Below are 128,760 nucleotides of genomic sequence, written 5' to 3'. Positions count from 1 at the left end.
AGCTTTTCGCATTCAAAACATGCAATCCACCGTTTTTACATTAAATCTCTTGGTTGGGAACTGCATGTCCACATGTAAAGTTCACATTCAAAAGCATTCCAGTAGAACACAAATCAGTTTATTTTGCCTTAACTGTTTACTAGAGGAGATACAGTAGCAATACTGCTGGAACAGAAAAAAGTTTTACAGTATTGCTTACAGTGACCAAAATATCTATGAAACACACAAGAGTATTCTGAACATAAAAACACAACAGCAGCCCAGATAAAGAGGGGGGGGGTAAAAAAAAACCACAAAATCACTGTATCTAATCTCTGCGATCTTCAGGGTGAGGCAACATGTTTTCATCAACATCTGATATTATCCAAGGCGATGCACCTCGGATAAAACCGCTTGGTGTGTCGGATGCACACTTGGCCACCACCAACTGTGATGTCCCTGCATCATCCACGGCTTCAAGGAGGGACATCTGGTCATATGGCTGATGGTCATAAACCTTCCACCTCCATGCAGAAATAACTCCTCTATGGGGCGGAGGAAAGGTGAGTAAGGGTGGAAGGAAGAGACGTACCAGTCTTGGGTGGACTTCTAACCATGTTGTTATAGCTTGCGAAGGATGGAAAGCCACATTGTCCCAAGTGATCACGAAGGTCCTCATATTTTCACCCTCCTGATCCTGCTCTGGAACCAGGAGCTGGTGGAGATCATTAAGAAAGGCAAGGAGGCGCTCGGTATTGTAGGGTCCAAACTGACATCTGTGAAGAAGTAATCCTGCATTTGCAATTGCTGCACACATGGTCATGTTGGCCCCTCTCCATCCTGGCACATCAACTGTGGCCCTTTTTTCTATAACATTTCCTCCACGTCGACGTCTCTTGGCCGGATTGATTCCTGCATCATCCATATATATGAGTTCATGAGGGGCCTGGTTGGCTTCCCATCCCATAACTCTCTGAAACAAAGCTTATGTTCATGTCATAAAACAAAGCTTATAGAACTGGACATTGAATTGACTATATAATACTATACCTGGATATATTGTCGTCGTAGCTCCTCTCACTGTTCCTCTCAAAGGGAACAGTGTAGAACTGCTTCATCCGCACTCTGTTGCTATCGATATTGTTCAATATCTCAGGTTCCTCCACAATTCTAGTTCGAATTGCATGCAGTTTTATTGCATTATTTGCAACAACCATTTCTACAATAGCTCTTCATCATCATTATTGAGGAGCTTTCCTCTTCTCCCAGAGGAAGATGTTGCATTCTATAGAGGGATAAAAAATAAACATATGCATAACTGAATGGCCTTATTGACATGTCAAGTGAAAATAGAAACAATCTGTGTAAAATGCAACACTTACCTGTTGGTTTGTTGAAAGATGCGTATAATGGAGGCGACCGTTGTCCGCCTCGAATTAGGCTGCACTCTTTACCAGCCTCTCTTAGTGAGAGACATGTTTGATTACGTGGTCAATGATGCACGCATTTCATCACTGACTACTTTTTTTGCAGCCAACAATGTTACCACGAATTCTTGCACCTCTACCTTGACCTCTCCTTTGGTCTGCTCCTCTGACTGCTACTGCTCCTCTGACTGCTCCTCTCACTGCTCCTGCTCCTCTGACTGTTCCTCTCACTGCTCCTGCTCCTCCGACTGTTCCTCTCACTGCTCCTGTTCCTCTCACTGCTCCTGCTCATCTCACTGCTCCTGTTCCTCTCACTGCTCCTGTTCCTCTCACTGCTCCTGCTCATCTCACTGCTCCTGTTCCTCTCACTGCTCCTGCTCATCTCACTGCTCCTGTTCCTCTCACTGCTCCTGCTCCTCTGACTGTTCCTCTCACTGCTCCTGCTCATCTCACTGCTCCTGTTCCTCTTACTGCTCATCTCACTGCTCCTGTTCCTCTCACTGCTCCTCTCACTGCTCCTGCTCCTCTCACTGCTCCTGCTCCTCTCACTGCTCCTGTTCCTCTCACTGCTCCTCTCACTGCTCCTGCTCCTCTCACTGCTCCTGTTCCTCTCACTGCTCCTGCTCCTCTCACTGCTCCTCTCACTGCTCCTCTCACTGCTCACTACTCCTCCCACTGCTCCTGCTCCTCTCACTGCTCCTCTCAATGCTCCCTTCACTGCTCCTGCTCCTCTCACTGCTCCTGCTCATCTCACTGCTCCTGCTCCTCTCACTGCTCCTCTCACTGCTCCTCTCACTGCTCACTACTCCTCCCACTGCTCCTGCTCCTCTCACTGCTCCTGCTCACCTCACTGCTCCTCTCACTGCTCCTCTCACTGCTCCTGCTCATCTCACTGCTCCTGCTCCTCTCACTGCTCCTGCTCATCTCACTGCTCCTGCTCCTCTCACTGCTCCTGCTCCTCTCACTGCTCCTCTCACTGCTCCTCTCACTGCTCCTGCTCATCTCACTGCTCCTCTCACTGCTCCTCTCACTGCTCCTGCTCCTCTCACTGCTCCTCTCACTGCTCCTCTCACTGCTCCTCTCACTGCTCCTGCTCATCTCACTGCTCCTCTCACTGTTCCTCTCACTTCTCACTGCTCATCTCACTGCTCCTCTCACTGCTCCTGCTCTTCTCCCTGGGCCTTTTGCTCTTACTCTTCCTCATCCAGACATTACAGTGTTTGTCTTTTTCTGTTTCCAAACAGACTCCTCAGTCCTCCTGTTACAGTAACTCCTGCCACTGAGTCTAAGATCAATGTTCCAACATAACTCATGTGTGTCAACGATTCAATTGTTTGTTTACTATCAGCTGAAATATATTGTTTTTCAACTGATATCATTGCAGAAGTAGAGGTTTTAATACTGAAAGGTTTGGAATATTGTTTTTGCTATTATGGGATGCTGTGTGTTAACATTTGTAAATAATTAAAAAACATAATTTTGTTGGGTTGTTAAGCTTGTCAAGAAAATGTAAGCATTTTGTTCACTGACTGCATATTGTGTGAAAACGACAAGACGTGTGAATGGTTCGGACACAAAAGACAGATGCTGTGCTAATCGTGTTTAGAGTTTGAAAATGTGAAAACTGGTTGGACAAACGCTTGTTAGCGACTTAAAAAAAATGTAATGTTGTTGTGATTATATTTTTGTTTAAGTGTTGTGTTACTGGTGTTTAAGTAATGCTGTGATTGTGAAAACTCTCTCCCCTCCCCGGTTGGTTGGGTCAACACTCCTCATCCTCTTGACTCCCACCTGTCTGTTCCTCTTAGCCTTTTGTTGCTTTTACTGTTCATTTAGATTAGTTACTGTTGATCATTTTTACTGTTAATGTTTTGTTACCGCTGTCGCTGTTGACAGTTACCACGGTTATTGTTGACATGTGGTTACAATGGCTACAGTTGATACGTGGTTTCCATGGTTTTGTAAATGGACATCACATTTATTGATGGAGATGTGTGGTAACCATGGTTACTGAGTTTACATTTTTAATATCCAAGAGATCAATTAGTGAGATCCTGAATGGATAAAGGAGAGGATGGAGTGTGGTTACCATGGTAACTGGGTTTACATTTTTACAAAGGATGAGATGAATGAGTAAGATAGTGGATGGATGGATGGATGGATGGATGGATGGATGGATGGATGGATGGATGGATGGATGGATGGATGGATGGATGGATGGATGGATGGATGGATGGATGGAGTGAAGAAGGAGATGAATGAGTGAGATGGTGGATGGATGGATGAAGTGAAGAAGGAGATGAATGAGTGAGATGATGAATGATGGATGAAGTGAAGAAGGAGATGAATGAGTGAGATGATGGATGGATGAAGTGAAGGATAAGATGAATGAGAGATGGTGAATGGATGAAGTGAAGGTGGTGTTGATCTGAGAAGTGTGAGGGTGTCATGATGCAGCAAAAATGCAGAACACTGAGGCTCAGGTAACTGACTCTGTTCCTCGTCTTCCTCCTGTTCCTCCTCCTCCCTCTCCTCCGCTTGGTTTCCGTGGCGATGCCTGTGATCCTCCCTTTTCTGCCCTGCAACAGATTTTTCTGCAGAATAATGATGTCGACTTTCAAGCTCACTCCACTGTACGTGTGGGCATGTGTTCGTGTGTGTGTGTGTGTGTGTGTGTGTGTGTGGGCATGTGTGTGTGTGTGTGTGTGTGTGTGTGTGTGTGTGCGTGTGCGTGTGCTTGTGTGTGTCTCATGCATTATTAAACATGTATGAAGTCTTGATCCCTCCAGTGATAATTAATTCAGCCGTTATTGTCTGATAAAATATGAGTGAGTAAGAATGATGCACGTACTAATATATGTGCGTGTGTAGGTGCTTGTGTGCGTTTAGGTGTGCGTGCGTGCATGTGTGTGTGTGTGTGTGTTCAATTATCCAGTGACCCACTTCTGAGTGTTGGTCTGTTCTGTAGCGGTTCAGTAATGGATTCACTTCATCTTCAGGTTCAGTGTGTCAGTGTTTTCACTCTCACACACTCACACACTCACACACACACACACACACACACACACACACACACACACACACACACATACACACACACACACACTCTTGGCTGTCCCTGTGGTATCACCACGGCAACACAAATTACCTTTGTGACTTGTGTTGGACACTTTCCCTTCCTTCCTGTTTTTGGCTCTTTGTGTGTGTCTGTGACTGTGTGGGTGTTTGTGACTAGGTGTGTGTGTGTGTGTGTGTTTCGGTGTATGTTTGTGTCTGTGCGTGTGATGGAAGAGGTGACTTCAAGGTCAAAGTGGCCTCACACATCACCTGTGTCCTGCCTGGACAACGTTAGGGAAAAGAACAGATCACTGTTGATCATTGTGTAGACTTTTTGGAGAGGAAGTGAGGAGCTGTGTGAGGGCAGTGCAGCATATGTATGAGGACAGTGTGGAAATAGTTAGTGAGTAATAAATAGTGAGATGCTGCAGGAGTGACAGAGTGACATCTTCTCATCGCTATGGTGATGGACAGACATATTAGATGAGGGAGGAGTCTCCAGGCATCATGATGTTTCATGATGATACGGTGAAGCGAGAGTGAACCTCCATCACCATAAAGTCTACTGTTGTTACGGTAACCCCAGAAAGGATGGGACCCTGAAAGGGAGGAATGGTGAAGAAAAGAGGAAATAAGAAAGAATGGAAAGAACAGAGGGGGAGGAAAGAAAAGACATAAAATAAGATTAAGAAGGAAGGAAATATTAAGGAGTCCAAAAGGGAATGAAGAGAAGCCAAAATAAATAGAAAAGAGGAAGAAGGTCCACTGATTTACTTTGACGAACCTCTGCTGCCCCCTGCTGGTGAAGAGTTTTCTCATGAAACCGTGAGACACAAAGCTTTGAATGAGAGTCGATGACGGATGGAACCTTTTTATAGTTTTAATTTGGACCTGAGCCCCGGACCGTACCGCCCCGGAATACACCTGTAGATGCGTAGATAGAACCCTGCAGTCGCCAGAGTACGTTGACTGACAGGAGTTGTTGTTTTTTTTTGGGCAGCGACAATTTAGGCGGGCCTCTAGTGCGCCCTCTGCTGGACAAGAGCTGTCAGCACCCGACAGTGATCGTTTATGGAAGTCAATCCATCAATCATTGCAAATGTTTTTTTTAATTTGTATTTTGTTTACGCATAAACAGTTTTTGTAATAATTTAATGTAAAGATTTCTACATTGAAAGGTTACATTTGTTTTTTATAAAATAAATGAATTAAATAATTCGGATATGGTATGGTAGAATTATTTTCTCTTGAATAATAGAATTCAATTATTCGATTTTTTCCAAAATGATACTTTTTAAACATAGTTTGATATTTTACAGACACATTAAAACCTACTAATTGATTTTAACGTTGACGTAATTATTTTGTTATATTTTCTCAATAAAATCGTCTTCATATTCTTCTCCATCGTCTAATCCTGATCAATTTCAACACATGCGACTGGACACGTCTCATAAATATGACAGAAACACAAATTACACAAAACTTACAAATTAAATATTCCAGTTTCACAAATCTCTATTGAGAAGCTGATAATGTCGATACTAAGATGGCACCAACAAGACCTCAGAAATGCTGCAGCTGGTTCTGCTCTCCCTTCATGCACACTTTCGTGATGCAGAGACCAAGGACTCAGCACCGCTTCATCTTGAAGTGTCCAGGACCTCTATTATACTCATCAGTCCATCTGTGTTTCCTCCCCTTCTTATGCCCACACAGAGCCAGATGTTGACCCCCATCCTTAGGATGCTGATGTGAGTCTCGGTTGCCCTGGAGACATTCTGGGGGATCAGGAGAGAGCAGCTCCTAGCACCTGTGGATGAGCAGCATATGACCCATCTGTCGACAGAGAAACTCAAGGTTAAAGCTCAACATTTCTCTCTTTCATCTTCAATACAGTTCTTGAAAAAAAAGACTCTTATTGACTGTGAAGTGAGGAACCAGAAACAAGTCATCTTCCTCCCTTCACTCGGGTCTTTACTGTTTTTTACCACTTTCTTTTATCAGGAGGGTATTCTTGAGCACACACAAACCCTGAGCTACAGTACACACACGTTCAGCTTCCTGCTGGTCTCTCAGGTTCTTCCTGTTCGTCAGGATTCTGCTCCTCAGTTCTAGTGTTTGTGTGCAAGTCTACATCATTTTGTGTGGCTTCTGTTGAGGGTTTGGGTATCTTTTAAGTTGTTGTTTTTTAATCTATTTATTATTTTTGTTCGTTTGAATGTGTTTGTTTTCCCATTGTCCATCTAAAAAAAGAAAAAGTACCTTCAAAGTATTTGTACTTGAGTTTGGTTCAAGATAGTAATTATCTTTACTGACATGAAACTATTTCTTATTTATTTATCTTAGTACTTCTGTTAGATTTCTGAAAGTTCCCTGTATATTTGGGGTAAAAAGAACAGTTCTACCCTCGAGAGACAACAGAAAAAATAATACTTTCACTCCACCAGTGTTTGTTTGTTTTTTAGAGACAAACGCAGAACTTAAGGCAGAAACAGATGACACTTCCTAACTATTCCATAGAGTAAAAGAAGATCTCTGCCTGGAGTGACTATAGGAAGTGACATGTGGACGATCCAGCGTCAGACACTTCCCGAGAAACTTTCTCTGAGCTCCTCCTCCTCCTCCTCTTCTTCCTCCTCCTCCTCTTCCTCCTCCTCCTCCTCCTCAAACTGACATTCCAGTCCGACCTGGCCTCCTGCACCTCCGGGTTTCCTCGTCCTGACACACGGGAGAGTGTGCGGATGTTCTCGGGATATTCGCAGCGAGATCTTCCTTCAGGTCCCTGAAGAACTCCCGGAGCCAGAACCATGAGCGGAAACCCTCCGCGACGCCCGACGAACGTGGGCTCGCTGCTGCTGACCCAGCAGGAGAACGACCTCCTGTTCAGCCACCTCGGCCGGAAGTGCATCGTGAGTCTTGTTTTGTTCTCAAAGTTTTCGGTGTGTTTGAATAAAAGAAAAAAACAAACCTGTTCGTTGTTCGATCGACTCACCTGTGGAGCCACAGCCTCGGGCACCTGGACTCCAAACCAGGAAATACCTGAGGACCGTAAACGCGTCACGCTCCAGTGGCCCAGGTACGACCAGAACCACGAGACTTGGCTCGAACCCCGAGTGGGTTCTGGCAGCGTGCAGGGGTTACCTGCGGGTCCGATCAAACTGACAGATGACGTATTCGTTTTAGGATTGGTATCACGGGTTCTGTGGAGTCGGGTCGAACCTTAGAATCTCTCTGGACTTCTCACCTTCTGTTTATTATCACAACAAGTATTGTTGCGTCACTCAAACCTAGTCTCTAGTTAAGATCAGTGGTGGTCATGATCTGGCCTGGGGGCGACATAGAGCCCCTTCATTTCCCTGTGGGGCCCATGTAAAGTGATGGGTTAATACACCTGCGAATGTCATGGTCTTTCAGTGTCAGGATTAGTGTTGGGTGTTAACAATACCCACAGAACTAATATTTACCAAAATGTCTGTAACAGGAACTTTGATCAGACTAGGCTGGATTTATCTTGCTTACCGTTGTGGTCGTTAACCTTGACCAAACAAAATTCTTATCTTCAACATAACGTTAACTGTTATTGTAAGTCTCTGTATAATTGTAGTTATCGATAATCTCATCCTTATTTTATCATAAACACTTCTTTATAGGTCACAAAATACCATTAATCCACTTTCAGCAAATAATTCGGTGGGTTACTTAAAAAACACATTTACGTATTAAAGAGTTACTCCTGGAAGGACTACTCAACTGGTGTTCATGGTGTTATGTAAAGTAATTAACACGATACATTTAAAGCATCCAAATTATATGACAGTTTAAAATTTTAAGTATGTGGGGCGACACGAAAAGATCCTCATTTGTAAAATGCACCTTGAGGAGAACACGTACACAGCATTTATTATATTTATACAATTTCTTTTAAAAGAACTAACATTTACTGAAGACCGGTTTAGAATAAGGCAATATTTGCATGCTGTAATTACTGAAGCGTTCTCAGGACAGATTGTTCAGCTGTTTTGAACAAATGCTTTAGTGAATTCAAGCACATTAAAAAACATGTGAACCTTTTCTTTTTCAAAATCTTTTTTCTTTGTTAATTTCTTCTTGGCAAAAAATATTCATTTCTGTTTGTGTAGGTACCAAAATAATGTTAATGTACTGGAACTAGTTTCTTTAAAAGCATTGAGTACCTCTGTGAAGTAAGGCATTACTTTTTTCAAAAAGTCACTTTTATTATGTAATGCTTTTCTTTTTTGAATTTGTATCGCAACATTGTTTACTGGTCTTTCTTGTCCTTCTGTCTCCTTGTCTATACGTGACTTGGTCTACAAGGTTGTTTTCTTTTACTTTGTGACCCTGGTCTGTGAAAAGTGCATTACAAATATTGCTTACTTACTTACCAATGTTTTAGTGTAGTGTTTGTTGTCTTTGTGAGTTTATTGGTCTGCAGTTGTTTCTTGTGTCTGCGTCTAAGGGTGTTTATGGTCTATGTTTGTTGGTCTATGAGTACATTTTGGATTATTAGAGTTTGTTGGTCCATGAATGTTTCTTGGTCGGCAAGTGTTTCTAGTTGATGCATGTCATAGTCTTCTAAGTGTGGTTTGTGCTATAGGTGTTTGTCTGATCTACACGTGACTTTGATTACTTGTGACTTGGTCCACAAGTGTTCCTGGTATAAAAGTGTGTTCCAGTTTCCCAGTGTCTTGGTCTACAAATACTGTACCTACAAGTGTTCCTTCCATGTATACAACGGGTTTCTCCTCTAAAATATTTTATTTTCTACAAGTACCTCTAGTCAACTATGTCTTGGCCCCAGGAGTGTTTATTAACACGTTTCAGGATCATCAAGTTACCTAATATGCTGATTTAAGTGACTCTTAAATTGTTCTGGGACCTCTCTTTTACTCATCATTATGTTTCTTTTTGCACAAAACTCTCATTTAATAAAGATATTTACATTAGAAAAAACGCTTAAGCCCCGCCCACTTAATATGCACTGTTTCGACTGAGAAGAAGGCTCGTCCAAGCAACCACGCCCACTCTGCTCTGATTGGTCACAAAAACACAAATTGCATTCAAGGACTCACGTAAATTTCAAACTCACCCCTGAAACTCCTGTTTTGTACATTAAAAACTAATAATAAAAATAAGGTTTGCTGTTTAATGTACACATTACAAAAACACCTAAAGACAAAATTAACTCGCACCATGTTTTTCCATAAATATTTATTTTGTTTCACGATTAACATGTAGGTACTTAACTGATTTAGGGCTTCTAGGCGAGGACTTTTCACCAGTGTGAAGTCAGAATGTTTAATTTAAACAAGCGAGATTTCGGACGGGAGAGAACTTTATTAAGTAATAACTTAAAAACGGATTAATGTCATGATGAATGACCTACTGCATTTTGAAGAGGACGACTTCAACATTCACAACATGTGAATAAGTCAGGAGGGTTGGGTTTTCACATTAGGTGCCCTTTAAGTGTCTTTAAATGCCTAGTTTCAAAAGCATCTTGTCTATCAGTCTCCTTGTCTAGAAGTGTTTTTCAATGTCTGACAAAGGAGAATAATCATCTGAATGTTGTTTCACGGTTCAAACTGGACCTACAGGTTCTGAATCATCAGTATTCACACTCAGCTGCTGCCTGGCTATGTGTGTGTCAGTGTGCGAGTGTCATCAGCAGTCAGCAAGAAGTGTGTGGTCAGCCTCCTCTGGTAATTCTTGCTCAGTAGTGAACATGACTCTGTCCTGAAAATTCAGACCGAGTCCGTGTAGACTCCAGTCTTTCTCACTTTCAGACTCAGCATTGACACCCCAGCTCACTGTCGAGTCAATATTTGTCTCTCGAGTGACGTAACTCCTTCATCCCACACCAAAATCTCACCCGGTTTCTTGTGTCCCTCCAGTCTCTTAGCTCGGCCGTGGTCCAGGTCTTCAGCGCCGAGCGGAACTCCAACTGGACCAAGAAATGTTATGGAGTGGTGTGTTTGGTCAAAGACAACCCTCAGAAGTCCTACTTCATCAGAGTTTACCAACTCAAGGTACACACAAATGCACAAACTCACACCTCTGCATGGACCTAAAAAATGATTACAAACACACTCTCACACAAATGCCCTCATTTCACTACACAACAACACGCAGATGCACAATAAAATTAAATGGGGGGGAAAACGCATACTCTCAGACAAAGACCCACTGTTTGTGTGTGTGTGCCTGCGTGCATATTTTCAGGAAGGCAGGGTAGTGTTCGAGCAGGAGGTCTACCAAAACTTCTTGTTGACACCCTCCAGACCGTTTTTCATCACATTTGCTGGAGATGTAAGTGCTGTTGTTTCCTGGATCATAACAAGATTTTTCTGGACCAGGTTCTGAGTTTAAGTCTCATCTGTCTACTCTGTTTTCCAAACAGACGAATCAGATGGGTCTAAACTTTGCCAGCGAAGAGGAGGCGAAGAAGTTCCGGGCTAGCATGACGGAGTTGTCGAACAGGAGACAGAGGAAAACCGGTACTGAACTGATCACAAGACCCTGAGCCTTAGCAGTTTTGCTCACTGCCCAAATTCCAGTTCTTGATGTATAGGAAAGTTACTTTTTAGAGTTCTAGGCAAAAAAAAAGACACTTAAATTACCTCAATGCTGCTCCTCTGTAATCGTTCCTCATGTTGGCATAATTTAACTAGAGGAATTATTAAAAAAAACTTAAAGGGCACCTAATGTAAAAAACCCAACTCTCCTGACTTATTCACATGATGTAAATGTTGAAGTCGTCCTCTTCAAAATGCAGTAGTTCATTCATCATGACGTTGCTCCGTTTTGAAGTTGTTACTTCATAAAGTTATACCCTGTCTGAAATCTCGCCAAAACGAGATTACTGTTTAAATTATACTTTCTGACCTCACTCTGGTGAAAAGTCCTCACCTAGAAGCCCTAAATCAGTACCCACATGTTAGTGAAACACAATAAATATTTATGTAAACATGTTGAGAGTAACTTCTGGTTTTAGGTGTTTTTGTAATGTGTACATTAAGCAGCAAACCTTGTTTTTATTCATAGTTTTTAGTGTATAAACCGGGAGTTTCAGATGTAAGTTTGAAATTCACGTGAGTCCTTGAATGCAACTCGTGTTTTTGTGACCAATCAGAGCAGAGTGAGCGTGGTCGCTTGGATAAGACTTCTTCTCAGCCAAAACGGCGCATTTTAACAGGGCGGGGCTTAAGCGTATTTTCTTATATAAATAACTTTTATTAAATGAGAGTTTTGTGGAAAAAAGGAAACATACTGATGAGTATAATAAGAGGTCCTAGAACAATTTAAAGACACTTAAAGTCAATATTTACCCGGAGTAGTACCCGCAGTACTTCCTGTCTGTATCGCATGTTAGCCTTTTCCCTTCTGCTACAAATAAGCTTAAAAATATAGACAACAAACATTTTTTAGCTCATTTCATAGAAGGGAAACTAAATTGTCTTGTGGCTAATGTGACAACTTTAACAACTTTATTTGAGTCCTTGTAGATGTGTCAGTTGTTGTCATCCTTTTGATTCAAATGTTTTTGTTTGTGTTACAGAAAAGCGTCGGGAACCTATCAATGGTACGTTATCACTTCCTGTCTGCGGTAACAAGTACTTTTTAACGCCCCTGGTTGTTCTTTCCTAATGTCATGTTAAGTCACACTTGAGTCTGTAGCTCTTGAGGTCTAGAACCAGGTACTAGGTCTTGGTCACTCAGATGCAGGGTTTGGACCTTGAAACTGCCTGTCCCCTGTCTTTGGGTTGTTGCTCCGCCTCCTCAGATCCTTCATGTTTTGATGCCACAAATAATCTGGGATTATAGCTTACATCACTAAATCCACAATCATTTGCCCGGATTCTGTCCACACTCGCGTCAAGATTCTCCAGTGGACTGTCAGGGGGGAAGGGAGGCTCATGAGCAACTAATGGGTTTCATGCTGTGATAGTTTCAGGGGGACAGGAGAAAGGGATTTAGAGAGGGGAATGTTTCCTCATATTCAGACATTTCACAAGGACTGAGGACCCAACGGAGTCCTACTGGATGCCGAATAGTTGGTCTGGACTTCCTTGTTGTCTCATCGTTTTACAACCTGATCAACTGCCTTCCTGGTTACTCTGGTCTCGCTTGGTCCAGTTGACTTCGAGGATTTAGAGACCCGACCATGATGTTCTGTACCACCTTCCTGTCGGCTCCTGTGGAGGACCCAGCATCTGAGGCAGGCGGGTCCACAGCTGTAGGGGGTGCACTTGCGGGTCCTGGACGCTGCCTGACTTCCCTTCACTGCCTGGTCCTCCCACAGGACGAAACATCCTCCTTGACTCTTGATGTGGGGCTTCCGCCTGTCTTTTCTGGTGATAGACCTCGGGCCCGACTCGGTAGTGGGATTTGGGGGGGCAGGATAACTGAGTGCGGGGGTATCTGGGACCGAGTGAGAAGGCGACGCAGTCGTTCGGCATCCCCTTTACCTGGAAAAAGACCCAGTAAAGACGTAACCAAAGGTACGTGCTGCTCCATAGAAACCACATGAGGTCCTGGATCTTCTTTCCACTTCAGGTGATTCGTGGACCTCTTCCATATCTTTTACAGGTCTTGTGGCCTATGTAAGGCCCTTGCCCAATATAGCCAACGGTTGGTTAGATTAAGGTTTTTAAAGACTTGAGGACAACCTCTTTGTTAATGGCAATGGTTGACATTCTACTTGTCCATAATGTTCAAGGTCAAAAACTCAAGTTGTCATCCTCAAATTCAATGCAAAATTGTGATTGCCTTGAAAGTTGTTACCAGATAATATGATTTGTTTATGCAAAATAAACTGGCCTAACTCCTATTTACTTGCAATACATTTTTAGGAAACGGTTGGTTTTTGGAGCAAGATGTTTGAATATGTTATTATCTTAATACAACGATGTCACTGAGGCTAATGTTCAGCAATGTAACCTGGTGTTTAGAGAGAAGCTAATGTAGAGCAAAGCAAATGTATAGCAAAGTGAATGAATTGGCAAAGCTTATTTAGCCCAGGGCTAAATGGTTAATAACACTGTGCAGAAAAAAATAGACGGTGTTGTTGCTCACAGGTCCAACTTTGCGCATGGCAACTGTGGACATTAAGAACCCTGAGATCAGCGTCCAGCGTCACTACAACCACACTCCGGTAAACAACTCTTCCTTCCCCCGGAGAGACAAAAAGGCTAAAGGAAAGAAGAAGAGGCTGACAAAGGCCGACATTGGCACTCCAAGCAACTTTCAGTGAGTACTCCGCAGCCTTCTTGGGTCAAAGATAAAAAAAACTGCCCATGAAGTAAGGATGCTACAATAGTGTCTGAATGTGATGTTGATTTGGTGGCTCTCAATAGTTAGGAGCGAGCAGGAAGTGGTTGTATGGTTTACACGGAAACAAATCAGCCAATTCATGTTGGTTGTTGATGTGTTATCTTAAATAATTGTTCTGTACTCTGACATTAAATTCTCAAACCCTGCCTGATAACCCTCTAAACAACACGGATTATTAAGGCAGATCAAGCCTAAAATAAAAATAAAAGACAATTTCACAATTATAGTTCCTTTTGAAGATTGGTTTGGTAAATATAGATTTTGTTTGGCCTGTGAGTAAGCTTGCTTAAAGATTTTTGTCCTCTTGTGGGATTGAGTTAAACCTGCTCTCGACCAGTCGGAGATTCCGTAAACATTATGACTAGGAATAATAAACCTTCCAGACCAGTGTCGACCATCTACAGTGAAGTTATTTCAGTGAAGTAAGGACAACAACTACAGATAAAAATGTTGGTTGAACTGAACGTTGTCATTCCTTCTCACAGGCATGTCGGGCATGTGGGCTGGGATCCAAACACCGGATTTGATGTAAGTCCAGACTTGTCAAATACACCGCAGGTCAACAATTGTAGATCTAGTTATTGCTGTACCTATGACCCACATAACTAAATTTGAACTCTTGTGACTTTTTCAACCCCTCTTGGAAAAATAACCTAACTACAGCTTTCGAACCTACAGCATTAATTTCCTTAGCAAGAGCAAGGCAGTTTCCTGGCTGTGGCAGCAGGATTAGCACACCAATGTGAGGTCGAGCTCTAATCTAGAATTTTTGCAGCTTAACAACCTGGACCCTGAGCTGAAAAAACTCTTCGACATGTGTGGTATCTCGGAAGATGAGCTCAAGGACAAGGAGACGTCAAAGGTGATCTACGACTTCATTGAGAAGAAAGGTGGCGTCGAGGCAGTTAAGGACGAGTTCAGGAAGCAAGGTGAGGATGAAATTGATGAGGGATTTTAAAAAGCAGGGCAAGCTTACTTTTGTTCACCTATCCCAGGTCCTCCCTCGCCTCCTTCCAGAGGTGGTCCACCCCCCCCTCCTTCCCGTGGCAGAGGAGCTCCGCCCCCCCCTCCACCATCCCGAGCTCCGTATTCTGCACCTCCACCAGCTCCCCCATCACGCCCCGGAATGTCCGCTCCTCCTCCTCCTAGCCGAGGCCCTGTACCCCCACCTCCACCTCCGCAACACGCATCCTTCCCCGTCCCTCCTCCTCCACCACCCCCTCCACCTTCGGCCCCCTATGGCGGCGGAGCTCAACCGCCCCCGCCTCCTCCTCCTCCTCCTCCACCTGGCCCTCCTCCTTTCGGGGCACAACTGGACACTAATGGCGGCGATGGTCCGGGCGGCAAATCGGCCCTGCTGAGTCAGATCCGCGAGGGGACGAACTTGAAGAGGTTGGACCAGAAGGAGAGACCTCCATCCAGTGGTGGCCGAGACGCCCTCCTGGATCAGATACGACATGGGATCCAACTCAAAGCTGTGAGTTTTCCATCATCACCACTTACCTCCACATGATGGTAGCACTTGCAACGTGTTCTGTTCTCACAGCGGGAAGATGTGGGCGACTCCATCCCCTCGGCGGCTCCCTCTGCTGGGATTGTGGGTGCCCTGATGGAGGTGATGCAGAAGAGGAGTAAGGCGATCCATTCGTCAGGTAACAGAAGTTGACTGAGCTCGTCGATTATTGTGCCCCTGAACAAAGCGATTTTGGCAGTAGAGTAGTGTTTGTGAACTAAGTTGGCATCACAATTACGAAAACTGAGCTTATTTGAAGATCGTTGCCACAGTAGCTAACTTGCCTAGACAGTGTTGGCACTGATGAACTGTGTAGGCATGATGATGATGATGATGATGGTGATGATGTAAGTAACATACCACAGTCCTCACATCAGAGCTAATGTGCAGATGGTCAACGCAGAAGCCGACTCATAATCATAGTGGTTATGAACGGAATTGGAAAACTACATGCATGAAGGCGCTAAAAGCGAATTAACAAGGGGTTGTGAAGCTTGTCCTTGCGGAAGCTTACTTGGCTAGTCAATGTCTGAGCCACAAAACAAAGCAGTGTTTACATTAGCATGATCAAAATGGACGATGTTGGCATACCATAATAATGACAGCCAAACTGATTTTTATGAAGGGGATTGTAGAAGTTCGCTCGTCGAATGTTTGTGCCACCGAACTAAGCAGGGTCAGAATGAGCGTTATGAATGTGAATGATGTCAGCATACGACAATAATGATGAGCTAATGTTGGCATAAGCTAAGTTAGCCATCTGCTGTTTAGTCAACTCAATAAAGGGGTGTTGGTACTAGCTTGATAAATTTGAACATTCATGAACGTGCATGATTACACTGGAAGAAGTCCAAGACCAGAAAAACAGGAAATAAAGTGCAAATAGCAATAGGATATAATCAAGCTATCTGTCGTCAAGACAAACACTTACAGTGGAGTGGAAAGAAACTGTAGTTTAGCACTTGGTCTTCTGTTATGTAGACAATTATAGTTTACAATTCTTAATAGACATAGAAAATCAGATTTGTACAAAATATATACTTTATACTAAGGTACGATCTATAACTCTTACAAGATCAGATTGATCTTTAAATTAGCCCGGGGAAAGTAATGTTATAGATAATCACTAGCATGGTGATGTTTTGTGTCTGATTATCTTGTGATGCTCAAAAATGTAAGCGAATGCAGCCAAAGCTAACACACCACATGCTGCTAAAGCAGAATTATCAGCCAAAACAATTGACTCCCTCCTGGTGTCCACAGATGAGGACGACGACGATGACGAGGACGAAGACTTTGAGGACGAAGACGAATGGGACGACTAGTTGCAGCGTTGATCCAGTGGCCATTTATTGCCTTGAAGCTTTTTAATGTGTAACTATCTGTGCAATAGCTCTTATTCTGAAGGTGTCGGGACCCCCTCCTCCGCCTCTTCTCCTCGCTCTCCTGGGCAATCGGGGGGTCGAGGGGCAGAGGGAGTCCTGTGATAAGATGCCACAGAACCCTGGTGAAGGTTCTCTTCATTCCCAGAACTTCTTTTTTTGGTGATACTTCCTGTTTTCTTACAAATAAAGAACATTTTAAAATCGAAAGATCTCTGACAGACTCACACGAGCGCAAACGAGTCAACAACATGTTGGCAGTGAAGGTTTATTTAAAAATATCACGTGATTCAAACTTATTTACAAGTTTACAAAAAAAACAACAACAGAAGGACGACAAAAGCGTAGAGACTGCAGTTTCCCGATGACATTTCCTGTTCCTACTGGAGGTGATGAGGAAGTTCCACCTGCAAGAAAACAATCACATGATCACATGTTTTTGTGTGTCCATGTAAGAGAGGGAGCGTGTGAGTGGGGAAACATGTCTATAAATAACGAGTGTGTTCAGAATGTTGCTGCTTCATATTTGACCTCTGAGGTCACAAACGTTTCTGTGTGTGTGTGTGTGTGGGTCTAATGATCATGTGACCTACGGAAACATGACTGCCGAAGTGATTTGAGAGATGAGTCATCTGAACAAAAGTGTCACTTCATGACGGCGACCGTCTAGTCCAGTCACTGTCATGTGCCGCTAGAACTCCCTACAAGATTAGTTTGACTCATCGGCGCCCTCTGATGACGTCACTCACGCGTCGCAGGCTCCGGACGTCTCTGCTGCGTATCGACTCCATCAGCTGGTCGTGGGCGGAGCGCAGCGGCGTGGACGGTCGGCTGGACTCCTCCCCCCTGTTCTCCAGGGCGACCGGCCGCAGCGCCTTCTTCAACTCGTTCAGGATGCTGCTGGTCTCACCTTTGACCTCTTTGGACGGACCCTTGCCCCTTTTGGTCTGACCTTTGAGCCCTCTTGTCTTTTTAGTCTTCTTCTGGCCCTCGTGAGCTCGGATCACCTCCGCGATCATCCGCGTCGGTTTTTTTACTTTCTGAGTCATGGGCGGTGGTGGTGGTGGTGGAGGAGGAGGAGGTGGTGGAGGGGGCGGTGGAGGTGGAGGTGGAGGGGGCGGGGTCTGTTTCGTCATGTGGTTGGAGCGAGAAACTTTAGGGGAGGACCATGGGGAGACTCTGGGAGAGCTAAAGGGAGAAGAACCTGGAGTTCCTCTCTGGGAAGACAAAGTTACATTTGTTACACATGACCTTAGCCCCTTTTTATAACCTTGCCTATAACCATCCTATAACCCCCCCACACACCCACCCCCCCCCCACACTGTGACATTGTAATGTGTACCAGGGCTGAGGTTCTCGGATCAGCAGGTCCGTCTGATGCCGCCTGCTGTTGCCTTTGCTCCTGCAGTCTCCTCTGTCTCTGCCGGTCCTGGTTGCGGGTCAGAATACCGGTCATGCTCATCCTTGGGCCGGGCAGGTGGAACTGGTAACCCAGTTTTATAAGCGTGTGGTTCTCTCGCAGAACCTTCACCATCTCCATTTCCACCTGTGACACGGATCAAGTCAGAACCATTCAGTCGACTCAAAAGATATGCTAAGAACAGAACCATCCGGAACTGAGTGACACTCGGACTAGGATCTGCGAAGGGTACCCCACCTGGCCGCCACACATGTGTCTCTGGTTCTGGAAGCGAAGCTCTGTCAAGGTCTGGTTTGAGGGCAGAGACTGGACCATTGCCATCACGCCACGGCCAGTCACAAAGTTGGACTCGAGGTTGAGACTGACGATGGAGGAATTCACTCGCAACATGGAAGCGATGGCGAGCGCGACCGTGTCGTCCGCCCTAGTGTTCGACAGGCTGAAGACCCGAACATGTGTGTTCGTGCACAGAGCCTCTGTGAAGCGGATCAGTGTGTCCTGCAGTGGAAGACATGGAGACAAACCTCAAACTACATTTCTGGAGCTTCTGACACAGAGTTACAACGAGCATTAACATTTAAAAAATCCTAGCACGTGTCCCCTGACGGGTTCAGGTGATGTTTCTGCGCACCTGTTTGATGTCGTCGATGTTGTTGAGGTTGACCTCCGAGCGCTGGGGGTCGTTGTTCCGAACCTGCTGCAGAACCTCATCCACCACAGTCGGGTTTCCGCCGCTGTTTGGATCAACTGGAGGCTCTGCTCTGAGAAACGTTCGCGGGCCAACCTGTGACACCTGAGGCTCCTCTTCTTTGATGGCTACTTCCTCTACTTCCTTCGTTACTGCCTGATCGTCTTTCTTTAGTTCTTCCTTTTCTTCTTCCTTTTCTTCTTCAACTTCCTCTTCTTCCTCTTCCTCTTCTTCTTCTTCTTCTTCCTCTTCCTCTTCCTCTTCCTCTTCTTCTTCCTCTGTTACTACCTGTTCTTCTTCTTCTTCTTCTTCCTCTTCCTCTTGTTTGTTTTTTTCTGTCTCCTTGTCATCTTCATTCTCTTCATCAACTCTATCAACCTCATCTTCCTCCTGCTCAAAACAAGAATAGACTCGGTATTGATCACCATGAACAGGAAGTGACGTGAAAGCAATTCGACACAAACAGGAAATTGAGAATAAATGATGAGCTGAAGCAGAATGTAAGAGACACGAGCGGGAAGGTAACTGGGAGTTATCTGCATGAACAGGAAGTGCCATGGAAGCCATCGAAAAAAGCAGTAAGTGACGTGGAAGCAATCGACACGAGAAGGAAGTGGTATGGAAACAATTACCGTGAGTAGGATGTTAGGTGGAAGCAGAAGTGATGTGGTCGACGTGACCAAGAAGCCACATGGGTGTTGTTAACATGTTAGTGACATGGAAGTGGTTTCTCTGATTCTCAAGGTTCAAACTAAAACAATCACAGGTTTGCTGCTCTCTCCGCTGATCTCGTCCTCCAGCAGGCGCTGCGTCTCGCTCTCCCAGTACTTCAGGAGCGCCTCCCGGCTGAAGGTCCCGGTCGGCGTCTTCTCCGTCTGGTCTCTCTGCCGGAGACCGATGGGCACGTCGGCGTCCGGGTCGATGTCGGCCAGCTCCTTCTCGAGCTCGGCCAGCTCCTCGGGGCTGAGGGAGGCCAGGAGCTCGTCCTCATCCACGTCCTCGTACTTGCTCAGCTCGCGGCGGTACCCAAAGCTATTCATGGTGCCCAACAATAAACCAACAAGTCCCACCAGGCCGGCGGACGACAACAGTGTCTTGTAGTGAAGGAGACACTTGGACCTGTCAAGTCCTCTCTGGTCAGAACTGGATCTGTGCTGGCTCCTGATAGCAGGAAAGTGTGATTTTGTGTGTGTGTGTGTGTGTGTGTCTAATCTCTTCAGCTGCCTTTGGGCCTCACAGGGGATCAGTGGGATTGCACCAGCGGCTTTTTTGGGACGGTGTGTTCTGACAGGTTCGAACCACAAACAGCCGCTGAGCGAACGTCTGTCAGTGAGTCTTTGTTCATGAGACACTTTTGCCAGCAGGGTGCGCACAATGCAGGTCTGGCTGGTCACATGACCTGGTCGTCACTTGTGAAGTTTCTAATTTTAGGTTTGAGAGGTCATCATGGGTTCGCGCGTTCGGGATTATTTTACCGAACTACCCTTAAAATAGTTTTCCACTCAACTTTTCGATTTTGATGCTCACAAAACACTAGGTGGCGCTCTGACCTCTGAGTAACACATGTCTCAGTACATAATCTGGAATTGAAGGGACTATAAACAGGAATTGTTGTTTACAAACAGATTGTTTTGACTTGAAAAAGAAAGTTGTTCAATTAAACCGGAAGTTGTGATTTGAAACAGGAAGTTGTGTCTAGAAACAGGAAGGAATGACTTTAAACGAGTTGATTTTTTGGAAAATGTGTGAGTCAGCTAATTTCAAGTCTTTTTGTATTAGAAAATGCTTTATAATCATATTTCTTTTTATCAATTTTTGAACATTTTGTCGATGGCGATGGGTATGAAATGTCCCAAGGAAACTTTAGCCCTAAATATAATTCATTAATTTACTGTTCACTCCAATAACTAAATCCTGGAACCGATTCTTCGCCTAATTAGAGACATTCTTACAAACTCCATTTCTGTTAGTGTCTGGATGTGACTTTTCTTCCATGTCTTTTCCAAAAAAAGATTTAGAAAAGATTTCAGTGAAAACTCGCTCCCACTGTTGTCATTCCTCAACTCCATAAATCAATATTTTTCCAGGGACATTATATACTCATTAAGAGTATAGTAATTTAAATATCCCATCATGCCTGAAGCGACAACATTGTAATGGTTTGTGTTTCCTTCAAGTGATTTTATTTAGTTTTGAGTATAGTTACAAATCAGTGTGTTGTGGTGCTGATGAAAGTACAAGTGTAAGACTGGAACCTCTGCTGATAAAAGACTTTATTGATGACTTTGTTTCAGATGACAAAGAATATTATCTGATAGTTTACAACATTCTCACCTTGTTTTTCCTTAAATGTAAGTACAGATCGATTAACCTTAGAATCAATGCATTTCTCAATAAGTTTGTTTTGTTTTCTAAAGCCCTAAAAAGATAAACAGCCTACTAATTGTATGTATTATAGGTATATTTTGATGTTTTATTTATTTTTCCTCATGAATGTCTGTATTTATAATTATTGTTTGGATTTGAATAAAAAAATACTTTAAACTGGAATTGTTAAACATAAACAGATTGCTGTCACTCTAAACAGGAAGTTGTGAATTTGAACAGGAAGATGTAACTTGGAATAGGAAGTTGTTGAATTTTATCTTTTTTTTTAAATTATTTATTGTTGAACAAAAACTTGTATTAACAAACAAGTTAATATAAAAGGGAAGTCATGAACATAAACAGGAAATGATGAGCAAAAGGCTCACTTATGTAATGTATTCTCATCATATTATTAGGATACATTTCAAATCTTCCTGTAAATCACAAATACGACTATTTTTTTAATTTGAATCTGTTTTTCCTTTGAAACTGCTCACCGTTCCTCCAGTTATCGTCCAGAGCGCTGCATTGATCTGACATCAGAGATGAAGTCTTGTGTTGCCGTGCCGAACAAGAGTGTGTTATCAACAAAACGAAATCATCGATATGATGTCATCGGTCTCTCGTCAGTGTCTGACCTTCGACCTCTGGGGTCAGCAGCACTCGCCCACATCGACGTGACAGTGACTCAGTCTGGAGGAGGACCTTTCTCCGAGTGTTTCTCGGATTTCACTGCGCACACGCACAATCTCTGCCCCTTAAAACACTCCAGCATCTCTGAGCACACAGTCATCCCTCTGGACCGCCACTCACATCTGGACCCCCGCAGATGTGCTGGATTAAAACCTCTGGTTTGGGCTCCATATGAGGAAAGCAGTGAGTCTATTTTCTTTCTTCTATTATTTTATCTTTGAGCAAGATGAAGTGAAATTGTTTATTTATTATCATATTATTTGAGTTTTTTTTGTATGGCTTTAATGAATAATATGTATAAAATAAAATAAAAAAAATGTTAACCCTTGTTTATATCTCAGGGTCAAGGTGACTCGAAAACAAATATAATCGTTTTATCCCTTGTGTTGCTTTTGGGTCAAGATGAACGACCTCCACCACTGGATATTTATGGAAGCCATGGAGGTTGTTCACCTTGACCCAAATACAACACATCGGATAAGAGATATTTGACCTAATCCACTGATGAACTGCTTTTATTTGTTAGCATTATTCTTGCAATTTTGAAAATTATCATTTATTATTTCAATTTTAAAAAACTATCTTAAGTTGTATTTATTTATTGACTTGCGGTCAGGGTAGGCAGGTGAGGCAGTGCCTCTCAATGCACAATCCACCACAAACGTTGCCGTATCTCTGAATGTCGCTAATATAATGCTCACAGATATGTTCATTTTCCTAGATTTTGTACTCTGGCTGGTGCTTTAACCATTAAAGTTTAATGTTTGTAAGGGTCTTATTTAGTTTCGCTGATCAGAAATACAACAGCAAGGAAAAGGCAAAGCTTGAGGCACGCAACACTGAGCCTCATCAAACTACGTCACATCTCCATTGAGGCGAAGAGAATTGTAAACTAAAGGAAATAATAAGGTGGACTTTTATAACAAAGTAACAGAGGTTTGTGTGGCGAAGGACAGGTACACGGACTACACAAAAAAATGAAACACAAGAAACAGTTTTAATCTCAATCGTATAAAAAACAAATAAGACTAAGAAAAACACAATAGAATATTTAAAAACTATATTTTCCCTTAAATAAAATATTCTTCGTTTTTCTCACGGTTATAATCGCCCATTTAATACTCAATATTTATCTTTTCATGATAGATGTTGGTTCTTTTTGCGTAAATCTAGCCGATCACAGAAGAGAATCAAACTATTGCTCTGGATTCTTCACTCTAAAGACAAAATTATATAATCTGGAGAGTTCTTGCTAAACTTTATGGTAACTTCGTTTCAAATTAAAAGCATTTAATTTTTAAAATGTACATTTTCCAATCCTTTTTTAATTATTCATCGGTTCATTCATTTTTCTATATCCGTTGATTGTTTAAAACAGATTTATATTTACAGCCAATTTACTTTTATTTATTTTTTTAATAATTGAATCTGGGAGGTTAAGATTTTAAATATAGACTTTTAAATAAATTGATAATTCAAAAATATTTAATTGATGAATCTTATGTCAATGTCAAAGAAGACACGTTTATGATGCTATAAATCAATAAATAACCATTACTTATTAACTTACTTATTTACCCACAATCAAATACTGCCAACGATCTGGAGGATGTAGATGTATATCCCACAAAATATCACAACAATTCTATATAGACTTTTGGAGAAATGTTTAATAAAATCATATTTTTTTTAACTATCTTAGTCGTATGATATTATCAAAAATGACAGATTTATGCTATAACTGGCATGGAAGTGAGGACATCAGTCTAATAAAATCATAGAAATCGTCTTTTAAAAATGTCTCCCAAGACCATGCGTGTGTGTGTGTGTGTGTGAAATAACCAGTAAAATAAATAACATTCACTTTTGGGTTCATATACTTGTAAAACTGACACTATAGGAGTCAGTGCCTCATCAACTATGAACCTCACCTCACGTCACAGTTTAATGACAATTAGTGTTGGATATTAAAATTTATTTATTTCTCGTCGTAGAAACATTCACTCAAGGAAAGTTTACGAGCACAGAAGTGACTGTAGAAAAAAAATATATATATACAGTATATATATATACACACACACACTGTATATATATACAGTGTATATATACAGTGTATCTATTCAGGAAGAATTCAGTGAAGTTATTTCAATAAATAAGGTGATCATGTTGGCCGAGCGGGTAGTCAGAGTTCATTATTCCCGGGTGACCCCCCCACCCCTCTCCTCACGCCCCCATCCATCCCCTCACATTTAGAATAATGCACACAGGGATGAATAATAAATGATGCTGGAGGATGTTGAATGATTCATTAGCGACTCGTTAAGAAGTTGCTCAACCCTTTAATGACTTGTCCCAGATGTTGAAACTCCACTGGACTTGACGTTGTCTCCGCGAGCTAACCTAGCTTACTTTGACCTTCCTTTAAGACTCGCTATGACTTGGAAAAAAAAAAAGGAAGGTGACTCCGTTTTGACTCATAGTCACTAATTCGATTGCACGGTGCATCATGGGAAAAACAAGGTCCCATCAGCCAGAGTCATCTGGGTCATGTGACACACAGATGAGGCAGCCAATGACACGACTCACGTCACATCTCTTGATCATGGGTCATGTGACTCGAGTCATGTGACACGAGCCTCCTCAGGTGTGTTTGCTCTCAGCTGCTCAGTCAGAAAACATCCTGATGAGGAATCCGTTGTGATTTTTCACCTGTGAACTGGATCTGGAGTGAGATGCCAGATGTAAACTGGATCTGGAGTGAGATGCCAGATGTAAACTGGATCTGGAGTGAGATGCCAGATGTAAACTGGATCTGGAGTGAGATGCCAGATGTAAACTGGATCTGGAGTGAGATGCCAGATGTAAACTGGATCTGGAGTGAGATGCCAGATGTAATGATGGCGTCTCTTCTCAGATCTGGGAAGCTCCTTGTCTCCTCCTCAGTCTGCTGACCAGTGTTGAACTTTGCTGCGGGAAGTTTGGAACTCCGATTACCGACGATGTGAACAAGCTGTCGCTGCTGGTGAGCACATGAACACTCCGGTGTGTGTATGTGTGTATATGTGTGTGTGCATTTATTCTAAAGATGGATTCTCCACAGACGCAGAACATTCCCTCGGATTATTGGATTCCTGTGAGTGAGATTCCCAGAGAAGTGGTGAGCAGGAATGAAGGACAGATTGAAACAGCAGAATCAATTACCCGTTGTGTCCACGTCTTCATTTGTCAATATGTGTTAGTGTGCTGTGTTGCTGTGTTCATTTATTGACTTGTTGTGTGACCATGGTTGAAGGTATTTGTGTGTTTCAACATCCATGTGTTGTTTTGTTGCGTTGATTGATTGCAGGATTGATGTTTTTATTTGTCAGTGTGTACAGGTGTGATGTGTTTATTTGTCAGTGTGACCAGGTGTGATGTGTTTATTTGTCAGTGTGTACAGGTGTGATGTGTTTATTTGTCAGTGTGTACAGGTGTGATGTGTTTATTTGTCAGTGTGTACAGGTGTGATGTGTTTATTTGTCAGTGTGTACAGGTTTGATGTGTTTATTTGTCAGTGTGTACAGGTGTGATGTGTTTATTTGTCAGTGTGTACAGGTGTGATGTTTTTATTTGTCAGTGTGACCAGGTGTGATGTGTTTATTTGTCAGTGTGACCAGGTGTGATGTGTTTATTTGTCAGTGTGACCAGGTGTGATGTGTTTATTTGTCAGTGTGACCAGGTGTGATGTGTTTATTTGTCAGTGTGTACAGGTGTGATGTGTTTATTTGTCAGTGTGACCAGGTGTGATGTGTTTATTTGTCAGTGTGTACAGGATTGATGTTTTTATTTGTCAGTGTGTACAGGTGTGATGTGTTTATTTGTCAGTGTGTACAGGATTGATGTTTTTATTTGTCAGTGAGACCAGGTGTGATGTGTTTATTTGTCAGTATGTACAGGATTGATGTTTTTATTTGTCAGTGTGTACAGGATTGATGTTTGTATTTGTCAGTGTGTACAGGTGTGATGTGTTTATTTGTCAGTGTGACCAGGTGTGATGTGTTTATTTGTCAGTGTGTACAGGATTGATGTTTTTATTTGTCAGTGTGTACAGGTGTGATGTGTTTATTTGTCAGTGTGTACAGGTGTGATGTGTTTATTTGTCAGTGTGTACAGGTGTGATGTGTTTATTTGTCAGTGTGTACAGGTGTGATGTGTTTATTTGTCAGTGTGTACAGGATTGATGTTTTTATTTGTCAGTGTGTACAGGATTGATGTTTTTATTTGTCAGTGTGTACAGGTGTGATGTGTTTATTTGTCAGAGTGTACAGGATTGATGTTTTTATTTGTCAGTGTGTACAGGTGTGATGTGTTTATTTGTCAGTGTGTACAGGTGTGATGTGTTTATTTGTCAGTGTGTACAGGATTGATGTTTTTATTTGTCAGTGTGTACAGGTGTGATGTGTTTATTTGTCAGTGTGTACAGGTGTGATGTGTTTATTTGTCAGTGTGTACAGGTGTGATGAGTTTATTTGTCAGTGTGTACAGGTGTGATGTGTTTATTTGTCAGTGTATACAGGTGTGATGTGTTTATTTGTCAGTGTGTACAGGTGTGATGTGTTTATTTGTCAGTGTGTACCAGTGTGATGTGTTTATTTGAAAGTGTGTAGAGGTGTGGTTTGTTTATTTGTCAGTGCGTACAGGTGTGAGGTACTTATTTGAAAGTGTGTAGATGTGTTTTTTGGCAGTGTTTACAGGTGTGATGTGTTTATTCGTTATTGTGTAGATGTGTTTATTTGCAAGTGTGTACAGGTGTGATGTGTTTATTTGTTATTGTGTAGATGTGTGTATTTGTTATTGTGTAGATGTGTTTATTTGCAAGTGTGTACAGGTGTGATGTGTTTATTTGTTATTGTGTAGATGTGTGTATTTGTTATTGTGTAGATGTGTTTATTTGCAAGTGTGTACAGGTGTGATGTGTTTATTTGTTATTGTGTAGATGTGTTTATTTGCAAGTGTGTACAGGTTTGATGTGTTTGTTTGTCAGTGTGTAGAGGTGTGATGTGTTCATTTTGTCAGTGTGTGTAAATGTGTTCATCATATATTTTGGGTTCATGTGTTTGTGTGTTCATGTTCTGGTGAGTTGTTTGTGTGTAGATGTAATTTTTGTGTATTGGTAGGTGCATATGTTGGTGTGTTAATATGTTTATGTGTTAATGTGTTTGTGTGTTAATGTGTTTGTGTGTCCATGTGCTTGTGCGTTCTTGTGATTTTGTGTTCATGTGTTGGTGTCTACTTGTGTTTGGTATTCATGTGTTCATTTGTCGGTGTGTTTATGTGTTCATTTATTGGTGTGTTTATGTGTTCATTTATTGGTGTGTTTATGTGTTCATTTATTGGTGTGTTTATGTGTTCATTTATTGGTGTGTTTATGTGTTCATTTGTCGGTGTGTTTATGTGTTCATTTGTCGGTGTGTTTATGTGTTCATTTATTGGTGTGTTCATGTGTGTGTGTGTTCCAGGCTGGAGAGTGCTGGGTGGTCCTCAACATCTTCCCTCTGGAACAGAGTCTTCAGCGTCTGGCTGGCCTGTTCGGCAACTCCTCCGACAACCAGGAGAACCTTCTTGTCTTCGTCGCCATGTTGAAGGGTTTACGCTTCACGCTGGAACACGAGGACGTTGTACGTGAGATCGTTAGAATGGTAGTTAGCTGAAGTTAGTGAGGGCCATGTGACAGAACATCAGAGCTCCAGGAGACTCTCAATGACGGTCCACTCTCTTACAGGAGGCTGTGATGCAGCTCTTCCGCTGTCACTACCAACAGCGCCACCTACTGTCCTCTGACTACTTTGACCGCGTACAGAACCTTCTGCTCTCGGCTGCACAGGAAACGCCGCAGTTCACCTGCCAACCGCCGCCATGTGACCACCAAGGTGTGACTTCCTACTCTGATCAGCTCACTTCCTCGACAAGCTTTGAAAATGAGATCTTCCAGCAGGTCGCAGAGAGGGTCAGTTCCACAGCTGGACCCGCGGGACTCCAGTCCTCCTCTCCTTGGTACCGGTGCTGGCTGTTCTGGTGCTGCTGGTCTGGACGGTGAGTCACTGAACTCAACAGCTGCTCTAGTCAGGATGTCTTCTTCTTGAGGAGGTTCATGCTTGTCTTCTGGGAGGGAGGTCACAGATAAGACCCATGTTTCTCTGGAGGGGTGAGGAAGAAGAAAGATGAAGGGGAAAGAAAAAAGGTTGGATTGTGGATGAATGAGTGATGTATGGACAAAATATGATACAGGCTTAATGAAGGCTTAGTGAATAAAATGAAAGAATAAAGAATGTTAAGGGGGTGAATGGATGAAGTATGAAATAATAAAGAATGTTAAGGGGGTAAATGGATGAAGTATGAAAGAATAAAGAATGTTAAGGGGGTGAATGTATGAAGTATGAAAGAATAAAGAATGTTAAGGGGGTGAATGGATGAAGTATGAAAGAATAAAGAATGTTAAGGGGGTGAATGGATGAAGTATGAAAGAATAAAGAATGTTAAGGGGGTGAATGGATGAAGTATGAAAGAATAAAGAATGTTAAGGGGGTGAATGGATGAAGTATGAAAGAATAAAGAATGTTAAGGGGGTGAATGGATGAAGTATGAAATAATAAAGAATGTCAAGGGGGTGAATGGATGAAGTATGAAAGAATAAAGAATGTTAAGGGGGTGAATGGATGAAGTATGAAATAATAAAGAATGTTAAGGGGGTGAATGGATGAAGTATGAAATAATAAAGAATGTTAAGGGGGTGAATGGATGAAGTATGAAAGAATAAAGAATGTTAAGGGGGTGAATGGATGAAGTATGAAAGAATAAAGAATGTTAAGGGGGTGAATGGATGAAGTATGAAATAATAAAGAATGTTAAGGGGGTGAATGGATGAAGTATGAAATAATAAAGAATGTTAAGGGGGTGAATGGATGAAGTATGAAAGAATAAAGAATGTTAAGGGGGTGAATGGATGAAGTATGAAATAATAAAGAATGTTAAGGGGGTGAATGGATGAAGTATGATGGAGGATTACAGGATGACAAGTGTTGGAGGATAAATGAATGAAGTATTATGGAGGATGAAAGAATAAAGAATGTAAGAGGGTGAATGGATTAAATATGATAATATGATGGAGGATGAAATAATTTTAGGGGGTGAATGGATGAAATATGATGGAGGATGAAGGATGAAATAATTTTAGGGGGTGAATGGACGGAGTATGATGGAAGATGAAAGGATAACGTATTATGTAGAATGAAAGGATGAAGAGTGTTGGAGGATAAATGAATGAAGAATGAAGGTGGATGAACGCAGGTTAGATGGAGAAGGAACAAATGAATAATAAATGAATCAACGATGAACGAAGAAAAAGGTCTTCACCTCTGTCCAGTCCAGGTGTGAACGTCCAGGTCCCAGTTCTTGTGTGCAGGAAGTCGACTTGTGTGTGGATGTGTTGGTGATGAGCGGCTGGTTCAGGGAATAGGAATAATTTATGGATTTTTCCATTAAGGCCATTGTTTTAACGAGCACTTCCCCGACGGAAGTCCTCTTTGGGGCGATGAACGCTCATCAAACATTTAGGTGAAGATCCAGCGCCAACTCACAAGGGGACCAGTACCGGACCAACGTGTCCACCATCATGCTTAAACAGTAGATCAATGGATGCATGATGGTCTTCCAGGTCCAGTGGAGGTCTGGAGCTTAGGGGGTTCTGAAGTAAGAGGGGTTTAGAGGTCGAGTGGTCTGAGGGTTGGAGGGATCTGGAGTTGAGGGAGGTCTGGAGGTTCTGGAGGTCTGTCAGGGATGGTTTGATGAAGACAGACTATATTCTTTCTGCAGGTAAAGTCTGGACGGATTCGCCTGAAGTGTGGATTGGATCAGACGGCTGACGACGTTCCTGATGACGTACCTGACCACGTTCTGAGCGTCATCATCTCCACACCTGCTGTGGACTGTGTTGCTCCGCTGGAGAGCTGACGAGAGGGGGAGACCCTGGATCTCGGTCCAGGTCTTCGGGCGGTCAGAGGTCCTCGGATTTTGGAGCTGTAGAGTCTTCTGAAGAGAAACATGGATTAATACTCGTGAATGTCCTGCGACTTACTGAAGGCTTCACCAGCTCGTGCTGGACGGGGAGGGTCGGACGCTGAGACCCTAATGGAGACTGTACACATTTTGACGTGCTCAACAGAGCGACTTACTGTATTACTGTCCACCTGTCAACAGGTGTGTTTGTTCCGGACTTTAAAAGTTTATTTCTGTTTCAAATAATCAATAAAATGTCCTTTTTTACTCTGTATTGATTAGTTAAACATTTATTATTAATTATTGAGTAACTAGTTAACCAACAGGAACTTGTTAATTTGGATGGATTTTGAGGATGATCTTTGAAGTCTTACAGAGTTGATGAACGTTAACTTCACTCTTGTGCCACCTGTGGGGGACACAAGGGTGAAGTCATGTGTCCCTCACCATTATGTGTCCCTCACCATCATGTGTCCCTCACCATCATGTGTCCCTCACCATCATTTGTCCCTAACACGCATGTGTCCCTCAACATCATGTGTCCCTCACCATCATGTGTCCCTCACCATCATGTGTCCTCACACTCATGTGTCCCTCGCCATTATGTGTCCCTCACCATTATGTGTCCCTCACCATCATGTGTCCCTCACCATCATGTGTCCCTCACCATCATGTGTCCTCACACTCATGTGTCCCTCACCATCATGTGTCCCTCACCACCATGTGTCCCTCACCATCATTTGTCCCTAACACGCATGTGTCCCTCAACATCATGTGTCCCTCACCATCATGTGTCCTCACACTCATGTGTCCCTCGCCATTATGTGTCCCTCACCATTATGTGTCCCTCACCATCATGTGTCCCTCACCATCATGTGTCCCTCACACGCATGTGTCCCTCACATGCATGTGTCCCTCACACTCATGTGTCCCTCAACATCATGTGTCCCTCACCATCATGTGTACCACACCATCACGTGTTCCTCACCATCATGCGTCCATTATTATGTGTCCCTCAACCTATAGTGTCCCTTGCCCTCATGTGTCTACAAATTGTTCACTGTCCTTCATGTGCTCATCACTCTTGTGTGTCTCTGACATCCTCATATGTCCCTCACCATCATGTTTACATCCACCTCATATGTCCCTCACCATCATGTTTACATCCACCTCATATGTCCCTCACCATCATGTTTACATCCACCTCATATGTCCCTCACCATCATGTTTCCATCCACCTCATATGTCTCTCACCATCATGTGTCCACTCATGGTACATATGTGTCCCTCACCATCATGTTTACATCGACCTCATATGTCCCTCACCATCATGTTTCCATCCACCTCATATGTCCCTCACCATCATGTGTCCACTCATGGTACATATGTGTCCCTCACCATCATGTTTACATCGACCTCATATGTCCCTCACCATCATGTTTACATCCAACTCATATGTCGATAACACCATCATGTGTCCACTCATGATACATATGTGTCCCTCACCATCATGTTTCCATCCACCTCATATGTCCCTCACCATCATGTTTACATCCACCTCATATGTCCCTCACCATCATGTTTCCATCCACCTCATATGTCTCTCACCATCATGTGTCCACTCATGGTACATATGTGTCCCTCACCATCATGTTTACATCGACCTCATATGTCCCTCACCATCATGTTTCCATCCACCTCATATGTCCCTCACCATCATGTGTCCACTCATGGTACATATGTGTCCCTCACCATCATGTTTACATCGACCTCATATGTCCCTCACCATCATGTTTCCATCCACCTCATATGTCCCTCACCATCATGTGTCCACTCATGGTACATATGTGTCCCTCACCATCATGTTTACATCGACCTCATATGTCCCTCACCATCATGTTTACATCCAACTCATATGTCGATAACACCATCATGTGTCCACTCATGATACATATGTGTCCATCACCCTCGTTTGAATCCCCCATTGTCCGTCAGATGTGCTTCGCGGTCGTGTCAGGGGTGTGTTTGTCAGAGATGGAGGGATGGATGGAGTGGTGAGCTCAGTGAGGAGAAGAAGGGACTCTTGTTCTGTTGACAAAAGCCTCGGCCGCAGGCTGGAGGAAATGCCAGCTCCAGAAGTGGGACGACTAGGATGAATCAGTCAGACAGGAATCCGTCCAAACCGCAGCAGTTGTCAATTGACTTCATCTAAACAAAAAAGATTTTTGAAGTGGTGAGTTCTGAAGAGCTGAGCCAGAGGAGTCATTGAACTTGTCACTAACAAAAGTCTGTTTCACAAGTTGTTGATGTGAACCAAGGGTCTCTGGAGCGGACGACTGACATGGGATTTAGTAGGAGTCAACAGGACGGCTCTGATCCCTGTTTAATGCAGGACACTAAGAACTCACCTGCAGTTGTCTGGAGATGCTCATCTCCATGTCAGGTCTACATGTACCTCCATTTTCCAAATATCATCTTTACAGACTGACTTTCATGTCTCATATATTTTCACTCAATTAGCAAAATATCTCAATGAAACTCTAAAACAAATTGTTAAAGCTATAGTTCATCTTTTCTACTCACCCTCATAAAAACGTTTATCATTTTAGGGGCAGCTAATGTCTAAACCCAACTCTCCTGATTTACTCACATGTTTCAAATGTTGAAGTCTTCCTCTCAAAGATGCAGTACATCTCTCATCATGACCATGTTTTGAAGTAATTACTTTATAAAGTTTTCCACCATCTGAAATCTCTGCGAACAAGAGGTTACGAACCCATCATGACAATCTTTATACACATCACTTGGAGATGGAGACTTCCTGGATTGATGACGCTGCGTGACAAACTTTGATGCTCGACCAATCAAAGGAGAGTGGGTGTGTTTATGGCAAACGAGATTTAATCTCCAGAAAAAGAAAGTGTTTTTCAGGGTGCGGGGGTTAAGGTCATTTTCTAATGTAAATGAACAAGGAACAGATGGTTTGTATGTTGGTGATCCACATGTGATCCAGGAATTTTGCACTGAGAAAGGCTGCAAATTAACCCAAAACAAAACTTTCTACGGTATCAAGTCGAATAAATAAAACGGCATCATGTGGCTGTGAAAATATTTTTGCTATAATTTGTCTTCTGAGAAACCGCTTTGTAAATGGTTTGTATTAGTGTGTTTTGGTGCCTCTTTATCAAAATCGTACTTCAAGAGATCCTAGTCAGTAGAAAGTAGACATAGCCTCTGGACCTCGAGTTTCATGTCATGCATGCTGTTGTTCTTCAACAAAAAGACATGTCCAATGTTTTCCCTCCGAAGGCTAACTCGCGGGCTTTTATTCCGGCGGGTCGGATCCGCCGGAAGTACACGGGCTTTTGTTTTGGAAAGCCGATTTTGAACGGTCGCCATTATTGTTCCTGGCTTGACGGGAATTAGAGACGGTTAACTGCAATATTGTGGGTTTTTTATCGCATCTGTGGTCGTTTCTGCAGCGTGTGAGTGTGCGGGCTCGTTCGCTCGTGCGTGAGCGAGCGTGCACGGACGAAAGATGGAGAAGCGCTTCAACATCGGTGAGTAGCTAAGCTAACGCTAGCTAGTCGACGGCGGATCCCGTTTGAAAAAATAAGACGCATCTTTCGCCGAAACGGCGCGGACGCGACTTGACTCTGGATGGTTCGTTTCCACCGCAGCAGTGCTAGTTGTGTTCAAGTTGACAAGTTGGTTGCGCTGTATGGGGTTTAAGTGCCGTTTCCGGTTGGAGACTGTCCACCATGACACTTCTTCCCCGACTCTCCGGTGGCGGGCTCACGCGGGAGTTAACTTTCATCTGTTTGGCGCTCATTCCCACCGATGCTTCGCGCGCGCTCCCGGAAACGCGCATTAAAATGGAACGTGACGTCACACGCACGTCGTCCGCTGATTACCATAACGTTTAACGTCAGTCACGAAATAACGCGTGTGTCAATCCAGGGGCCTGAGGCTCGATCCTTCAAAACAAGTCATCATTATAGCATTCGATTAGCTTGACATTGGTCATTTAATTAAAAGTTTAATTTTTCACTCTTGACGTGCATGTAAAATACAAAACAAACTTAAATTAAATAACTATAGTTGGACGAGAAAACTTGTCATCTTGACTTAAGAAACAGACATTACCATAATAAATGCATTAAAAAAAACCGCTAATTAAAAAAAAGTTGGCGTCTTTGTAAGTAAGTAAGTCATTTTTATTTGTATAGCGCTTTTCCAGACCAGGGTCACAAAGTGCTTAAACAATCAAAACAATACCCAATAAAGTATATACTTTAAAGGTCAAGATAAAACTGATAATACAACAGGAGTTCCAGAAAATCAAGGAAAAGCCTGAACAAATAAAAACGTCTTAAGATGTTTCTTAAAGGAGTCAGTAGATCCATCAAGCGCAAAGAGAGAGGAAGATCATTCCAAAGCTTAGGAGCAACAGCCTGGAAGGATTTCTCTCCTCTGGTCCTGAACCGTGTTCAGGAACCATCAGTAGATTCTGATCCACAGACCTCAGAGCCCGAGCTGGGGTGTAAGGCTGGATCAGATCACTGATGTAAGGAGGAGCCTGACCATGAATAGATCTGAAAGTAGGAACCAGAATTTTAGAGTTGATTCTGAAAAAAACTGGAAGCCAGTGAAGAGTTTTAAGGATCGGAGAAATGTGAGTTCTTCTAGTGGAGCATGTCAGAATTCTCGCTATTTATCTCAGTGTAACTAAGTCATCCAGGAGTGACTCACAACAGATGTTGAAGTGTGTGTGTGTGTGTGTTCAGGTGTTCTCCCGCTGCCCTCGCTGCGACTGATGGCGTCGCCGCTGCAGTTCAGCTATTCGTACATCTGGCAGGTCATGAGGCAGCGGAACGTCAAGCACTACGCCAAAGTGGAGGAGTTTGTGACCGCGGTCACCCAGACCGTGCCTGAGGTCATGAACCTGAAGCAGACGGCCCAGCTGCTCCTGGGCCTGAGGGCGAGGGTCAGTGAACATCAGTCCTGTGTACGGTGGAAGGTGGTGAACTCATGAAGTGCTGGGTCTCCGTGTTGCAGATTCTTCTGGACTTTCTTCAAACCGATGGAACCCTGGACACCAAGGTCATCCAGAACCTGGTCAACAAGCTGAAAGTTCCTGCCAGTATGGGGGTAACAGAATTCATCACATGGACTACAAATACACAACTCTGTTACTATATGGACTTTGTAATTATCTATAAATCCTCACAATTTTTTCATGTTAAAAAAGTTATTGACCAGGCAAAAACAACGTTAAGCTACTTTAAAAATGTGTGGCTCCACACAGAATTTCCCATTAAAACATTATTTTCTAGTTTGCATAAAAAGGTGGAATTAAAGGCGGAAATTGCCAAAAAGAAATCATAAAAATAAACTTGATATAATAGATAATGAATAGATATTCTATTTACTAGAACATTAATGATTGAGAACATTTAAAGTAACAGTAACATTTTCACTTTAAGTCAGACAAATTATATTGACAACAATTGAAATAAATGCAATTTCTAATGAAAAAGTATTGAAACAACTCCCTGTAAATTATTACTATTATTTATTTTTTACCATAGAAAGACCCAGAGGTGGACAAGTCTCAGACAAACTTTCTGGCTCTGGTCCAAAGTCTGCAGAAGAACCCAGAGGAGAGGAAGAAGTTTTTCAAGGTAGCAGGAACCTCCTTTTTTTTAACTTGTTCTACTCCATGCACTGCCATCTGACTCTCACTCTCCCTGCAGGAAGTGTTTCCCGTCCAGTACGGCTCACGCTTCGACACAGCACTGCAGACTCTGACAGCTGGTCTGGTGTGTAAGTTAGAGCAGCTGCTTCCTGTTCCTAACCTGATGCAGGTATGTTCACCATCTTCCTTCTTCATCAGCTACTCATCACTACAAGAACCTTTTTCATATGTATTTTCCCTGTATGTGCCATAGTGTGATTTATTGTAATTATAAGTAATGCTTCTCCACTTGATTTTTTTGTAAATATTTCTTCTTTCTGTACCATAAAATGTTATATTTGTTGTTAATAAAATGTACTTTTAACGTATATAATGTTTATAGTTATTTAAACCCTGTGTTACCTCTGGGTTAAGGTGACCCAAAGGCCGGAAAACAAATGTGCTTGTGGTATCCCTTGTGTTGTTTGTTACATCAATAATTACATCAATCAAAAATTATCTGAAATCAATTGACTTGAGGTTTAGAGCAGATCACTCAAATTTCAACCTGTCTGACGTGTGGCCTCCACATCTAGCTCGGCAACATGATCGCCTCACAGCCGGCCATCCTGGAGGCCTGCGGAGCCTTGATACCCGACGTGCGAGACCTGAAGAATTTGCTGCTGCACCAGAAATCCAAAGGACTTCTTTGTGGTAAAGGTACCAACATCCATTTTTGATCTTCCATCTCAGCATGCGATGCCTGTGACACACCCATAACTCCAATCCATTAAAAATACCTAGTCACGTGATTGACTCATTTTCTGTTTTCACTGTACACGAACCTGCCTCCTTAAAAGGGTATTACACTTGGTAATTAAGTAAGTAATAGTTATTTGTAAAGCGCCTTTCTAGACCAGAGTCACAAAGCACTTCAAAAGCAATAACACATTTAAAAACTGTAAAAGACTTAAGATGTTTCTTAAAGGAGTCGGTAGATCCATCAAACACTGAGGAAGATTGTTCCAAAGCTTAGGAGCAACAGTCTGAAAGGATTTCTCTCCTCTGGTCCTGAACCGTGTTCAGGAACCATCAGTAGATACTGATCCACAGACCTCAGAGCCCGAGCTGGAGTGTAAGGCTGGATCAGATCACTGATGGAAGGAGGAGCCTGACCATGAATAGATCTGAAAGTTAGAACCAGAATTTTAATATTGATCCTGAAAGAAACTGGCAGCCAGTAAAGAGATTTAAGGATCAGGGAAATGTGAGTTCTTCTACTAGAGGTCGAAGCATGGATTTTTGCAGTGTTGTACTAGAGACATAGGCACACAAGACAGGCATAAAGTAAGGAAAACGTGTCAATCGATTAATAGATAACCTGAGTTAAACCTACCCAGACTGCTTTCTGGAAACTTGCCTTAACTGTTCCAGGTTACAACAGCTGACTTCTTATTCTGTCTGTGCAGCAACCATCTCGTCTTCTGTGGGAGAGTGCGTCCTGTCTACGCTTGCATTCCAGACCAAACCACCGGAACCTCCGGCGCCAGTTCCCCTGCCCCAACCAGCAACACCAACCAAAACTTTAGAGGTCCCAAGTCCTGTCTCCTTGAGCGACAGTGAAGACTTGGGGGTGATCTGTGAGGAATCTGAGAGCCTACAGGTGGCAGAGCTGGACAGCCAAAAGGGGGATATCACGGGTGCTACTGTGGAGAGGACAGTGACTGAGACTAGTTTTATTCAAGAGCCATTGCCACAAGTCGAAGTTCCAATCGTTCCACCCAAACTTCCATCAGCTCCAGCAGTGCCCACAGTAAAGTCTGTTCCCCTCAAGCTGGTACCTGTTCCTGTGAAAACAGTGTCCACTGCACAGAGTGCCCCTGCAGCAGCAAAAGACGGAGGCAGGCCACAGACCCAACGGGTTACCCTTCATCAGTGGGTCTCTCAAATCGCCACAAACTCGCTGTCACTCCCGGCACTCCCCCCTCTCCCACCTGCTGAGTTGTGCGTAGAGGAGGACCCCAGACCCAGCATCCGCAGGAAGAAGCCCCTTCGGCCGCCATCGGACCGCTTCACTTGCTGCGTGTGTGACAAGTCTTTCCCGTACCTGTCCAAGCTGCAGGACCACGAGCGCATCCACACGGGCGAGAAGCCCTTCGTCTGTACAGCCTGCAACAAAAGCTTCCGCACCCAGGCCTTTCTCAACAACCACCTGAAGACCCACACTACCACGCGGCCCTACATATGTGGCCAATGCGGAAAGTGTTTCATCAAACTGCAGAGCCTGACCAAGCACATGCTAGCCCACAGTGGTCAGAAGCCCTTTTACTGCGACATCTGCAACAAGGGCTTCACCCAGTCCACCTACTTTAAAAGACACATGGAGTGTCACACCAGCCAGATGACATTTCCCTGTAAGCACTGCAGCAAGAGCTTCCCAACTGCCTTCAAGCTTTTCAACCACGAGCGTTGGCACACCCGCGATCGCCCGCACATGTGTGAGCGCTGTGGCAAGCGCTTCCTGGTGCCGAGTCTGCTCAAGAGGCACATGGGGTACCATATCGGCGAACGCCAGTATTTGTGCTCCCAGTGCGGCAAGACCTTCGTCTACCTGTCAGACCTTAAGCGACACCAGCAGGACCACATCCCCAAAGTCAAGATACCGTGTCCTGTTTGCCAGAAGAAGTTTTCCAGCAAGTACTGCCTTAGGGTCCACCTCAGGATCCACACGCGCGAGCGCCCGTATCGCTGCACACTCTGCGACAAGAGCTTCACCCAGGTGGGCAACCTGAAGGTTCACATTCGACTGCACACCAACGAGCGGCCCTTCAGCTGCGACGTGTGCGGGAAGACGTACAAACTAGCGTCGCACCTGAACGTCCACAAGAGGACACACACATGCAAGAAGCCGTGGACCTGCGAGACGTGTGGTAAGGGTTTCTCTGTGCGGGGTCTTCTGAAGAAGCACATGATCCTGCACGCTCGGGAGGCTGATCCGGACTTCTCCGGGAAGCGACGCATGCGGGGAAAACTGAAGAAGATGAAGAGAAAGTATGACGAGGAAGATGAGGGCAGCGATGACTATTGATGACATCACTTCCTGTGGAGCAACTATATGAGGAGTTGGAAGAACTTTTAACCAGAAAACACCTGAATCATTGTCGTGGTGCGCAGTCATGTCTTGATACATTTTGTTATAACTAGAAGAACAAATGTAGTTCATCCTGCGATAATGTGATTTGTTGTAGGAGTAAACAGAAACAGTGGTTTAGACATCAACAAATAAACCAAAATAAATGTCTCCATGTCTGTGAAGTTACTTCCTTTTAAGTTACTCTACTATGAAAATATTGTGTATGGTTGACCCGTGTTTCAGGGGTGTTTCTGCAGGAGAGCTAGGTAATAAAAGGACTGAAGATTCTGCGAGGGTTCCAGAAAGCTCTAGTAAGAATTTGTTGGTCCTGCCCATCTTGCTGTCAAACCTACGGCTGTGTTCAATGGTCTTCTTGTATTTCAGGTTTCCTAGCAACGCTGCTATCATTGAGCTGTTGAAGTGTAAACAGACCTGAGTCTTGTCCTTAAGGCTGATCTTGCTGCTACAGGCCATAGGTCAGACGAGTCATGGATGCCTTCAGGGTCCTCTGTGTCAAAATACTGCTCCTGTGGAGTTTGAATCACCATCAGACCCAGGCGGACCTCTGTCTATCCCAAAGGTTTCAGAATCAGCACCACACCTGGCCTCCAGACAAGCAGTCAACTACAGGTGCGTAAGAGAAACCAGAGACTTAAGGAACTTGACTAGCAATTGACAAGTTGGATTCAAGACTGAGGATGTCGGGTGTCGGCAATGACTCACCTACCCATATGGACTGGCTCTCAGAAGCGGCCATGACTCGCAGTGCTCGTGAGTCTGAAGCTGGTGAGTCAGTCAAAGCTACTTGACCTCTGACATCAGTAGATAGAACAATGATGACCAAACAGACTAACTCAGACAGAACCACAACATCCTGGACTCTGAGCCTGAACTGAGTTTGCAGAGTTCAGTGCATATATTTATATGATCGTAAACCACATCTTTATTTTTCTTGTAGATTTTATCGTCTTCAACTCGGTTCAAGAGCAGCACCAAACTTCCTTTCTCATGACCTCTGAGGACATGAGGTTGTCACCGTCGTATCGTGATCCCTTCTTAGAGTTCCTCAACACACAAAAAGACTGTCAGGTCAAGTCTGACCTGTTGAAGGAGGTTGATTCTCCGTCGTTTTCATTATGGACAGACCACCCGGAGTCTTCATTGACTCAAGAAAAAGGGTCCTTAATGTCCACTTGTGAATGCAAGTCTCTCTGGTCCAACCAACAATCGTCATGGTCCGAAACACTACTGGCCGTCCTTGAGTCTTCACGATCCAAGACTCTGTTCAAAGACCCGGGATTGTCAATGTCCACTTCTCCATTGGACAACCGGGAATATTCACTGTCCAAGTCTCAGGTGGAAGCCCTAGATTCTCATCTGTCCATGACTCAAGTGGACGACCAGGAGTTTTCACTGTCCAAGTCTTCTTTGTACACATCTCTGGTGGACGACCAGGACTCTTCAATAAACATGTCTCTGTTGGACGACCTGGAGTATTCCCTGTCAAAGTCTCTAGTAAGTGGCTCACTTTCCACACCTGTCGTGGACAAACTGTCTTTACTGTCTTTCCTTTCCAAAACTCTGGTGAAAGAACTAGATTCTTCACAGTCCAACTCTCTGGTCATTGACCTGGAGTCTTCACTATCTACATCTCTGCAGGACAACCTGGAGTGTTTACTGTCCATGTCTCTGCTGGATGACCTGGAATCTTCATTGTTCACATCTCTGGTGGACGACCAGGACTCTTCAATTAACATGTCTCTGTTGGACTACCTGGAGTCTTCACTGTCCACATCTCTGCTGGACCACGTGGAGTCTTCACTGTCCACATCTATGCTGGACGACCTGGAGTTTTCACTGTCCACGTCTCTGCTGGAAGACCTGGAGTCTTCACTGTCCACGTTTCCGATGGACGATCTGGAGTTTTCACTGTCCACATCTCTGCTGGAAGACCTGGAGTCTTCACTATCTACGTTTCCGATGGACGATCTGGAGTCTTCAGTGTACACATCTCTGCTGGAAGACCTGGAGTCTTCACTGTCCAGATCTCTGCTGGAAGACCTGGAGTCTTCACTGTCTACATCTCTGCTGGACGACCTGGAGTCTTCAGTGTCCACATATCTGCTGGACGACCTGGAGTCTTCACTGTCCACATCTCTGCTGGAAGACTTGGAGTCTTCACTGTCCAGATCTCTGCTGGAAGACCTGGAGTCTTCACTGTCCACATCTCTGCTGGACGACCTGGAGTCTTCACTGTCCACATCTCTGCTGGAAGACTTGGAGTCTTCACTGTCCAGATCTCTGCTGGAAGACCTGGAGTCTTCACTGTCCACATCTCTGCTGGACGACCTGGAGCCTTCAGTGTCCACATCTCTGCTGGACGACCTGGAGTCTTCACTTTCCACATCTCTGCTGGAAGACCTGGAGTCTTCACTGTCCAGATCTCTGCTGAAAGACCTGGAGTCTTCACTGTCCACGTTTCCGATGGACGATCTGGAGTCTTCACTGTCCACATCTCTGCTGGAAGACCTGGAGTCTTCACTGTCCAGATCTCTGCTGCAAGACCTTGAGTCTTCACTGTCCACATCTCTGCTGGACGACCTGGAGCCTTCAGTGTCCACATCTCTGCTGGACGACCTTGAGTCTTCACTGTCCAGATCTCTGCTGGAAGACCTGGAGTCTTCACTGTCTACATCTCTGCTGGATGACCCGGAGTCTTCAGTGTCCACATCTCTGCTGGAAGACCTGGAGTCTTCACTGTCCAGATCTCTGCTGGAAGACCTGGAGTCTTCACTGTCTACATCTCTGCTGGACGACCTGGAGTCTTCAGTGTCCACATATCTGCTGGACGACCTGGAGTCTTCACTGTCCACATCTCTGCTGGAAGACTTGGAGTCTTCACTGTCCAGATCTCTGCTGGAAGACCTTGAGTCTTCACTGTCCAGATCTCTGCTGGAAGACCTGGAGTCTTCACTGTCCACATTTCCGATGGATGATCTGGAGTCTTCACTGTCCACATCTCTGCTGGAAGACCTGGAGTCTTCACTGTCCAGATCTCTGCTGGAAGACCTTGAGTCTTCACTGTCCACATCTCTGCTGGACGACCTGCAGTCCTCACTGTCCATGTATACATTAGATATGTTGTATTTCTCTTCTACTCCTCCAGGGTCCAGCAGATTCTCTGAGTCATTATACTTCACTCCTAGCAAGTCATGTGACATTTTCGGTTTAATAATTTCCTCCCAATCACTTTTATTTGTGACAAGAGTTCCTGGACAAAGCTACTCAAGGGCACCTGTGTTAATGACGTCCTCATGGATGATGACTTCATCTGTCCAACTGTCCTCTACTCCTTCCATAAGTGAGTTTTTATTCTGTTCTACTGATTTGACTGTAACATAATTTCGACGCTTAAATTGTTTTTGTTTTCAGGTTCTGTGAATCTCCCACCTGAAGTATTACAAATGATTCCGTCTCTGACAGCGACCATTGGCTCTACCTTCCAGTTTACGATCCCACATGGAACTTTCATGGACCCTGAGGACGGTGCTGCTGTGTCCCTGGAGATTAAGCTACTGGACAGACCTCAGGTCCGTGTGGGGTCCTGGTTAAGGCTGGATGGTGAGACTCTCCACGGAGTTCCTCTGGAATGGGACCTTCGCTTTTCTCCTCAAGTGGTACTATTGGCAGCACGAGACCTTCAAGGCCTCCAGGGTGCTTGGCTGCCTTTGACCTTCGACCTCCGTTTTCGACCCAGCATCCCTTGCCACACCTTCACTTTGACGGTTGCACGCAGTCTTCGTGCTGTCCTCCGCCGACGCCAGCAGGTGGAGCTCTTCCTAACGAAACTCTCAGCATTCTTTAAAAGTTCCAGTCGACACCTGTCAATCATCTCTCTGATGCCTGGGTCCATCGTGGTCACATGGTACAACCAGAGTTTGTGTGTGGCCAGAGGAACGACATGCCCGGTTGCTGAGATCCAAAGACTGTGGTCAGCCATGACAACAGTGGACGGAGGTGTAGCACCTGAATTCAGGGACTCAATGCTTCCACAGTTCCCGGTCACTGATGTGGCACCAGCCCGCTTCGGACCCGACTGTTCGACTCTGGTCTCAAGTCTGCCCACCAGCACCGCGTGTGGAGCTACTTTGACGACGTCCCCCCGGCCCACGAGACACGTGAGGTTCCTCGGTATGTTCACGGCACTCCTTGTCACCTGCCTCCTGATTCTGGTGCTCCTGCTGGTCCTTGTGGTACTGTTCTGCCATCGAAGTACCACCGACACTTCTGGAGGACCTTTTGTCTCAATGTACAGTCTAGATCTGGGGCCAAGGAGACCCCCTGAATGTGGGAGTAAAAAAACCCTGGGGGAAAAGACCCCACAAGAACCTGTTGCTGTGGGTACTGTCACTGACAAGAAAAGTCTTGTCAACCCTCGGACCCCGTATCGCCTCTAAAGAACATATAGAACTTAATTTGAGTCTTTGGAAAAATGTTATGGGGAAATAAGAGTAACATTTTACTTGTTCAAAAATACTTAAGCTTATTTTAAATCCGCCTGACTAGTCTGTAGGAGCCAGAATTCATAATGGTTTGTTGGAGATTAAATACTCATTTCACTTAAAAAATGTTTTTTATTTTTTATTTTCTGCCTCACTGCTTCAATAAACCTACCATTAAAAGAATAGACCACCTATAAACAGTGAGGGATCAAATATTTATTAAAACTCTACATGATTATATTGGAGACTTGGATATATGTTACACACCTCAGCTTGGAAGGGACCCTGACTGACATGTGGAAAATCAGGACCTGGACCGTCACTTGTGAAATACCAGACAATGAGACCAGTTCATGAAAGAATCATGACCAATGTAAAATCTATTGACAGCTGGTCACATGATTTATTTGGTTCCACAATATTTACAAAAGTCAACTTGATAACAGCAAAAGAGAAACAAGGTGATCCAAAAAATGTAAAAAACGAGGACATCATCTGGACGTCTTTCCATTCTCTTGGATGTCCATCCTGGAGAGACGTGGAAAGTGATCAGCGGTTGAGAGGTGACTCACTCATTCATTCACTCACTTACCCATTCTCCTCTTTCAGGTGCTGATACAACTCAAACTTGTTGTTGACAGAACTCGCTCTTCCCAAAAACTCCTGGTGCTTCCTGGAGTTTGCTGCAGTGAGACGGTTCGTCCACATTGTGAGGAGAGAGACGGGACCTGAAGAGAGGGATGAGGAAGGATGAAGAAGTGAACAGAGAGAAGAGATTGAGGCATCAGGACGAATCACGTAAAGGTATCTATATAGAGAGTGACCAGCGGTGCAAAGATGAGTTAGTGAGTTGAATTAACTGGAGATAAATGGATAAAAAGTGAGTGTCGGATGTTATTCAAAATGAAGATGAAGAATAAATGGGTGCAGGACAAAAGCATCACCTTTGATCCTGTCGGGAGGCGGGACTTCCTGTGAGGTCAAACGAGGTTTCTTGTTCAGAGGCTCTGGAGAATCTGGGGAGTCTTTGATCACCTCCGACTCTGGATCTTCCTTGTCCAGAAACGTCTTGACCCTGCAGAGACCAAAGCAGAAACCCAGGTCAATGCTATGCATGGTTCAAGAACGGAGACGACAGCAGAACTAGGACGTTCCTCTCCGACTCCTTCCAGTTCTTCTCCTCTGCCTCCTTGGTGCCGTTCTTCTCAGCACGCTCCTCTCGGTCCTCCCTTTTTCTGCCACGCTTCTTGCGTTCCTCCTCCTCGGGTGGCTTGCTGCGGCAGGCGGCGATACATTCAAGGACGCGTTGGTGACGCTCGGTGGACCCGGAGTGAGTTTTCACCAGCGTCTCAAGCTCGTTCCACATGATGCGGTACTGCTCGTCTCTGACAGGACACGGGTTTCATGATTAGACATGGCCGGCCTCTTGTTTATACAAAACCACAACCTCTTATTATCATAACAACTAGCAGGTACCAAGTACCTTTTCGGGCCTTTTCCTCGGGATCCCACGGTGGAGATTGGAAGCGGGTCATTCTTGCGCTCCATGTCCACCAGGTTGTACACGGTCTTCTGGCAGGTCAGCACGTCCTCTTCACTCAGGGTCTCCTTCACGATGAGGTTGGCCAATGGCACCACCTAGTGGACAGAGAAGTTAGTAGCTTCACTTACACTTTATTGGTCAGACGATGATGACTATGAAAATGTCTTCTCACCGCCTGCATGTTGAAGATGGTGGTCTGCGAGATGATCATGGGCCAGTACCGAGTGTGACGCTCCAGCTGAGCTCTGGCTCGCTGAGACGGCAGTTTTCCTGAAATGTGCTGGACGCTCTCAGACACCGGAGTCAGCCGGTTCTCTCTCATGAACTCTCCAAAGTCCTGCAGGAAAAGAGCAGTTACACTACCTTTTTTTGGGACCCCCAGGGACCGGGACGTACCGTGATGCGGTAGTCGGTGACACGGCCGCCGCAGCCCTCGCTGATGGATGGCGGGTCCTCCAGGATCGAGCGATTGCTGTTGAGCACGTGCAGGAAGATCTCGCCGCCATGGCTGCTTAACATGTGGCTGATGACCTTCGAGCCAGACTTCCTGGGCTGCTCCAGCAGAACCGAGCGACCTGATGAACATGAGAGTCACGTGACTTGCACGAGGTGGACAATGGCTTAGCTCGGTTACTCACCGTTGAGAAGGAAGTTGGTGAGGCAGGAAGACGGGCGACTGTTGACGTCGGTGGGCGAGATGCGATACGCCCCGGTGCAGTAGTGCAGCTCTGAGGCAGGTCACATGATCAGCACGCAAGCAACCAGCAGCTTTCGACAAAACTCACCAATGATGTTGGTCCTGGGTGTGCACCACTTCAACGTGATGGTCTCCTTCAGACTGTTCTCTCGTGTGCTGGTCCCAGCCATGTGCAAGTCTCCTGCACACACACACACACAAGTTGTTGACCATCTCGCAGGCCCACGTCAACGTGTCACTTCCTGTGACTCACCGCTCTTAAAGAACTCCAGGTGAGCATCTCTGTGATGGAGAAGCTCCACATCGTAGTTAGCTGAAGTGTTAGCATGCTGCTCCTCCTACACGCACAATAACATGACATCATTCTTACAACACACATGCTTGTCGACATGGACACACACAATGCTGCTCTCGTGTGATGTTTGTGCATGTTCCCGATATGATTGCTCTTTGTGTTATGTGCCCTTCAATTATGTTGGTCTTGAAATGCATTTTGTGTTGACGTATTTGCTCTAAATGTGATGCGTTTCAACACACGTGTTTTAAATGTGATGTGTGTTGACGTACGCGTGTTGAATGTTGTGTGTGTGTGTAGATGCGTGTGTAAATGTGATGTTTGTTGATAGACTTGTATGTTGTGAACAAAACTAACAGAAGTTGTGTTCACAGTTTCTAGGGCTTGAGAAGGGTGAGGTGCGAAACTCTGGGAGGCTCTAGAGAGGAAGATCAGGAGTCACTGGGGGGGAGGACCTTCTGACCAGAGACTGCTGCTCACGTTCAAACTGAAGAAAAGCTGAACTGTAAGCAGAGCTCCTCGTCTACCACCTCTTACCCAAGTGTGTGTTCCCAGTACTGACCTGCTCACAAATATTTAATGTCGGCTAGCAAGACAGAAAGTAGAGCATGAAACCAGCAGCTCAGAGGCGGCAGCAGGACCACACGTGTCAGTTCGCGGCGACCTACCTTCATGGGGATGTTGGTGATGGTGGTAGAGGTCAAGTCGAAATGCTGCTGGACCAGAATGTTTAACTTGCTGGCCAAGTGCCTCCCTGCACGGACGCTGTGGACCTCAGTCGTTAGCAGGGGCGAGATCTAGAACAGAACCGGGACATACTGAAGCTCAAAGGACACAAATCCAGATTTGAAACATCAATACTAAACCATGTACTTTTCAGCCTGACCCTATATTTTTCGCTCACCTCTTTTTTTGGCCGGTCCGAGACCAACGTGTCTTCGCCCTGTGGGAAGATGTGGACGAGAACCAGCTCACACTGTTGGATGGACATCAACCTGAAAGACACACAAATAGGTCCAGCCACCTCTTGATACGGAGCCAAAAGAGCACTCACCGGTCTGATCCAGCGGCCAGCTTGTTCTGCTCCGTGATGGTTTCTTGGATGCAGTCCTCCAGCATCCTGACGTGTGTGTCGCTAAGACGTGAACACAGAGTGTGGAGAGTTGGCTGGTGTTCCGACTGGTCCAGGAAGAACGTGTGCACTCACCTCTTGGCGTTGGTCAAACAGATTATCCGCCCTCTGTTGGCCACTTGCTCGGCTGTTTCCATGAGATCAATGCGCTTCTCGTGCTGCAGCTCTGTTATCCTACAAAGGGACTCCACCGCTGCCTCCAGTCCATGCAAAATGCTGCAGCACTCGGGGTCCTCACGAGGGTTTGGAGGTCCGACAGCCGCCAGCGCCGACATCAGCTGCGAGGAACAAAAGTTAGGAAGTCTAAAGTCTCCAAGGTGATGAGCACTTACTCACCTCGTGTGTGCTCTGGGCTTCTCGTCTCCAGCTGTTTAGTGCATGGAACTCAGAATCGCTGACAATGTAGTTGATCTGCACAACCGTGGAGAACATGTTAGTCATCTGTGACGTCATTCAGGAACCAAAGGACGCACCAGTTTGTCGACTGGATATATGTCGTAGAGGATCCTGCAGTACTCCATGGAGCACTCCACGGCACAGGTCCACAGGGACTTTGACACGGGAGCAAGAGGGACGACGCCCTGGGCCCTGCTCTTGGTCAGGACGTCGCATTCCACCTGTTGGCGGCTGGACTCTGACATGTACGGACAGTGGTCCACCACAAAGACAGTCTTGTGAGACACTGAGAACATCCTCATCCTGAGTGCTGTAGAGACATAAGAAAGAACTAAGAACAACTTTAATTTGGTGATAAAGCTTACAAATTAGACACACAATTCGCCTCTTTCTTGTTCGTTGCTGACTCAATTGTTTCCCGTTTGATGTGCAATATTAGTGACGTCAGAGCGTGACAAAACACGGTGATTTTAATTTAATATTTGTTAAATTACTGTTTATGACGCTATAAATAGATAGTTCGGCTTACCGGAAAGTTAGACGTCTCGACTTAAAATGATTTCAACAGGGACGTATTTCAGGCCACGCTGTTATTTATACGTGTTGTGTCTCTTAGCCGTTAGCATGCTAACATGACATGACTGCCATGGAGCTAGCATTGGCGAATAACGAAGAGCCGACTTTTAGGTCGAGAGTGAGGTGCGTTTTACCGCAGTGATCGTCATGTTTACTCAGTTAACGTGATCGTCCAACTGTGTGTTAAGCCACGATCTGTATATAAATCAAACAGACGCGGTAACTACACCGGTGTTAGCTTATGTGAGCTACCGGGTTTGTTATTAGCGGATGTCCGACATGAATGTTCGTCCCCGTCTCTGGTTCCGCTCTTTCTCTCCTTCAAACAATTTTTCTGGGGGGGTTCAAATGATTCAGTTTAAAGTTCCTTAAGTTCAACATCATTGACCATCACACCAACCCAGCGTGACACACAGTGTTTAAAGTTGACTTTGTTTGTTTGTTTACATGCTTTTCCGTTACTCTACCCCTCCCCTCTTTAAATTCCATCTCGTCACGTGACTGAAAAAGTTTAACTCCTCAAACTTTCTCAAACAAAAAAGAAACAATCGAATTAAAACTTTTTAAGATCAGGGTTAAAAACAAAACAGATGCATGTGTGGTCTTTGGTGTGTGTTTTTTTCGGTGTTTGTTGGAAACAGCTGGAGGCGGGTCTCGGGTCTCGCCCTCCTCCCTTCCAACCACACCCGAGACTTCCTGAGCCAGCACCAAACTTCTAGACCTCTTTGGTGGGACCTATTCTGCGGCAACAGGAGAGCCAGAACCTTTCCTCGCACCAGCGGGTGTTTGACCGTAAAAGGCCTGATCTGGTTCTGGAGGGGTTCGGGGGACCATGAGCAGCACCCTGGAGATGGAGTATCTGACCGACCCCGAGGACACGGAGAACGGAGTCGTGGAGGAGATGATCGAAGAGGAAGTCGGTGAGTGGTACCGATCCTTTGACAGAAGTTCTGGTGCTCGAATGTTCTGCGTCATGAAAGGTTCTAAGGAAACGCCCACCTCCAGACATGAGTCAGAGTTAAGTCCTTAAGAGTTGAGTCCTTAACAGTGTCACCTTCAGTGCAGAAAGACGAGTGAATGGATGAAAGTTTGTTTTTTATTTGTATATTGTTATAATGTCGGTCATCCACCATCCCAGCTACACAGGGTGAGAAGTGAGGGACACATAGTAGGAGCACAACTCCTACACGTACACAACATGCTCATAAAAGTAAGTAAGTAAGTGATTTTTATTTATATAGCGCTTTTCCAGACCAGGGTCACAAAGCGCTTAAACAATCAAAACAATATTCAATAAAATATATACTTTAAAGATCAAGATAAAACTGATAACACAACAGGAGTTCCAGAACGTCAAGGAAAAGCCTGAACAAATAAAAACGTCTTAAGATGTTTCTTAAAGGAGTCAGTAGATTCCATCAAGCGCAAAGAGAGAAAAAGGAAAATGAACAAGTTAATCATCAGTATTTTCCATCATATTTACAATTGTTGTTGTTTACCCGCTACATCTGTACAGGAAGTGGTAAAGGAAACGCAGCTTGATTTGTGACTGGTTTCCGTGATTGATCGCATTCAGGAACATTGTTTGCAGGTGCAACATCAAGGACATGCTCACTCCACCACCGCCTATTATATTAAATATCTCATGACGTGAAACGGAACCATGACCAGTTTGTTCTGTTACAGTTTATCCAGAGGAGTTTTTGCCAACCTACCACAGTATTAAGGAAGGAAGCGCCATCGCTAAAGTACAACAGGTGAGTCAGTGTCTTCTCTCTGGTCACGTGACATATTTAAGTTTGCCGATTCTCCCTCCATCACCACCTGAAAAATGTGGTCAAGAACTTCTGGTTTGCGTGACTGACAGCTGTTGTCAGCCCCGCCCCCTCTATCATGTGTCAAAACACACTCAGGGGATGGAGGAGTCGAACCACACAGGCTCCGCCCCCTTCCACCTGCTCATATATAAACCAGGTAGAGACTGGTATCTGCTCCATCTCTCTCGGGCGGCCCACGCCGTGTCATCATGTACGATGTGATGGATGAGCCGGAGTTTGAGTTCCAGCCCGTCGACCTCCCTGACCGGAAAGTCTTCCGTCCTCAGAGTGACTTCAACCAGAAGCCCGACTCGCTGTTCTTCAACGACGGCGTGCGGCGGATCGACTACATCCTGGTGTACGAGGACGAGGACAAGAAGGACTTCGAGAAGAGACACACTTTCCAGCGCAAGAAGGTGAGACACTTCTAGTTCACTTGCCGTGAAGTCAAGAGTGTGTATGTAAAACACACGCACTGTTACACACACACAAACACACACACACAGATACCTCCATCCACAATGTATCTCCAGTAGACACGATTTCATCACAGCAGACGACCACAGGGCTTATCTAGACTTCGCAACAGAGACACACCTGATCCTGCTCTGATCCTCACCTGTACCTCCACCCCGGGGACTCCCGGGTGCCACCGGTGCTGCGGTACTGTGGTGCGCATCAGTCGGACCGGTCGATCAGCTGACCCGTCTTGTGGACCTGAACTGTTTGTTGTGGCAATAAGGGTGAAGGTTGCCGGTCGGTGGAGATGTTACAGGTGTGAGTCCCCGTGGTTTGCTTTTGAGCAACACAGGAAAAGTGAGGATGATGATCTGATGTCAACATGTCTTCTTCCTCTCCTGCAGAGACGACGAGAATTCTTCGAGGCCAGTCTGATGAAGATGGGGATGGAGCTGGAGGCCACACCCTCGGTCTGTCCGTCTGCGTGTCTGTCCATCCGAACAAGGTTTTATAACGTCCCTTCTGTGTCTCGCCAGGTTCTGGACGACCAGCTGATGTACGTGAAGGTCCACATGCCCTGGAGTGTTCTGTGCACGTATGCTGAGGTCCTCCACATCAAGCTGCCCATCCAGCCCAACGACCTCTCGTCGCAGCCGTCGCCGTTGAAATTCCTGCACTTCCTCACAAAGCACTTCTACCCCAGCGAAGACTTGATCCAGAAAGAGTCCGAGTTCTTCACCGCACCGTTCGAGAAAGACCGACTGGAGTTCTTCTATGTTCAGGACCAGGAAACCTTCTTCACGCCCGCCATGAGGAGCAGGATGGTGAGGCCGGACAAGTGGAGGATAACGGAACTGCACTGCAAATTCAAGTTTCTCCTTCCTGGTCTGAGCCTCTTGTTGTGATGCAGGCTTTCTACATCCTGAGTCGAGCTCCGTACGAAATACGAGGAAGTCACAAGAAGTTTGGGATCAATAAGCTGCTGGACTCTAACGTGTACAAGGCTGCGTACCCCCTGCACGACGTGAGTTCAGCCCAGAAATAAGAGCATGACACAAGTCATGATGTTCATAAAACACTTGAGTTCCTGTTTCTCTTTATTCTTTTTCCTCTTACTTCTTCTGACCTAAACTTTGTTCCGCTTCTACTTCCACAAATTTAATCCGATTTGAACCGTTCAAACTTTTATCAATTCAGCTCGTTCCAGTCTAGTCCAGGCTATGTTCTACCTCTGTATTATCTCTTCCCCTCTTTCTTTTATTCCACTTTTTCTACCCTTTTTTTCTCCATTCATTTCAATGGGGAAACTCTTCAACTCATGTTTCGACTCCTTCCACTTCAATCTGTGATACTTTCCACTACTAATTCCACTACTACTGCCTTATACTTATACTTATAGTTATACTTATACTTATACTTCTCTTGTACTTATACTCCTCCACTTTTTGACTCTTCCACTCCTTCACTCCTTCAGTCCTTCACTCATCCACTCATCCACTCATCCACTCTTTCACTCTTTCACTACTCAATAGTTAAACTTATAGTTATACTTATAATTATAGTAAAACTTATACTTATACTTATAATTATAGTTAAACTTATAGTTATACTTATAGTTATACTTATAATTATAGTAAAACTTATACTTATAGTTATAGTTAAACTTATAGTTATACTTATAATTATAGTTAAACTTATGCTAATAGTTATAATTATAGTTAAACTTATATTTATACTTATAATTATAGTTATACGTATACTTATAATTACAGTTAAACTTATACTTATAGTTATACTTATAATTATAGTTTAACTTATACTTATAGTTATACTTAAACTTTCCTTCACTCCTCCACTCCTTCACTCCTCCAATACTCTACTCAATAAATCCTCTACTCCTTCACTCCTCTACTCCTTCACTCCTCCAATACTCTACTCATTAAATCCTCTACTCCTTCACTCCTCTACTCCTTCACTCCTCCAATACTCTACTCATTAAATCCTCTACTCCTTCACTCCTGTACTACTCTACTCATTAAATCCTCTACTCCTTCACTCCTCTACTACTCTACTCCTTCACTCCTCTACTCCTCCACTACTCTACTCCTTCACTACTCTACTCATTAAATCCTTCACTACTCTACCCCTTCACTACTCTACTCATTAAATCCTTCACTACTCTACCCCTTCACTACTCTACTCATTAAATACTCTACTCCTTCACTCCTCCACTTAACTACTGAAACTACTGAACTACACATACGAGTACTACTACAAATACTAGAACTACTATGAGTACTACAAATACTACTACTACTAAGAATACTAGTACTACTACACGTACTAGTACTACTAGGAGTACTTCAATTACTAATACTACTACGAGTACCAAAAATAGAATTACTACTACGATTAATACTAGTACTACTAGGAGTACTAGTACTACGAGTACTAGTACTATTACGAGTACTTATACACGTACTAGTACTACTACAAGTACTACACGTACACTACACGTACTAGTACTACTATGAGAAGTACAAATACTAGTACTACTTCAAGTACTACGATTACTAGTACTACTACAACGGGTACTAGTACTACTATGAGTTCTAGTACTACGAGTACTAGTACTACGAGTACTACTACGAGTACTAGTACTACGAGTACTCATACTACTACAAATACTTATAGTACTACAAGTACTAGTACTAAGAGTAATTCATAATAATAATAATTGAATTTAAAGTGTGTTATCATAACAAAGTTATCTGAAGACACTTTACAGTTGAAGTAATACTATAGTGGAGAAAGTAAAAACAGATCAATAATAAAGTACAGTGTGGCTGGAGCAGGAAAAAGTTTCTTTTAGAAGAACCTGGAGCAGAAGTAAACAGTTGATGAATCAAAACAAGAGCGTCCAGGTTTACTTGTTGAACAAAGACCAAGATGACACGATTGATCAGGTGAAAGCAATCGTGGATAAATGAACACATGACTTCCTCAACCAGACCCTGCGATGGATCACAGATTCACTGATGCACTGAGACAACAATGTTTTTAGAACCTATGAAGAACTCAGAGACGAAATGAAAAAAACAGGAACCATTGCTTAAGACTGTAAAGATATATCAAAAAATAAATGTCATTTGTTTCATGGCTTGATGGTCTAGTGGTATGAACTTCACTCTTGATGACTGAGGTTCAAAACCCAGAGGTGACATATAGCTTTAGTTTCTCTCTTCATGTAGATATGGTTTGTTTATAGTCTGTGGAAAAGTTCTCTTTTATCTCTTCCCCTCTTTCTTTTATTCCACTTTTTCTACCCTTTTTTCCCCCGTTCATTTCAATGAGGAAACTCTTCAACTCAACTTTCAACTCCTTCCACTGTAACATACTACTTCTACTACTAATTCCACTACTACTTCTACTACTAATTCCACTACTACTTCTACTACTAATTCCACTACTACTTCCACTACTACTACTTCCACAACTACTACTTCAAATACTACTTCCACTAATACTTCCACTACTACTACTTCAACTACTACTTCCAGTACTATTTCCACTACTACTAATCCAACTACTTCTTCCACTACCAGTTCCACTTCTACTGATTCCACTACTACTACTTCCGGTACTACCAATTGTGTGAATGCTGCTCAGCATTCACACTGCATTTTCGTCCGGAGATGCACTCTTTTCTAGTTACTATCACAACACAAGTCATGATGTTCATAAAACACTTGTTACAATCACAACACAAGTCATGATGTTCTTAAAACACTTGTTACTATCACAACACAAGTCATGATGTTCATAAAACACTTGTTACAATCACAACACAAGTCATGATGTTCATAAAAAACACTTGTTACAATCACAACACAAGTCATGATGTTCATAAAACACTTGTTACGATCACAACACAAGTCATGATGTTCAGAAAACACTTGTTATAATCTCAACACAAGTCATGATGTTCATAAAACACTTGTTATAATCTCAACACAAGTCATGATGTTCATAAAACACTTGTTACAATCATAACACAAGTCATGATGTTCTTAAAACACTTGTTACTATCACAACACAAGTCATGATGTTCTTAAAACACTTGTTACAATCACAACACAAGTCATGATGTTCTTAAAACACTTGTTACAATCACAACACAAGTCATGATGTTCATAAAACACTTGTTACAATCACAACACAAGTCATGATGTTCATAAAACACTTGTTACAATCACAACACAAGTCATGATGTTCTTAAAACACTTGTTACAATCACAACACAAGTCATGATGTTCATAAAACACTTGTTACAATCACAACACAAGTCATGATGTTCTTAAAACACTTGTTACAATCTCAACACAAGTCATGATGTTCTTAAAACACTTGTTACAATCACAACACAAGTCATGATGTTCATAAAACACTTGTTACGATCTCAACACAAGTCATGACAGTCATAAAAACACATGTTAGGATCAGGTCAAAAGTTACGTCAGTTCAGAAGAAACACTGCATGAGGCCTGATGTATCTCTAAGGCCAGCATTAATGTTTCACCAGAAGTGAGTACTTTGTTCTCACACCTATCGTCATGATTCAGGGCAGGTTCAACGTCAAGTCTAAAGACTCGGACTCTCCTTGCGAGCGCTTCCGACTCTACCGTGAGTGGGCTCATCCTCGCAGCTTTTACAAGATGCAGCCACTGGACCTGATCAGGTGATGTCCCAGGTGAGCTCTGCTCATCGCCCCTCCTCTAAACCTGTGTCCGCCACAGGAAGTACTACGGCGAGAAGATCGGGATTTACTTTGCCTGGCTGGGATTCTACACCTTTATGCTGTCTGTGGCTGCTATGGTCGGACTCGCATGTTTCATCTACGGATACACCACTCAAGAGACCAGCACCTGGAGGTCAGTGTGTGTGTGTGTGTGTGTGTGTGTGTGTGTGTGTGTGTCACTAAAGTGTGTGTGTTGCAGTAAGGAAGTCTGTGACCCAGAAATCGGCGGCAAGATCATCATGTGTCCTCAGTGCGACCGTGAGTGTCAGTACTGGAAACTCAACAGCACCTGTGCGTCCTCGAAGGTCAGAAGCGGAACCGTTCGTCCGACCTCCTTCCTGTCCGCTCAAACTTTCCGACCCTCTTCCAGAAACTCTGCATCTTTGACAACTATGGAACGCTTGTTTTCGCCGTCTTCATGTCCATCTGGGGTGAGTACCGCGCCCGCAGAGTTTTTTATTGTTGAACCGTGACTTCATTTCTGTTGGTTCCTGCAGTCACTGTGTTCCTGGAGTTCTGGAAACGGTACCAGGCGGAGCTGGAGTACGAGTGGGACACGGTGGAGCTCCTGGAGCAGGAGGAGCCGTCCAGACCCGAGTACGAAGCCAAGTGTATCTACGAGAGGAAGAACCCCGTGACTGGGGTAAACAAGCTGGTGAAGGCGTGAAGTTTGAATGAACCCGGTAGTGGAATGAGTCGGTACAGGATGAATAGCGTGGACAAAGGTCTGGTGAGTGGATGAATAAAAGGTTTGTGAAAGGTGTCAGTGATTGAAGGGTGAATGCATGAACACGAGAGGTGGAAGAGTGAAGGAATGAAAGCCGAACAAATGAGTGAATAAGATAGTTTGATATTAGTTCCCTGTTATATTTCAGGGTCACTCAGCTGCTCAGTGCTGCCCCCTGCAGTCAAAGCTGTTAGCTGCAAAGGTCCATCAGAAATTAAACATTTATTTCTTCTTTTTCTCAGGTGAAGGAGAAGGTTCCGTTCACAGCGTGTGGACGATGTGCCCGAGTGACTCTGGGCTTCAGCACCGTCTTGTTCTGGGTGAGTGAACATCAATCTTTCGTCCTACGTCCAGTCGACTTGACCTCATCATGCACTCATTATTTCCTCGTTCAGCTGTTTAATACTCACCTCTTAACTCTATTCTTTTTGGAATAATCAATTAAATAATGTTTATATTAAAAGCTTTCTTTTCAATAATTGACTTTTTTTTTAAATTAATTATTTATTTACACATAGAGTTTGATTTTCCATTTCCAATAATTATTAATATTGAATAATAAAAAGACATTTTCTATTTTTTTACTCAGAGCCAGATAATAATAAAAGATCACCAAGCTTCTACAAATAATGTGATCATGACTGCTTTCATTTGTTGTCTTACACCAATATTATTTATATTGAATTAAAAAATAAGAAGAATATCAAACTCCATATGTAAAAATTAATTAATTCTGTAAATAGAAAGAATTTGAATTTCTTTATTAAATAAAAAACAACAAATTTAACCTTTTAATATCCAAATATTAAACAAGATTATTAAATAAAAACGGATTCAACCTATCAATATTATTACACAAGTAGCTATTGCATTCATTCCAAAATATAATATTCAATGCTTAAACCAAAAAATACTTTCTATAACAATGTTTTAAGCCAGGAGTGTCCTAACCGGTCCTCTAAGGGCCGGGGTTGTGCAGGTTTTTGTTCCAACCGATCAAGCCTGTACAGGTTTGAGGTTTCAGCTTAAACCAGCAACATCAGACTCACTACCAACTGATTACAATCTGAAGACTCCTGATTGGGTTAAAGGGGCTGCTCCTGATTGGTTGGAACAGAAAACAAAACAAAAACCTGCACCACCTGTTTTAAGCATTTGAAATGTAATTGAAATTAAATTCAACCTTCAATATTCTGATGGCACTGATCTACTTCCATATATATATGATGAGATCATATCATTCATAATTGTTTCCATCTCTTGTTGTGTGTGTGTGTGTGTGTGTGTGTGTGTGGCCGCAGATCTGCCTGATCGTGGTCTCCATCGTGGCCATCACCGTCTACCGTCTGGCCGCGTTCTTCGCCTTCTCGAAGCAGCTTGAAGCTCAGGACCTGACGCAGCTGAAGCAGCTGGAGGACTATGTGACGCCTCAGATGGCCACGTCGGTCACCGCCTCGCTCATCAGCTTCGTGGTCATAATGATCCTCAACACTCTTTACGAGCGCGTCGCCATCGCCATCACCGAATTCGGTCTGAAGCTGCGTGTGTGTGTGTGTGTGTGTGTGAGTGCAGGTGTGTGTCCTAATCTGTCACCGACTCCCCAGAACTGCCCAGGACCCGCCGAGACTTCGAGAACAGCCTGACTCTCAAGATGTTCCTCTTCCAGTTCGTCAACTACTACTCCTCCTGTTTCTACATCGCCTTCGCCAAAGGAAAAGCTGTGGGTTACCCCGGAGCGCCGGTTTACCTGCTGGGGAGGTACCGCAATGAAGAGGTCGGTTTCTGTGCGTCATTCTCGTTTATTGATACGTTTGTGTGCGTATAGAATAGAATAGAATAGAATAGAATAGAAAATGTTTATTCATCCCCAGAGGGGAAACACACTTGTGTTTGTAAGTCTGAGTGTGTGTCCAAGAGAAGGTTTTGTGTGTCTGGGTCTGTAAGTTAGACTTTAGACTTTCTTTATTGTCATCGCACAGAAGAACACAGCAGTGAAAACTGGCAACGAAATTCCGTTGCTTGGCAACCATTTAAAAAACAAGGGGTAGTTAGTGTGTGTGTGTAAGAAAGTATGTGTGTGTATTGTATGTGTAAACAAAGAAGTGTGTTTACACACTACCTTAATGTCTTATAGACTATAGTCAAACCGCTCGACACACGTTAGAACTCTCAGTGGAGGTTTTATGGAGCTGGGCATAAGGATCAGGCCAAGGGAAAAGGGGCGTCTGAGGAGAACCCCAATACAATTAAAATAACTCTAAATAAAACCTATGCCATATTTAATACATATTAAATAGTAGGTTTTACATTATGTTAACTCCTCAAATGCAAGGCCGATTATCCGCCTGAACTGACTCTTCTTTTATGGGTAATGTATACACTGTGCCTTCAAATGTTGTCCCCGAGCAATGCTAGGTATTTGTGCGTGTGAATATACAGTATATATAGGACCCTAACTGTGTTTGTGTGTGTTCAGTGTGATCCAGGCGGCTGCCTTATAGAACTCACCACTCAGCTGGCAATCATCATGGGGGGGAAGGCCATCTGGAACAACATTCAGGAAGTTTTGCTACCGTAAGTAAGAAGGTGCTGCCCCCTGCTGGAGCTGCACGACACCCTCACCACGTCCTCCTTCTGTCCCTTAGGTGGGTGAAGAACGTGATCTTCCGGTACTGCACCAGATCCACGTCCCACCAGGTGATCCCACGTTGGGAGCAGGACTACCAGCTGCTGCCTATCCCGAAACTGGGACTCTTCTACGAGTACCTGGAGATGGGTGAGTCCTAACACCAAGAGGACAGAGACAGTTACAACATAAAAGAGGACAGAGACAGAACATTGGAGAGAACAGATATAGTTAGAACATCAGAGAGGTCAGAGACAGAATGTCAAAGAGGACAGAGACAGTTAGAACATCAGAAAGGAAAGTTAGAACATCAGAAAGGACAGTTAAAACAGCAGAGAGGACAGAGACAGTTACAACATAAAAGAGATCAGAGACAGAACGCAGAAGAGGACAGATATAGTTAGACCATCAGAGAGGGCAGACCAGAACGTCAAAAAGGACAGAGACAGTTAGAACATCAGAAAGGTCAGTTAGAACATCAGAAAGGACAGTAAGAACATCAGAAATGACAGTTAGAACATCAAAAAGGACAGTTAGAACTTCAGAAAGGACAGTTAGAACATCAGAAATGACAGTTAGAACATCAAAAAGGACAGTTAGAACTTCAGAAAGGACAGTTAGAACATCAGAAAGGACAGTTAGAACATCAGAAAGGACAGTTAGAACATCAAAAAGGACAGTTGGAACATCAAAAAGGACAGTTGGAACATCAAAAAGGACAGTTAGAACATCAGAAGGGACAGTTAGAACATCAAAAAGGACAGTTAGAACTTCAGAAAGGACAGTTAGAACATCAGAAAGGACAGTTAGAACGTCAGAGAGGAAAGAGACATTTACAACATAAAAGAGGACTGAGACAGAACATCGGAGAGAACAGATATAGTTAGAACATCAGAGAGGTCAGAGACAGAATGTCAAAGAGGACAGAGACAGTTAGAACATCAGAGAGGAAAGTTTGAAAAGAGTTTTAGAACATTAAAAGACGGAGACAGTTGGGACATTAAAGGACAGAGACAGAATGATTGTCTACTGTCTCTCGTGACTGTGCTGTTTCCTTCCATCAGTGATCCAGTTTGGCTTCGCCACGCTCTTCGTAGCATCTTTTCCTCTTGCTCCGCTTCTGGCTCTGGTCAACAACCTGTTTGAGATCCGAGTGGACGCCTGGAAGTACACCACACAGTTTCGACGCATCGTCCCCGAGAAGGCCCGGGACATCGGAGCGTGGCAGCCCATCCTTCAGGGCGTGGCCATCCTGGCCGTGGCCACCAATGTACGCCTCTACGTCGACCCCTTCTGGTCGTCTCAATGACCGACTGCTGTGTCTCCTCAGGCCATGATCATCGCCTTCACATCCGACATGATCCCGAGACTCGTCTACTACTGGTCTTTCTCCGTGACCTCTCACGGAGGTCAGACCCACAACACCATGGAGGGCTTCATCAACAGCTCCCTGTCTGTCTTCGACGTCCTTGACTTCAGAAACAACAGTCGACCACGTGACACACCTGAGAACATCACCACCTGCAGGCAAGTGAGAGAGAGAGACTATCGTCTACTTTACACGACTCAACCTTTCTGTCCGTCATCATCATCAGGTATCGTGACTTCCGGTTTCCACCTGGTCACCGCAGAGAGTACGAGTTCAACATCCTCTACTGGCACGTTGTCGCCGCCAAGATGGCCTTCATTATTGTCGTCGAGGTAACCGTGGTTAGACACATGTGAGGAGAGAGGGACAGGACACACTTGATAAATGTGTCTCCTTCTGTTGCAGCACATTGTCTACCTGACTAAGTTCGTCCTCTCCTACGTGATTCCCGACGTTCCCTACGCTGTGAAGGAGCAGATCAAGCGGGAGCGTTACCTGACGCAGGTGATCCTGCATGAGACCAACCTGAAGCTGGTGACCAAGAAGCTGAAGCCACGGCCGGACGAGGCGTTCATGGACGACCAGGAGAAAACGCACACTGAAGAGTTTGAGATGGAATAACAGGAAGAAGGTGTTTTAGGTGGAGGTGGATCCCAAAAACCTTTCCTTCTCAACCTGAGACCACCGGACCACTAAAGGGCAGAGCACATCAGGAGTCGACTCACTTTAGATCGACGAGAAACGCACTGACTGAAGAACATGTTGTCGCAAGTTGGAGCTTCAGAGCATCAGAGATCACAGTCAGACTCACTATTGTCAGATATTTGTAGACTTGGAACACAACGCTCTCCCTGAAGAACACGACGTGATAACAAAGCATGACATTATGAGCAGGTGTTGACAACGACATGACATGACAACAGGAAAACATGACACAACAATCATCCTAAATGAATGCAAAATGAAAAATGACAACTGCATTACCGGACCAGTACAACAAGCGCAATCATTTTTTGGGGGAGTTTTTCACTTAACACCCTTGTTACCATGACAACGGCTTTTACTGACATTGTTTAAGAGATGCTGGGAGGCAGGGTCACCTCCAGTGATAAGTGTTGGATTATTTTTTATATACAAATATATATTTAGACACTTTTACCAAATATTTAATGGATCTTGTCTGTTACTATGGCTATCTACGTCGAAGCCACTACCAGTGTTACCATGGCGACACAAACCACTAATGGTTATTTCTTTACTAACACGTGTTATTTTTCTTCGTGACAGTGTGCCAAATAAAGTTTTTTTTTTTACGAACTATGTGTTGTTGTGTTGAGTATGAAGGTTTCAGTTTCCAGGTCTCGTCTACAGATCTCTTCAGTTTGACGACAGCAGAGAAGTTTTACCAGCATTTTCGTTCAGGCGGTTTAATGACGTCACGCCTCTCCATCCAGGACCAACTCACGTGTGTCGCTCTGTAGTTCGTGTAGTAGTTTGTTTTTCTATTAAACTGTGGTTCTGAGGCACGATCATGAGTTCACAGATCACATGTGTCACGTGGGTGCGACAAGGTGTTTCCAAGGAAAGTCCGGACAAAGTGAGTGCTAAGTTCCACTGCATGCTAGTTAGCTTGACGTTAGCTTCGCGGCTAACTTGTAAACAAACACATTATTGACAGGAGATGAACAACAACAACAACCAGTGTCGTTTTATTCCAGATACTGATGATTCCTAAAGTGACTAGTCGAGTGTGTGTTTGATGTTATAAGTTTCCTTTTTTATGTCATTCAGCATGTACAGGTGTGTACTCGGAGTCAAATGTCTAAAGCAGTTGAATTTGTTCAAAATAATACTGTCTGCTTTTCCTGAAGATTTAAAACTGAGGGGTTGACGTCACCGATAAGTTTAAGTTTTTTATTCAACGGCGCAACTTGATGTTTATTCGATGATTTTTCCATGTATTATGGTGATGGTTGAGCTCAAAACTGTAATGAATGACGAGAATGTGGTTGTATGTCATGTATTCAGAGGCACGTTCTCTCTCTAGTCAGTTCTTGGATTTGTTTTGCTTTAGTTGACAAGCCAGCGTCAGAAATCGTTTGTTTGCTATGGTTGTGAAAACGAAAAAGTGTGTTCACACAGACACGACTCAAAAGTTTCGAACTATATTTATTTATTTGTGTATTTTTTTTGTGTGTATCTATTGCATTTATATATGTATTTGATGGTTTTAAATGTTTTATGGATGTTTGTACGAATGGATGTGTTTCTCCTTCGGTGGATCAATGATGTATCCATCAAAGGAAGCATTTTTTTCCTATTTAAAACTAGAAAACGCATGGCATGTTGTGTTTAAGATTTTGTATTATTCGACTTGCCATTTAGGAGTAAACATCATCCAGGCACTAATGCAGTATTCCTAAATAACAGTACCTTTAAATGGTTCAAAACAACAGTTGGTGTCTGTCAAGGATTTATTCTGTCTCCTCACTTATTAACATCTTTCTATAGCAAATTATCTTTGATGCTCTCCACAACTTTAATGGTTCTGTTGATATGAATGGGAAAAAGATCAATATCCTACGATTTGCCGATGACATTGACCTAATTGGAGGATCCAGAGAAGAACTGATAGAATTTACTGTATCCATAGATAGCACTGCACGGAGTTATGGCATGGAAGTCAAACTACGGATTGAACATCTAGCTGAATTACATGAACCTCTTTTAGAGATTGCACGCAGGAGGAAACTGCAGTGGTTCGGTCATGTAACAAGAAAGACTCCAGCACAAACAATCATGCATGGTCAAGCCAGAGGAAAAAGACCCCGAGAGGCTGGAGGATATCACAGAATGGATAAGGAAAAGTATCACAACTTCTGTGAGAGAAGCCTATGATCGAAAGACTTGGCGAAAAACAGTCGAATCATCAAAGAGCCCCAACGGACCACAGAATATGGGAGTGACGACGACGAAATTTCGATTATTTCATGTACAGTATAACAAGTTTAACTTTTTGTTCGTCATCCAGAAAACAACCTTGAAAATGATGATGTAACAAAAGTCTAACACCTTGTTCAGACAGTCAGTGTTGTTCAAGCTAATTTTTCTGGTTGCTCCAAATGATCGCTTAAGACAAGTTGATCTGTGATATTTATTATTTAAATTAAATGAAACACTCAGACAAAACAACAAATCATGTCAACGTCCGTCCTTGCTGGACGGTTCACTGACGCGTCAAACACTGTTCTGTGTTTCAATGTCAGGTCTGTGCATCCCTTGTCTGTCCTCCAGACTCGACTCCAAGTCACGGAGCTCATGACTTTATTTTAGCTCTCTGTTAACACATGTCATGTCCTCAGGTGGAGCTGACGCAGGAGGAGCTGCAGCGGATCATCTCAGAAGCCACAGAAGAACTTGGGTTGGTTCGTTTTGTAAATGAATGATTTCATGCTCACTGTGTTTTTGCTCTGTGACGCCAGAGAACGAGTGGCTGAGCAAGAGGAGGATGAAGAGGATGAGGGGATCGTGGATGGAGGGTCCAGCTGTGTCACAGGGTCTGAGGAGAAGGCAACGGGTGAGGAGGACGAGCTGGCAGAGTACGGCCTGGAGAACTACGATGATGAGGATGAAGGTAAGAATTATTATTTGCTGTGAGTCCAGCGGGGGGCGCTGTCCGTTATAACGAATGCTTCCCTTCGCTCGACAGTCACGGCGAATCTCGGCGACAGTCTGGCCGGACTGACTGTGTACGGGACCAACCAGGACGATCCCTACGTCACGCTGAAGGACACGGTGAGCGGCACTACCTTCTACTGCACTACCACCACACGCCACTAGGGGTCCTGCTCACACAGTTTTGTTTCAGGATCAGTACGAGCGAGAAGACTTCCAGATCAAACCATCAGACAACCTGATCCTGACTGGCCGAGCACAGAAGGACTGCTGCAACCTTGAGATCTATGGTAAAAGAGAGAGAGTGTATATTTGTGTGTGTGTGTGTGTGTAGACCAGGACAGTGACATGTATGTATTCTTCAGTCTACAACTCCCAGGAGGACTCTCTGTATGTCCATCATGACATCCTCCTGCCTGCGTACCCTCTGAGCCTGGAGTGGCTAGACTTTGACCCCAGTCCTGCAGAGGGCCGCGGTGAGCTTACTTTGGTTGGATCAGCTATGGGTTTTGGTTATAGGTGACGACAGTGGACTTGTTCGTCTACAGGGAACTTGGTTGCCGTGGGCAACATGACTCCAAAGATCGACGTGTGGGACCTGGATGTGGTGGACTGTCTGGAGCCAGTGTTTTCTCTGGGCAGCAAGAAGAACAGCAAGAAGAAGAAAAAGAAGAAGAAGGTGAGGGCACTGACGAGAGAACAGCTCTGAATCTCAGCTGGATGAGCTGACGTGTTGTCATGGCGACAGGGCGCGGCAGAGGCGGAGCCACTGGACGGCCACACAGATGCAGTCCTGGACCTGTCCTGGAACCGAATGGCCCGGTATGACCCTTCACGACCCTCCAGGGTGATTCTGAAAGACCCTGTGTTTCCCTCAGGAACGTGCTGGCCAGCGGCTCAGCAGACGAGTCTGTGATCCTGTGGGACTTGAACCGTGGCACGCCGGCGTCCACCTTGAATAGACACTCCGACAAGGTAGACCTGATGCCGGCCCGGCTGACATCACCACGGTGTTGACCGGCTCTGTCCTTTACAGGTGCAGACGTTGAGCTTTCACCCCTTCGAGGCTCAAACCCTGATCTCAGGATCCTACGACAAGTCAGTACGCCGCCGCCGCCGGTCACCTGACCCAGAGCCTCCCTGACCATCTGCTTCCTGTCTGCAGGACCGCGGTTCTGGTGGACTGTAGGAGTCCTGAGGACAGTTACAGGACCTGGAGGTTCAGTGGACAAGTGGAGCGACTTGTGTGGAACCACTTCTCCCCGTTTAACTTCCTGGTGTGTGTGTGTGTGTAAGAGTGTGTGTGAGTCTTTGTGTGTTCTTACATGCGTGTGTTCAGGCCAGCACTGAAGACGGCTTCGTCTACTGTCTGGACGCTCGCTCAGATAAACCAGTGTTTTCCCTGAAGGCTCACGATGAGGAAGTGTCAGGTACACACACACGTGCACACACGCACGCACACACACAAACATCTCTGAGCTCAAGTGATGGCTCTGCTGCAGGTATGGACCTAAGCAGCCAGGTCAAAGGTTGTCTAGTGACGTCATCGTCCGACAAGCATGTGAAGGTCTGGGATATTTTGGGAGACAAACCCAAACTGGTGCATTCAAGGGACATGAAGATGGTACGAGTTTGTGACGTTGGCTTACCTACAGAAAGTCATGAGACCTAATGGAAGCTTGCGTTTCTCCTGCCCACAGGGGGTGCTGTTCTGTGCGTCCTGCTGTCCTGACCTGCCCTTCGTGTACGCCTTCGGAGGACAGAGAGACGGTCTGAGAGTGTGGAACATCAGCGACGTGGCTGCAGGTAAGGTCACACACACAGCCACAGGAAGTGCGCAGGTCCTGATAACGTGTCATTTCTGTCCACAGTAAGTGAAGTGTTTGGTAGCCGCGAGCACCTGGTGGTGAACGCAGGATCACAGGGACCCAGCGGAGCATCGGTTATGGACACTTCCGTGTAGTGGACCGGCCTGCGAAGACAGTCGACAGCGACTCAATATGGACTGTTGACTTGTCAAATTTCTTCTACTGTACGGATCCCATGCTGGGACAATTCCTTTCATCATGTACACGCGTCATTAAAACCCGGAGTGTCGAGTCGTGAAGACTTCTCACACCGCTTCCACATGACGAACCATGTTACTCAAGTCTCCACAAGATGCCTGTATGAGCTGAATAGTGATGATGATGACAGTGATTGTGATTCACACAATGTGAAGCTACAAAACTGCTCCGCAGTATAGCGGTCTTCAACAGTCATTTTCTATTGACACAGTGGTCAGCTTTACACATTCATTAATTCTGCAACAAATTAGATGTTTCGTTTTTAGTGTGATCACCTTAGTCATTATACAAAAGAAATGGTTATTTAAATTGCAAATATACAGACATTTTTTCTGGACCATATATATCATTCAGGAAGACAACATCATGGCAATCATCTAACTTTTATTCATGGACTAAAGTTTGGGTAAGAAGTTCCTTTCATAGAGAGTTGAACTAAGGGCCTTAACTTCCTTTTAACAGCAGTGGTTTAGTAAGTAAGTAAGTAATGGTTATTTCTCAAGCACCTTTCTAGACCAGGGTCACAAAGCGCTTTAACAAGCAAAAACAATACACAGTTAAAATATAGACTTTAAAAAATCAAGACACATAAGACAAACACAGGAGCCCCAGAAAATCAGGGAAAAGCACAAATAAAAAGTCTGTCTTAAGATGTTTCTTGAAGGAGTCAGTAGATCATCAAACAGAGAGGGAGAGGAAGATCGTTCCAAAGGAAGGATTTCTCTCTTCTGGTCCAGAAGCATGTTCAGGAACCGTCAGTAGAGTTTTGTATCAACTGCAGGCGAGACCGCTCCTTCTTGTTTAGACACGAAAATAATCTTCAACAATAGTCTAAAGGAGAAGACAAAAACACATGGATTCCAAGCTCCAGATCATGTTGTGACAACATTTTCCTAAGTTTAGAGATTTTTCTCAGTTGAAGGAAACGGTTTCTGATTCTACAGTGTTGAACTAGAGACATGTCTTTTTCAAATACAACACCCAGGTTTCTCAGGCTCAGTTTGTCACCCAAGTACTGACTCAACCCTGGAACCTTATCATCAGGAGCAATAACCAGAGTTTCAGTTTTGTCCACATTTAGCCGAAAAGTGTTTTCACTCAGTCATTGTTTGATTTCTAGCAAACAATTAACTAAGGTGTTCAGCCTCTGGGGCTCAGTTGGATCAAAAGAGCAGTAGAGCTGGATGTCATCAGCAAAGATGTGGTAAGACACATCAGGAAATCTCTGAATGATTTTAACCAGGGGAATCAAGTACAGCAGAAATAATAAAGGACCCAAAACAGAAGCTTGAAGGACTCCACACAACAGATCTGCTGATTCAGACCTTAATTGATTGGCAGATACACTAAAACTATGATGAGAACCACTGTAACACAGACCCAGACAGTCCCACTTCATCCCTCAGTCTTCACAGCAGGATCTGGTGATCAACTGTGTCAAAGGCTGAGGACAGACTATAGACTACACAATGGCATGTTTAAAAAGCATTGCGAAAAACCCCCGTGGGAAGGGATAGGTTTACCATATCAGTAACCAAGGGCCCAATTACATCAAACACTTTAATAAAGAGCAAGAAGAGGGTTTTATCTTTAGCATTAGAACGTTGAAGGAGAACCACTATGGAGACAGGCTCAATGAAAGCAGGGGTTCAACACAATATGGATTTTTTTTCATTTAATTTTGTCAGTAAAAATCTCAACAAAGCATGGCTGTCAGCTTCACAGAAGACAGGGGTGATTAAAGCAGCAGGACACACGAGAGAATTTATCGTGTCAAACAACACTTTGGGTTTTTTTCTGATTTGTTGTTACCAGTTTCTGAATGTAATCAGATCTGGCAGTTTCCATGATCTCATGGTTTAAATTTGTTGATGACACCTGGGTCAAAATCCTTAATTCATGAGGTGGATGGCCTACATGGATCCCATCAGCACAGTGGACAACATCACGTTCACGAATTTGGATTGTGAAGTGCACCTAAAGGCAGACAGGTGCCTCAATGTGGAAAATCCAAAGATACAGATCAACAATTACAATTTACTCCCATCACCCATTGCAGCGAAAACTGGGTGTCATCAGAAGCCTTCACCACAAGAAAGCAACAATAGGCTAAAGAGCAAGAACACGTTACAAAGTTCCAGCAACCTTGTGTAGGAAAGACTAGGAACGCCCGTCCATCTCCACTTAAAGGACACAGGACACTCTTTCGAGGACGTAAACGTTCAGCTGTGAGTAATAGAGGAAAGATGGTTTGAAAGAGTTAAAGAAGCCATCTTCACTTCTCTCAACAGAGATTAAGATATTTCCAGTTACATCCATTACAAAGTTACATCCACCTAGGGCCCCCCCAATACAAATTTAAATTGTAGGACAAGATGAGATTTCACTTCTCTCTTCCCAACTTTATTGAACATGTAAACATGTAAATTTAATTGGCTTACACACATGTACGATCAAGTATTTGTTTACATATATTCGTATATTTTAGAGACCATTTCTGCAAAAAAAACAAAAACAATAGCTCATAAAGAACTAAAATAAATTCGATGCGAATCAATCGATCATACCTTGCGTTGATCTTTTGTATTACAATTCATTTTCTGAAGTAATAACAGCAGTGACATCAGAGCACTGTTGTTACCGCGGAACTAAAGTCAGCACCGTTGTTGCGCGAGGGAAGTATTTCGGTGCCGTACTCTCAACATGTCCTCTCTTGTGGGCAGATTTCTAATTTCTCGCGGCTCAGCGGCGACTCTGCACAGTAAGTCAAGTCTCGTTCGAGTCATTCAAGTGTTGACTTGTCAGAGGTTTGTTGGCGGACTCTTGAAATGTTGGTGTTTCATCCATCATGCTAACTCAGGCTAACCTTGACGTCAGCCTCGAGCTGTTGGCGTGAATCGTTACAACGCTGTACTTGATCAATGGCAGTGAAATAAAACTGGCATGTTGTGTTGTTTCAATGAGACTTGACGTTTGTGTTGCAGGATGTCTGACTCATCGGAGACTCAAGTCTGACCACACAGCCCTTCACGACCCTCACAGGTCAGTTCTGCACCGTCCGACTGCAGCATCGAGTCATGAACTAGTTCTCTGTGTTCCAGTCAGGTGCAGATCGCCGTCACCTCAGACTTGAAGACGGTGGTGTGTTTTCATCCCGAGGTCGATGTGCCCTATGACCTCACACAGGTACATCGCCTCTGCAAAGATGTTTGAAGATGTTCAGATGAAGGATGAGATTAAGTCGTGGCAGAGCTGCATGACAGGACATCTTTATCCAAAAGTGGCTTCAGAGATGTTAACATGCAGAGCTGGTCTATCGATAGAATAACGTATAACAGTGTCTAATTCCCATCAAATGTGTTGCTTTAAACCTCGCTTGTACTGTGATTGCAAGTCTCTTTCTGTCTCCAATAATCTCAGCTTCTTAACTTATCCACTGGCATCTTTAGAGTCATCAACATAAACCTATTGTATATGAACTTTGACTTTGAGCCAAGCATCCAGTGGGGCCACATAAAATGACTTGGTGGACAAGATTTGGGCCCTAGGCCTTAAGTTTGACGCATTTTAAAAGTGACTGTCGCACAAATTGACTTATGCTGACACCACACTTAATGTTTCTCACACTCTTTTTACCTATTCAATACTGAAATACTTCAATATTTATTTTTTCCCATGGTAATAAACTTTGATAATTTTTTGTGTAACTCTGACAAACCACACTAGCACCCCGTAATATAAACCAATCAGAAGCAACATAAAGCATGTCCGTCTTTCGTGACAGTGCCAGTGTTATTATTCAATATTTTGTGCCATATCTATAAATTGTTTAAAACAAATATACATTTTTTTTCGCCGAGAACATCATGACACTCAACTCTCACTCTTGATATTTTCTGTAACTTGGCAGCCCTGCAACTTGAAGGCGTTACTTTCTCCTCTCCTGTGATTTGACGCTCAGACCATTTTCATGTTCTTTGTCTGCAGGCTATTGAGCGTCCAGACACGGTCAGCAGCCCCCCTGAGACCCACGATCAGGTCCTGAAGGCCCAACTGGACCATCGGCAACCAGCTGGTCCCTCGATTGAGCAGCTGAGCAAAATGTTCTTCACCACCAAACATCGCTGGTACCCAGTCGGACAGTGAGTCTCTCTGGTCTATTCTCATCGCAGAGTAAAGCGCTTCTTCTAACGGCCACAACCTACGTTTCAGGTATCACACCCGGCGAAAGAAGAAGTCTCCACCTCAGGACCGATGATTGACAGCTGCTTATCTTTCACTGATAAACTCCTCCATGTCTCATAAGATTGTTTCTTGAGTTCTTTATGGTTCCAGTAAACGTCCCTCTCACATCCAGACTAGAAGTGTGTGGTTCAATCTCTCGGGTGATTTTTATTTATTTACAACGTATATTTGACTATTATATATTGTACAATCGCAAACTTCAACATATACAGATGGATGGATAAAACTTTATTCATTCATCTGGAGGTCTCCTTAGCGGGCCAGTGCGTGCTGGACTTGTGGCCCGAGATCTTTTCCGGGACTAGAACGATACAGGAAGTCTTCCACAGAGTTGGTACTTTCCCCAGCCGTAGACTGAGGTTGAAGACACGCTTGAGTGGATCAGCTAGTTAAGTAGTGCAGGTCTTTAGCGTCCTTGTCAGGACCGGCAGCCTTCCCTGGACGAATCCTCCGAAGTACATCACGTACCTGTGGTGAGGTGAAGCTGGGAAGCGGTTGTGTGGAAGTGAGGGGGGCACAAGGAAGGCGGGGCAGGTCCTGAGGCGGGCAGCAGTGAGGGTGAGGTGACCTGCTCGAACCTGTGTGGAAAGTTGTTGAGACCTTTTTCCTCCTCCACCCTGTCCAATGGAGTCATATAGGACTTGGTCTTGTGTCCAGTGATGGTTTTGACCTTTGTTACCCACGGTTTATTATTAGGGTAAGAACGGACCGTCTGATCAGGGGCGACAAATAATCCGTTAGACGGGGTTTCTGACCCTCGATTTTCCTCACCATGAGACTTCAGCAGCACATTCCAGTCTGTGGTGTCAAAGCAGTCTCTGATGGAGTCCTCTGCAGCTGGTGTCCACTTCCTTATTGTCCTACTGGTCACAGTCTGTCTCTGCACCAGAGGAGTGGACTGTGACTGAAGGTGGGCCAGGTAATGACCAGACCTTCCTAGTGGAGGAAGAGGTTTGGCTCTGTACGCATCCTTCAAGTTGGAATAAAGAAGGTGGGTACTTTCCACCGCCTCTATTTTATTGGGACTAATTGATAATATCATTTATTTATATTTATTATATTTCCATTTATTTATTTAAACCAACAATACAAATTAATTCATTTAAATTGCTATAGTCGCTATAGTGGAAATGTATCTTAAACTTTTATGGGATACATTTAAAAGTTATATAATTTTAATCTGTCAATAATTACACATTTTAAATAAATAATGAAAGTCTTAAAAGTTCCACTGAATTATGATTCATGAAGACCTTGACTAATATCCTGGAAAAGCTGAGTGAGCCACGTGTCTGTGAAGATCAACAAGCTGCTATCGATTGATCCTCTGGTTGTTGAGGGAAAACAGTCGAAACTCGTCGATCGTGTCTGTCAATGAATTGCTAAATAGCTAAATAGTGCTGCTAGATCAGCGAAAAAACACAGCGATTTAAGATTTAGATTTAAGATTTAGATATATATATATATTTAACATTTAGATATATATTTAACGTTTAGTTTTTAATGAAAGATTTAGGTATATATTTAACATTTAGGTATGTATTTTACATTTAGATTTTGAATTTCATAAGTGTGAGAAATATTGGCTAAATCAGCGAAAAAACACAGTGATTTAAGATTTAGATTTAGATTTAACATTTAGATTTAGATTCAACATTTAGATATATATTTAACGTTTAGTTTTTAAAGAAATATTTAGATATATTTAACGTTTAGTTTTTAAAGAAAGATTTAGATATATATTTAAAATGTAGGTATGTATTTTACATTTAGATTTTATATTTCATAAATGTGAGAAATATTGGCTAAATCTAGGAAAATATAGCTAAATAATGCTTCTAAATCAGCAAAAAAACAACAACAGCGATTTAAGATTAAGATTTAGATAAAGATTTAGATATATATTTAAGAGATGTAACACTTCGATTTAGATTTAACATTTAGATTTAGTTTTAAACTTAAGTAAAGTTGGCTCGATATTGACAGATTCGATCTTTGCGCTCTAATACCTCTTTATACGAGTTATTAAAAATAACAAAGCCCGATCTATTTTGATCACTGTTACACTAGCTATGTACTACACCCTCACTTTTGAAGAACAAATGTGTTGATCGCACGTAAACAGCAAAAATAGCGTGAAAGAGCCTCTGCAGGCGCGACACCAGATGAGGGACCGTCTACAAATTACTTACACTGACAAAAATGTAGTGTTGAAAAATAGTGTCTGATTTTAACCAGCAGACTTTCTTTCAATTACAACTCTGACGGTCACAAAATTCATGTCACTTATGGAGAACCTTCATATCAAGTTACTAGACTCATTAGTTTTTCAGATTTTCCTCTAAATTCGTTTAAATCACTATTTTCACGCAATATTACACATATATTTTGTAATAGCTTTGTAATTACAATTGTGATGGTCACCAAATTCATGTCACTTATGTAGTACCTTCATATCAAGTTACTACACCCATTAGTCTTTTTAATTTCTTCTTGAAATTTTAAATATGACCATTTCTGTCTAATATTTCACATACATTTTGTAATAGCTTTGTAAATACAATTCTGATGGTCACCAAATGTATGTCACTTATGAAGTACCTTCATATCAAGTTACTACACCCATTAGTTTTTTTAATTTCTTCTTGAAATTATAAATATGACCATTTCTGTGCAATATTTCACATACATTTTGTAATAGCTTTGTAATTACAACTCTGATGGTCACCAAATTCATGTCACTTATGAAGTACCTTCATATCAAGTTACTACACCCATTACATACATTTGGTGACCATCAGAGTTGTAATTACAAATCTATTACAAAATGTATGTGAAATATTGCACAAAAATAGCGATTTTGAAAATTTCAAGAAGAAATTAAAAAAACTGATGGGTGTAGTAACTTGATATGAAGGTACTTCATAAGTGACATGAATTTGGTGATCATCAGAGTTGTAATTACAAAGCTATTACAAAATGTATGTGAAATATTTCACAAAAATAGCGATTTCGAAAATTTTAAGAAAAAAAACAACAACTAATGAGTGTAGTAACTTGATATGAAGGTACTTCATAAGTGACATGAATTTGGTGATCATCAGAGTTGTAATTACAAAGCTATTACAAAATGTATGTGAAATATTGCACAGAAAAGGTGATTTTGAAAAATTCAAGAAGAAATTAAAAAAACTAATGAGTGTAGTAACTTGATATGAAGGTACTTCATAAGTGACATACATTTGGTGACCATCAGAGTTGTAATTACAGAGCTATTACAAAATGTATGTGAAATATTGCACAAAAATAGCGATTTTGAAAATTTTAAGAAAAGAAATTAAAAAATAATGAGTGTAGTAACTTGATATGAAGGTACTTCATAAGTGACATGAATTTGGTGACCATCAGAGTTGTAATTACAAAGCTATTACAAAATGTATGTGAAATATTGCACAGAAATGGTGATTTTGAAAATTTCAAGAAGAAATTAAAAAAACTAATGAGTGTAGTAACTTGATATGAAGGTACTTCATAAGTGACATGAATTTGGTGACCATCAAAGTTGTAATTACAAAGCTATTACAAAATGTATGTGAAATATTGCACAAAAATAGCCATTTCGAAAATTTTAAGAAGAAATTAAAAAAACGAATGGGTGTAGTAACTTGATATGAAGGTACTACATAAGTGACATACATTTGGTGACCATCAGAGTTGTAATTACAAAGCTATTACAAAATGTATGTGAAATATTGCACAGAAAAGGTGATTTTGAAAAATTCAAGAAGAAATTAAAAAAACTAATGAGTGTAGTAACTTGATATGAAGGTACTTCATAAGTGACATGAATTTGGTGTCCATCAAAGTTGTAATTACAGAGCTATTACAAAATGTATGTGAAATATTGCACAAAAATAGCGATTTTGAAAATTTTAAGAAAAAATTAAAAAAACGAATGGGTGTAGTAACTTGATATGAAGGTACTACATAAGTGACATGAATTTGGTGACCATCGCAATTGTTATTATAAAGCTATTACAAAATGTATGTGAAATATTGCACAAAAAGTGATTTTGAAAATGTCAAGAAGAAATTAAAAAAACGAATGAGTGTAGTAACTTGATATGAAAGTACTACATAAGTGACATGAATTTGGTGACCATCAGAGTTGTAATTACAGAGCTATTACAAAATGTATGTGAAATATTGCACAAAAAATGTGATTTTGAAAAGTTCAAGAAGAAATAAAAAAAAAAAATTGGTGTAGTAACTTGATATGAAGGTACTTCATACGTGACATGAATTTGGTGACCATCAGAGTTGTAATTACAGAGCTATTACAAAATGTATGTAAAATATTTCACAAAAAAGGTGATTTTGAAAATTTCAAGAAAAAATTAAAAAAACGAATGGGTGTAGTAACTTGATATGAAGGTACTACATAAGTGACATACATTTGGTGACCATCAGAGTTGTAATTACAAAGCTATTACAAAATGTATGTGAAATATTTCACAAAAATAGCGATTTCGAAAATTTTAAGAAAAAAAACAACAACTAATGAGTGTAGTAACTTGATATGAAGGTACTTCATAAGTGACATGAATTTGGTGATCATCAGAGTTGTAATTACAAAGCTATTACAAAATGTATGTGAAATATTGCACAGAAAAGGTGATTTTGAAAAATTCAAGAAGAAATTAAAAAAACTAATGAGTGTAGTAACTTGATATGAAGGTACTTCATAAGTGACATACATTTGGTGACCATCAGAGTTGTAATTACAGAGCTATTACAAAATGTATGTGAAATATTGCACAAAAATAGCGATTTTGAAAATTTTAAGAAAAGAAATTAAAAAATAATGAGTGTAGTAACTTGATATGAAGGTACTTCATAAGTGACATGAATTTGGTGACCATCAGAGTTGTAATTACAAAGCTATTACAAAATGTATGTGAAATATTGCACAGAAATGGTGATTTTGAAAATTTCAAGAAGAAATTAAAAAAACGAATGGGTGTAGTAACTTGATATGAAGGTACTTCATAAGTGACATGAATTTAGTGACCATCAGAGTTGTTATTACAAAGCTATTACAAAATGTATGTGAAATATTGCACAGAAATGGTGATTTTGAAAATTTCAAGAAGAAATTAAAAAAACTAATGAGTGTAGTAACTTGATATGAAGGTACTTCATAAGTGACATGAATTTGGTGACCATCAAAGTTGTAATTACAAAGCTATTACAAAATGTATGTGAAATATTGCACAAAAATAGCCATTTCGAAAATTTTAAGAAGAAATTAAAAAAACGAATGGGTGTAGTAACTTGATATGAAGGTACTTCATAAGTGACATGAATTTGGTGACCATCAGAGTTGTAATTACAAAGCTATTACAAAATGTATGTGAAATATTGCACAGAAAAGGTGATTTTGAAAAATTCAAGAAGAAATTAAAAAAACTAATGAGTGTAGTAACTTGATATGAAGGTACTTCATAAGTGACATGAATTTGGTGTCCATCAAAGTTGTAATTACAGAGCTATTACAAAATGTATGTGAAATATTGCACAAAAATAGCGATTTTGAAAATTTTAAGAAAAAATTAAAAAAACGAATGGGTGTAGTAACTTGATATGAAGGTACTACATAAGTGACATGAATTTGGTGACCATCGCAATTGTTATTATAAAGCTATTACAAAATGTATGTGAAATATTGCACAAAAAGTGATTTTGAAAATGTCAAGAAGAAATTAAAAAAACGAATGAGTGTAGTAACTTGATATGAAAGTACTACATAAGTGACATGAATTTGGTGACCATCAGAGTTGTAATTACAGAGCTATTACAAAATGTATGTGAAATATTGCACAAAAAATGTGATTTTGAAAAGTTCAAGAAGAAATAAAAAAAAAAAATTGGTGTAGTAACTTGATATGAAGGTACTTCATACGTGACATGAATTTGGTGACCATCAGAGTTGTAATTACAGAGCTATTACAAAATGTATGTAAAATATTTCACAAAAAAGGTGATTTTGAAAATTTCAAGAAAAAATTAAAAAAACGAATGGGTGTAGTAACTTGATATGAAGGTACTACATAAGTGACATACATTTGGTGACCATCAGAGTTGTAATTACAAAGCTATTACAAAATGTATGTGAAATATTGCACAGAAAAGGTGATTTTGAAAAGTTCAAGAAGAAATAAAAAAAACGAATGAGTGTAGTAACTTGATATGAAGGTACTTCATAAGTGACATGAATTTGGTGATCATCAGAGTTGTAATTACAAAGCTATTACAAAATGTATGTGATATTTTGAACAGAAATGGTCACATTTATAATTTCAAGTAGAAATTAAAAAAACGAATGGGTGTAGTAACTTGATATGAAGGTACTACATAAGTGACATGAATTTGGTGACCATCAGAGTTGTAATTACAAAGCTATTACAAAATGTATGTGAAATATTGCACAGAAAAGGTGATTTTGAAAAATTCAAGAATAAATTAAAAAAACGAATGAGTGTAGTAACTTGATATGAAGGTACTTCATAAGTGACATACATTTGGGGACCATCAGAGTTGTAATTACAGAGCTATTACAAAATGTATGTGAAATATTGCACAGAAATGGTCACATTTATAATTTCAAGTAGAAATTAAAAAAACGAATGAGTGTAGTAACTTCATATTAAGGTACTACATAAGTGACATGAATTTGGTGACCATCAGAGTTGTAATTAAAAAGCTATTACAAAATGTATGTGAAATATTGCACAAAAAATGTGATTTTGAAAAGTTCAAGAAGAAATAAAAAAAAAAAATTGGTGTAGTAACTTGATATGAAGGTACTTCATAAGTGACATGAATTTGGTGACCATCAGAGTTGTTATTACAAAGCTATTACAAAATGTATGTAAAATATTTCACAAAAAAGGTGATTTGGAAAATTTCAAGAAGAAATTGAAAAAACGAATGGGTGTAGTAACTTGATATGAAGGTACTACATAAGTGACATGAATTTGGTGACCATCAGAGTTGTTATTACAAAGCTATTACAAAATGTATGTAAAATATTTCACAAAAAAGGTGATTTGGAAAATTTCAAGAAGAAATTGAAAAAACGAATGGGTGTAGTAACTTGATATGAAGGTACTACATAAGTGACATACATTTGGTGACCCTCAGAGTTGTAATTACAAAGCTATTACAAAATGTATGTGAAATATTGCACAGAAAAGGTGATTTTGAAAAATTCAAAAGGAATTAAAAAAACTAATGAGTGTAGTAACTTGATATGAAGGTACTACATAAGTGACATGAATTTGGTGTCCATCAAAGTTGTAATTACAGAGCTATTACAAAATGTATGTGAAATATTGCACAAAAATAGCGATTTTGAAAATTTTAAGAAAAAAAAAAAAATAATAATGAGTGTAGTAACTTGATATGAAGGTACTACATAAGTGACATGAATTTGGTGACCATCGCAATTGTTATTATAAAGCTATTACAAAATGTATGTGAAATATTGCACAAAAAGTGATTTTGAAAATGTCAAGAAGAAATTAAAAAAACGAATGAGTGTAGTAACTTGACATGAAAGTACTACATAAGTGACATGAATTTGGTGACCATCAGAGTTGTAATTACAGAGCTATTACAAAATGTATGTGAAATATTGCACAAAAATAGCGATTTTGAAAATTTGAAGAAAAAAATTTAAACGATAATGAGTGTAGTAACTTGATATGAAGGTACTTCATAAGTGACATGAATTTGGTGACCATCAGAGTTGTAATTACAAAGCTATTACAAAATGTATGTAAAATATTTCACAAAAAAGGTGACTTTGAAAATTTCAAGAAGAAATTAAAAAAACGAATGGGTGTAGTAACTTGATATGAAGGTACTTCATAAGTGACATGGATTTGGTGACCATCACAATTGTAATAACAAAGCTATTACAAAATGTATGTGAAATGTTGCACAAAAATACTGATTTTGAAAATAAATGTAAAAAACTAATGAGTGTGGTAACATATATATGGAGGCCCTTCTTTATTCACATGAACATGGTGACCATAAAAACTTAAATTAAAGAGTTATAAAGACGTCTATTTTGAGGACGGCCCCTTATACGCCGCCTCACTTGCCGCCTGCATGGAAATCCGTGTATTTTCTCAGGATAATATGACGAGATATTAAGGTTCAAACGCGCTTGTAGTCAATACAGCAGGTGACTGGGATTTGAAGAAGGTAAGATTTGTAATTCAACACCTTAGCGTTCCCGAGTTATTAACGCGCAAAGATCGAATCTGCCAATATCGAGTCAACTTTACTTAAGTTAGATTTAACATGTATATATATATATATAATATATATTTAACGTTTAGTTTTTAATAAAAAATTTAGATATACAGTATATTTAACATTTATCTATGTATTTGACTTAAAAGTCAATAAAAGTTATTGATTATTGCTGCGGAGCTCCTGGGGAGGCTTAGTGACGTAGTTGTGTACATTATATATATACATATATGTCTTGTACCATTTTAACTGTTCCAGATTTCTTGTGATTGAAGGTAATTTTACAACTCTTGATATCAGCTGCAAATCGCTGGGCCTGTCGGTACCTGCCAGCTGCCTCGGGAACCTCACACACGCATGACAGGCGTCACCACAGATCCAGGTTTCAGACGCACACTTAATACATGGCAGAACCACACCCGGGCAGATAGGGCACTCAAGGAGGACGAGCACAAGTCTGTGAGAGTCAAGGGTAATGTGAGTAGAAATGGGTGTTCATTTCAGCATTATCTGATCTCTTTATGTGTATTTAATTGTATTTACATGATAAGGACTTTTAAAGGGAGAAAAGATCACTTATACTTACTCTCACCTCTGCTTTAACTTTTATCTGTGCATTAACTTTGTTCTTTGTTTTTTTTGTGTGTTTATATTCTGTTTATTAGTTGATTATTTATGTTTTTTGATTATTTATTTAATTTTGTTGGTTATTTATTTTTATTTATTTTCTTGAATGTCCTAATTAATGTCTGTCTTTAACTGTTAATTCTTTGATTGTTTTAAGTGTTTAATGTCTTTAATGTTTTGCATCGTGGATCAGAGAGGACCACAAATTAATTTATGCTGTATGTCTTAATACATGCATATTTGACAATAAAAGGACTTGACTTGATATATGTTTTTTTTGCCAATTTTGCTAGAACAAAAACAGACTTCGAATCATGCAGCTTTATTCTGGATATCCTTGTTGAGAATGTGCACAGGAGTTTGTGTTAATCTTTGTCTTTGTACTTGACTAAAGATGTTTTTATTTGTTCAAGCTTTTCCTTGATCATCTACCCATCTATCCATCTATCCATCTATCCATCTTTCTATCTATAAATAAAGGTGGAAACTGGAACCTTTTGTGACAAATAATTCATTTTGTTCTTTTTTTTCTTTGTCCTGCAGACACAAAGGTTCACACCCTATTAGATTAGTAAGTATCACATTCCTGTGTGCGTTGGGGTATCAAATATCCACCTGTTGTTAAATATTGACACACTTTCTGGTTCAGCAGCCATGAGGAGGTTGTGGGAGAAATTCTCAGTTCCAAAGTTTCTGATTTTCGTTGTGTTCTTGGTGGTTCTGGTCTCCATGATGAGTTCACGTCAGCTGGACTTCTGGACGGTGAGTTCCCTACAGTCTGACCCAGTCCTCTGGTCTAAGATCCACTGTGATGCTTCTTAGGTTCTGATCCGGGAGCAAAGCAGCTCCACGTCAAGTTCTCCAAGTCGAGACAGGAAACAATTCTGTAGTTTCCCGCCTCAGTCTGAAGAAGATGATCTGGAACAGCATCACCTTCTAAGCCTGGTGTCTTGGCCTGAGGCTCCAGCAGTTAGTTTGAACCTGAGGAAGACGAGCAGTCCCAAGAACAGCTTCTTCACCATCGACCGGCATCAAGATAAGTGGCATGTTGGGGATCAGCTGCAGGTTCAAATCCAGATGAAGGACTTTGAGGGCGTTAAGAAGAAGCTTGGCGGTGATGTGATTATGGCGAGACTCTACAACCAGGACCTTGGTGCCGGTGTCGCTGGGCAGGTGCTTGACCACCTTAATGGATCCTATTCAGCATCGTTTCCCCTGCTGTGGACTGGAGGTGCCACTGTTGAGGTGCGACTGTGAGACACTGAGAGCATTGTTAGTTACTGCCTTAGGGACAACTGTCCAACCAGGACCAAATGGTCCCAGATTCAGGACAAAACAGCAGACTTGTAATGTAAAAAACAGACTTTTACGACTTAGATTGGACAAGGTACAGTTGGACAGACCCCCTAGGTCTTGCCTTGTCCCACAAGACTCTTCTTCTTCCTCCACAGGTGACATTGGTCCACCCGACCGAGGCTGTCTCCGTGCTGCAAAGACTCAACATTGAAGAACCGGATCGTGTCAGCTTTGTTAGCGTTTTCCGACGTGGCTCTGTCTCTGAGTCGGTCAACTGCAACATCTGCTTCCGGCCAAATGGAGGGCGGCTGTGCAACTTCACCGACATCCAGACAGGGGAACCCTGGTTCTGTTCCAAACCCCCAAAACTGAGCTGCGGCGACAGGAACGACCACGCCATGGGACACTTCGACTACCGATTAAGAGATCACGAGAGCCAACTTTTTCAGAGGTCAGACTTTTTCTGTTGTCCGGGAGGTTGGGGTCACGGTCCACAGTGTGCGTGGGTCAGATCGCATCACCTGACCTCTGCAGTTCATGTCTTGCTTGTTTCCTTCTAAGATTTTGTACCTGTTCCTGAATAATCTATGTCTTACTATATTTTATCAATAGTTCTAAATACTTTTCTTGTCAAACAAATTCAGAAGAGGTCAGGGACCAAGACTTTCTCATAGTCTAGACCAGGGGTTAGTCTAGACCCAAACTTGACCATGCCAAGGCTCCTTTAACAACATTAGCATTTGGCTGGGTCCCCCTTTAAAAAAACACAGAAATTCTTTAAAAAAATGTAAAAATCCACTTTTAGATTTTTCTTGTATTCAGTTTTCAATAAGCATTACTCTTTGAGCATTTTAGTCAAACAGTGCCATTTTCTGTTTAGCTTTAAAACAATACTTGATGTATGCTTCTTTAATATTTTCACATTTTTTGATTTCCATGAAATTTGAGCTGTTTTTAGTTATTGGTCGTTTTCCTGTCAGAAATGTGTCCATTTCCTGTTAAAAGCTAGCTACAAGCTATCCATTCTTCCTGCCTCACCAATTTTCTGAGTCCACCCCCAGACCACCTCAGGATTATGCTCCAGGATCAAAGTTCTGATTCTTCCGTCTCTTTTTGTTTTGAAGTGGCATAAACTTGAAAGTGACGATTGGGTCTTCCGGTCAAACCAGTATCACAATCCTCCCGGGACCCGAGAGTGAGTCAAGTCCCCTCATCGTAGTCTTGAAATGTATTGATGCCTTCTAACTCCCTGCAGGTGGCCTTAAGAAACAACAGCTCAGACCTTCTGGCTACTACTTCGATGGGGATTGGCGAACCCTAGGGGGCACCACCGTCCAGAATTTCTATGACCTGGACACGGTCAGCCGGTGTCTGCGTGGCAAAACCCTGCACCTATATGGAGACTCCACGGTCCGGCAGTTATATGAGTATCTCACTGCAACACTTCCAGGTAACTTAACTGGCCCTTGGGTATCTGCTCGCTGACCCGGGTCAAGGCTCACTGTCTCTTCCAGGTCTGACAGATTTCGACCTGCACACCGGCAAGATGGTTGGACCTTTCATTGCCTTTGACAACAAGCACAACATCCTAGTCAACTTCAGGCCTCATGGGGTGCCCATCCGGATCCTTCCCATCCCAACCAGCGAGCTCCGCTACATTGCCTCCGAGCTGGACAACATCGCTGGAGGACCGGATACCGTGGTGATCCTGGGCGTCTGGGCCCACTTTGGAACCTTCCCCATTGAAATCTACATTAGGCGGCTTCAGAACATCCGCAGGGCTGTGGTCCGGTTGCTAAACAGGTCCCCGGAAACAGTGGTGATCATCCGGACTGCAAATCCAAAGGAGCTGGAGTTGACCAAGGCTCTACTCAACAGCGACTTTTACTCCCTACAACGAGACATAATCCTGCGCGCCATCTTCAAGGATCAAAATGTGCAGTGGCTGGATGCCTGGGACATGGTACTGGCCCACCACCTGCCACATATGCTGCACCCGCCGCCCGCCATCATTAAGAACATGATCGATGTGGTCTTGTCCCACATTTGTCCTCCATAGACTCCAGAACGTTATTGAGTGGGTGTATTTATTGTATGTGTTTGTGTGTGTGTGTGTCATCTTGTTAAATAACAAGACCAACTTTTTATTAAAAAATGTAAAGAGGAAATGACTTGCAAATTTACTTGACTCTATGAACATACAGTATAAGTCAGCTCATTCGCAGGTTTAAACTTTGTTTAAACCAACAGTAAACAGACTTTTTTTTCTCAAAAACAAAGTGAACTACCAGTGGAGAAAGATAAAGGATTTAAAGATGCACATGAAAAGTTTATTCCAGAAATATGGAGGTGAAAATTGCACCACTCAAGCTAGTTGCCTTTTGTTTATTAGCGTATATAAGCGTTGGTTATTCAACATTCACCCACTGCCATTTCAGATGCACAACTTACTCTTACAGACCAGTTCATTGAAGGTGTACGGGACAGAAACCTCACACATGAGTTGCGCAGGTTTATTTGGGACAGACCAACTGCTGACTGGTACGAGGATAGGCAAGAGGCTTTGACCTGGTCCCTAGAAGATCGCCCTCAAACCACCAAGGGTAAGACCTGACGTTTGGTGGGTAACAGCTCTGACAAGCTCCCAGAGAAGGGAGTTTCAAACACAGACAAGCAGACAGATTTAGCAGTGACCCTGCAAGAGGTTTTTGAAATAATCACACAACAGGGAAAGGCTATTGGCTTATTTTATCTAAGGAACGATGTACAGCTAAATGGCTAACGATTACAGCTGCTAACAAGCTACTGTTACCCTATATTGGATATGTCGAGCTGGATGTGCAGACCCCTTGGTATCAATATACCGGAATGTGGCTTTCTTATTATCAAAGACGAAGAGGTGGCATTGGCTTCATCTCCACCGGCCATAACCAGGATGAATATAGTGAAGGGATGCAAGCAATTGGTACTGGCAAAATTTGACTCCTCTCCAAACTGTGAAGTGACTATGGCAACATGCATTCTCAAGAGTGCAAGAAGCGGAGGTTTTGCAGAATGTTTCAACCGTGCGCTTAGCCAGCAAAGGGAGGTGTTATGTACCTGCATCCTCCATAGCCACAGTTTATGCATGGGGTCGTCCGAGGGACTCTGGCGTCAACCTTAACATGTTGTTCGAGCCTGGAAACACTCCACTGTCTGGGGGACTGGTTGTGAACCCCACAGTGGGCTCACGGAGCGATATAGTCTTTCCAGTTAAGGTGATAAACCTTCCACAAGAAGAGGTATGGTTACCACCTAAAGCAAGATTTGGAATCTTGAGCCCATGTCAGAGAGTTTAGAGTGATCCTTGTGAGGTTAGGGTCCAACAAATTTCTGCTAATCATGAAGAGGTAGCGACTGACAAACAGGGTAGTCAGGAGACTGACTGTGGCATGAAAGTCATTTTGGAGAGGCTTCATGTTGGGTGTAGACCTGAACAACAAGCACAACTGGGTTCACGTTTAGATATAAGGTCATTTAAGATAAGCAGATGTTTTTGCTGCTCAAGATGAAGACCTGGGTTACATTGATAAAGTAGTACATGGAATTCCAGTGTCAAACGAGGTGCCGGTGTCCTCATCGAAGAATACCACCCAATCAATATCAAGAAGTCAGAGAGAACATTTCAGAGCTACTACTCAGAAAGTACAAGCCCCTATGCATCACCGCTTGTTCTGGTACTCAAATCTGATGGCCGCCTGAGGCTGTGTGTGGATTACTGGAAGCTCAATTCTAAGACTAGATGGGATGCTTTTCCACTTCCTAGGATAGACTAAAGCCTTGATGCATTCTACAAGTTTTTCCCCACCATTGATTTGGCTAGTGGGTACCATAAAGTAGCAGTTAAGGAGGGGGATATAGGAAAAGGATGCTTTTACCAGACCATTTGGCTTGTATGGGTATGTTGGGATGCCCTTCGGACTGTGTAAAGCACCAGGCAACGTTCCAACATCTAATGCAGGCCACTATGAATGACTTGTTCTTCCAGATTGTTTTGATCTGTGTACTCTGCCACCTTTCCAGAACATCTGGTGAGACTCGAAACAGTTCTCAAGAGATAAAGGGACACTGGCTTAAAAGTAAAAGTGGAGAAGTGTCATTTTCTGCTGGCGGAGGTATAATTTCTTAGTCATCAAGTTGTGTCTGAGGGAATAGGAACCGACCCGGAGAAGGTTAGTGCTGTGAAACAATGGCCAATATCAAGCACTCCAAATGAGCTTAGATCCTTCATAGGGTTCTGCAGTAATTATAGGAGATGTATTGAAGGGTTCTCTCAGGTTACTGGTCACTTACATGATCCAGTTACCCAGAGTGGGAAGGAGAGTGTAGCCCAGCTAAAGCTAAGTTGTTGTTTCAATCTTTTAATCTTTCAATAATCAAGCGAGCAGCTGAAGGACTTCTTCTATTTCATGTTATACTGACTTTAAAGTGACAGTTGCCAGCAGCCTTGGACTATGTTCAGTTATTTACCAGGTACAGTGTGTAAGGAAGAAGGTCAAAGCTTGTGCAAGTATGATCGGTGTGTTGCAATTTGTAACATGCTCAGACCAGGCACAGAGGTTTGGATCTGGCTGAAACCGGCAACATCAGGAAGATAATGGCAGGAGGGGAAGGTTGTGAGCTTGCTGAAGCAGGGAATACTCCAAGGAAGAACATAGAAGGAAGAACTAGATCCAACCTTCAGGGTTCAAATCAAATTTTTGGACTAAGAGGACAAAAGTCTACTCCTGACAACTGGTGTTAAAAGATGGGATCTTGTAATGTGAGGTTGAAGATGTGCACAGTGGGAAAGTGGACCAAATGTTGATGACTGCTTGCCTTAAATAACAGGTCCTAAAAAGTGTGCATGACCAAATGGGACACCAGGGTATAGAGCGAACACTTTTGTATAAGCTGTAAATTTGTGAATCAACAAGTTTTTAAATTTAGAATTGTATTTGTATTGTGTTCTTATTTAAATATTTGATTCAATTGTTTTCTTGTGTGCTCTTGCTCATTGTATTTGAGCTCCTGATGCTGCTGTAAGCAAAAATTCCCCTTGTGGGAGTAATAAAGGACAATGTAATCTAATCTAATGTTTATGTTATGTGTAAATTGCAAACTGTGATTTTGATGTGTAACAAATGGTGTTACATGTCTCCATTAAGGTGAAGCCCACTACTGTTGTGTTATTTTTCAATTTTTTGGTTTCTGTCAAGAAAAATCATCAAAATCATTGGTTTTCTAACCTGGTCACAAGAGGGTGTTAACAAGAGCTTGTTTGCTCTAGCCCGGTGTCTGTTACTTATTATCAAGAGCTGCACTTACAAAAACGGATTATTAGGAAAAACTGTCTGGAACTCCTGTTGTTTTATCAGTTTTATATTGCCCTTTAAAGTATATACTTTATTGAATATTGTTTTAATTGTTTAAGCGCTTTGTGACCCTGGTCTGGAAAAGCGCTATATAAATAAAAAATACTTACTTACAATATACATATATACATATACAACATAGAGGCTAGTGATGTCAAAGGGGCAGATTAGAGTTCATGAACTTGGAAGAAAAATCTGTCATAGTTGACTTTATTCGCGATTTTCGTATTGACCAAACTTGTTTATCTACTTCAACACAACGTAAATTGTTGAAAAAAAAACAGACTATGGTCAATGTTGATTACAACACTGACATCTAGTGGCTGTTATGTGAATCGCAAGGAGATTTACAAGATTTTGCAGATTTTGGGCTTCGAAAGCCTTCGATTGTCTCAGAATAAATAAAACAAGACACCAAATAAGTGGTGAATCCGTGTAATTGCTGCTCAACATGTAAATGTAATTTCACATAATTTTAAGTTTTACACATGTATTATTTTTTTTGTAAATTAAAATGTGTTTACAAATGCAAATGTTTTTTGAATACAAAACTACAAGATATAAATATGAATTTTTCATTTGTGGATATCACAACACGCGTGCAACCATTGAACATTTTCAGATCACCCTCTGTACAGTTACACATATATATGGCTGTATTAAATAACTCCATACACTGCGACATCACCCGAATGTCACGGGAAGTAGGAGTGATTCAGGGCGATGGTGCTTTAATAAATGTGTTACTTTATTTGCGTTCGTAACATTGAATGTTAATGGCACACCCTCCTACCGAAATTTCGGCCGCAGACCCCCATCTGTGACGCGGTCTCCCCGGGTTAGGAAGTTCTGGCCACGCCCTGATCCATGCCATCACTCTCACAGCCCCGCCCCCTCCGCTCAGACATCCAGCCCGGAGAGAAGGCGAGTCTGCGGCTAAAAATACACCCGCAAACGCAAGATGGCTGCACTGCCTCGCAGGATTATCAAGGTACTCCCGACACACTAAAGCTCCAGGGTATCGCTTACCACAGAACGCAGTGATCCGCAGCTATGAGCGGCCCGTGTACACGAAGCTAGCCGGCGTAAAAAGCTGCGGCTACCGGCGTTAGCAGCCAAAGACGCTAGCTCGATGCTAACTGTTTGCTTCGCGAACCTTTTTCAAACGACGTTTAATCATACTTTTAGGAAAACGAACGGCTCTTCAATTTATACTAAACACACCTCGTCCACGATTACAGGTTTATTTTAATACTTATTAGTGGTTTCTTGGGGTGACATATGAATGGACGAAGCTAGGCTAGGTGGCTAAGCGGCTAAGCTAAAGCGACTGGTTCACATGTCACCGGGGCTACAGCTGAGACGTCCACGACTGTCGGGTCAGAATGGATCGAGTGTGAAAGATGAGTGCGAAAAAAAGACGCATCCATGGACACGCTCCGTGGATCATTTCCGCGTGAAAGTCCGTCTCCGCCGAGCAGGCCGCGGCTGAGGCGCGTCACTGTGTTCGTGTGACTCAACTGGACTGTTTTGGTGGCTCGAAATTCTGGCGGAACTGGTTTGTCATCCTCTTGAGCTCGAGTGGATCGGATTGTTAGGATTGTTTTCATTGCTCTCTGGCCTGGGAACGTCTGTGCTTTATAGCACCATTACACCCCGGGACAAGTATCTTTACTTTTATGCCATGTGTCAGCAGAGAATAGAGGTGCAGCGAGGAACCAGATCTGAACGACAATAACACTAAAATCTGATGGACATTTGGCTGCACAAGTTCGCCATTATCTTATCATGTGCTGTCATTTTTGACGCCATTGACACTGTATCGTGTTTCCAAAACATGTTGTCAGTGATGCTAAGGGAGATGACAGTGCGATCAATTTAACAAAATATATATATATAAAATATCGCAATCTATTTTAATCAATGCAACATTTAAAGCTACTACTTTTAGCTAAAACTAAAACAGTAGTTATTTTTGGTCGTTTTTAGCTCCTACTCCAGTTCATGACTAAGTTTTATACTTCCAGAGCACTTTTGTTCTCATTTCTATTTCTAACACAGGAAGCTGACATCGAAACGGATAAATGAAAGTGATGGCGGCGGTTCATTGTCATGGTTTTATTCTAATACCAATGTCTGAGTGAGAGTTTTCACATCAGGTCATTGGTGAATGGCGAACCTGTGAATAAAGCTAAACATCCTAAACATTAGGCTGCATTTCCAAAATCACAGATCCTTTGAACAGACTTGTCTTTCACTGGACTGAGCACAGAGTGTTCATGCTGTTAGAGTAAAGATTGTTATTTTTTTTTTAGCTTTAAACAAAAATAAACGCTGTAAAAAGAAAGTAAAGTACAGTTTATTTGACACTTCCAAACACTTTAAGATTTTTCCCTGAGAAATTATTTCCAAGCTGACCCCTCATTATTGTACTTGAAGTCCCCTGCATTAAACTATTAAAATGCATGTAATTAAATGGTGTCTCCTGAAGTCACAGACGGCGAGACCGTCCCGGATAATTGTTGCTTCACTGACTGATGCTGATCTTTCTCCTCAGGAGACGCACCGGTTGTTGGCAGAGCCTGTTCCGGGTATCACAGCCACGCCAGATGAGGGGAACGCGCGCTACTTCCACGTGATAATCGCAGGACCGCAGGACTCTCCTTTTGAAGGAGGAACATTTAAACTTGAACTGTTTCTGCCGGAAGAATATCCCATGGCTGCACCCAAAGTCCGCTTCATGACCAAAATCTACCATCCCAACGTGGACAAGCTGGGCAGGATATGTCTAGACATCCTGAAAGGTAAACGCACACTTTAGAGTCATCATTGTGAGCGGCAGCAACACTGTTGGGCTGGAGAGAGTTGTTGTAGCTAGAGAGCTGAGAAGTCTTTGACAGCAGTTGGTTTGAGTGATTCTTTCACCAGCGACACACGCATGCATGCTTTCAACCTGAGGTGTGTGAGTAGTTGTTCTGCCAGATCATGTGAGGAGTTGTGGCAATGAGAAGTATTTTTACTATAGACAAACGCCATGGAGACGACTGCAACGTTCACTCTGGCGGTTTAGCAGAGATGATTTTTTATTTTTATCCACACAAGACGGGCTCAGTAGTCGGATGTTTTCAAACACTGAGTTTAAGTTAACCTGGTCCAGAGTAAGGGATTTAACATCCTTGCTGGGCGATAAATAAAATGGCGTATGTTAGGATTTAATTTGGGGAAAGTTCCTCTTCATCATGTGTAGTTGGTTCCCTGCCCTTCTCCTCTCCACTGTCGAGCACGACAGCAGCAACAAATGGAGGGTTTGTCTGAGAAAAACTGTGAAATGGTTAATATTTAATTGTGCACATTGAACAAAGCATTGTTTATTGTGTTGCTAATCGGTGCAGCAGGACAGCTAATGTATTTCTGCCCTTGAAGCAGGAGCAACTGCAACAAATTATCCCTACTCGCGTAATTCTTTTCCCATTCTGAACGTAATGACATATATCGATATCGATATGATATCGATGCAAACAGGAAAACATTGCAAAAAAGAGCTTTAGGGGGTCATTGAACTCTACGACAACTGTCCAGAAAAAATTGCATCGAAAGCTACGTCTGCTTAAATTCTAATATGTAGTCCGCTTTTAATGTTGAAGAAATTTGATTTAAATTAATTTTGATGTTAAAAAAATGGTGACCTTGCTTTAAGACCAAGCTTTCATGTCTTTCATCCAACTTTCGTGAGAACAACAATAACAACGACAACAACAACAGAGGCTCATTAGAGATTGACAAAGTTTCATGCTTTTCATGTTCAAGTTAATTAAAAAAAATATACTGATATGTTTTGATTTAGCTGAGCATTCCATATACAGAGAATTTAATCGTTTTATTACTCTCAGCACACTGGGGGATCTACCTCTGCACATGGAGAGATTGAGGGCTTATTAAACAGGACATTCACAGCCTCTGAGAACTACCGTGGTCTTGTCTAGGAAATAAAACCTGCATGTTAAGTCCGAACTGGAGGTGGTTCATGTGCTAAGCCGCGAGCGCTAGCCTGACACTGGCACATCTGTTTAACATTTATGCTAGACATGACATTAGACCTCTGATGACCTTGTGCCTCAGAAGCTCTCTCCTCTCTGACCCCTCTTCTCCTCTGACGGTTCCAGATAAGTGGTCCCCAGCACTGCAGATCCGGACCGTGTTATTATCCATCCAGGCTTTACTGAGCGCTCCGAACCCCGATGACCCGCTGGCCAACGATGTTGCCGAGCAGTGGAAGAAGAGCGAGAGCCACGCCATCGAGACCGGTGAGTTGCTGAACACTCTCAGTAATTATTGATCATTAATGAAGTTAAAATGAATAAAGGTCGCTTATAAATGAGATGGTTCCCATGGTTGCCACCTCTCTAGTTTTACACAGATTTTTTTTTTTAGAATATCTATTATTGTTGGAATAATCAACATATGTTTCCTCCCGCAGCCCGATCATGGACCCGACTGTACGCTGGAAACACTGAAGTATAGAAGAATGTGAACACTCGAAAACACGCGCGCGCACACACACACACACACACACACACACACACACATTCACACTCACACACACATACACACAGTGAAGGAGGACATTCTACTGATGACTTCTGTTTCATGTGGCTTTTATTCTCCTGTGTTAATATTTAAAAGCATGACGTCCTCGGATCCCCCTCCCTCCCCCTCCCACAGTCTTAAAGAAGACGAACATGTTTGTCGTTGCTGATTTGAGATATTCGTTTGAATACCAGACGTCATCACTTCCTGTTTACTCTTCACACTGAAAACAAAATAAAATCAATAAAAATGTTTAAACGAAAGCTTGTTTCCTTTGTTTGATTCAAAAAACGGTTCAACTCAAACTCCTTGGCTGATGTCACTTCCTGCCTCGGTAAATGCCATTTTATACAAAAATCATGTTTCTTTTAAACAATTAAACTGATTTTATGAATGAATCAGAATCAGAAAACTTTTATGGCCAGTGCTGTCACTATTCAAATTATTTACTTAAACTGTAAATAATTCATTTATAAATTAACATTTTGCTAACAACAAAAAAAGATATACACAATTTATTCGTGAATATACCAAACTCAGTTTGTCCTAAATCAGAGATGGAGATAAAGCCTCAGATCTTAGTCATTTTCTTCCAACGATCCTGCACAAATTCACATTTAAAACAAAAAAATGATCGTAATCCTCAAATTTATGTTCGCACATCAAACAGTTAATATAAAATTAATTTAAAAAATCGTTAAGTGCGGATCTCCGTTCAGTGCAGATTATTCCGCAGAACACTGTCTCTGGAGGCGGAAGTGACATCACTAAGATTTCAGTTCCTGACCCGGATCAGGCTTGTTATTGTCACGTGACTAAAAAAGGCGCACACACCACGCCCATTATTGTCTGTCCAATCAGCGCACAGGACGCGCTGCGGGCCCAAGTTGACGGACATGCGCAGTCAGATCCGGACTGACCGCTAGCGAGGTTCCGACCTGCTCGGAGGCAGATTCAGAAAAACCGAGCTCAGTCTTAGAACTTGGGTCTTTTTTTGATCGGAATTCAGGGGGTGCGCTCTGACGTCATAGCCAAAGAGCGGGTCAACATCGCCGATGCGACGCCTGGCTCGCTGACTGGACCCGCCCCCTCCCTCCGCCGGCTGGGTCGGAACCACGCCGTCTACAATGAAGCTGAAACCGAACCAGACCAGGACGTACGACGTGGACGGGTTCAAGCAGCGGGCGGCGTGTCTGTGTGTGCGCGACGAGCAGGAGGAAGAGGTGAGGTCCCGCCAGCTGCAGAACACGCCCCGCCGGGTCACTGGCGTCTCGCGCGCACGAGCGTGTTCGTGTCACGATGAAGGTTTTCTTACGAGCGAATTAATTCATTTGTTTATCGACCGGAGGTGACGTGTGTTTGTGGAGGTTTGCGCAGCAGTTTGGTGGACGGATTTTCAAAGTAAAAGAACGAGAGAGACGACACTGTCAAACTCTGCGTATTTAAATAACTTCCTCACTTGCCTTCTTTTTCACGTCATCATCCGACTAAACATGTACTTGTTCACCTCGCTTGTTAAGTTAGTGAAGAAATAACATGTAATACGGTTTTATTTTCTCTCTTTCCATTCTATATGGAATTCGTTTCACTTGTAATTCCCCTTTAAACGATCCTTATTGTACATTCAAAGAAATTGAAAAAAAACAAACATATCAAGAGTGTTATTGTAATAATTAATTGATGATATTTTGGGGGAAAAAACTGACAATTTAAAATGAATATGGTCCTGATGATTCTTTGAAGGACTTTCATGTAGAAAGTAGGGTTGTCAAGAGAGTAAAGATTTTTAAATAGATACTTTACGATACTCAGGAAAATACCTGTGTATATATATATATATATTATATATGTTACACAAGGGAAAAATTAAATACCAAGCCCCCAAATTCATATTTTTGCCAATAAGAAAAATGCAAAAATAACTACAGTAAGTAATTTTTATTTGTATAGTGCTTTTCCAGACCAGGGTCACAACTATTAAACAATCAAAACAATACTCAATAAAGTATATACTTTAAAGATCAAGATAAAACTGATAACACAACAGGAGTTCCAGAAAATTAAGGAGAAGCCTGAACAAATAAAAATGTCTTAAGATGTTTCTTGAAGGAGTCAGTAGATCATCAAACACAGAGAGAGAGGCAGATTGTTCCAAAGCTTAGTAGCAATAGTCCTTGAAGGATTTCGCTCCTCTGGTCCTGAACCGTGTTCAGGAACCATCAGTAGATTCTGATCCACAGACCTCAGAGCCCGAGCTGGTAACAACTTAAGCATCATAATCAACAGAACCACATGGAAACATGTATAATTAAAAACAGATGTTCTAAAATAAACAACTTTCAATACTTTTATGAGTGTTATTCCCAGATATTTGTGTCAAAAGATTTATGTTTACGTTTACAAACACTTCTATTAACCGTTGGTACTTTTAAGTGCTTTGATTAATTAAGAAAAATTTTGATTCATGAATTGGACTTATTGGCTCAGACGGTGCCGTTAGAGCCGCAGCCATCATGCTCGACTGTTGACTGTGGTCTGGTCGACAGGTGCTGTTGGTCAGCAGCAGCAGACACCCTGACCAGTGGATCGTCCCCGGTGGAGGGATGGAGCCTGAGGAGGAACCCTGCAGTGCTGCCATCAGAGAAGTGTTTGAGGAGGTGAGCGGGTCGTCGCTGACGCTCTTCTCGCCGTTTATTAAACTCCCTTTTTCCCCCCAGGCAGGTGTGAAGGGAAACCTGGGAAGACTGGTTGGAATTTTTGAGGTGAGCACACACACACACACACACACTCACACATGCTGTGTCTCAAATCGCATACTAGCGTACTCAAAGTTAGTATTTTTAGTGCGTTAGTGCGTCTCATTTCTTAGTATGCTAAATTTAGTGCGCCATGCACACTAAATTGCCGTATTAACACGCACACAAAACTGAGTATGGTTCGATGGACACTAACCACCCGAAACAGCCGCCATCTTAATGACGTTTTAAACGGAAGTTACGTCATATATATATTCATATACTTACAGGTGCATTTTCAGCAGCAGTAGAAGGATGAGACGTCTTTGGTACTGATACCAGCTTAAATATCTCGCGATTATATCGATTCTCATATTTTTTCTTTATTTCTTTTTTCCAAACTTGCAAAACATGCTGCCAGCAGGTGTCGATAGCGTTCAAACAGCTGGTTGAAACATCGTTAAATAGTAGTAGAAGAAGAAGCTGTCGCGTCATTTCCTGTTAGTGTGTAGCGACAGTGTTTGATTTCAGACATACTATCTGTGGAGAATTTGCGTACTAGTTAGTACGTACACTAAACTGATGCATACTAACTTCTAGTATACTAAGAGTAGCATACGATTTGAGACACCGCAACACACACTAGCAGACAGGAAGTGGTGTCATTGTGGTTGTTCTGTCTCCTAAGAAAAATCAAGATCCTAAACATCGAACGTATGTTTACGTGTTGACGGTGACGGAGACACTGGAGGACTGGGAGGACTCGCTGAACATCGGTGTGTGTGTGTGTGTGCAAGCACTTGTGTGTCTGAGACTGATATCAACAGTTGTTCTCTTTTGTTGTTCTGGTTCAGGTCGTAAGCGTAAGTGGTTCCGAGTGGACGAGGCCATGCAAATCTTGCGGAGGAACAAACCGGTCCACGCAGAGTACCTGCGCCACCTCACCTGCTGCCCCACCAACGGCAACTCCATCGTCAGCACACCCGCCATCGACAACCACCCCCTCTGTAGCGCCGCCACGGCCAGCAGATAGAACCAAGAACTGTTGGACTCCACGAGTCCGGACTCGCTCGCGTCTCTGGAACTTTTCACGCTGGTCCCTGCCAGCCAGGGGAGCGGCGGGCGTTTGTTTAGAATGTTTTTTCTGACCAACATTGAGAATGTGACGACTGGAATGTTGACTGATGAAGTGAGGCTTTTATTTTGAAAGTTTACAAGTTTTTGTGCCAAAACTATTTTTTACTAACATGATGGTAATTATTTATGAAAGGCTGGTTTGTAAATACCGTTTTTTTTTCTTGTGTCAATAAAACAAAAGCAATAAAACCACCATCCGCGTGTTAAGGTTGCAGGTTGAAATCTGGGTTAATTAATATACTAATATTTGGATTATTCAGACATGTTTTTGTACTTTTGTTAAACATAATACTGCTGTTTATTAGTGCACAATATTCTGCTGCTCAGGCCGGGTTTTCTCAAGCCTGGTCAAAGGGGAAACCTGACACCTGAAGCTCCGCCCCCCTGGCCCACCTGTTTGGATCCAGGAACTGTCTCGACTCCGCGGATTCCCCGTGGATTCGATTCACAATGGAGTTATTTTTTAAGTCGGCTCTCTCGGTTCTGGACCCGTGTCATCTGGGCGACACGAGCCTGGCGCTTCCCGCGGACCCGAACCTGACGTCGTCGCCACGCCTCCCCGGGACCGACCGCAGTCTTCGGGTCCAGCAGCAGGTCCAGCTCAGCCTGAGGCGGAGGGCGAGGAGGATCCACGGTAAGACCTGTAACCAGCGAGGACCACCACGGCCCGGTACAAACATCCACTTTGTCGTCCGCGGTGTAAATAACGAGCCCAGCTCAGGTTCCGATTGGTCACGTGATGTTTTCATTCAAACTCGGAGCCACAGCAAAGAAGTTAATGTTACCTGCTTCTTTAAAGGTAACACACCGGTGTGTTACACAAAAACCTGAAGTTTGTGTAAACAAATCTCTGCTTTAAACCCAGCATTTCCACTTTCAGTTACAAATGTCATCGAAACAATTTTTTTTTTTTCAAATGTGTGTACTAAAGGGAAATAAAGAAAACAGAAAAACGATTTTCTTCACTTTATATGGCCAACTAACCATGGATTCAACATGTTTCCTGAAATTGAAAGTGATGTATTCCCTATATTCATTTCTATTAGTGGAAATAACATTTAATTAAGGCAATAAATCCAATATATTTCATTTTAATTGTCAGGCAGAACTGTCAAAGATCTAGACAGGAAGTGACATAATTATAAACTTGTGTTTTAGGTTCCTCGCACGTGGCGACTAGTTCCAATGAGTCGGATGATCTCAGGTCAAAGGTCGAGTTTCACTTTTACTTTTTATACTCTTTTACTTTTCGCTTCACAAATCGTTTGACTCTTTGTCTCTTCAGGTCCAGCTGCCACTCCAGCGCTCGTTGTCGGGTCCAGCCTCACTCCTTCGTCCGTCCAGAAGGATCGACGTATCTCCTCCTCTGAGTCCAGAGTCCACGTGGAGCCGCTTCCACTTCAGCACCGCCACCCTCACGGCTCCTCCCCCTGCAGCTCCGCCCCGCCAGACGCCGGCCTCTCTGTGGCGCTACGCCTTCTCCGAGGTGCCACGGAGCGCCGGGTTCCACGCCGCCAGGGAACTCCACCAGCGGGCTGTTCGACAGGACCATTTCATGTCCCAGCCCTCTATGGTCCAGAATGGGTTCCAGACGTACCCACCGGTGGTCCAGGACCAGTACCTGTCTCACCCCGCAGTGCACCAGGACAGTGTCAGGTCCAGACTTCCTCTGGTGGAGAACCGGTGGACGACCTACGGGCAGAGCGGCACGTGTGGTTGCAGGCGCGACGACGTTCCACCTCGACTCAAGTCCGGATCGCCTTCAGCGACGGGCTCTCAGCACCAGATCCAGAACCGAAACCACACGAGCAGGTAGGTGCGCCTCGGCGTTGTGCCGATGGATCTGAACTTTCGGTGATGTTCCTCCTCCAGGACGTCGGGGCGATCGTCGATGACCGTTGAAAGAGCCGTGACGCTGCTGGACGGAGACGACGAAGACTCCCTGGTCGCCGCGGCGACACACATCCAGAAGGCCTGTCTGCACAGTGACCGGGCCAAGCAGACGGTGAGTCTTCCAACTCCAGGAGGAACACGACGTGATGGGCTGAGCTGTGCAGATATTAATCAAATATCAGTATTGACTTCTTAAAAGACATGTAATAAATATCTTCACAACATCTCCAGGTGTCGGGCCGAGGCGGGGTCCGGAAGCTCCTGCTTCTCCTCAGCAGTGGCAGCGAGGAGGTACAGCAGGCTGCGGCGGCGGCGCTGCGTAACGTGATCTATCAGAACAACGACAACAAAATGGAAGTGAAGGAACAGGAAGGTCTCACGACAATCATGAGAGTTCTGAAGGAGAGTCGGGACAAAGAGGTCCGACGACACCTTGCCGGTACTCTCTTTTTTCTCAACGTTCTCTCTCTTCTCTCGCCCTCGTCTTCATCGCTGCCCTCCTCCTCCTCCTCCTCCTCCTCCTCAGGTCTGCTGTGGAATCTCTCCTCCCATGACATTCTGAAGGAGTTCTTGTCTCGACTGCTTTTGCCCGTGCTCACCAAGATGGTTCTGGTCCCGTGTTCTGGAGTCTCAGAGGGGGAAAACCCTAAAGACGACATGCTGGCGGATGAGCAGGTGTTCCACAGCGCCACATTCTGCCTCAGGTAGGTGTCACACACACACACACGCACACACACACACACACACACACATAGAGGTGGATCAGGTGTCACCGTGTGGGTTGCAGGAACCTGAGCGGGTGCGGTCCAGATGGACGGCGACGGATGCGAGAGTGTGAGAATCTCGTGGACTCCCTGGTTTACTATGTCAGGAAAACCGTCGCCGACTACAACACCCACGACCAGGTGAGCGATGACGTCACGATGATGTCATGATGATGTCACGATGATGTCACGATGATGTCAGAGACTCACCGTCACGGCTCCCTCTGCAGTCCACAGAGAACTGCGTCTCCGTCCTGCACAACCTATCCTACCAGATGGAGGCCGAGCTCCCGTCGAAGTACGCTTCGCAGTTCCCGTCGGAGCAAAAAGTGACGCAATCAAAACCCATCGGATGTTTTTCCAACCGGGGTCACAAGGATGAGCAGGTGAGTCGCCTGGATCGGGGTCACAACGAGCATCTTCAAGGTGTGAGTGGGTTCAATAAAATCCTGCACTCGCAGCCTCCGCAGCAACAGCGCTCCCTGCTGGAGGAGAAGGCGAACCCTTGTGGCGTGGAGTGGCTCTGGAGCTCCATCACCATCCGCATGTACCTGTCCATTATCGCACGCAGCTTCGGTCCACGCACACAGGAGGGCGCTGTCGGGGCGCTGCAGAACCTCACTGCAGGATCTGGACCGGTGAGCATCCTCGAAGTCTGTTACCAAGGAAACGCACGCAAAGCTTTTTCATTTTTTGTTTAAGTTTTTACAAAAATCTTTAACTAGGGTGACCATTTGTTTTCTTTTACCCCGGAATTCATTAAATACTTTAAATGTGGGTTAGCGTCGCATGTACTTTATCATCAATGGCCATTTTATTCACAGTGAATTCACCAAACCATCTTGAATGGATGCCTAAAGATAGATGGATGGATTTCGTAGATTTTGTTTCGGCAGAGTTGTTGAACTATAAGAGAAATTTTACATCGTATTTTGTGAAGAAAAATCCTAATATTTATACAGGTCTATTACAATTTTTTTGAAGACAATTTATGTGGTTAAATGCTGTGGATAAATGAATATATTTCATATATATATATATATATTTATATATATATATAGCCACAGAATGGCGGCCATGTTTTTTTTTTCCTTCTGCTCATTTTGTGCGTTATCTTATATTATTCTTTTACTCTGTACTGACACCACAAAAACTTCTATGTTGTGTTTACAACTCAAATGTTTCAGATTCTGAATATATAAGTAAGTAAGTAAGTAATTTTTATTTATATAGCGCTTTTCCAGACCAGGGTCACAAAGCGCTTAAACAATCAGAACAATATTCAATAAAGTATATACTTTAAAGATCAAGATAAAACTGATAACACAACAGGAGTTCCAGAAAATCCAGGAAAAGCCTGAACAAATAAAAACGTCTTAAGATGTTTCTTGAAGGCGTCAGTAGATCCATCAAGCGCAGAATACGGTCACCCATCTCAAACTTGTTTGCTCGTGTTGTCAGGTGACTGAAGCTGTCGCCACCACCATGGTGCGCCGGGAGAATGTCCTTCAGCACGTCAAGAAGATGCTGGTGGACAGTGAAGACGTTGTGAAGAAAACTATCGTCCACCTGGTCAAAAATCTCTCCCGCTACCACGACCTACACGCCGACATAGGTGCTACTCGTTGACCAACGGCTGGTTCTTTAACCATCTAACTGTGTGTCGGGTGCTCTTCTGACTTCCTGTCTCGTGTCTTCAAGTCAAACACTTGTTAGCGGAGCTGATTGAGGTGCTTCCCGGAGAAGACGTCGACGTTGATCCGTCGCCTGAAGTGACGTCGTCGTTGTGTAACATTCTGACCAATCTGAGTCACAACGCACAGAACTGCAGGTCCATGGTCAGCCAGGGGGCGCTGTCGAAGGTCTGCCACATCAGCTACCTGGAGAGCAGGTGAAGGTTCCTGGTTCTGACTATTGCACTGCCTAAAGGGATGTGATGTAGGATTATAACGTTTGATGTTTCTGGGTTGAAGTTCTGGTTCGAGTCGGGCAGTCCAGTCTGCAAGTGTCCTGCTGCACTCTCTGTGGAAGCACACGGACCTACACGGCCTGTATAAGAAGGTGACACACACACATACACACACACACTGTTGTAATGTCTACTGAGTTGCTGGTTCTGTTCCACAGTTGGGCTTCAGGAAATCTGACTTCATCAATTCCAGAACTAATAAGGCCGTCCACTCCAGCTAGTGAGACCCACGACAAGAACAAGAAGACTGACCTGCTGCCTGACCACCTGGTCTCACACGTGCACACTCACACGTGCACACTCACACACCCCTCCATGTTTGTAATAAACGTCTTAAACCTCGGGAGTACACGCTGGTTTTTGTTGCAGGAGTCGCCCCCTAGGGGTCACTCAATAAACCACAGGGCTTCGGCTCATGTGACTTGCTCTCGGTCCCTAAAAGCGACCCGTCAGTGACGCAGAGGAGATCGAAGTTTTGATCACGTGATTAAAAAGTGTTCGCGTGACGTCACGTTTGGTTTCCCGAGCGTCGCTCCCTGTAAACAGGTCCATGATGCTTTGCGGCATTCCGCCTGCGTACAGCGTGATTTACAGTGAGATGTGAAGGAGGCAGCGAACCGTCCAGAACCTGCAGCGACCCGGACGAGCCGGAGAGCAGAACCGAGGTGTGCAGCTGCGGGTGGGATACATGCAGACGGGTGAGTGGACCTCCTGCACGGAACCAGACCCGTGCAAACTTGTGCGACGATCACGGCGAGTCTAGAGGAGCCTGTGATGTGTTAGACGAGTCTTAAGGTTATTTTATTTTTATTTTATTCACGTGACACATAACGCTGGTTCTGATCTGATCGATAAAGCTGCAGGTGATTGGTTTGTTTCTTTCTGACGTCATCGCACTTCTTCTCCAGAGGACAACTTTTGATTCCTTTACTGTGTATGTGTGTGTGTGAGTGTGAGAGAGAGGGACAAATACTGGGCTGTGTCGCTATGGTAACGCATTGTTAGCATCAATTCATCACACACACACACACACACACACAGGGTCACATGCCAGAGCTCGTCAGTGTGTGATGCAGGGATGATGTCCACACACACACACACACACAAGAAGTTTATCAGAGGGCAGCTACAACTGTCACAATAAGCACACAGATATGGTGTGTGTGTGTGTGTGTGTGTGTGTGTGTGTCAGCGCTTTTCACTCCTGCAGTGACGCAGCATTGATATCATTGCACCACAAATGTTTTCTGTCAGAAACAGCAGCACACGCTGGACTGTGACGTCATCAACAGTGCCTCCTATTGGCCCGACAACAAATGTTGTCAAATTTCACCTTGTTTTTGTGCCCAATGTGCGTTTGGCTCTAGCAGCCCCGCGCAGTGATGAGGAGTGACCTGCAGGTGAAGATGGATCTGAAGGTGTGGGTCGACGGGGTCCAGCGAGTCGTCTGTGGGGTCACAGAGTTCACCACGTGCCAAGAGGTGGTCTTCGCTCTCGCACAGGCCATCGGTGAGTTGAGGGGCCAGAACCAGCACTCCTGTCTCACTCTCCCTTTTATCACTCCTGGCACATTCACTTCTGTCTCACTCTCCATTTTATCACTCCTCCTGGCACATTCACTCCTGTCTCACTCTCCCTTTCATCACTCCTGGCACATTCACTCCTGTCTCACTCTCCCTTTCATCACTCCTGGCACATTCACTCCTGTCTCACTCTCCATTTTACCACTCCTCCTGGCACATTCACTCCTGTCTCACTCTCCCTTTCATCACTCCTGGCACATTCACTCCTGTCTCACTCTCCCTTTCATCACTCCTGGCACATTCACTCCTGTCTCACTCTCCCTTTCATCACTCCTGGCACATTCACTCCTGTCTCACTCTCCATTTTACCACTCCTCCTGGCACATTCACTCCTGTCTCACTCTCCCTTTCATCACTCCTGGCACATTCACTTCTGTCTCACTCTCCCTTTTATCTCTCCTCCTGGCACATTTTCTCCTGTCTCACTCTCACTTTTATCACCCATCTTGGAATATTCTCTCTTGTCTCACTCTCACTTTTATCACCCTCCCTGGCACATTTACTTCTATCTCACGCTCCCTTTTATCACTGCTCTTGGAATATTATCTCCTGTCTCACTCTCGCTTTTATCACTCCTCTTGGAATATTCTCTCCTGTCTCACTCTCACTTTTATCAATCCTCTTGGAATATGCTCTCCTGTCTCACTCTCACTTTTATCACTCCTCTTGGAATATGATCTCCTGTCTCACTCTCACTTCTTTCACTCCTTGGAATATTCTCTCCTGTCTCACTCACTTTTTTCACTCCACTTGGAATATTCACTCCTGTCTCACGCTCACTTTTATCACTCCCCCTAGCACATTCACTCCTGTCTCACTCTCCCTTTTATCACTCCTGACACATTCACTCCTGTCTCACTCCTGGAACATTCTCTCTTGTCTCACTCTTCCTTTTATCACTCCTCCTGGAACATTCCCTACTGTCCTACTCTCCATTTTATCACTTCTCTTGTAACATTAACTTCTGTCTCACTCTCCCTTTTATCACTCCTCCTGGCACATTCACTCCTGTCTCACTTTTCCTTTAATCACTCCTGGCACATTCAATCCTGTCTCACTCTCACTTTAATCACTCCTCCTGGCACATTCACTCCTGTCTCACTCTCCCTTTAATCACTCCTCCTGGCACATTCACTCCTGTCTCACTCTCCCTTTAATCACTCCTCCTGGCACATTCACTCCTGTCTCACTCTCCCTTTAATCACTCCTCCTGGCACATTCACTCCTGTCTCACTCTCTGTTTCCTCACGCATACTGCCATATTCTCTTTTCTCACTCCTAGTGCCACAGTGACTCCTCTGTCACTCTTCCTTTTATCACTCCACCTGACACATTCAATCGTGTCTCACTCTCCTTTTCTCACACCTACTGGCACATTATCTCCTGTGCACCCCACTCTGATACTCCCACCCGTTGCACTTCCTTACATTCGACTCGTATTGTTCCCTGACTCACTCTCTAGTGTTTCACTCACCTCTTACTTGCTTGTGTGTCTCACTCTAATACTCACACCCCCGACGCTCATCTTTACAGGTCGTACCGGCAGATACACTCTGATTGAAAGGTGGCGGGACACAGAGCGCCACCTAGCTCCCAGCGAGAACCCGGTCATGTCCCTGAACAAGTGGGGTCAGTTTGCCGGCGACGTCCAGCTGATCCTCCTGCGCTCCGGCCCGTCGGCCAGTGAGAGGCCGGCGTCCGGCGGCATCTTGGGACGAGGACTCTTTCGCCAGAGTCTACCACCGCCCGCCAAGCTCCGCCCCCCCGCCGCAGAGTGCTCGCTCAAACGCCGAGATCCGAAGCGCAAGTCGTTTGCGGGACGAGCCCGGAGTCTGCGGGAGATTTTTGTGAAAAGCAAAAATACTGATGGTAACAACCTGTCAATCATCTGTATACCTGTCAGTCATCCCCACTTCTCCCTTAGGTTTTAAGCAGCCGTGCATTATTCATCCTGAACCTGGCAGGACCAGCTCTGGACCTGGAGGTCCGGCCTCTGAACTGGGCCGTTTGGTGCAGCTGCAGAGTGACAAACTCCAGGTTCTACAGAAGCTGCTGCTGGGCTTTGAGGACATGTTGCCAGACGAGGTGTGTGGACTTGTCCTGCATTTTGGATCAGAACCAAGCTCCATGTTTTTTTCTCTCTCTAGGACAAACTGCTGGAGGTTCTGGAGCAGCAAATGAAAATGAACAACGCAGAGATCCGGGAGGAAGAGTTCTGGCAGAACCAGCTTCAGCTGGAGCAGGAGAACGAGCAGCAGCTCATGCTGCAGCGAGAGCAGCTCTGGCGCCGCCTACTGGACTGTGAGCAGAAACTGTCTGAACATCTGGCTCACATCCAGGTGAGTCCAGAACCAGAACTCTGACTGTGCCGTTACCCCGCGGTTTTGACTCTCTCTGTGGGTCTCAGAAGTTGGAGGAGGAGGTGAAGCAGGAGAGCAGACAGGGAGTCCTGGAGGAACACGTGAGAACCATGAGATCCATTTGACACAAGTTCTGAAGCTTCTACGGCTCAGCCCGGTTCATCAAATGTTCCGTTCACTCAGCAGGAACCTGATCCAAACAGTGTGGGTGCACAGCTGGAGTTCCAGAATCAGCAGGCGGCTCACCTGGAGGTCAGCTTGAGCTCCCTGCAGGATGGACTGGGTCGGTCCAGCTGTCTGTTACAGGTCAGAACCGGTCTGTTTCCTGTGACCGCGGCTCGCACCAGACAACAATAGACTGAACCCACTATGGAAGTATATCCTTGCCATGAGAATAATAAAACTTTCAGCCAATCATGTGACAGGCCGACGATCATGTGACGATTTACATGACCAGGATCTCGCGCGGTAATCTTTTTGTATAGTCTGGTAGCACTATTATACCAACATTTTTTATTGAATTTAAAAGGCTATGGACAAAAATGAATTTAGAAAAATATCACACTTTCCTCGTGTTATTTTTTTTGGCGTGTCAAACAATGAAAAGTGCTTAGTGTTTCGAATCACACATGTTAATATCATCGTAGATAAAAATACTTTCATTTTTAAAAACATGAAAAGTAACACAGTAGAATCATTGCCAACATATGAATTCTCTATTAACATCAAAATCGTCATTGTTTAAATTCTTCTTTGGATACTAGACTATACGTTTAAAAAAATCACTATTATACCAACATTTTTTATTCAATTTAAAAGGCTATGGAAAGAATGAATTTAGTAAAATATTTTTTTGAATTATTGGAATTAAAATGTCAACCTTTATGTGTAAAAAAAGTGAATATAGTCAACATTTAAAAAAATCCAATCTTTCAATATAGAAACTATTGAATTCAATTATTACAAAAAAACATTTAAATAAAAACAAATAACATTTGAAATGTTAAATTCAACAGTCAATATTTTAATGGCAGTGATATACTTGAGCTGCTCACCCAGTTGTCCCGGTGTGACATCGCACCAGGAAGTATTGACCCGTTTTGTGTCCTCAGGAAAAAGAGCAGGAACTGGAGTTGTTGACGAAGGAACTTCGACGAGTGAATCTACAACAGTTTATCCAGAAATCTGACTCAAGGGTCACACCACACACAAGTGAGGACACACACACACACACTCACCCTCTCTCTCTCTCTCTCTCACTTATTCACACTAGTGTCAATTTTGTGTACCAGATGTGGACTCTGGATCTCTGGATCGACTTTCCATGTCTGGACTCACCGACCCCTCAGTGCTGAAGTCCTCGTTGCCCCGCGACCCCGCAGGAGTCTATGTGTGACGGTCTCCACACCCCCCCTCACCTCACTGCTGTCTATCACACTGTATTGCATGTGTGTGTGTCTTCATGCTTGTGTGTGTGTCTTAGTTCATTGCAGAAACTTTATTTTACTAACTCCAATTGCATTTACAATAAAAAATGACTACGATTTTGAACACAAGACTGTTGGCGTGGATGTGATCGAAGAAGAACAAAACTAAAAACTATTGACAGGTGCGTTCAGGGACCAACCCGCAGTCAACTCTGGATCCTCCCCCCTGAGGAGACCGGATGTTTGTGAGAGACATCAACAAACCACTTCACCTGTCGATGAGAATATTCTTTAAAAAAGGCGTTTTATACTTTAACGACAGTTCCATGACTTTATTAAACACTATTAAATGACTTCTCAATACTTTAACAACGTGACATATATATCATTCTATCCGTATTTATCGGCGCTGTCGGGTCACGTGGTGCAACAAAGGTAAAGTGTCCAGATCTAGACTCGGAACCAAAGACCCCGGAACCTTGTTGAGCGCCGTCTTCCGCTAGCTTCGCCGCGGCTAACAGAGCAGCGCAGTCCAGAGAGCCCACATACCATCATGTGACTCATGTCCAGGTGAACCCCCACGACAGAGAGGACCGCGTGTGCGAGTGGACGTGTAACCTCTGACCCCTGGATCGATGCAGTGCAAATTTAGAGCGTTTTCAAAGCGACTTCCGGCGCTCGGTGCTCCTGCGCCGCTAACGTAGCCGCAGCGGTTTCAAAAACCGTTTGTTTATGGTCGTCCTGGACCCACGAGTGGATTTTTATTCGTGATAAGTCGGATCCAGATCAGACTAAGACGACAGATGCAGTGACCGTCGAGCGCTTCCGGCCGTTTCAAAATAAGTGTTCGAGCGTCGATCCAGAGAAACATGACTGAAGGAGATTCTGCTCGTAAGTTCAACAACTATTGACTGTTTTTTTCTTTTTGTCACGAGGAAATATTTGTGAGCCAAAGATACCAGAGCCCAGCGGAAAGATACGAGTGACAGTTCTAAGAAATAATAATCACACTTTCCTCGTTTATATTTCCTTATTTCATTCTGTGACGCCTCGTGTTATTATTTTTTTTGGCGTGTCTCAAAATATATTAAAAAACGATCAAAAGTGTTTTGAATGACACATGTTAATATCACCGTAAATAAAAATACTTTCATTTTTAAAAACTTCAAAAGTAACACAGTAGAATCATTGCCAACATATGGATTCTCTATTAACCTCAAAAATCGTCATTGTTTAAATTCTTCTTTGGATACTAGACAATACGTTTAAAAAAATAAAATATCTATTATACATATATCATTTTAGTCTGTCGAGTATTACAAATGCACCACATTCCTTGATTTTCTGGAACTCCTGTTGTGTTCTCAGTTTTATCTTGACCTTTAAAGTATATACTTTATTGAATATTGTTTTGATTGTTTAAGCGCTTTGTGACCCTGGTCTGGAAAAGCGCTATATAAATAAAAAATACTTACTTACATAAAACATGTGTTTTTATAAAGACACTTACACGCATGACATTAAAGCCAACACACGACATTGCTTGTTAAATATAAAGTCTAGTTTCCACACGGTTTCATTTTGCAGATTATTTTTTGGATGTATATAAAACTTTATAATAACATTGCCTCTCTGCTACTCGTTGTTCATCCTTCGTCTTATGTGGAACAAAATTGTGTAGTGTTTCGCTGTCCGTGCATTGTCTGTGTGTGCTTGTTCGGATTGATGAACCAAAAAAAACCCCAACAAAATAGCAAGAAGAGATTTGTGGCGATTGGATGATGAAACTTTTTTTGCTGACTTCTCAGATGGTCGGTTGTCAGCGATGACCTTTGTCACAAGAACTCATTAACGTTTCCAGGAAACTTCTGATTTCTCAACTTGCTTTTGTTTTTTCCCCTCATTTGAGTTAGGGTGAGTGTTGAGACTGGACTTGAAAAGTGAACAAAGGTTCATGTATATATATATATATATATATATATATATACACTCATTCTTCTAGAAACTGACAGTATGTTTGGGAGTTGAGTTTTAGTCCATCTTCAACCCTAAAGGGTCCGACCAGCTCATCTTTAATAATACTAGTCCACACCAGTACTCCACCTTGCTGGCGCCTGAGTCGGATTGGAGCTCTCTGCCCATTACTGATCCAACCACGGGCCAATCCATCTGGTCCATCAAGAGTGACTCATCTCATCAGTCCATAAAACCTTTGAAAAATCTGTCTTCAGATATTTCTTGGCCCAATCTTGGAGTTTAATCTTATGTGTCTTATTTAGTGGGGGTCTGGTTTCAGCCTTTCTTACCTTCGCCATGTCTCATTAGGATTGAACACCTCGTACTTCTGGACACTCCAGGTAGGTTGCAGTTCTGGAATATGACTGCACTGGAGGATAATGGGTTCCTAGTAGCCTCTCGCTTGATTCTCCTCACATCTTTTGCAGTAACTTTGTGTCTTTTTTTTCTCAACACGTTTCTTGCGTCCCTGTTGGGAACTAGCAACAAGGCGTCTGATGGTCCTGTGATCACGGCTCAACGGCGATGTCAAGAGGGCTGCATCCCTCTGCAATACATCTCACAATTTTCAGAGTCTGAGATCTTTCTTCTGGCCCTTTTTGCCTGAGGAAAAAAAAGCTGATAATAACTGTGCACACCTGATATAGGATGTTGATCTGCTTGGGCCACAACCTCTCTTATTATACAAATGCACTTCACCTGGTTTGATTAAATCCAATTGGCATCCAAGTTTATACAGATTAGAGCATAAAAAAAAAAAAAATTATACAAAGGACAATGTCGTCAAAGTACTGACTGCTTAATAATTGTGCACGCACTGTTTATATATACATATATTGTTAAATAATTTATTTATAATATAATAAATTACTGAGTCCCACTTTCTCTATCATTGCATTGTTTCATGTGCTTTTCTTGGTCATTAATACTAAATTTATAATATATGTTTTTTACAGCCTTTTTCTAGTTAATTTATAGTTTCGTTTTTTTTTATAGTTTAGTTTAAGTTTTCGATTGTGCAGTCTAATGTTGTGTTAATGTTTTAGAATCAAAGCTACACACACACATGAACACTGGTACCAACACATTCTTCATCCGGTCACCTCAAGACCATCGCCTCGTACTCGAGCTGTGAAAGGTCCTCCACACTCGTCCTTGCAAGACTAGTGTTTGCGGGTCACTCTCGTCCTCTCAGACCTGGGAGGTTCTGACCGCCCACGTCAGTCTGGCCCGAGTCGTTTGTCTTCGCGAGTCCTCAGCAAGAATCGATAGACTCGATGTGTTGTGTGTGTGTGTGTGTGTGTGTGTGTGTGTGTGAGTGAACGCGCGCCCCCAGTGGAGAGACCCCTAAACTGCAGGCTCTTGATCCGGTCCTCGTCAGCCAACCAGGAACGGGGGCTTGACGTGATCTGGACTGAGGCGGATGAGACCAGAAACCTTTGTTCTGCCTCCTCCTGGTCCTGGGCAACAGCGACCGGAGCCCCCGGGACTCGAACCAGCGGACGGGTTTTTTGCTCTATCGATCACTGAGACCCGGGATCGAGTGGATCGCGGTCCCGATCCGGTTTTCCTGCAGTCCCGGACGTCAAATGGAAGTGAACGGCGGATCCGGACGTGGCAGCAGTCGAGGTGCGATCGATCACTGATAAGTTCCCGGCGAAATGACCCACAAACGCCTCTGTGGTTCCGACCCGGGTCCGGGTCCGATGTCTTTTATTTTCCTCCATCGGCTTCCTGGAGGAAGAGGAGGAGAGTGATGAAGATTCGCATCCAGACCCGCGCGCGCGAGCTCGCGTGTGCGTGCGCGAGCATGTGTGTGTGTGTGTGTTTGTTTCTAGTGTTCAGTTGACAGAGAATCATCAAAATGGTTCAGAGAATTGTCGGAACAAAAAAGATGATGAAGGCAAAATGCGTTCATCACGTAGACGGAACGTGTGGTTTCCTCCAGGTACTCCAGTGTCCGTGCATTTAATTTGTTTTGTTTTTAAAACACAGTTTCTTTTGTTCTTGTTGTGATGTTTGCGCACACTTTGATTATTGTGTGTTGTTGTTGTGTACTCGGCTGCTCCTCACATGACTTTGTTGATGCTGTTCAAAGAAGTTCTGATGATGGATCGGGTCCACTCATATTTGTGTGTGTCTTTCAGCTCATGATCTCCCCGTCCACTACCTGCGCCTCCTGGCCACGCCTGTGCAGCTGCTGTCGGCCGCCATGTGGCACGCCGTCCAGGGCGGACTGGTGGACCGCTTCGGGGTTCTCGAAGAGTTTGTTACCATGACGACGGAACTGGTACCGGAACTGATGAGCTATAGCCAGAGGAGTCAGCTCATCCTGGGCCTACGAGCCAGAGTCAGTAACTCACACACACACACACACACGCACGCACATAACATGCAAACACACGCACATGCAAACACACGCACCTTAAACCTACAATGCATGAATGCATCACACACATATTCTCTGGACAACAACACACACTTGCACATCTTCATCCATGTCTTTCATCCTTCAAAAGAAAACAATTTTCACCCTCAAGGTCGTGGTGGCCTTCTAAAGGGAGTTCATATTGTGATTTTTTTTCTTTTTTTTTTCTTCTGTGGCACAGCTGGTTCTGGAGATGTGTCGAGGCGACGACCCGGTGGACTTTGAGGCCATTCAGCCCCACCTGGACCGGATCAAAGCTCCTGCAAGTGGAACCAAAGACCACCAAGTGAGACGCGCACCATCTACTGACACACTGACACACACTCTTACACACACACGCTCACACACACACTCACACACACACACACACACACACGTTCCGGCCTGGTAACACATCTGTGTGACAGGTGACCGTGGACCAGGTGGAGGAGTCAGAGGTCAACTTTGTGGAGCTGGTTCACTCGTTACTGGACGACCCAGCGGAGAAGGAGTTATTCTTCGAGGTAGGTCTGCCGAGTCATTCTTATTTCTGCCGAGTCATCTTCATTTACTGCCAAGTCATGCTCATTTATGCCTTGTCGTCAACAGAAAGTGTTCCCCATGTACTTTGGGTCAAAGTTCGACGCCGCGTTGGAGATGCTGATGTGGGAGTTCATCTCCCGCCTTGAGGAGCTGCTACCTCTTCCTGACTTCACGCAGGTGACCCGGTCACGTGACGCCCCCCGTCCTCCCGTCGGTCTAGTAACACCCGTGTGTCCGCAGCTGGCCGCCCTGCTGGGAGACACGCCGGCCCTCCTGGAAGACTGTCTCACATCCTTCTTCCCGCCAGAGGACATGAAGACTGTCCTCAAGTACCACAGACACCTGGGACACTTCCAGGAAAAAGGTACTTTCAACCATAAACCAACCCACTTTGTTTCGTTCTTGCCGGGTCCGGATCAAGCCTCTTATCACTCGACCTGGTCTCCATCCACAGATCCTCGTCTCCTGCCCATGGACGACTGCATACTCACCTCCATGTCCCTTTCACCCGACGCCAGACGAGCGGGAAACTCCGCCCCCCCTACCTCGGCCCACAAAGACCTGGACTCTCCAGAGACTCGCCTGTGGGGTCGAGCTGCAGTCCTGAAGGCCGACGAGACCATCGACCTGACCGTGGGCAGCGTGGCGCTAGATAGCGACGACGAGAACAGCGGCGTCCACAGACGCGCGTCAAGGAAAAGGAGTCTGAGTCCGGGCGAGGACGTGCCCTCCAAACTCTTGTAAGATCCGGCAGATGACTCCGGGACGAGCAACTGAAGCGCTGTCGGCGTCTGATCCGACTTTTCTGTACCTCGACAGGAAGTCCTCGTTGGACGAGCAGAACTCGGCCGACTCTCCGCTCATCTCCATTTGGGGCGACTACACCGCGGAGCAGCCGGGCCTCCTCATCTGCACCCCCACCGACAACTCTCAGGACGCCTCTGGCCTGGCCCAAACGGACTCCAAGGTTCCGTGGTCCGACGAGGAGACCATGACCCTGCTGGAAATCTGGGGGCTGGACTCGACCCAGGGGGCCCTGAAGCGCTGCCTGAAGAACCGTCACATCTTCGCCCAGATCGCCCAGAAGATGGCGGAGCGCGGCTACGCGAGGTCCACGGAGCAGTGCCAGACCCGGATCAAGAGGCTGAAGAAGTGTTTTCGAAGGAACGTCAGGTGAGAGTCCCACTTCCTTGTGTTTCCTACTTCCTGCGTGTCTCACCTCCTGTTTGTCTCAGTTCCTGTGTATTCCACTTCCAATGTGACCATGAGTCCCACTTCCTTTTTGTCCGCCTCCTTAGTGTCCGTCATTCCCTCTTCCTGTCAGTCCCACACCTTTTAGTTGCACTTCACTTGTGTCTGTATTCTGTGTTTCTTGGTTCCTCCGAGTCCCACTTTGTCGGAGTCCCACTTTGTCGGAGTCCCATTTGTCGGAGTCCCACTTTGTCGGAGTCCCACTTTGTCGGAGTCCCACTTTGTCGGAGTCCCACTTTGTCGGAGTCCCACTTTGTCGGAGTCCCACTTTGTCGGAGTCCCACTTTGTCGGAGTCCCACTTTGTCGGAGTCCCATTTGTCGGAGTCCCACTTTGTCGGAGTCCCACTTTGTCGGAGTCCCACTTTGTCGGAGTCCCACTTTGTCGGAGTCCCACTTTGTCGGAGTCCCACTTTGTCGGAGTCCCACTTTGTCGGAGTCCCACTTTGTCGGAGTCCCACTTTGTCGGAGTCCCACTTTGTCGGAGTCCCACTTTGTCGGAGTCCCACTTTGTCGGAGTCCCACTTTGTCGGAGTCCCACTTTGTCGGAGTCCCACTTCGTCGGAGTCCCACTTCCTCCGAGTCCCACTTCCTCCGAGTCCCACTTCCTCCGAGTCCCACTTCCTCCGAGTCCCACTTCCTCCGAGTCCCACTTCCTCCGAGTCCCACTGTGTCCGAGTCCCACTGTGTCCGAGTCCCACTGTGTCCGAGTCCCACTGTGTCCGAGTCCCACTGTGTCCGAGTCCCCATCCCGTGTGTGTCCATTATCTGTGATTCCCATTTCATTTCCTGAGAGTCCCACTTCCATGTGAGTCCCACGTTTCTGTCCATCCACTTCCTGTTTTTGTACTTCCTGTCTTTCTGCTGATGGTGAACTTTCCGTCTTCAAAACTACAAGCTGTCTTTATTGATCACCTTCAGAGTGAACTCCGGGATCGAATACAAGTTCTACGAGCAGCTGCAACGGGTCCTGGGGACCTCGCAATCCCCCGACCCGCCTGAGGTGGCGTACGACGTGGACAGTATGGTGAAGGAGGAAGAGTCCTGCGACGCGGAGGAAGAACTTCAGTTCGTGGGCCAAACGACTCCGGTGGAGACGAGTAAGAGAATGTTCCCTCAGACACTCGCCGAGCCAGCCTGCTTAGTGTGTTTGGACAGCCTCAGGTGTTCGGGTTCCCTGGACGGACCTGGAGACCCTGACCCTGATCAACACGTGGGGGGACGACCGGATGAAGAAGAGGAGCGGGGCGCCTCGCACCGGCAACATCTTCGCCATCATCTCCAGCAAGATGGCCGCCCAGGGCTTTTCCAGAACCCCGGAACAGTGCCAGACCCGGCTGAAAAGGCTCCGGTCCAAATTCCGTCAGTGCTACGAGAACAAGTAGGTGTGACCAGAGGGGGGCGACGGAGAGCCGGGGACATGCGGCTGACCTTCTCTTCTCTCTGCAGCATCAGAGGACTCCGGCAGGTCCACTGCAGGTTCTACAACCAGCTGGGCCGAGTTCTTGTCAAAGACTTTGAGCCAGACCCGAGTCTAAGTGACGACGCAGAACCAGAGGACTCTCAGCCAGAACCAGGTAGCTGAGTTGTTGTGTGTTTTTTTGCTTTTTGTGTAATGTCTGCGCTCATGTAGGCGATATCATTGATCTTGTTTTGTGTATCATATCTGTGTGTTCTTTAAACGTGTGTGTCTGTATGTGTTTATGTTTGTGAGCTGTTGTACTTTACATTTGTGTATATGCTGTTGTGTGTTTCATATCTGTGTGTTTTTATATTTATGTGCATGTGTTGTGTATTTGATAAGTTGTGTGTTTTAAAGCTTTGTGCTGTTGGGTCTGTTGTGTTGTATTTGTGTGTGCTTTAAGTTTTTGAGTTTGCTGTTGTATGTTTGACATCAGTGTTTTACCTTATGTGTTTATATATATATATGTGCGCGCTGTTGTGTGTTGTATATTTTTGTGTGTTTTAAATGTGTGTATATTTTTGTGTGCTTTTGTCTTCTTTCTTTATGTGTGTTCTGTTGTGTGTTTCATGTGTGTGTGTGCTTTTTGTATTTATTTTATAATAATAATAATATATTTTATTTATATTGCACTTTAGATTTGAACACAAATATAACGTGTGTTGTCTTGTGTGTTTCATATGCATGTGATTGTGTGTTCTGTTTAGTACTTTGTATTATTTTTTCTGCTTTTGTGTGTGGTATAACGTGTGTTTTATGTGTGTGTGTTTTCTTTTTATTTTATGCTCCCCTGTGTGTTTCCCATGTGTGTGGGCTTTATATTTTTGTGTGGGCTGTTGTGTTTTCGATATGTGTGTCCTTTATATCTGTTGTGTATTTATGGTCTGTGTGCTCCTCAGGTTCCTCAGCGAGCGTCCAAGACGATCGAAGAAAGGTTCCCTGGTCTGACGGTGAAACTGTGATTCTCCTGGAACTGTGGGGCAACGCTCAGGTGACTCCTGATTGGTTGAGACGACATTCTGTCAGCGAACGACAGGAAGTGACATACGAGTCTTGTTTTCTGAACCCGTAGATGAACCAGAACTCGGGCAGATCGTCCAACAACATCCTCCTCTTCACCGAGATCGCGGACAAGCTGTCGGAAAGTGGCTTCAGTCGCACGGCGGAGCAGTGTCAGACCCGAGTGAAGCGGCTCAAGTCCAACTACTGGCAGTGCCGGGACGGTCCGAGGTACGCCGGCGTCGGCGCCGCCCCTGGAGCTCCTCTCTGACCCCGCTGTGCCTGCAGGTCCGAAGGCAGGACGGACTTCCGCTTCTACGAGCTGATGGAGGAGATCCTGGACAAGCAACCGTCCACGTCCGCCGCCGCCGTCGTCACCGACTCCATCGAGATCTCGGAAGATTCCGCGGACGAGGAGGACTCCAAAGTGGCAGGTGCGCCACCTTTCTCTGTCTCTGAGTAGATGTTGCCACGGTTACCAGTGATAAGAGCGGTTACAATGGATACTGCGGGCAATGTCACGGTCGGTTACCACGGTGACCGTTGTCAACGTTACACATGGTTTCGCTCAACAGAACCCAGCGTGTCGGTGGAGAAGACGCCGCAGAGCTCGTGGACCGACGAGGAAACGCTGGGGTTCATCAGCGTTTGGGGGGACCCGGAAATCCAGGAGGCGTTCGGGGCGCCCGTGTCCAAAAGGCTGGTGTACGCCAAAATGGCGGAGCGGATGAAGACGCTGGGATACGTGCGCACCGGGGAGCAGTGCTGCTGGAAGATGAAGGCGCTCCGGAACAACTACCGCAACGGCTACGAGAGGAAGCTGTACGTTTCCCAGATGATCCCCTAGAGGGTGCCGGTGTTCACTGTAGCCTGTCAACCTGTGTGTCCTTAGGAGCGGGAAGGTGGTGGACTACCGCTTCTACGACCTGCTGGAGAAGGTTCTAGGACCGCGAGCGGAGAAGGACGAGGGAGAGGAAGCGCTGGAGCCGATCCCAGGTACGAGCGACGAGTCCTGCTTGTGTTTGACGTTCTGTATCATGAGACGGATTTGATTTTCATCTCCTCTTGACGTGTCACCACTTTTCAATCTTTGATTTCGTCTCGTCCTATTCATGACTTTTCTTCGCCCGATGACATGTTTGTTGCGGCCTGCAGTCTCGCATGTGCTGCGTCTTTTTGCTCCGGTTTTCTCAACTCTGTGGCGTCTCTCGTGGAGCTGCTCTCATCACGCTGTGCATCCTGTCCCGTGTCCGTCAGTTGGCGCCGACCCGGCCAACCTGCCGTGGACGGAGGTGGAGACGACGACCCTGGTGCAGGTCTGGGCCACGGACGACATCCAGCTCAGCCTGAGGACGAGCGTCCGCAACGGACACGTCTACGTGGACATCGCGGACAAGATGTCCGTCCTCGGCTACCCGAGGACCGCGGAGCAGTGCCAGAACCGGATGAAGCGGCTGAAGAAGACCTACAGGCGGCACTGCAACAGTCGCAGGTACGCTCGCCCGCACAGCGGTCACGGCTCAGTGTCCCGGTCTCATGCTCGGGGAACCTTCGCAGGAACGGCACGCGGGCGGCTTTCCAGTACTTCGACCTGATGGATCCGGTCTTGAATGGATCCTCGCCGCCGGCGGAGGATCTCTCGGCCTCGTGGAGTCTCCCGCCGGAGACGGAGGCCGACGTGTCCTCCTGCCAGCAGACCGCGGAGTCGGGCAAGAAGACGCCGTGGTCGGAGCAGGAGACGCGGACGCTCCTGCAGGTGTGGGGGGACGACAGCGTGCAGCTGACGCTCCGAGGCTGCCAGAAGAACCGGCACATCTTCAACTTCATCTCTGACAGGATGAACCAGTGCGGCTTCAGCCGGACGCCGGACCAGTGCTACACGCGCATCAAACGACTCAAGCACGGATTCATGCACGAGAAGTTGGTGACACACGTGCACACATGTACACACACATATGCACATGCACAAAAGAAGACACTTACATACACACAAATACACATGCAGACACACATGTACAAACAAATATACAGACATGCTGATGCACACATGCACGCGCACTCACAAGGAAATACACAAAGTTTATACAACTGCAGACACACAAATGCAAACACACAGACACACATGTACATACAAATGAACATAAAACACACCTACACACAAATGCACACACCCACACATACATACAAATGCTCATACACACACACGGATATAAATACACACACAAGCATGCACACACAAATGCAAGTATATACAAATTCAGACACACAAATGCAAACACACACACCCACACATACATACAAATACACATACATAAGCACACAAATACACGCACATTCACATATAAGCATACACACACATGCACACATACGTATACACACGTATGCACAAAAGAAAACACTTACATACATACAAATGCACATGCAGACACACATGTACAAACAAATATACACACATGCTGATGCACACATGCACGCACACTCACAAGGACACACGCACACAAATGCAAGTTTATACAAATGCAGACACACAAATGCAAACACATAGACACACATGTACATACAAATGCACAAAAAACACACCTACACACAAATGCACACACCCACACGTACATACAAATGCACATACACACACACACAGATATACATACACACACATGCACACACACACACAAATGCAAGTATATACAAATGCATACACACAAATGCAAACGCACACACCCACACGTACATACAAATGCACATGCACACAAACATAAACGCACAAATACACGCACATTCACATACAAGAACACACACACATGCATAAACACACAAATACAAGCACATTCACATATAAGCATACACACACATGCACACATGTGTATACACACATATGCACATGTACAAAACACATGTACAAACAAATATACACACATGCACGCACACTTACAAGGACACACACACACACACATAAATGCAAGTTTATACAAATTCAGACACACAAATGCAAACACACAGACACACATGTACAAACAAATGCACAAAAAACACACGTACACACACATGCACACACAGACACAAACGTCCAAATGCATACACAAACGTACACACAGTTGTTCCCAGTACGTGGCTCAGTCAGTCAGGTGACTCAAGTGTCATTGGTCCACAGGGAGGAGTTCAAGTTCTTCTCAGAGATGGAGGAGATCTTCAGTCGAGACCTGAGCGTGGAAGAGTCGGAGGAAGTCGATGACGTGCCGGAGCAGGAAAGCGAAGAAGCAGGTGATTGACAGGAGGTGCTGCCAGTGAAAGACACGATGACCTTGACTTCACCTTGACTGTCGTCCGCCCAGCACCCTCAGGGGTCCAGCTAATGTTGGACAGCACCAAACACCCGTGGGGCGACCCGGAGACCCAGGTGCTGCTGGAGATCTGGGGGAGCGAGGACATGCAGGAGAGCCTGCGCAGCTGCACCAAGAACAAACATGTCTTCGTCCTGATCTCCGAGGCTATGGTGGGCCGCGGCTACCTGAGGACGCCCGAGCAGTGCCAGACCCGCATCAAGAGGCTGCGGGGGAACTTCAGGCACTTCCTGGACGGCAGGAAGTGGGTGTCTGCTGCTAGCTAAGGTGGTCCTTCAAACCACGGCTAATGTGATGTTTTTCTTTTTCCAGAGGAGAGAACGAGTGCAAATTCTTCCAGCAGCTCGCCAACATCTTCGGAGACAAGTACGGGAGCGTGGACGCACCGCTGGACGACCCCGACGACCCCGATCAGCCTGAAGGTGAGTCACATGACAAAGGTTTTTGTTGGCGCTCGACTGACATGTGCTTCCATCAGATTGCGGGTCTTGAGACGCGGTGGATTTTATCGAGCAGAACCAGGGACTCAGCCGTGACCACCGGCTCTGACGGCAACACAGCGTCGGCCCAGTGACGGTCTGCTGGCTGGAATCAGGAGGACCCGTCCAGAACCAGATGCCACAGATGTTTTTTCAAAACTTTATTTAAAAATTGTATTTGGTGCTTGGACGGCGGCAAGACCACCGTTTGGTTCGTTCCGATGTTTTTGTTTTTTTGTTGAGAATTAATTTATTCCAGAGTTTTTATTTTTAATATTTCTGTTTGAAGGACGAACTCTTTTGTAACATTCAATAAATGCTCAAGGACATCACCGGGTCATGTGATTGACATCCATCCCCTTTCACCGCCACTCAAGATACTTTCTACGGAGCTAAATACAACAATAATAAATTTGTTTTAAGAATGGCTAACATTTAGAATATGGAAATAACTTTAAAAAAAAAACATTTTTAACTCGAGGTTAAATTAAAAAAAAAGGAAAATATTTGATTTTGAATCTGTTCCACTCTCTTCTTGGGTCAAAACAATAACTTCTATGCTTTTTAAATTTGAAAATGCTAAATGCTATGCTAACATGTCAACCTTTCGAAAAGAACCAGTTGGAACCAAAAATGTTGTTCAATGTAAATTAACTTTTTTTTTATGCAAAAGTGTTGTTTTTTTTCATTAAAATGCAGAAAATAGGAAGTTAAAGTTCAAAGTCACATGTTCAATCCAGCTTTTGTGTTCTATTTTTGAAGCACATGACTAAGAATGGGGAAAAACAAATCTTCCTCTTTTTCTTCCGGCTGCTCTCTTCAGGGGTCACCACAGCGAATCAACCTCCTCCATCGAACCCTCTTCTCTGTATCCCCCTCCCTCACACCAACACACTTCATGTCCTCTTTCACTACATCCATAAACCTTCTCCTTGGAAAAACATAAATAATGAAAAACAAACAAATATGTCATACCTAAAGAGGTTGTATTAAGAATAATGAAAATTATTAGATATATATATATATTTCAACAGTCAAAAACGTTCTACATGAAGTGTAGTTTCTCCCTTGAGGAAGGCATACAACAAGTAAACGGAACTGGTCTGGACCAGAACGGTCCGTGTAAAATGTTAAAAACCGGAAAAATAAGTGGTTATTCAATTTTCATTGAAAAAAACAAAACAATATTTAGGCCTTCTTTTACCACTATAATCCAAAGTGAATAATCAGAATAGAAAAATCGGTGGATTTTAAATTTGTAAGATGAACAACTACATTTAAAATTACTATAGAACTAGAACAGGAAAAACTAGTCGTTTTTCTAGTCCCCTGAACAGGATATGTGGATCACCAGAGAGTCAGACGCGCTAAACGAGTCAGGATTTCGCGAGGATTTCGCCGCATCGCCAAGTATTTTCTTTACAGTACATTGTTTTCCAAGATGGCAAAGATAAAGTATGTAAAATAAAGATTAAGATCACACTCTGAAAGAGAGAGAGGGGGGGAGGGGGTTTGGAATAGTAGAAATAATGGACTGGTCATTCACATCTTTTACGATGTATGTTTCTATCTCCTCTCTTTCTGTCCGTCTGTTTGTTACTCCCTCTGTCTTCTTACCTGTGTGTCTGTTTGTGTCTTTGTGTCTCTACCAAACCGCCTCTCTAAAATGAACTAAATATACAGTATAGTTGGTGAGTTTTCAGGATTAAAAGATATTTAAAGACAAAGTCACTAACGCAACATTCATGTAACAACTGAAGCCTGAGAAAGTAATACCTGACCTTGATTCATGGCAAGGTTGATGAATAGTTCTTAGCACATACACACACTAACTGAAATATATATTCTGGCCGAAAAATCCTCTTTGGGCTCCGCTTTCGGGCATTATGTGTGCAGATATTTCTGCAGATGACAAGCCCTCCTTTGCCAAAATTGTGTTGGTGCAAGGTTCCAAAGTCATTCTCTCTCCCGTTAACTGCACTCCAAATCCTGACCTGCACTGGCTCAATTGGGATTCTCTTATTCTGAAAATCCTAGCATCCTGTTCAGGGTAATACCAAAAACGACCCGTTTTTATGTTTCAGTGCGTCAGTAATTTTATTTATTTATTTTTATCTGACAAATTAAATCTCAACCGATTTTTCAATTCAGAATCAAATAATAAAAAAAGCTCTGTACTTCGTTTTTCATCATTTGGTTTTTAAGTTGAAAATTGAATAAACACTTGTTTTTCGTTTTTTAACATCTGCTCTCGCATTGAAAATCCAATGACCAAAAGTTACACGGACCTCAGAGTCTCAGGTTTCGCGTTCACTAAAAGGTTCAAACAATAAACACTTGAGTAGATTTGATTGAATCGTGTTGAAAATAATCTCAATCTGAAAGCACACTAGTGCTGAAGTAGACGTTTAAAAATCTCTTGAGATAGCGCTCTCTGGTGGCTGATATACTAAACTGCAGGGCGTTCATGTCACCGATATTCATGTGACATGACTCGATAAAACTCAACAATTGGGTGTTTCCTGGTCTTTTCTTTACTCACACCTAAGATGCGTGTGAGTGACAGTGCAGACGCTCATCCTCCCACACACTGCGCAGGTAAGGCGTGAGGTTACTGCCACCGGTTTGAGTGAGTGTGTCTTGGTTGTTGTACACTCGAACCTTTTTTTTTGTTGCTAAAAATAACTCGCTCAACCAGTCATGTGCGCGCTCTAGCTGTTATACACACGCTCAACTTCACTGCTACCTCGACTTTTGTCTGCTCACTACACCATCTAGCTGAGTTGCAGCATGACGCGCCTTCTTCCCTCGGGTAGCTCCCTGTGATTGGTGAAGAAGTCCAGCCGATGGCAGCAGAAGGCTTCAAGCAGCAGGTCTCTGATTGGCTGTCTTCGTGGCAGACATCTAACTTGCATTTATGTTTGAGCAAAATGTTTTGAATGCACAACAACCAAGACACACTCGCTCATACCGGTGGCTGTAATCTCACTCCATAAACTGACGTCATCATTTGAATTAAAGCAACACGCAAACTTGTTGTAAGCAGATGTTTATTTGGGTTTAATTTCTCTGGATCTCGACGGCGCTGATGAATTCCTGCAAGCTCACAAGGTTGTCTCCGTCTTTGTCCAGAAGCTTCATCATCTGATCGAGGTCGATGCACTGCAGGGCCTGCAGGGTGACAGGAGTCTTAGAGGAGATATGGAGACACGTGACAGAGATGTGAACTCACGCCAAGATCCTCAAATAGATCCTTGAGTTCTGACTTGGTCAGGGTGCTGGCGTCACCGTCCTTGCTGGCATGTTTGATGAACAGATTAATGGTCTGTTGGTCTGCGTTTTGCTGCGAACACTGCATGATGGCTTCTGTGAACGAGTCAAGATCATTCATGTTTACGTTGTTTGTTGTGAGATTTCACTGCCGCTCGATAAATAAAATGGATTTTAATGAATCCAGAAACCTTCGAGACTTCATTAAAAAGTTAAATGGCTGCCAACCGACCAATGCGGTGCTGGTGTGTTCCTGTTGTTCTCAGAACTCAGAAATTACACAATGTATTAATTCAGTAAAGTTAAAATTATGTGCAATAATAAGGAGGTTTGCGTATTTAGAACATACCCAAATAGCACTTCAACCAGACCTGGACAAAGTGTGGTCCGGGGACAACAAGGGACCCTTTGACTATTTTGATGTGGTCTTTTTTTGTATAATTTATAACTACACATTTAAATATAACTTCTGTGTTCAATGACTTGTTTGTCTTATTCATTAAAAAAAGAAATATGGTTATTTTGCATTAAATAAATGGATATAAACCTAAATATTAAACAATTAAAAAAACAACTTCAAACTATCAGAAAAAATCAGAAAAAACAAAACATTATTCATTTAAAAGTCGTGGTTAACAAAGACATACAGAAGTACAAACATGAATCAAAGCACCTGCCTGTAGTTAAAGGCTGTGTACTCACCTGGGCTGATGTCTTCAGGTGTGAAGGCAGATGGAATAACGTCCAGTTCGACTGGCGCTGCTTTTATAGCTCCTCTGACGCGTCCATCAACCAGTCTTGATAAGCAGCCACATTCCTGCCCTCCAGCAAGTCACGTATGTATTGATCTGGGATCTAGGACAACCTCCCCATGAGTGTCCGAGGGTCCTCCTCTGGCTTTTAACACAGCATGAGACTCGGAGCTGTTTTAACTGCTTTTTACTTGTTTTATTTGATTTAGTTTTATCTTTGTGTGTTTTAACTGTGCTTTCTTAGCACTTTTATGTTACTGTACAGCACTTTGTAACGACTGTTGTTGTTTTTAAAGTGCTTTATAAATAAAGTTGAGTTGAGTTGAGACGTTCTGCGATCATACGTGTGGAAGTGTTGATCCAGGCCCGTGTTAAATCAACCTTTTAGGAACATTATCTTGTCAGAAGTGCAGCAGCTTTCTTGTTTGACTGAAGAATAAGCAGAAACATTATTCTTGTAAATGTTTTTTTTCATCCAATAGATTAAATTACTATGAGACTAATTTTTTGGTTTATATCCAATTACGTAAAAAAGTTTTATATTTGAATATGCTAAATGCTATGCTAACATGTCAACCTTTTGAAAAGAACCAGTTGGAAACCAAAGATGTTGTTAATTCTAAAATAAACTTTTTTAATGCACTTTAAAAAGTGACGTGTTGTGTTTGCAACAATGGAAATACTAATGATTTGGATTTTGATATGTGGCCTGAGACTTGGAGTCAGAGATTCAGTTTAAGGTCCGTGTACGGTCCTTGTTATTTTTGGTCAATGGACTTTCATTTTATAAGCAAATGATAAAAAAATGAGTGGTTATTCAAATTTCATTAAAAAAAACAACTAAAAACAAAATACAAGGCCTTTTTTTCCTATTAGAATCCAAAACAAGGGATCAGAATAGAAAAATGTTGTGTTTTTTTTATTTGTGAGATGAACAACAACATTTAAATCACTAAAGCACTGAAACCAAAACACGGGTTGTTTTTCTGGTCCCCTGATCAAGATGTCTGGATCTTCAAAACAAGAGATCACCAGATAGTCAGACGTGCTAAACGAGGCTGTCAGAATGGTGATTATCTGGTTCATGGAAGATGAAGCAACCCTTGAGGGGATCTTTGGAAAAGTTCAAGATGCCATTGGAAGTCCTGACCCTATGGTGTTAACTGATACACATGGAAATCCCATCCTGGAATCTGAAGGAACAACATGTTGAATAAGTTTAAGATGGTGCTCGCGTCCCTGAGTCTACCAGATACCACTGCCGGAATCAAACAGCTGACTCATCTGGTTTCCACCCAGAGAGTCATCCTGACACCGACTCAGCTGACGACCATCAAGCAAGGGATCATCCGTGTGATTTGCATGAGTAAGTATAACTGTTTGTAACCTTGTAAATGTAACTTTTTTAAAAGGCAATTAATAATAGAACTTTGATAAAGGGGTGAAGTTAGTTTAAAAAGGAAAATTATTACAAATGAATGTTTTATTCTCATTTTCTCTTTCAGGGTTCATGTCAGAGTGCTATTGGCTAAAAACGTGTAAAAACAACGGCTGGAAACCTCTGTTCACTGTACAAAATGTAGAGACACCACAGAAAACAATATATTTGAGGTCAATGGTCTGTCAGAAGTATTTTATAGTTTGAGATCCGTGTTCACGAGTAATTCTCTTGTGTTGAATTCCACGTTCATCAAACATAGCCAGTTTTTCATTTTGGTCCATATGAACCTTGTGACCCATCTAAAGAGAGGAGGGTTAGAATAGTAGAAATAATGGACTGGTCAGTCTGTCTTTGTCGATGTCTGTTTCTGTCTCCTCTCTTTCTTTCTGTCTGTCTCTCTGTCTTTCTATCTGTGTGTCTACCGTTGTGTCTGTGGTTCTGTCTGTCTGTCGTCTTGCCTGTGTGTCTGTTTGTGTGCAAGATAAAGTCCAGTGCAGTTAGGAACAGTAGCGGGCCTAATAAACATCCCTGGGGCACTCCAGTAGTCCCGTTGATGGGTTCTGTCAGATCGCCTCCGTGAGATACCATATTGATGATTTTTGCAGGGATTCCATAGTGACCCAGGATGTTCCAGAGTGTGGACCTGTCGAGTGACTCAAAGGCCTTCTCATAATCAACGAAGTACAGTTGTGAGTTAAATTCTGCAGATTGTTCTACTATAATTCTAAGAGTTGCGATCTGGTCACCACAGGATCTATTTGGACGAAAGCCTGCTTGGTTGTCCCTGAATTTGTATTCTATAGCATTTGCTGTCTGGTTAAGAACTATTCTGCACAGTAGCTTGCTGGCAACTGAGCGTAGCATTATCTCACGCCAGGTGTCCTTTCTTTGGTAGTTTTACAGTGATGCCTTCCCTCCAATCCAAGGGGATCTTTTTCTTCTTGACTTATTCTCTTAAGGAGAGGGTGTAGGTCTTCAACAGACTGCCTGCCTCTTTCCAGGCCTCCGGGGGGATCCCATCTAATCCTGCTCCTTTACCGTTCTTAAGTGAAGCAATGGCCTTACGTATCTCTGCCTTGCTTGGTTGGAGGTTCTACTTCCGCTGGATCCGGTGGAGGTGTGCGTTTGAGGATTTCTTAAAAAGTGTTCTCTCCAGCGTTCCATTTGATGCTCCTTTATTGTTAGCAGTTGGTCGTCTTTATCCTGTACTGGCTTGTCAATCTGTCTTCTTTTACTTCTCAGTGTTTTTGTGATTCTGTAGAGGGTTTTCATGTCCTGCTGTGAAGTGGCCTCTTCTGCCTCAGCGGCCTTGTCCGAGATCCACTTCCTTTTATCTCTCCCACAGCTTCCCTTTACCATCCGGTCTGCTCAGTTGTAGAGGTTCATAGCGTTGGCCTTCTGGTTCCTGGTTCTGCTGTTATCAATATTCGCTTGCAGGTTGCGTCTTTCCTCCACCCTCTCCCATGTGCCTTGACTGATCCACGCCTTCTTCTCCCTCTTAATCTTCCCAACAACTTCTTTGCATGTGCTTGTGAATGCTTCTTTGACTATAGATCATTTCCTTTCAATTTCATCATCATCTACCTCTTCATCTGACTTGTATCGTAGGGCATCAAAGCGGTTTGCCAAGGTGAGTACGAACTCCTATTTTTTTCTGTTTTTTTTCAGCCTGTCTACGTCATACTTGATTGTCTTCTGTAATTTCTTCCTACAGGCAGCAAGACGTACCCTTCATGTAGCCAGGAGTAGATGGTGGTCTGAGCAAACATCAGCACTCTTTTTTCTGCAGTCTAGCAAGGTTCCACGCCACCGTCTATAGATCGAAATGTGGTCTATCTGGTTCTCAAATGATCCATCGGGAGATCTCCAGGTCACTTTGTGGCTCTCCTTGTGTGGAGGAGCAAAATTCGACAAAGAGCTCTCCGTTCTGGTTCATGGTTACCCATCACTCTCTCATTGCCACTGTCTGCAGCTCCCACTTCGGCGTTCATGTCCGCCATGAGAATGGTGATGTCTCTCTTCTTACGTTTGGCCATAGTGGCTTGCAGCTGTTCATAGAATCTTTCCTTATCTGCTTCCCTTGCATCATTGGTCGAGGCATATGCTTGTATGATTGTGGTGTCTTAAGAGCAGGATGTGAACCTTGCCATGATGATCTTCTCTGAGATAGGTTCCTACTCCTCCATGCTTCGTGCACTTGCCTTTCACATGATGAATCCTACTCCTCTTACATGTGTCGGCTGGTCTTCTGGAAGGCCAGAGTAAATTAAGGTTTCTCCACTCTGCAGGGTAATCTTACCGCTTCCTAGCCATCTCGTTTCACTGAAACCAACTCTTTCTTCGTTCAATCTCTTCATTTCTGCAGCTACTTGATGAATTCTACCAGCTTGATATAGTGTTCTTACATTCCATGTTGCAATGTTAGTACGGTATTTGGGGACAAAAGCTTTGGTCGATGAGACTCAAGACTGTCCTCCTCCTGAAGTGTCTTTAAAACTATCAACACGCCTCGTCCCGCTCTGAGTTAGTCCTCTGGCAGGTTGAAACCATATCACTGAGGTTTTCATAATCGCGACCATATACATGGTAATCCACCTGCGGGAGATTAACCCAGGGGCTTCCACTTGCAACCTTTGACCTCAGGGATTGCTGATGTTTTTATGCGTTACCCTGAGTTCACCCGTGTACCAGACATCCTGTTAAGGGGACTAGAAAAATGACCCGTTTTTTTTTTTCCTGGTGCTTTAGTAATTTAAATGTTGTTGTTCATCTTACAAATAAAAAAAACACAGATTTTTCTATTCTGATCACTTGTTTTTGATTCTAATAGTAAAAAACGCTTTGTATTTTGTTTTTAAATTTAAATTTAACAACCACTCGTTTTTCATTTTTTAAACATTAATTCAAAATAAAATGTAATGGCATCTTTTAAAAAAAATTATACATTTTCAGAAAAGGCCTCAGATTTCTTTATTTCAATTTTTAATATTTAAATCTTCAGTGTGCGCCGATGTATTCGTGTAACATGAAGTGTAAGTTCTGTGACGTGTGTGACGTGCATGGCTGTTGACGTCTTTATAAGAACTTTACAGCGCATCTTATTGAGCTTATTTATTAGTAGACCGACAACATTGTAGTTCTTCACATCACCATCCTTCTTCATATAATTCTTCAAACAGTCCTCGAGGCAATGAGAATATCCCACAATTCAGTGGTACAATTCAAAGGGCAGGAGTTAACAAAAAACAATAATAACAGTAGGTGGCACTGTTACCCCATTTTAGTGAATTTAATGCACCTTCACTATGTTATATCTAAATCATATTTACTGTAAACAAAAGAGACGTGTACAGCACACATTTCATTTTAACCTTCAGTAACTGACGTTATTTTGTAAATTATGTTGTTTTTATTGTTGAAATAAATCAAGGTTGTCAATAATAATTGTAAGAAATTCTAACTCGCTAGAAATAACTCGGTTCACTCCTTGTGGTGATAAAGAGTACTGCACGTCTACGTCTGACTTTATTGCACTTTATCGATCAGCAGCAACAATTCTCACTTATAAACTTGAGATATTGATTGTAGAGATTCATACTGTATAAGAAATATTTATGTCAAGTTTATATTGGTGTTATGCTGATGAACAATAACACACAAGCGTCACTTTGTATCGGATCAGTCAGATATGATTGACAGTTCTCCAGTCCTCACCTTCACTGCCAGAACAATTACTGACACATTTTTGTTTTACACACATATATATTATATCCGTGAAATGATCTTTGATCAAACATGAAGACACAGGTTAAAAACTGAGTTTATACTAATACTGATGATTCTGGAGACGTTATCTGTATTTTGGTCTATAGTACGATTCACCATGAGAACAATTTAATTTATGCTGTATGTCTTAATACATGCATATTTGACAATAAAAGAACTTGAACTTGAAGTTGAACAAACGGCGTTCACTGCTGGCTAGTACGCATGCGCATGTGAATAGTTGCAGATTATAAAAAAGTCTTCCGTTTTGTAATTTTGGAGCATCAATCATTGAAGGTACGGAATGAACGGAAGGTACACGGACCTCAGAGTCTCAGGTTTCGCGTTCACTAAAAGGATAAAACAATAAAACTTGAGTAGATTTGATTGAATCGTGTTGAAGATATTCTGAATCTCAAAGCACATGAAGTAGACGCTTAAAATCTCTTCAGATAGCGCCCTCTGGTGGCTGATCTTCTAAACTGCAGGTCGTTCGTGTCGCCGATTTTCATGTGACGTGACTCGAAAAATCTAAACAATCGAGTGTTTCCTGGTCTTACACCTAAGGTGCGCGTGAGTGTCACACGCGCATCCTCCCACACACCAAGCTGACGTCACCATTTGAATGAAAGCCACCAGCAAACCAGTTGTCAGCAGATGTTTATTTTGGGGGTTCATCTTCTCTGGATCTCGACGACGCTGGTGAATTCCTCCAAGCTCACACAGTTGTCTCCGTCTTTGTCCAGAAGCTTCATCATCTGATCGAGGTCGATGCACTGCAGGGCCTGCAGGGTGACAGGGGTCTCAGAGGAGAGGTGGAGACACGTGACAGAGATGTGAACTCACGCCAAGATCCTCAAACAGATCCTTGAGTTCTGACTTGGTCAGGGTGCTGGCGTCACCGTCCTTGCTGGCATGTTTGATGAACAGTGAAATGGCCTGATCCACGGGGTTATTCTGACACTGCATGGTGGCTTCTGTGGACGTGTCGAGATCATTCATGGTGTCGAGCAAAGTTTGATAAAAAAAACAAAAACATCACGCAATGTAATCATTCCGAAAAGAAGAAATACGTTCTTTTGCATTATGTTTATATTTAGGAGCATTAAATAAATGGATATAAACCTAAATATTATTCAATTAAATAACAACTCAAGTTCAATATTTGGATATCCTTTGGTACACCATATAGCTTTCATTTTTCCCCCCATCATACATGAAGTTTGGGTAAAAAAAACAACAACTGTCAAACACTAAAAATACAAACTATTAAATCATTAACAAAGATGTCAATATGATAAGGAAGGATAAAAAAACAGAAAAGAAAAAATCTGTGGAATCTGATTTAAGCATAAAGAGAACAGATGTTTTATTATTATTATGTTCAGAAATGTTCATTATACATGGTGAAATACCTGAATTGAGCGATTAAAACTGTCTTTTAAATCAGAAGAAACATACGTTATTAATTTTCCTTGATTTTCTGGAACTCCTGTTGTTTTATCAGTGTTATCTTGACCTTTAAAGTATATACTTTATCGAATATTGTTTTGATTGTTTAAGCGCTTTGTGACCCTGGTCTGGAAAAGCGCTATACAAATAAAAATGACTTACTTACTTACTTACTTAAATGTCGTGGTAAACAAAGACATACAGAAGTACAAACATGAATCAAAGCACCTGCCTGTAGTTAAAGGCTGTGTACTCACCTGGGCTGATGTCTTCAGGTGTGAAGGCAGACGGAATAACGTCCAGTTCGACTGGCGCTGCTTTTATAGCTCCTCTGACGCGTCCATCAACCAGTTTTGACAAGCAGCCACATTCCTGCCCTCCAGCAACTCAGGTATGAATCGATGCTCTGCTATCATACGTGTGGAAGTGTTGATCCAGGCCCGTGTTAAATCAACCTTTTAGGAACATTATCTTGTCAGAAGTGCAGCAGTTTTTTTGTTTGACTGAAGAATAAGCAGAAACATTCTTCTTATAAATATTGTTTTTCATCCAATAGATTAAATTACTATGAAACTCATTTTTTGGTTTATATCCAAGAGAGAAAGACTAGCTGACAAGCAGGATAATAGTAGAACTTAGAAGTAGTTTTACTTAGAATAGCTACACAAAGTCATTTAACGAAGGCAACAGTTGCACCATGCTGAGGCCTGACCTAGGACCTTGCCTAAGAGTCCACACCATAGTGGGAATTGAACCGACAACTATTTAATAATCATTTGTGAGAAAGAAAAAAACAAAGACAGTGAACTCCACATCCATCCTCCTCCTTCATTAGAGTCAATACCTCTCTTACAAAAGGCTCCTCAAGGGTCTTCAGGAAGTTCACTGAGGTGTCTCTCCAACAGGGTCCCGGGTCTGACCCAGGTTCTCCTCCTCTTCGGACACACACCACAGAGGGGAGGCGTCCACGCTAAAACCTCTGGAGGAGCTGATGTTCTACTGTGACTGATCTTTCCGTCCCAACGTTCAAGACCAAAGATGAAGGTTGGAAAATAGATCATCTCGCAAATCAAGAGCTGTTGTGTCTTGGCTCAGCTCTTTCTTCACCACAACAGACTAGACGACGGAGGAAGTTGCACAGATCCTGGTGGATCTCATCTCATACACTCCAAGATGCTAAGTCCAGTTAGAGACACAGCTAACGCTAGCGCCAACCGTCCGTCGTGTTTGATTACATACGTCACATATAAATCACAAAGTATATTAAAGATGAAAGAACTGGACAAACCAGCCGCAGATGAAATACTCCCACAATCCATCTTGATCCTGCTGAGTTAGTAATTTCTTTTTTTGTTTTTTTGTTAGGTGTCACATGACCGTGGCCGGTGCTAAGACTGGTGCTCAACATGCGTTGAAGGAATTTCCGCTTTTGTGACTCTGTGCTGCTCGCCTTGAACCGCACAAACACTGTTCAGGTGGTTGCCTAGCAACCTGAGTGTTTGCCCAAAATACCACCAGACTGAGCACACTTCCTCAGCGAGAGACCACACTCAGTTGTGTGTGCAAGGCTGCGATACAGATGAATGTTGCAGTGGTCATTCTTGACTGTAACTTGAGGTAAAATATGCTGACAAGACATTTTTCTTGAAACTCCACTTGTGTAATAGTTTTCTCCTTCCAAAAAAAAATGACCTTTGATTAACAAACACATGCATAAAAGTTGCTGTTAAGACATGTTGGTCGGGAGTTCCTGCAAAGAGTCATAACAGGAAGTAACTGGAGATTTTATACTCGAGTTACCCTTGAACTATATCACAGTATTTATAACACAATCCATTGTTGTG

General features: G+C 43.4%; 16 protein-coding genes across 25 annotated transcripts; 12 read left to right on the top strand and 4 right to left on the bottom strand.

Moving 5' to 3' along the window:
* The first annotated feature begins 7,122 nt into the window (after positions 1-7,122).
* Positions 7,123-16,922, top strand: LOC148083618 (actin nucleation-promoting factor WASL-like). Its single transcript, XM_087786710.1, has 11 exons — positions 7,123-7,375; positions 10,379-10,513; positions 10,707-10,793; positions 10,885-10,981; positions 12,043-12,066; positions 13,562-13,733; positions 14,303-14,345; positions 14,593-14,746; positions 14,813-15,294; positions 15,364-15,469; positions 16,594-16,922. Exons 1-11 carry the CDS (start codon positions 7,274-7,276, stop codon positions 16,653-16,655), a joined length of 1,464 nt encoding a protein of 487 aa, XP_087642836.1. The 5' UTR covers positions 7,123-7,273; the 3' UTR covers positions 16,656-16,922.
* Positions 16,923-16,973: 51 nt separating this feature from the next.
* On the bottom strand, positions 16,974-19,932 carry lmod2b (leiomodin 2 (cardiac) b). Its single transcript, XM_087785763.1, has 6 exons — positions 19,585-19,932; positions 18,764-19,210; positions 18,370-18,630; positions 18,055-18,258; positions 17,462-17,929; positions 16,974-17,119 (listed from the first exon to the last, which is right to left on the bottom strand). The coding sequence occupies exons 1-6, from the start codon at positions 19,858-19,860 to the stop codon at positions 17,093-17,095; spliced, it is 1,683 nt and encodes a 560-aa protein (XP_087641889.1). The 5' UTR covers positions 19,861-19,932; the 3' UTR covers positions 16,974-17,092.
* Positions 19,933-21,992: 2,060 nt separating this feature from the next.
* LOC148083616 (kit ligand-like) lies at positions 21,993-29,869 on the top strand. The gene is made up of 7 exons (XM_087785607.1): positions 21,993-22,063; positions 24,795-24,902; positions 24,981-25,037; positions 27,379-27,537; positions 27,642-27,789; positions 27,855-27,952; positions 29,732-29,869. Exons 1-7 carry the CDS (start codon positions 22,052-22,054, stop codon positions 29,867-29,869), a joined length of 720 nt encoding a protein of 239 aa, XP_087641733.1. The 5' UTR covers positions 21,993-22,051.
* Positions 29,870-33,282: 3,413 nt separating this feature from the next.
* LOC148083615 (uncharacterized) lies at positions 33,283-38,892 on the top strand. The gene is made up of 7 exons (XM_087786702.1): positions 33,283-33,474; positions 34,702-34,901; positions 34,973-35,065; positions 35,506-35,598; positions 35,671-35,781; positions 36,188-36,311; positions 37,061-38,892. Exons 1-7 carry the CDS (start codon positions 33,453-33,455, stop codon positions 38,677-38,679), a joined length of 2,262 nt encoding a protein of 753 aa, XP_087642828.1. The 5' UTR covers positions 33,283-33,452; the 3' UTR covers positions 38,680-38,892.
* A 4,684-nt stretch (positions 38,893-43,576) lies between these two features.
* ints13 (integrator complex subunit 13) lies at positions 43,577-50,319 on the bottom strand. 2 transcript variants are annotated; one of them, XM_087786701.1, is made up of 17 exons: positions 50,302-50,319; positions 47,367-47,599; positions 47,230-47,304; positions 46,969-47,171; positions 46,816-46,896; positions 46,666-46,756; positions 46,430-46,558; positions 45,720-45,804; positions 45,555-45,647; positions 45,408-45,497; positions 45,166-45,344; positions 44,942-45,106; positions 44,710-44,864; positions 44,383-44,611; positions 44,171-44,303; positions 43,819-43,954; positions 43,577-43,754 (listed from the first exon to the last, which is right to left on the bottom strand). In XM_087786701.1, exons 2-17 carry the CDS (start codon positions 47,589-47,591, stop codon positions 43,718-43,720), a joined length of 2,106 nt encoding a protein of 701 aa, XP_087642827.1. In that variant the 5' UTR covers positions 47,592-47,599; positions 50,302-50,319; the 3' UTR covers positions 43,577-43,717. The 2 variants fall into 2 exon arrangements, with proteins under 2 accessions (XP_087642827.1, XP_087642826.1); XM_087786700.1 differs by lacking the exon at positions 50,302-50,319 and adding an exon at positions 47,819-48,415.
* ano6 (anoctamin 6) lies at positions 48,530-60,971 on the top strand. Its single transcript, XM_087786699.1, has 20 exons — positions 48,530-48,785; positions 49,552-49,622; positions 49,970-50,098; positions 50,546-50,611; positions 50,678-50,965; positions 51,052-51,165; positions 54,764-54,879; positions 54,938-55,072; positions 55,139-55,244; positions 55,310-55,370; positions 55,437-55,582; positions 55,909-55,986; positions 56,968-57,196; positions 57,271-57,440; positions 58,143-58,240; positions 58,312-58,442; positions 59,357-59,562; positions 59,623-59,819; positions 59,888-59,993; positions 60,067-60,971. The coding sequence occupies exons 1-20, from the start codon at positions 48,698-48,700 to the stop codon at positions 60,280-60,282; spliced, it is 2,751 nt and encodes a 916-aa protein (XP_087642825.1). The 5' UTR covers positions 48,530-48,697; the 3' UTR covers positions 60,283-60,971.
* Positions 60,972-61,106: 135 nt separating this feature from the next.
* Positions 61,107-65,468, top strand: pwp1 (PWP1 homolog, endonuclein). Its single transcript, XM_087785762.1, has 15 exons — positions 61,107-61,258; positions 63,024-63,082; positions 63,144-63,295; positions 63,371-63,456; positions 63,530-63,626; positions 63,702-63,812; positions 63,885-64,015; positions 64,085-64,158; positions 64,215-64,311; positions 64,373-64,434; positions 64,502-64,613; positions 64,676-64,766; positions 64,839-64,960; positions 65,037-65,142; positions 65,208-65,468. The coding sequence occupies exons 1-15, from the start codon at positions 61,193-61,195 to the stop codon at positions 65,297-65,299; spliced, it is 1,458 nt and encodes a 485-aa protein (XP_087641888.1). The 5' UTR covers positions 61,107-61,192; the 3' UTR covers positions 65,300-65,468.
* Positions 65,469-67,799: 2,331 nt separating this feature from the next.
* Positions 67,800-69,760, top strand: mrpl42 (mitochondrial ribosomal protein L42). Its single transcript, XM_087785760.1, has 5 exons — positions 67,800-68,163; positions 68,387-68,444; positions 68,504-68,588; positions 69,390-69,544; positions 69,615-69,760. Exons 1-5 carry the CDS (start codon positions 68,106-68,108, stop codon positions 69,658-69,660), a joined length of 402 nt encoding a protein of 133 aa, XP_087641886.1. The 5' UTR covers positions 67,800-68,105; the 3' UTR covers positions 69,661-69,760.
* Positions 69,761-77,811: 8,051 nt separating this feature from the next.
* LOC148083610 (NXPE family member 3-like) lies at positions 77,812-82,063 on the top strand. 3 transcript variants are annotated; one of them, XM_087786695.1, is made up of 9 exons: positions 77,812-77,921; positions 78,248-78,449; positions 79,143-79,170; positions 79,252-79,361; positions 79,422-79,844; positions 80,051-80,346; positions 81,020-81,090; positions 81,151-81,345; positions 81,410-82,063. In XM_087786695.1, the coding sequence occupies exons 4-9, from the start codon at positions 79,254-79,256 to the stop codon at positions 81,952-81,954; spliced, it is 1,638 nt and encodes a 545-aa protein (XP_087642821.1). In that variant the 5' UTR covers positions 77,812-77,921; positions 78,248-78,449; positions 79,143-79,170; positions 79,252-79,253; the 3' UTR covers positions 81,955-82,063. The 3 variants fall into 3 exon arrangements, with proteins under 3 accessions (XP_087642821.1, XP_087642823.1, XP_087642824.1); XM_087786697.1 differs by having other exon boundaries at positions 79,249-79,361; XM_087786698.1 differs by having other exon boundaries at positions 77,817-77,921; positions 78,273-78,449.
* Positions 82,064-86,170: 4,107 nt separating this feature from the next.
* Positions 86,171-90,138, top strand: ube2nb (ubiquitin-conjugating enzyme E2Nb). Its single transcript, XM_087786694.1, has 4 exons — positions 86,171-86,279; positions 87,846-88,092; positions 89,452-89,592; positions 89,766-90,138. The coding sequence occupies exons 1-4, from the start codon at positions 86,250-86,252 to the stop codon at positions 89,807-89,809; spliced, it is 462 nt and encodes a 153-aa protein (XP_087642820.1). The 5' UTR covers positions 86,171-86,249; the 3' UTR covers positions 89,810-90,138.
* A 193-nt stretch (positions 90,139-90,331) lies between these two features.
* Positions 90,332-93,939, top strand: nudt4b (nudix (nucleoside diphosphate linked moiety X)-type motif 4b). Its single transcript, XM_087786693.1, has 5 exons — positions 90,332-91,098; positions 92,422-92,532; positions 92,593-92,637; positions 93,299-93,386; positions 93,465-93,939. The coding sequence occupies exons 1-5, from the start codon at positions 91,003-91,005 to the stop codon at positions 93,641-93,643; spliced, it is 519 nt and encodes a 172-aa protein (XP_087642819.1). The 5' UTR covers positions 90,332-91,002; the 3' UTR covers positions 93,644-93,939.
* A 219-nt stretch (positions 93,940-94,158) lies between these two features.
* pkp2 (plakophilin 2) lies at positions 94,159-98,715 on the top strand. Of its 3 annotated transcripts, XM_087786687.1 has the most exons (13): positions 94,159-94,417; positions 94,906-94,958; positions 95,033-95,559; positions 95,620-95,752; positions 95,872-96,079; positions 96,167-96,344; positions 96,428-96,545; positions 96,635-96,790; positions 96,866-97,042; positions 97,866-98,019; positions 98,106-98,295; positions 98,378-98,465; positions 98,532-98,715. In XM_087786687.1, exons 1-13 carry the CDS (start codon positions 94,198-94,200, stop codon positions 98,592-98,594), a joined length of 2,265 nt encoding a protein of 754 aa, XP_087642813.1. In that variant the 5' UTR covers positions 94,159-94,197; the 3' UTR covers positions 98,595-98,715. The 3 variants fall into 3 exon arrangements, with proteins under 3 accessions (XP_087642813.1, XP_087642812.1, XP_087642811.1); XM_087786686.1 differs by having other exon boundaries at positions 94,159-94,381; positions 96,635-97,042; XM_087786685.1 differs by having other exon boundaries at positions 96,635-97,042.
* Positions 98,716-98,920: 205 nt separating this feature from the next.
* Positions 98,921-103,872, top strand: LOC148083606 (ras association domain-containing protein 8-like). Of its 5 annotated transcripts, none has more exons than XM_087786692.1 (9): positions 98,921-99,071; positions 99,744-99,882; positions 101,490-101,825; positions 101,881-102,041; positions 102,104-102,295; positions 102,367-102,417; positions 102,503-102,622; positions 103,429-103,528; positions 103,609-103,872. In XM_087786692.1, the coding sequence occupies exons 2-9, from the start codon at positions 99,756-99,758 to the stop codon at positions 103,710-103,712; spliced, it is 1,191 nt and encodes a 396-aa protein (XP_087642818.1). In that variant the 5' UTR covers positions 98,921-99,071; positions 99,744-99,755; the 3' UTR covers positions 103,713-103,872. The 5 variants fall into 5 exon arrangements, with proteins under 5 accessions (XP_087642818.1, XP_087642817.1, XP_087642816.1 ...); XM_087786691.1 differs by having other exon boundaries at positions 102,500-102,622; XM_087786690.1 differs by having other exon boundaries at positions 102,364-102,417.
* A 3,206-nt stretch (positions 103,873-107,078) lies between these two features.
* On the top strand, positions 107,079-116,568 carry LOC148083605 (uncharacterized). Its single transcript, XM_087786684.1, has 22 exons — positions 107,079-107,388; positions 107,907-108,109; positions 108,369-108,473; positions 108,595-108,690; positions 108,776-108,886; positions 108,950-109,073; positions 109,164-109,449; positions 109,529-109,882; positions 110,880-111,058; positions 111,117-111,339; positions 111,408-111,535; positions 112,320-112,411; positions 112,493-112,650; positions 112,708-112,853; positions 112,995-113,241; positions 113,312-113,415; positions 113,677-113,911; positions 113,977-114,339; positions 115,568-115,677; positions 115,749-116,001; positions 116,070-116,179; positions 116,236-116,568. Exons 1-22 carry the CDS (start codon positions 107,349-107,351, stop codon positions 116,247-116,249), a joined length of 3,681 nt encoding a protein of 1,226 aa, XP_087642810.1. The 5' UTR covers positions 107,079-107,348; the 3' UTR covers positions 116,250-116,568.
* A 2,701-nt stretch (positions 116,569-119,269) lies between these two features.
* On the bottom strand, positions 119,270-120,313 carry LOC148083604 (ictacalcin-like). The gene is made up of 3 exons (XM_087785759.1): positions 120,209-120,313; positions 119,469-119,602; positions 119,270-119,407 (listed from the first exon to the last, which is right to left on the bottom strand). Exons 2-3 carry the CDS (start codon positions 119,592-119,594, stop codon positions 119,297-119,299), a joined length of 237 nt encoding a protein of 78 aa, XP_087641885.1. The 5' UTR covers positions 119,595-119,602; positions 120,209-120,313; the 3' UTR covers positions 119,270-119,296.
* A 5,794-nt stretch (positions 120,314-126,107) lies between these two features.
* Positions 126,108-127,312, bottom strand: LOC148083603 (ictacalcin-like). Its single transcript, XM_087786682.1, has 3 exons — positions 127,174-127,312; positions 126,311-126,441; positions 126,108-126,249 (listed from the first exon to the last, which is right to left on the bottom strand). Exons 2-3 carry the CDS (start codon positions 126,431-126,433, stop codon positions 126,139-126,141), a joined length of 234 nt encoding a protein of 77 aa, XP_087642808.1. The 5' UTR covers positions 126,434-126,441; positions 127,174-127,312; the 3' UTR covers positions 126,108-126,138.
* Positions 127,313-128,760: the final 1,448 nt, after the last annotated feature.

This window comes from Callionymus lyra, chromosome 3, assembly GCF_982586985.1.
Source record: "Callionymus lyra chromosome 3, fCalLyr1.hap1.1, whole genome shotgun sequence".
Taxonomy (NCBI): Eukaryota; Metazoa; Chordata; class Actinopteri; order Syngnathiformes; family Callionymidae; genus Callionymus; species Callionymus lyra.
Note: the sequence above shows the minus strand (reverse complement) of the source record. Positions and strands in the feature narration are given on the sequence as shown.

Excerpts from the sequence above, each read along its gene's own strand:
- ube2nb (XM_087786694.1), top strand. The coding sequence starts at position 86,250 with ATGGCTGCACTGCCTCGCAGGATTATCAAG. Across the intron at positions 86,280-87,845 it reads TGCCTCGCAGGATTATCAAG|GAGACGCACCGGTTGTTGGC; the intron begins GTACTCCCGACA and ends CTTTCTCCTCAG. Across the intron at positions 89,593-89,765 it reads GAGCCACGCCATCGAGACCG|CCCGATCATGGACCCGACTG; the intron begins GTGAGTTGCTGA and ends TTCCTCCCGCAG.
- nudt4b (XM_087786693.1), top strand. The coding sequence starts at position 91,003 with ATGAAGCTGAAACCGAACCAGACCAGGACGTACGACGTGGACGGGTTC. Across the intron at positions 92,533-92,592 it reads TCAGAGAAGTGTTTGAGGAG|GCAGGTGTGAAGGGAAACCT; the intron begins GTGAGCGGGTCG and ends TTTTCCCCCCAG. Across the intron at positions 93,387-93,464 it reads GGAGGACTCGCTGAACATCG|GTCGTAAGCGTAAGTGGTTC; the intron begins GTGTGTGTGTGT and ends GTTCTGGTTCAG.
- ints13 (XM_087786701.1), bottom strand. The coding sequence starts at position 47,591 with ATGAGGATGTTCTCAGTGTCTCACAAGACTGTCTTTGTGGTGGACCAC. Across the intron at positions 44,304-44,382 it reads AGAACTGGAAGGAGTCGGAG|AGGGTCAAGACGTTTCTGGA; the intron begins AGGAACGTCCTA and ends TTTGGTCTCTGC. Across the intron at positions 43,955-44,170 it reads GCCTCCCGACAGGATCAAAG|GTCCCGTCTCTCTCCTCACA; the intron begins GTGATGCTTTTG and ends CCCTCTCTTCAG.
- mrpl42 (XM_087785760.1), top strand. The coding sequence starts at position 68,106 with ATGTCCTCTCTTGTGGGCAGATTTCTAATTTCTCGCGGCTCAGCGGCG. Across the intron at positions 68,164-68,386 it reads CTCAGCGGCGACTCTGCACA|GATGTCTGACTCATCGGAGA; the intron begins GTAAGTCAAGTC and ends TTTGTGTTGCAG. Across the intron at positions 69,545-69,614 it reads CGCTGGTACCCAGTCGGACA|GTATCACACCCGGCGAAAGA; the intron begins GTGAGTCTCTCT and ends CCTACGTTTCAG.
- pkp2 (XM_087786685.1), top strand. The coding sequence starts at position 94,198 with ATGGAGTTATTTTTTAAGTCGGCTCTCTCGGTTCTGGACCCGTGTCAT. Across the intron at positions 98,020-98,105 it reads CGACCTACACGCCGACATAG|TCAAACACTTGTTAGCGGAG; the intron begins GTGCTACTCGTT and ends CGTGTCTTCAAG. Across the intron at positions 98,296-98,377 it reads ATCAGCTACCTGGAGAGCAG|TTCTGGTTCGAGTCGGGCAG; the intron begins GTGAAGGTTCCT and ends TCTGGGTTGAAG.
- LOC148083606 (XM_087786688.1), top strand. The coding sequence starts at position 99,756 with ATGAGGAGTGACCTGCAGGTGAAGATGGATCTGAAGGTGTGGGTCGAC. Across the intron at positions 102,418-102,499 it reads AGGGAGTCCTGGAGGAACAC|CAGGAACCTGATCCAAACAG; the intron begins GTGAGAACCATG and ends CCGTTCACTCAG. Across the intron at positions 102,623-103,428 it reads GGTCCAGCTGTCTGTTACAG|GAAAAAGAGCAGGAACTGGA; the intron begins GTCAGAACCGGT and ends TTGTGTCCTCAG.
- LOC148083604 (XM_087785759.1), bottom strand. The coding sequence starts at position 119,594 with ATGCAGTGTTCGCAGCAAAACGCAGACCAACAGACCATTAATCTGTTC. Across the intron at positions 119,408-119,468 it reads ATCTATTTGAGGATCTTGGC|GCCCTGCAGTGCATCGACCT; the intron begins GTGAGTTCACAT and ends GTCACCCTGCAG.
- LOC148083603 (XM_087786682.1), bottom strand. The coding sequence starts at position 126,433 with ATGCAGTGTCAGAATAACCCCGTGGATCAGGCCATTTCACTGTTCATC. Across the intron at positions 126,250-126,310 it reads ATCTGTTTGAGGATCTTGGC|GCCCTGCAGTGCATCGACCT; the intron begins GTGAGTTCACAT and ends GTCACCCTGCAG.
- LOC148083616 (XM_087785607.1), top strand. Across the intron at positions 25,038-27,378 it reads GTGAGATTCCCAGAGAAGTG|GCTGGAGAGTGCTGGGTGGT; the intron begins GTGAGCAGGAAT and ends TGTGTGTTCCAG. Across the intron at positions 27,790-27,854 it reads GCCGCCATGTGACCACCAAG|GTCGCAGAGAGGGTCAGTTC; the intron begins GTGTGACTTCCT and ends ATCTTCCAGCAG.
- ano6 (XM_087786699.1), top strand. The coding sequence starts at position 48,698 with ATGAGCAGCACCCTGGAGATGGAGTATCTGACCGACCCCGAGGACACG. Across the intron at positions 49,623-49,969 it reads CCATCGCTAAAGTACAACAG|AGTGACTTCAACCAGAAGCC; the intron begins GTGAGTCAGTGT and ends TTCCGTCCTCAG. Across the intron at positions 55,987-56,967 it reads TCAGCACCGTCTTGTTCTGG|ATCTGCCTGATCGTGGTCTC; the intron begins GTGAGTGAACAT and ends GTGTGGCCGCAG.
- LOC148083605 (XM_087786684.1), top strand. The coding sequence starts at position 107,349 with ATGGAAGTGAACGGCGGATCCGGACGTGGCAGCAGTCGAG. Across the intron at positions 111,536-112,319 it reads GGACTCTCAGCCAGAACCAG|GTTCCTCAGCGAGCGTCCAA; the intron begins GTAGCTGAGTTG and ends TGTGCTCCTCAG. Across the intron at positions 113,912-113,976 it reads CGGCACTGCAACAGTCGCAG|GAACGGCACGCGGGCGGCTT; the intron begins GTACGCTCGCCC and ends GAACCTTCGCAG.
- LOC148083610 (XM_087786695.1), top strand. The coding sequence starts at position 79,254 with ATGAGGAGGTTGTGGGAGAAATTCTCAGTTCCAAAGTTTCTGATTTTC. Across the intron at positions 79,362-79,421 it reads GTCAGCTGGACTTCTGGACG|GTTCTGATCCGGGAGCAAAG; the intron begins GTGAGTTCCCTA and ends GATGCTTCTTAG. Across the intron at positions 80,347-81,019 it reads GAGAGCCAACTTTTTCAGAG|TGGCATAAACTTGAAAGTGA; the intron begins GTCAGACTTTTT and ends TTTGTTTTGAAG.
- LOC148083618 (XM_087786710.1), top strand. The coding sequence starts at position 7,274 with ATGAGCGGAAACCCTCCGCGACGCCCGACGAACGTGGGCTCGCTGCTG. Across the intron at positions 10,514-10,706 it reads TCAGAGTTTACCAACTCAAG|GAAGGCAGGGTAGTGTTCGA; the intron begins GTACACACAAAT and ends GCATATTTTCAG. Across the intron at positions 15,470-16,593 it reads TAAGGCGATCCATTCGTCAG|ATGAGGACGACGACGATGAC; the intron begins GTAACAGAAGTT and ends TGGTGTCCACAG.
- lmod2b (XM_087785763.1), bottom strand. The coding sequence starts at position 19,860 with ATGAATAGCTTTGGGTACCGCCGCGAGCTGAGCAAGTACGAGGACGTG. Across the intron at positions 18,631-18,763 it reads ACATCGACGACATCAAACAG|GACACACTGATCCGCTTCAC; the intron begins GTGCGCAGAAAC and ends CTTCCACTGCAG. Across the intron at positions 17,930-18,054 it reads ATCCGAGAACCTCAGCCCTG|AGAGGAACTCCAGGTTCTTC; the intron begins GTACACATTACA and ends TTGTCTTCCCAG.
- LOC148083615 (XM_087786702.1), top strand. The coding sequence starts at position 33,453 with ATGGAGAAGCGCTTCAACATCG. Across the intron at positions 34,902-34,972 it reads TCCTGGGCCTGAGGGCGAGG|ATTCTTCTGGACTTTCTTCA; the intron begins GTCAGTGAACAT and ends TCCGTGTTGCAG. Across the intron at positions 36,312-37,060 it reads AGGACTTCTTTGTGGTAAAG|CAACCATCTCGTCTTCTGTG; the intron begins GTACCAACATCC and ends CTGTCTGTGCAG.
- pwp1 (XM_087785762.1), top strand. The coding sequence starts at position 61,193 with ATGAGTTCACAGATCACATGTGTCACGTGGGTGCGACAAGGTGTTTCC. Across the intron at positions 63,627-63,701 it reads CTGCAACCTTGAGATCTATG|TCTACAACTCCCAGGAGGAC; the intron begins GTAAAAGAGAGA and ends TGTATTCTTCAG. Across the intron at positions 64,159-64,214 it reads TCCTGGAACCGAATGGCCCG|GAACGTGCTGGCCAGCGGCT; the intron begins GTATGACCCTTC and ends TGTTTCCCTCAG.